This window comes from Bos indicus, chromosome 12, assembly GCF_029378745.1.
Source record: "Bos indicus isolate NIAB-ARS_2022 breed Sahiwal x Tharparkar chromosome 12, NIAB-ARS_B.indTharparkar_mat_pri_1.0, whole genome shotgun sequence".
NCBI classification, from domain to species: Eukaryota; Metazoa; Chordata; class Mammalia; order Artiodactyla; family Bovidae; genus Bos; species Bos indicus.
In genome coordinates, this window is record NC_091771.1 from 38,260,672 (window position 1) to 38,404,850 (window position 144,179).

Sequence of the window (144,179 nt, forward strand, 5' to 3'; positions counted from 1 at the left end):
AATAAAAAAATAGTAAATCCAATCCAGCAATACATAAAAATATAATATATCATGATCAAGCAAGTAGAATAAACAGAAATGCAAATTCGGTTAAATATTTTACTATAAATGTTTATGCAATCATTAACATGTTAAGGAAAAAACATATGGTCACATCAGTACATACAGAATATTTTTAACATATTCAACATTGATCTATGACAAAAGATTGTTAACAAATTAAGAATTAAAGGAAATTAACTTGATAAAAACTATTTATAAAGGCAATTCCACCTAATATATTTAAATGAGGAAAATCTAAAAGCATATTCGGTATATCAGGAATAAGGAAAGGATATTTTCTTTCACTGTATTTAACAGTGTAGTGGAGTTCCTAATCAGTGAAATAAGCAAGAAAACACAGAAATATAAAGATTTGAAATAAAGGATTAAAATGCCTACATCCATAGAATATAGGATTTTCTACATGTAAAAGCAAAGAATCTACACAAAAGTTAATGAGACTAATTGAGTGAGCAAGGTTAGAGGATACTAGATTAATACTTAATAATTAACTACATTTTTATATATGCTCAAGGAAACACAGGAAACTGATACATAAAATATTACTCATTATAATAATACCCATAAACCTAGAATGTGCTTGCATGATAGTTTGCTTCAGTCATACCCAACTCTTTGCAACTGTATGGACTGTAACCCACCAGGCTCAGTCCAGGGGATTCTCCAGGCAAGAATACTGGATCAGGTTGTCATTTCCTCCTCCAGGGGGTCTTCCAGACCCAGAGATGGAACCTACATCTCTTTACATCTCCTGCATTAGCAGGCAGGTTTTTTCCCACTAACTCCATCAAGGAAGCCACCTTGAAAATATTACTCATTAAAAAAGTACCCATAAACATAGAATGCTGCTGCTACTGCTAAGTCGCTTCAGTCATGTCCAACTCTGTGCAACCCCATAGACAGAAGCCCATCAGACTCCACGGTCCCTGGGATTCTCCAGGCAAGAACACTGGAGTGGGTTGCCATTTCCTTCTCCAATGCATGAAAGTGAAAAGTGAAAGTGAAGTCATTCAGTCATGTCCAACTCTTAGCGACCTCATGGACTGCAGCCTACCAGGCTCTTCCATCCATGGGATTTTCCAGGCAAGAGTACTGGAGTGGGGTACCATTGCCTTCTCCAAAACATAGAATACTTATGCATAAATATAACAAAAATGTTGCAAATTATATGTGGTCTTAATTTAAAATATTGTCAACCACTTCTAAATACAGAAGGAACTAAAGCTATATACCATATTCATGGATCAGAAGTCAGAATATTGTAAATGCATTCTAAATTGATCTTTAAACTCATTGAAAACCCAGTCAAAGTCACAGCAGAATTTTTGTTGTTTTAGAAATCAACAGGCTAATTTTAAAATGTGCATAGAAAGGGAAGGATATGTGAAATTTTGTAAAAAAAAAAAAAAAGTAAAATTGGAAGACTCAAATTATTACTCAAAATATTACTATTTACACTTGCTTAAAAAATCACAAACAAGGCAGTTTGTAATTCTTTTTTAAAAGACCCTAGAATATGGCTGGCAAACTTTTACTGTAAAGAGTAAGATTAAAAAAAAAAAAAAGATTTTGCAGGTCAAAAGCCTCTTTTTCACAACTCAACTCCGGCATAACAGCATGGAAGTAATCATAGGTGTTATGTAAATAGATGATCTTGACCTTGTTCTAATCAGCTTTCCTGGTGAAAACAAGTATTAGGCCACATTTATTTACTAGTTTACTAAACAAGTCATAGTTTACTAAACCCTGAGATATACAGTCCAAAAATACATCCACATGTATGTGGCCAATTGGTTTCAAACAAAGATGAAATGTATTTCAATGGGCAGTGGATAGTCTTCAACAAATAGTACTTAAAAAGTTGGACAACCATTTGTGCAAAAAGTGTCCCATAATTATAACCATAATTATGTACACATTTGACCAAACTCCAGGGGATAGTGAAAGACAGGGAAGCCTGGCTTGCTGCTGGCCATGGGGTCGAAAAGAGTCAGACTGAACAGCAAAAATGTATGCATACATTGACTCATACTTTGTACCATAAGCATGTGTGTGTGCGTGTGTGTTTAGTTTCTAAGTCACCTCTGACTCTATTATGACCCCATGAATTAAAGCCCATGAGACTCTGCTGTCCATGGGATTTTCCAGGCAAGAATACTGGAATGGGCTGCCATCTTCTCAACCCAGGGATTGAACCTGCATCCCTTTTAACCCCAACATTGACAGGTGAATTCTTTACCATTGAGCCAGCTGGGAGACATTAACTCAAAATGGATCATTATCATAATTTTTTTCTCAAATAAGCTGATAAAAAATTGTTTATAGATTTTAATGTAAAACTAAAGGTATACAATTTCTGTAATAAAACATAAGAGAAAAATCTTTGTGATTTGAGTTAGCACATACTTCTTTGATAGATAATGACACCATAAATAAGCTGTAGAGGAAACAGTCTAGAAATAGCAGAGAAATAGAAGGGGGAGACTGCTTTTCCCCCCACAAATACATCAAAAGATCATCTGCATGTGGAGCAACTTCCACCAAACAACTTTTGAACATTGGCAGAGGACCCCACTACCCAGAAAGGCAAACCAAACTCTTCAAAATGAGGTAGGACAAAATATAAAGATTTTTCATTTTTATATTACAAAGGATTTAGGGATAGAGACCCATTCTGTGGAAGGAGTTGTAAAGGAAGAGAAGTTTCCACACAGCAGGAAAGCCTCTCACAGGTTGGGTCAGTAGGGAACAATAGGATCTCAGAGGGCAGCATAACAAAAAAAAAGAAAAGAAAAGCATCTGCTGGCAGCAAATGGAGACTGGGTGAGAAGGCGCTGGTGGCTGCATCATCACTCATTAGGGTAAGGACCATGGTTAAATGCCCTGAGGACACTCTGAGGGTACTAATGTGACATAGCCTCTCAAACAGTGGGAATGCCTGAAAGAGAAACAAAGGACCTTTCTTGTGGGAAGGCTCTAACAATGCACTGTGACCCCTGGTGCTCTCACAGAACAAAGGATTGTGCCGTAGTGAATACCAAAGGAGAGCAAGCTGCTGCCATTTATGGTCCTCCCCAGAGGCAGTGAGACAGGTGTGCAACAGCTAGAGGCAGAAGGCAAGGAGCTACTGCAATCTCAGTCCCAGGGAATGCATCTCCTGCCAAACTGTGAGCAGAGTGCTAGTTGCTAACCACATCTTCCTGGGATCCTGGATGGTTCATATCTGCCAAGAGTGTCACAGTCTGAGACCAGCTACCTTGAGGACATGCACAGCCCACTTGGACTGTGCCCTTGTGATCCAAGCAGGTGGATCTGGAAGATACATTATTATTATTGGTTGTTGTTTTTTTTTTTTTTTTTTTATTAATGTTTAGAAATCTTATTTTAAAATTTATTTTAAATTCATTCACTTTTCTCTTTTTCCCCCCTTTCTTCCCCATTCTCTTTTTCTTTTTGCCCTCATACAGTCCTAGTATGGTTCTTTATTACTCTTTTAACTTTTATTTTTATAGCCTAGATAGCCTCAGAGACCTCTGGGACAATGTTAAACACCCTAGCGTCTGAATGATAGGCATCCCAGAAGAAAACAAAAGGAACGGGAGTGAGAAAATATTTGAGGAGATAATAGTTGAAAACTTCCCTAAATGGGTAAGGAAATAGCTACTCAAGTCCAAGAAGCCCAGAGACTCCCATACAGGATAAACCCACGGCAAATCACATGAAGGCACATAATAATCAAAATAACAAAAATTAAACACAATGAGCAAATATTAAAAGCAGCAAGGGAAAAGGAGCACATAATATACAAGGGGATCCCCATAAGGATAATAGCTGATCTTTCAACAGAAAGTCTCCAGGCCAGAAGAGAATGGCAGGATATAGTTAAAGTGATGAAAGGGAAAAGCCTACAATCAAGATTACTCTACCCAGCAAGGACCTCATTGAAATATAGAAATCAAAGCTTTACAAACAAGAAAAAGCTGAGAGAGAGTTCAACAACACCAAGCCAGCTTTCCAACAAATGCTAAAGTATCTTCCCTAGACAGGAAACACAGAAAAGGTTTATGAAAGTAAACCCAAAGCAATAAAGTAGTAATGGGATCATCAGTTTAGTTCATTCAGTCACTCAGTCGTGTCCGACTCTTTGGAACCCTATGAATTGCAAAATGCCAGGCTTCACTGTCCATCATCAACTCCCGGAGTTCACTCAAACCCATGTGCATAGAGATTGTGATGCCATCCATCCATCTCATCCTCTGTCGTCCCCTTTTCCTCCTGCCCCCAATCCTTCCCAGCATCAGAGTCTTTTCCAATGAGTCAACCCATAGCATCAAGTGGCCAAAGTACTGGAGTTTCAGCTTTAGCATCATTCCCTCTAACAAACGCCCAGGGCTGATCTCCTTCAGAATGGACTGGTTGGATTTCCTCGCAGTCCAAGGGACTCTCAAGAGTCTTCTCCAACACCACAGTTCAAAAGCATCAATTCTTTGGCGCTCAGATTTCTTCACAGTCCAACTCTCATATCCATACATGACTTCTGGAAAAACCATAGCCTTGACTAGACGGACCTTTGTTGGCAAAGTAATGTCTCTGCTTTTTAATATGCCATCTAGGTTGGTCATAATTTTTCTTCCAAGGAGTAAGCGTCTTTTAATTTCATGGCTGCAGTCACCATCTGCGGTGATTTTGGACCGCCCAAAATAGTCTGACACTGTTTCCACTGTTTCTCCATCTATTTCCCATGAAGTGATGGGACAAGATGCCATGATCTTCATTTTCTGAATGTTGAGCTTTAAGCCAACTTTTTCACTCTCCACTTTAACTTTCATCAAGAGGCTTTTGAGTTCCTCTTCACTTTCTGCCATAAGGGTGGTATCATCTGCATATCTGAGGTTATTGAGACTTCCCCCGGCAATCTTGATTTCAGCTTGTGTTTCTTCCAGCCCAGCATTTCTCATGATGTACTCTGCATATAAGTTAAATAAGCAGGGTAACAATATACAGCCTTGACGGACTCCTTTTCCTATTTGGAACCAGTCTGTTGTTCCATGTCCAGGTCTAACTGTTGCTTCCTGACCTGCATACAGGTTTCTCAAGAGGCAGGTCAGGTGGTCTGGTATTCCCATCTCTTTCAGAATTTTCCACAGTTTATTGTGATCTACACAGTCAAAGGCTTTGGCATAGTCAATAAAACAGAAATAGATGTTTTTCTGGAACTCTCGTTTTTTTCCATGATCTGGCAGATGTTGGCAATTTGATCTCTGGTTCTTCTGCCTTATCTAAAACCAGCTTGAACATCAGGAAGTTCACGGTTCACATATTGCTGAAGCCTGGTTTGGAGAATTTTGAGCATTACTTTACTAGCTTCTGAGATGAGTGCAATTGTGCAGTAGTTTGAACATTCTTGGCATTGCCTTTCTTTGGGGTTGGAATGAAAACTGACCTTTTCCAGTCCTGTGGTGACTGCTGATTTTTCTATATTTGATGGCATATTGAGTGCAACACTTTCACAGAATCATCTTTCAGGATTTGAAATAGCTCAACTGGAATTCCATCACCTTCACTAGTTTTGTTCATAGTGATGCTTTCTAAGGCCCACAAGACTTCATATTCCAGGATGTCTGGCTGTAGGTGAGCGATCATACCATTGTGATTATCTTGTTCATGAAGATCTTTTTTGTACAGTTCTTGGAAATAGATGGGGCAACAGTGGAAACAGTGTCATACTTTATTTTTTGGGGCTTCAAAATCACTGCAGATGGTGACTGCAGCCATGAAATTAAAAACACTTACTCCTTGGAAGGAAAGTTATGTCCAACCTAGATAGCATATTCAAAAGCAGAGACGTTACTTTTCCAACAAAGGTTCGTCTAGTCAAGGCTATGTTCCCCCCCCCCCCTCCCCCGCAGTGGTCATGTATGGATGTGAGAGTTGGACTGTGAAGAAAGCTGAGCACCAAAGAATTGATATTTTTGAGCTGTGGTGTTGGAGAAGACTCATGAGAGTCCCTTGGACTGCAAGGAGATCCAATCAGTCCATTCTGAAGGAGATCAGCCCTAGGATTTCTTTGGAAGGAATGATGCTAAAGCTGAAATTCCAGTACTTTGACCACCTCATGCAAAGAGTTGACTCATTGGAAAAGTCTCTGATGCTGGGAGGGATTTGGGGCAGGAGGAAAAGGAGATGACAGAAAATGAGATGGCTGGATTGCACCACCGACTCAGTGGACGTAAGTTTGGGTGAACTCCGGGAGTTGGTGATGGACAGAGAGGTCTGGCATGCTGCAATTCATGGGGTCGCAAAGAGTCAGACATAACTGAGCAACTGAACTGAACAGAACTCTGTGTATTCTTGCCACCTCTTCTTAATATCTTCTGCTTCTGTTAGGTCCATACCATTTCTGTCCTTTTTATCAATAATTACCTTAAACGTTAATGGATTAAATGTTCCAACCAAAAGACAGAGACTGGCAGAATGGATTAAAAAACAAACAATACCCTAATAGATTCCATCTACAAGAGACCCACCTCAAACCTAGAGACACATACAGCCTGAAAGTGAGAAGCTGGAATGAGATATTTCATGCCAATGGAGACCAGAAGAAAGTGGGAATAGCAACACTCATATCAGATAAAATAGACTTTAAAATAAAGACCATCATTAGAAACAAAGGACACTACATAATGATCAAGGGGTCAATACAAGAAGAAGATATAATAAATATAAATATATTTGCGCCCAACAAAGGAACACTTCAATACATAAGGCAAATACTAACAAAACTGAAGAGAATATTGACAGTATGCACAATAATAGTGGGGGATTTAATACTCCACTCACACCATGGACAGATCATTCAAACAGAAAATTAACAAGGAAACACAAACCTTAAATGATACATTGAATAAGTTAGATTAATTAATATCTACAGGGCATCCCAACAAACAACAATGGATTTCACCTTTTTCTGAAGTGCACATGGAATATTCTCCTGGATAGATCAAATCCTGGATCATGAATCTAGCTTTGGTAAATTTAAAATTTAAATTCAATTAAAAAAATTGAATTTTTTTCAAGCAGATTTTCTGATCACAATGCTGTAAGATTAAATAGCAACTACAGGGGGGGAAATAAAAACACAATAAAACACAAATATATGGAGGCTAAACAACATGCTTCTGAATAACAAACAGATCACTGAAGAAATAAAAAATGAAAAAGAAAAAAAAGAAATGAAATCAAAAGAAATAAAAAAAGAAAATCAAAATATGCATAGAAAGATATGATAATGAAAACAAAACAACCCAAAATCTATGGGATTTAGTAAAACCAGTGCTAATAGGAAGCTAAGAGCTAAGTGAAAGTTTCTTAGTCATGCCTGACTCTTCACAAGTCCATGGACTATGCAGTCCATGGAATTCTCCAGGCCAGAATATTGGAGTGAGTAGCTGTTCCCTTCTCCATGGGTTCTTCCCAACACAGGGACTGAACTCTGGTCTCCTGAACTGCAGGTGAATTCTTTACCAGCTGAGCCACCAGGAAAGCCCAAGAATACTGGAGCAGGTACCCTGTCCCTTCTCCATCAGAATTTACTGACCTGGGAATGAAACCAGGGTCTCCTGCACTGCAGGTGGATTCCTTATTAGCTGAGATACCAAGGAAGCCCATAGCAATACAAGAGGGAAGTTCATAGCAAATCAAGCCTACCTCAAGAAAGAAGAGAAGCATCAAATAAATAACCTAAATGTACACCTAAAGCAACTAGGAAAAGAAGAACAAAAAATCCAAAGTTAGCAAAAGGAAAGAAATGATAAAAATCAGGGCAGAAATAAACGATAAATAAATGAATAAGACAATAGCAAAGACCAGTAAAACTAAGCCTGGTTCTTTGAGAAGATCAACAAAGTAGATAAACCATTAACCAGAGTAATCAAGAAAACAAGGAAGAAGACTCAAATCAATAACATTAGAAATGAAAATGGAGGCATTACAACAGACAACACAGAAATAGAACCATCATAAGACAAGGAGAGTTGGACTGTGAAGAAGGCTGAGCACTGAAGAATTGATGCTTTTGAACTGTGGTGTTGGAGAAGACTCTTAAGAGTACCTTGGACTGCAAGGAGATCCAACCAGTCCATTCTGAAGGAGATCAGCCCTGGGATTTCTTTGGAAGGAATGATGCTGAAGCTGAAACTCCAGTACTTTGGCCACCTCATGTGAAGAGTTGACTCATTGGAAAAGTCTCTGATGCTGGGAGGGATTGGGGACAGGAGGAGAATGGGACGACAGAGGATGAGATGGCTGGATGGCATCACTGACTCAATGGACGTGAGTCTGAGTGAACTCCAGGAGTTGGTGATGGACAGGGAGTCCTGGCATGCTGGGATTCATGGGGTCGTGAAGAGTTGGACACGACTGTGCAACGGAACTGAACTGAACTGAAGACACTACTATGAGCAACTATATACCAATAATACAGACAATTTGGAAGAAATTGACAAATTCTTAGAAAAGTGTAACCTTCAAAAACTGAACCAGGAAGGAATAGAAAATTTGAATAGACCAATCACAAGCATGGAAATTGAAACTGTAATAAAAATTCTTCCAACAAACAAAAGCCCAGAACCAGATGGCTTCCCTCGTGAATTCTACCAAAAATTTACAGAAAAGTTAATACCTATCCTATTCAAACTCTTCTAGAAAATTGAAGAGGAAGGAAAACTCCCAAATTCATTCTACAAGGCCACCATCACCATGATACCAAAACCAGATGAAAATGCTACAAAGCAAAGAAAACTACAGGCCAGTATCACTGATGAACTTAGATGCAAGAATCCTCAACAAAATTCTGACAAACAGAATCCAACAGCATATTAAAAAGATCATATATCTTGATCAAGTGGGCTTTACTCCAGGGATACAAGTATTCTTCAATATTCACAAATCAATCAATGTGATACACCATATTAACAAATAAACAATGAAACCATATGACCGGAGGCAGAGAAAGTGACAAAATTCAACACTCATTTATGATAAAAACTCTCCAGAAAGTAGGCATAGAAAGAACATGCCTCAACATAATAAAAACCATATATGACAAACCCACAGTATACTTTATCCTCAATGGTGAAAATGGAAAGTATTTCCTCTAAAATCAGGAACAAGACAAGTGTGACCACTCTCACCACTAATATTCAACATAGTTTTGAAATTCATAACCTCCACAATCAGAGAAGAAAAAGAAATAAATGGAATCCAGATTGGAAAAGAAGTAGAACTCTCACTCTTTGCAGATGACAAGATGTTCTACATAGAAAACCCTAAAGATGACACCAGAAAGTTACTAAAGCTAATTAATAAATACAGTAAAGTTGCAGGATATAAAATCAACACACAGAAATCCCTTGCATTCCTATACACGAACAATAAAAATTCAGAAAGAGAAATTAAGGAAACAATCCCATTCACTATTGCAATGAAAAGTATAAAGTATTTAGGAATAAATTTACCTAAGAAACAAAAGACCTGTGCACAGAAAGCTATAAAACACTGAAGAAAGAAATCAAAGATGACAGAAATAGATGGAGAAATAGAAACCATGTTCATGGATTGGAAGAATCAGCATAGTGAAAATGAGTATGCTACCCAAAGCAATCTATAGATTGAATACAACCTCTATCAAACTACCAATAATATTTTTCACAGAACTAGAACAAATAATTTCATGATTTGCATGGAAACACAAAATACCCCATAGACAAAAGAATCTTGAGAAAGAAGAATGGAACTGAAGGAGTCAACCTTCCTGACTTCAGACTATACTACAAATTTGCAATCATCAAGACTGTTTAACACTGACAAAGACAGAAATACAGATAATGGAACAAAGTAGATATTTCAGAGGTAAATCCATGTACCTATGAAGAGATTATGTTTAAAAAAGGAGGCAAAAATATGCATTGGAGAAAAGACAGTCTCTTCGACAAGTGGATTTGATTTAGGTTATACCTGAATGGTCTAGTGGTTTTCCCTACTTTCTTCAATTTAAGTCTGAATTTGACAATAAGGAGCTCATGATCTGAGCCATAGTCAGCTCCTGGTCTTGTTTTTGCTGACTGTATAGAGCTTCTCCATCTTTGGCTGCAAAGAATATAATCAATCTGATTTCGGTGTTGACCATCTGGTGGTGTCCACGTGTAGAGTCTTCTCTTGTGTTGTTGGAAGAGGGTGTTTGTTATGACCAGTGTATTTTCTTGGCAAAATCTATTAGTCTTGCCCTTCTTCATTCCATATTCCAAGGCCAAATTTGCCTGTTACTCCAGGTGTTTCTTGACTTTCTACTTTTGCATTCCAGGCCCCTATAATGAAAAGGACATCTTTTTTGGGTGTTGGTTCTAAAAGGTCTTGTAGGTCTTCATAGAATCGTTCAACTTCAGCTTCTTCAGTGTTACTGGTTGGGGCATAGACTTGAATGACTGTGATATTGAATGGTTTGCCTTGGAAACGAACAGAGATCATATTGTCGTTTTTGAGATTGCATCCAAGTACTGCATTTCGGACTCTTTTGTTCACCATGATGGCTACTCCATTTCTTCTGAGGGATTCCTGCCTGAAGTAGTAGATATAATGGTCATCTGAGTTAAATTCACCCATTCCAGTCCATTTCAGTTCGCTGATTCCTAGAATGTCAACATTCACTCTTGCCATCTCTTGTTTTTACCACTTCCAATTTGCCTTGATTCATGGACCTGACATTCCAGGTTATTATGCAATATTTCTCTTTACAGCATCAGACCTTGCTTGTATCACCAGTCACATCCACAGCTGGGTATTCTTTTTGTTTTGGCTCTATCCCTTCATTCTTTCTGGAGTTATTTCTCCACTGATCTCCAGTAGCATGTTGGGCACCTACTGACTTGTGGAGTTTCTCTTTCATTTTCCTATCATTTTGCCTTTTCATACTGTTCATGGGGTTCTCAAGGCAAGAATACTGAAGTGGTTTGCCATACCCTTCTCCAGTGGACCACATTCTGTCAGATCTCTCTACCATGATCCACCCATCTTGGGTTGCCCCATGGGCATGGCTTAGTTTCATTGAGTTAGACAAGGCTGTGGTCCTAGTGTGATTAGATTGACTAGTTTTCTGTGAGTATGGTTTCAGTGTGTCTGCCCTCTGATGCCCTCTTGCAACACCTACCGTCTTACTTGGGTTTCTCTTACCTTGGGCGTGGGGTATCTCCTCACTGCTGCCCTTCCTGACCTTCAACGTGAGATAGCTCCTCTAGGCCCTCCTGTGCCCGCAGAGCCATGGCGTGGGGTTGGTCCTCCTGGCCACTAACCCTGGCCTTGGGTGTGGGGTTGCTCCTCCCACCCACTGCCCTTGACCTCGGACGTGGGGTAACTCCTCTCATCATGACCCCTGACCACGGACGCTGGGTATCTCCTCTTGGCCGCCCCTCCTGACTTCGGATGTGTGGTAGCTCCTCTCGGGCATTCCTATGCTGTCGCATACAGTGGAAGTGAGAAATAGATTTAAGGGCCTAGATCTGATAGATAGAGTGACTGATGAGCTATGGAATGAGGTTCGTGACATTGTACAGGAGACAAGGATCAAGACCACCCCCATGGAAAAGAAATGCAAAAAAGCAAAATGGCTGTCTGGGGAGGCCTTACAAATAGCTGTGAAAGGAAGAGAAGTGAAAAGCAAACGAGAGAAGGAAAGATATAAACATCTGAATGCAGAGTTCCAAAGAAGAGCAAGGAGAGATAAGAAAGCCTTCTTCAGTGATCAATGCAAAGAAATAGAGGAAAACAACAGAATGGTAAAGACTAGAGATCACTTCAAGAAAATCAGAGATACCAAAGGAACATTTCATGCAAAGATGGGCTCAATAAAAGACAGAAATGGTATGGACCTAACAGAAGCAGAAGATATTAAGAAGAGGTGGCAAGAATACACAGAACTGTACAAAAAAGATCTTCATGACCCAGATAATCACGATGGTGTGATAACTCACTTAGAGCGAGACATCCTGGAATGTGAAGTCAAGTGGGCCTTAGAAAGCATGACTATGAACAAAGCTAGTGGAGGTGATGGAATTCCAGTTGAGCTATTTCAAATCCTGAAAGATGATGCTGTGAAAGTGCTGCCCTCAATATGCCAGCCAATTTGGAAAACTCAGCAGTGGCCACAGGACTGGAAAAGGTCAGTTTTCATTCCAATCCCAAAGAAAGGCAATGCCAAAGAATGCTCAAACTACTGCACAATTGTACTGATCTCACATGCTAGTAAAGTAATGCTCAAAATTCTCCAAGCGAGGCTTCAGCAATATGTGAACCGTGAATTTCCTGATGTTCAAGCTGGTTTTAGAAAAGGCAGAGGAACCAGAGATCAAATTGCCAACATCCGCTGGATCATGGAAAAAGCAAGAGAGTTCCAGAAAAACATGTATTTCTGCTTTATTGACTATGCCAAAGCCTTTGACTGTGCAGATCACAATAAACTGTGGAAAATTCTGAAAGAGATGGGAATACCAGACCACCTGATCTGCCTCTTGAGAAATTTGTATGCAGGTCAGGAAGCAACAGTTAGAACTGGACATGGAACAACAGACTGGTTCCAAATAGGAAAAGGAGTACGTCAAGGCTGTATATGGTCACTCTGTTTATTTAACTTATATGCAGAGTACATCATGAGAAATGCTGGGCTGGAAGAAACACAAGCTGGAATCAAGATTGCCAGGAGAAATATCAATAACCTCAGATATGCAGATGACACCACCCTTATGGCAGAAAGTGAAGAGGAACTAAAAAGCCTCTTGATGAAGGTGAAAGTGGAGAGTGACAAAGTTGGCTTAAAGCTCAGCATTCAGAAAACGAAGATAATGGCATCTGGTCCCATCACTTCATGGGAAATAGATGGGGAAACAGTGGAAACAGTGTCAGATTTTATTTTTCTGGGCTCCAAAATCACTGCAGATGGTGACCGCAGCCATGAAATTAAAAGACACTTACTCCTTGGAAGGAAATTTATGACCAACCTAGATAGCATATTCAAAAGCAGAGACATTACTTTGCCAACAAAGGTTCGTCTAGTCAAGGCTATGGTTTTTCCTGTGGTCATGTATGGATGTGAGAGTTGGACTGTGAAGAAGGCTGAGCACTGAAGAATTGATGCTTTTGAACTGTGGTGTTGGAGAAGACTCTTGAGAGTCCCTTGGACTGCGAGGAATCCAAGCAGTCCATTCTGAACGAGATCAGCCCTGGGATTTCTTTGGAAGGAATGATGCTAAAGCTGAAACTCCAGTACTTTAGCCACCTCATGCGAAGAGTTGACTCACTGGAAAAGACTCTGATGCTGGGAGGGATTGGGGGCAAAAGGAGAATGGGACGACAGAGGATGAGATGGCTGGATGGCATCACTGACTCGATGGACATGAGTCTGAATGAACTTCGGGAGTTGGTGAAGGACAGGGAGCCCTGGCGTGCTACAGTTCATAGGGTCACAAAGAGTCGTACACGACTCAGCAACTGATCTGATTTGATCAACAAGTGGAACTGTGAACTGGTCAACTATGTGGAAAAGAATGGAAGTAGAGCACTTTCTAACACCATACACAAAAATAAACTTAAAGTGCATTAAAGACCTAAATGTAAGACCAGAAATGATAAAACTCTTAGAGGAAAACATAAGCAGAACACTCTCTGACATAAATCACATCAAGATCTTCTATGGCTCATCTCTCAGAGTTATGAACACAAAAATAAGAAAATGGGACCTAATTAAACTTAAAAGCTTTTGTACAATGAAGGAAACTACAAATAAGGTGAATAGACAGCCCTCAGAATGGGAAAAAATAATAGCAAGTGAAACAACTAACAAAGAATTAATCTCTAAAATATATACATATATAAATATATATATATATAATCTCCAAAATATATATAATATATAAGTTGTAGCTCAATACCAGAAAATCAAACAACCCAATCAAAAAATTGGCAAAAGATCTAAACAGCCATTTCTCCAAAGAAGACACACAGATGGCTAATAAACACATGAAAAGATGCTCACTCATTGTTAGAGAAATGCAAATCAAAACCAAAATGAGATATCATCTCATACCAGTCAGAATGACCATCATCAAAATGTCTACAAACAATAAATTCTGGAGAAGTTGTGGAGAAAAATGGAACCCTCTTATACTATTGGTGGTAACGCACACTGGTACAGTCTTTACCTAGAAACTATGTTTTTATTCCTTAAAAACCTGTGACAAACTGTTATATGACCCAGAAGTCCCACTGCTGAACATAGACACCAAGGAAACCAGAATTGAAAGAGACACATTTACCCCAATGTTTATTGTAACACTATTTACAATAGTTAGAACATGGAAGCAACCTAAATGTCCATTGGCAGATGAAAGGATAAAGAAGTTGTGGTACATATACACAATGGGATATTATCAGCTATAAAAAGGAACACATTTGAGTCAGTTCTAATGAAGTGGATGAAGCTGAAGCCTATTATACAGTGTAAAGTAAGTCAGAAAGAGAAGTCAAATAATGTATATTAACACATATATATATGGAATTTAGAAAGATGGTACCAACAATCCTACATGCATGGCAGCAAAGGAAACACAGATGTAAAAACAGACCTTTGGATACAGTGGGAGAATACAGAGTAGGATGCTTTGAGAGAATAGCATTGAAACTTGTACATTACCATATCTCTTTTAGAGATGACCAGTGAAAATTTGATGCATGAGACAGGGTACACAAAGACACTGCTTTGGGACAACCCAGAGGGATAGAGTGAGGAGGGAGATGGGGGGTGGTTCAGGATGGGTAAACATGTATATCTGTGGCCGATTCACATTGATGTATGGAAAAAACCATCACAATATTGCAAAGTAATTATCCTCCAATTAAAATAATTAATTTAAAATATAAGCTGTAAAAGAAAATAATAAATTAAGCTTTGTCAAATAAAATATTTCTGTTCTTAAAATACATTATTAATAAATTGTTTATAAAGTCAGAATTGAAAGAAAATGTTTGTCAACATACATCTTATCAGGAATATATTCCTATAAAAATAAAACAAAATATATCTTGAAACCCAATGTTAGGAAAACAACCTAATAAAAATATTGGAGCAAATAACTTGAATAGACATTTCAGTAAAGAAGACGTATGGATTGCAAACAAGCATGTAAGACAGGCACACCATCATCATTCATCATTCAGTTCAGTTCAGTCACTCAGTCCTTTCCACCACTTTGTGATTAGAGAAACACAAATTTATTTCACTATGAAATACCTCTGCACAGCTATTACAGTGTCTAATAAAAAAATGAAATAAGTTACAATGCAAAGTATTTGCAAAGATGTGAAAGAACTGAATATTCTACATTGCTCAGTTCAGTCACTCAGTCATGTCTGACTCTTGTGACCCCATGGACTGCAGCACATCAGGTTTCCCTGTCCATCACCAATTCTCAGAGCTTACTCAAACTCATGTCCAATGAGTCAGTGATGACAACCAACCATCTCATCCTCTGTTGTTCCCTTCTCCTGCCTTCAATCTTTCCCAGAATCAGAGTCTTTTCCAATGAGTTAGTTCTTTGCATCAGGTGGGCAAACTGTTGAAGTTTCAGCTTCAGCATCACTCCTTCCAAAGAATATTAATGACTGATTTCCTTTAGGATTGACAGGTTTTATTTCTTTGCAGTCCAAGGGACTCTCAAGAGTCTTCTCCAATACCACAGTTCAAAAGCATCAATTCTTCAGCATTCAGCTTTCTTTATAGTTGAACTCTCACATCCATACAGGGCTACTGGAAACAACATACCTTTGACTAGATGGACCTTTCTTGGCAAAGTAATGTCTCTGCTTTTTAATATGCTGTCTAGTTTGGTCATAATTTTTCTTCCAGGGAGCAAGTATCTTTTAATTTCATGGCTGCAGTCACCATCTACAGTGATTTTGGAACCCCAAAATATAAACTCTCTTACTGTTTCCATTATTTACTCATCTGTTTACTATGAAGTGATGGGACCAGATGCCATGATTTTAGTTTTCTGAATGTTGAGTTTTAAGCCAGCTTTTTCACTCTCCTCTTTCACTTTCATCAAGAGGCTCTTTAGTTCTTTGATTTTGCCATGAGGGCAATGTTACCTGCATATCTGAGCTGGTTGATATTTCTCCTGGAAATATTGATTCCAGCTTGTGTTTCATCCAGCCCAGCATTTTGCATGATGTATTCTGCATATAAGTTAAATAAGCAGTGTGACTATGTATAGCCTTGATGTACTCTTTTCCCTATTTGGAACCAGTGTGTTATTCCATGTCTAGTTCTAACTGTTGCTTCCCTGGTAGCTCAGCTGGTAAAAAATCTACATTGCTAATGAGAACATAAAAGTATACAGCTAATGTGGGAAGTAAAGTGGTATATCCTCATACAGTTAAAGTAAAAGTGAAAGTCACTTGGTCATGTCTGACTCTTTGTGACCCCATGGACTAGCCCATCAGGCTCCTCTGTCCATGGAATTCTCCAGGCAAGGGTACTAGGCATGCAGTTAACACACATGTAAGTATAGAACTGTCTTACATCTAGATTGAGGTAGCTCTATGCTTAATCCCCAAGAATATCTGTAATGTGGAACTGATCCTTAGCAAAAAGCTGAATATGGTTACCTAGTCCTTTTATTACAGTCTTTACATCAAAATTATCCTAGATGCATTTTGTACTATCTTGTCAACATTTTTTAGTGATAGACTGGTTTTCACTATGTGATCATTGGGATATGAAGTCCTTTTTGTGAAATTTTGTCTTGGTGTTGTTCAAATAGGGAAACATTGTTCATTACCTTGTGGTTTATAATACAAAAATAAGGTGACACTGTGTGACCAATAAAGAACACTGGGAATCATACAGTATTAGATAATAATGATGGTGTGATCACTCACCTAGAGCCAGACATCCTGGAATGTGAAGTCAAGTGGGCCTTAGAAAGCATCACTATGAACAAAGCTAGTAGAGGTGATGGAATTCCAGTTGAGCTATTTCAAATCCTGAAAGAGGATTCTGTGAAAGTGCTGCACTCAATATGCCAGCAAATATGGAAAACTCAGCAGTGGCCAGAGGACTTGAAAACATCAGTTTTCATTCTAACCCCCAAAAAAGACAATGCCAAAGAATGCTCAAACTACTGCACAATTGCACTCATCTCACATGCTAGTAAAGTAATGCTCAAAATTCTCCAAGCCAGGCTTCAGCAATACGTGAACCATGAAATTCCAGATGTTCAAGCTGGTTTAGACAAAGCAGAGGAACCAGAGATCAAATTGCCAACATCCGCTGAATCATGGAAAAAGCAAGAGAGTTCCAGAAAAACATCTATTTCTGTTTTATTGACTATGCCAAAGCCTTTGACTGTGTAGATCACAATAAACTGTGGAAAACTCTGAAAGAGATAGGAATACCAGACCACCTGACCTGCCTCTTAAGAAATTTGTATGCAGGTCAGGAAGCAACAGTTAGACCTGGACATGGAACAACAGACTGGTTCCAAATAGGAAATGGAGTACATCGAGGCTGTATATTGTCACCCTGCTTATTTAACTTACACGCAGAGTACATCATGAGAAACGCTGGGCTGGAAGAAGCAAGAGCTGGAATCAAGATTGCTGGGAGAAATATCAATAACCTCAGATATGCAGATGACACCACCCTTATGGCAGAAATTGAAGAGGAACTAAAAAGCCTCTTGATGAAAGTAAAAGAGGAGAGTGAAAATGTTGGCTTAAAGCTCAACATTCAGAAAACGAAGATCATGGCATCTTGTCCCATCACTTCATGGGAAATAGATGGGGAAACAGTGTCAGATTTTATTTTTCTGGGCTCCAAAATCACTGCAGATGGTGACTGCAGCCATGAAATTAAAAGATGCTTACTCCTTGGAAGGAAAGTTATAACCAACCTAGATAGCATATTCAAAAGCAGAGACATTATTTTGCCAACAAAGGTCCGTCTAGTCAAGGCTCTGGTTTTTCCATTGGTCATGTATGGATGTGAGAGTTGAACTGTGAAGAAAGCTGAGCACTGAAGAATTGATGCTTTTGAACTGTGGTGTTGGAGAAGACTCTTGAGAGTCCCCTGGACTGCAAGGAGACTCAACCAGTCCATTCTGAAGGAGATCAGCCCTGGGATTTCTTTGGAGGGAATGATGCTGAAGCTGAAACTCCAGTACTTTGGCCACCTCATGTGAAGAGTTGACTCATTGGAAAAGACTCTGATGCTGGAAGGGATTGGGGGCAGGAAGAGAAGGGGACGACAGAGGATGAGATGGCTGGATGGCATCGTTGACTTGATGGATGTGAGTCTGTGTTAACTCTGAGAGATGGTGATGGACTGGGAGACCTGGCGTGCTGCGATTCATGGGGTCTCAAAGAGTCAGACACGACTGAGCGACTGAACGGAACTGATGAAATACCTAGAATAGTCAAGTTCATAGAGTCAAAAAGTACATTGCATCTCAGTTTAGGAAAGTGAAAACTTCAGGAGATGGATGAGAGAAAGAGGAAAGAAGTGGTTGAGAATCTTTGATTTGAGGCTGCTCAAGAACTGTGATTTCTGAAGGAAACATATTTGTGGTATTTGTAGGTGGTGAATTCATGGTTGAGGAGATGGCTAAATGTATTGGAAAAAAATCAGACATATATAAGATAAGCAAGTAATACAGTATGTTAGCTGCTTCTGTCTGCTTTGGTGAATGGAAAGTAAAATAAAAATAGCTCCAGGCTTCCAGAACCACCTTGTTATGGGTGATGGGTCAGTCTAAAAAGAAGAGAGATGTTGCCTTAAAGGAACATATACCTCTTTTGATTGAAGTATGATCTGTACCATAATAAAAATATAGTATAGTGTACAGGTGAATGGAATCAAGAGACTTCTAAAATATGGGAATATTCAGTCAATAGTTAAATTATTTTGTGGATCTCCCTAGGCAACCTCCTGTTGAAATGCTTTTACTCAGCCTCTTTTGAAATAAGTTTTATAATTAATGAAAAGGAAGCTACTGTTACCAAATTCAAGCTGGCTTTGCTTACTGCAGTACAGGCCAATGAACTTGAGAGATGAGGTGTTGAGACAAGGAATACAACTTTATTTGGAAATGTGGCTGGTTGAGAAGATGACAGACTAGTGTCTCAGAGTAACCATCTTGTCAAAGTCTGGATGCCATTTTCTTTTTTAGAGTCAGAAGGAAGCAATAGGAACTAAAGTTGAAAGCTAGAATAGAGAGGGAGAAGCAGTGAGGAAGTACAGTGAAATACAGGGAGAGCAATGGGGAAGTAAAGTGAAAGGGTCTTCAGTCTTACTAAACATCTCCAGAAATGACCTGTCTTTGGAAGGGGTGTGCAATATCTTCTTTTTGTTGCACCTATTCACAGGTGGTGAGGGTTAGATTATTTCTCTATGAGCTAAACAGAGTCACTTTATTTTACAATCAAGCAGAGGGACAGGATCCTCTGAGGCAGGCTATTTTATATGATTATAATAGCAAATCTAGGGCTTCTCAAGTGGTGCTAGTGGTAGCAAACCCACCTGCCAATGCAGGAGACATAAAAGAGGTGGGTTAGATCCCTGGGTTGGGAAGGGCCTGGAAACTCACTCCAGTATTGTCTGGAGAAACCCACAGACAGAGGAGCCTGGTAGGCTACAGTCTATAGGGTTGCAAAGCATCTGGCATGACTGAAGTGACTTAGCACACATTATAACAATAACAACAAAAAGAAAGTCAAAGAAACTGTTTCTAACATGGAATCAGAATTGATTTCTTCTCCACACCACTGCTTCTTTTGATTATTGAGCATGCTTGCTCAATTGCAGCTGATTCTTTGTGACCCAATGGACAGCAGCCCACTAGGCTCCTCTGTCCATGGAATTTTCCAGGCAAGAATACTGATGTGTGTCGCTATTTCCTACTCCAGGTGTTCTTCCAAACCCAGGGATTGAGCCCATGTCTCCTTAGTCATCTGAATTGGCAGGCAGATTCTTTTCCACTGAGCCACCTGGCAGGCTCCCTTTCTTGATTAAGATACTGTCAATTGGAAGGGTTTATTTAATGTTTCTCTGGGTCCATAATTAGATGCAGCTTTTTCAAAAATATGGACATGTGACAAAATTACAATTAAGCGAAATAGAGATGGAGTTCAAACATGCCTTAACAATTTAATTGTCCAGTTTTCCTTTGATACTTGTAGATTCTTCTTCTAAGGGTGGTAAAATATTGAGCATGCCATCACTTTTGTATTTTTTCATATTATGCTAGTAAAGTTTCCTATAACTCTATGCCTTTGGCCCAAGTGATACTTGATGCTTCATTAAAAGGGATTTCCAGCTCCTTATGAGACTCTGTTGGAAATAAGGAGGCACACTAGGGAGAGTAATATTAGGACCTTTTTTGCCAGTCTCATGGTATAGCTTTAACCATTGGGAATGAAAGATGATAAAGCATGTAATATTGCTCATTTATCTACTTATTTTGTTTCATTGTGCTGCTAATGGTGGTGAGATGGTAATAGGAGTTCTTATCTGCAGAGCTAAAGAATGGAATCCACAAACACTCAAGGTAGCAAGCAAATAGGATTTATTAAAGAGGAGAAAAGTACAAAGCTCTCAGCATAGACACTGAGAGGGGATAAGCAGTCACACCAAAGTGGGACTTACAGTAGTTTTTATATCCTTACTTAAATCACATTATTTCTACCCAATCAATTTAAAGGTCAAGATATTTAACATCTTTACAGCTTCTCTTGATTCTTGGATAAAGTCACCACACTTTTTCATGCTCTCTGGCCATTGTAACATGGTCCAGATGTGTGGACTTAAGATTAATGAACATCAGTTTCTAAAGCATATGGAACAGAATTTAATTACTGCCCTTCCCTGGATCTGAGTGCTGATAGTTTTTAGACTAAAGACACAGTCCAGGAGTTCAGGACAATGGAGTGGGATGCTTACTGAAAACAAGACTGAAGTCTCAGAGCTCTATACTAACTGCATAGTAATTTCTACTTCAATCCCCTCCCTCTAGAGATGGAGACTCTAACTGCCATTATAGGTAAAAAGGAAAGATGACCGATCTGGCTTCCCAAGCTATGTAGGGGTGTCATTAAGGGATGGCAGTTAGGTCTCCACCAGTGGGATGATCTAGTGGACCTCAGTATATCATCTTAGACTCCATTTCCATAACCATTTGAAGTTGATAGTTTCTATGTGAGCTATTACAAAGCAAGATAGGCAATTAAGAATACAAGGACCAAAAAAGCAATAAGAGTAAAACAAGGCTTCCTATCAGGACCAGGGGTTTCTGCCAGATGGAAGTTGATATCCAGTTCCATAGTGTGGTCCCAAAAGGAGAAATGGAATCAGCCATTGCCTGAACTTGACTCTTCATTTCTTTTGAAAATTGGGTCCATCTAAGGGTGACACTAACCAAGGCAGTCCATGATTGAAGGATAATGATAAGACTCCACAGACCCAACAGTCTGATCGATTTTGGAACATTGCATAAGAATGTGCTCATGAAATGAAAACATTATCCTGTGTCCAATCTAAAGGGACTTGACAGGCCATTATTACATTAAGAAGAACAAAATAGAGTAAAATGTATGTCTGAGCATGTTGAGTTAGAAGAATTACTTATCTGGGCACTTCTTGAACAGTCCTTTCAATCCTTCTAAGGGGGTATATTGATATTCCAAACAATGAGAATTTTCCTGTGAATTTTCCTCTGGGGATGTTGGATTGTCTTTGTGATTTTCTCCAGGAGACTTTCAAGGCTTTATCCTTGTGTGATGAATCCAGGCATCGGATACCTATAAGCTTAACAGTAGTGGGTGAAGAGAGAATAATAGAAAATGGTCCCTCCTATGTGGAAGCTAAGCTGGGACCATTGCCAGGAATAGTCTTTACTAATACCAAGTCCCCAGGATTATAAGGATTTTTTGCTTTCTTTTGGTTGTGAGATCTCATTTTCTAGGGATTGTAGCTGTTTTCGAAAAGAAGTTAAGCTAGTGACATATTTTGTTAGTTCAGCAGTTTCTTGGAGTAGAAGTAAATCATTTTTGAGAAATGGCCTCCCATATAACATTTCAAAAGGCTTAAGTTCCAGTGACTGTGGAGTATTTCTTATTCTCACTAGAGCTAAAGGAAGTAATGAAGTCCAGAAAGGTGAGTAGCTTGTAAGTGTTTTCATAAATGTCTCAATTATATCATTAGCTTTTTCTACTTTCCCAGAGGACTGAGACCTCCAGGCACAATGTAAATGAAACTAAACTCCTAGGGCCTGGGAGAAGCCCTGTGTTATTGTAAGCTTAAAAAGGAAGGGCCATTGGCACTTTAAATCATGAGTGGCAGTAAAAAGTGAAGAATGATCTCATGTATTAAAGTTTTAATGATTTCTTTTTCTTGTTCTGTTCTACAAGGGAAAGTCTCTATCCACCCAGTAAAGGTATCAACCCAAAACAGTAGGTATTGATGTCCCTTGCCTTTTGGCATATGAGAGAAGTCTATCTGCCAGTCCTCTCCAGGATATCTTCTGGTACACTGTAAGCCTGAGAGAGCTGACAGGTTGTTACAGGATTATTCTTTTGACAGACTTCACATCTTTTGACAATCTGGCTTATAGTTTTTACTAATCCTTTTCCCTTGAAAAGACTCTTAGCAAGTCAGTAAGTATTTTCAATTTCCAAACGGAAAGTGTGATGTAGAGTTTTAAGAATTTTCCATTGGGTGCTCTGGGCAATACAAATTTTTCATCTTCTGCTTGAAGCCATCCAGAGCAGAGTAGAGTATCTCCACAAGAAAGAGAGTGGTGGCATTCCTTGGGAGAATACTGGGGTTTTATGTCAGTGGGGAACTTACCCCACAAGAGGGGAGCCTGAATATTAAAAGGCTGGGTGGCTGCCTCTTTTGCTTGTTGGTCAGCTCTCCTGCTTCCCTCTGTTATGTCAGAATCATCCCTTTGATGGCCCTGGCAGTGTATCACTGCCACTTCTTTGGGTAGTTTAATTGCATCTAAGAGGTGTATAATTTCTTGGCAGTATTTAATGGAACTTCCATCTGAGGTCTTAAAGTTCCTTTCCTTCCAGATAGCAGAATGAGCATGAAGTACTAAGTAAGCATATTTAATCAGTATAGATATTCACTCTCTTGTTGGGACTTATCTCTAAGGCTCTGGTTAAGGCAATCAATTCAGCTAATTGAGCACTAGTTCCAGTGGGTAGAAGATTACTTTCTAAAATTTTAGATAATGCGACCACTGCATACCTACCTTACATTCTCCTTTTCCCGTGAAGGAGAAGCCATCTGTAAACATAGTTTCATCAGGATTTTCTAAAGGCTTATCTTTTAACTTCTCCCTGGATGAGTAATTTAAAGATAGGACTTTATGGTAATCAGGCTCTGGCTTCTTCTGTATTAATTCAGGAAGGAATTTTGTGGGATTAAAGGCTGGGCAAGATTTCAGCTGAATTATGGGTCCTTCTAAGAGCAGGGATTATCTGAGAAGCTGATTGTCAGAAAGTCATAGCTATCCCTTAGAACTTAAAATTCCAGAGATATCATGTGAAGTATAGGCTATCAGATCTTGGCCTATAATTGACTTAGTGGCTTCAGGAATTAAAAGAGCTACTGAGGCCACTATTAATAGACAATGTGGTCATCCTTGGGCTATAGAATTGAGCTCTTTACTTAAATAAGAAACAGGTTGTTGTGAGCTTTCTTTCATCTGAGATAGAACTCTCAAGATTATTCCTGATCTCTCTGTTACAAAAAGTTTAAATTGGTCTCCTGTAGCCAGGCTGAGAGCACGACCCTGAAAAAGAGACTGTTTTAAAGTCTTAAACACATGTATTTCTCCAGGTTCCCATTGTAATACCTTTTGTTCTGATTGTTGAGTTTCTTTTAATAACTTATATAAAGGTCAAGCCAGCTCTCCATATCCAGGAATACAGTAGCCAGCTATGCCAAAGAAACCTCGGAGCTGTCTGAGAGTATTAGGGAGAGGATATTGTAAAATGGGTTCCATTATTTCATTGCCTAGAGATCAAACTTCATGGTAGAGTTTGACTCCTAAATATTTGACTTCGTGTTGGCATATTTGAGCTTTTGATTTTGATATCTTGTAGCCATTCCATGTAGGGCTACCTAAGACGGACAGGTAATGGCAGAGAGTTCTGAAAAAATGTGGTCCACGGGAGAAGGGAATGGCAAGCCACTTCAGTATTCTTGCCTTGAGAACCCCATGGATAGTATGAAAAGGCAAAAGGTAGGACACTGAAAGATGAACTCCCAGGTATATAGGTACCTAATATGCTACTGGAGAAGAGTGGAGAAATAACTCCAGAAAGAATGAAGAGACAGAGTCAAAGCAAAAACAATGTCCAGTTGTGGATATAATGGGTGATGGAAGTAAAGTCTGGGGCTGTAAAGGACAATATTGCATAGGAAGCTGGAATGTTAGGTCCATGAAGCAAGGTAAATGGGAAGTGATAAAAACAGGAGATGGCAAGAGTAAACATTGACATTTTAGGAATCAGTGAACTAAATGGCCTGAAATGGGTAAATTTAATTCAGATGACCATTTATATATACTACTGTGGGCAAGAATCCCTTAGAAGAAATGGAGTAGCCCTCATAGTCAACAAAAAGAGTCAGAAATGCAGTATGTGGTGGCAATCTCAAAAATGACAAAATGATCTCTGTTCATTTCCATGGCAAACCATTCAATATTGTAGCAGTACAAGTCTTTGCCATAGCCAGTAATGCTGAAGAAGATGAAGTTGAACAAGACCTTCTAGAACTAACACCCAAAAGAGATGTCCTTTTCATTATAGGGGACTACAATGCAAAGGAAGGAAGTCAAGAGATACCTGGAGTAACAGGCAAATTTGGCCTTGGAGTACACCATGGAGCAGGGCAAAGGCTAAAAGAGTCTTGCCAAGAGAACATACTGGTCATAATGAACAACCTCTTCCAACAACAGAAGAGATAACTCTACACATTGACAATACTGAAATCAGATTCATCATATTCTTTGCAGCCAAAGATGGAGAAGCTCTATACAGTCAAAAGAAACAAGACCAGAAACTGACTATGGCTCAGATCATGAACTCCTTATTGCCAAATTCAGACTTAACTTGAAGAAAGTAGGGAAACCACTAGACAATTCAAGTATGACCTAAATCAAATCACTTATGATTATACAGTGTAATTAACAAATGAATTCAAAGAATTAGACCTGATAGACTGAGTGCCTGAAGAACTATGGATGGAGTTTTGTGACATTGTACAGGAGGCAGTGATCAAGACCATCTCTAAGGAAAAGAAATGCTGAGAGGCAAAATGATTGAGGAGACCTTACAAATAGCTAAGAAAAGAAGAGAAGCCAAAGGCAAAGAAAAGGGAAAATATACCCATTTGAATACAGAGCTCCAAAGAATAGCACAGAGAGATATGAAGCCTTCCTCAGTGATCAATGCAAAGAGATAGAGGAAAACAATAGAATGGGAAAGCCTAGAAATTTCTTCAAGAATAATAAAGATACTAAGGGAACATTTCATGCAAAGATGTGCACAACAAAGGATAGAAATGGTATGGACCTAACAGAAGCAGAAAATACTAAGAGGTGGTAAAATACACAGAAGAACTATACAAAAAAGATCTTCATGACCCAGATAAAAATGATGGTGTGATCACCCACCTAGAGCCAGACATCCTGTAATGGGAAGTTAAGTGGGCCTTAGGAAGCATCACTACAAATAAAGCTAGTGGAGATGAAAGAATTCCAGTTGAGCTATTTCAAATCTTATAAGATTATGCTGTTAAAGTGCTGCTTTCAATATGCCAGCAAATTTGGAAAACTCAACAGTGTACACAGGACTGGAAAGGGTTAGTTTTCATTCCACTACACCACCCCCCCCCCCACAATAAAAGCAGTGTCAAACAATGTTCAAATTATCACACAATTGCACTCATCTCACATGCTAGCAAAGTAATGCTCAAAATTCTCCAAGCCAGGCTTCAACAGTATGTGCACCATGAATTTCCAGATGTTCAAGCTGGATTTAGAAAAGGCAGAGGAACCAGAGATCAAATTGCTAACATCTGTTGGATCACTGAAAAAAACAGAGAGTTCCAGAAAAAAACATCTATGTCTGCTTTATTGACTACGCTAAAGCTTTGACTGTGTAGATCACAGCAAAGTGTGGAAAATTCTTAAAAAGATGCCAAATATCAGACCACCTTACCTGCCTCCTGAGAAATATATAGGCAGCTCAATAAGCAACAGTTTGAATCTAACATGGAACAACAGACTGATTGCACATTAGGAAAGGAGTACTTCAAGGCAGTATATTGTTGTACTGATGATTTAACCTATATGCAGAGTACATCAGGTGAAATGCCAGGCTGGATGAAGCACAAGCTGGAATCAAGATTGCCAGGAGAAATATCAATCACCTCACACAATCAATCACACAGATGGCACCACACTCATGGCAGAATGTGAAGAAGAAATAAAGGGCCTCTTGATGAAAGTGAAAGAGAAGAGTGAAAATGTTGGCTTAAAATTTAACATTCAGAAAACTAAGATCATGGCATCAGGTCCCATCACTTCATGGCAAATAGATGGGGCAACAATGGAAACAGTGAGGCACTTTATTTCTTGGACTCCAAATTCACTGTGGATTGTGACTGCAGCTATGAAATTAAAAGATGCTAGCTCCTTGGAAGAAAAGCTGTAACAAGACTAGACAGCATGTTAAAAAGGAGAGACATTACTTTGCAACAAGATCCATCTAGCTAAAGCTATGGATTTTCCAGTAGTCATGTTTGGATGTAAGGGTTGAACTATAAAGAAAACTGAGCATTAAAGAGTTGATGGTTTGGAACTGTGGTGTTGGGGAAGACTCTTGAGAGTCCCTTGGACTTCAGGGACATCAAACCAGTCAATCCTAAGGAAAATCTGCCCTGAATATTCATTGGAAGGACTGACGCTAAAGGTGAAAGTCCAATACTTTGGCTACCTGATGCAAAAACTGACTCATTGGAAAAGACCCTGATGCTGGGAAAGATTGAAGGCAGGAAGAGAAGGTGATGACAGAGGATGAGATGTATGGGTGGCATAACTGACTTGATGGACATGAGTTTGAGTAAGCTCCAAGAGTTGGTGATGAACAGGGAAGCCTGGCTTGCTGCAGTCTATGCAGTCACAAAGAGTTGGACATGACTTACCAACTAAATTAACTGAGCCACATCGAGCTAGATGTGGCTAGATTAAGGTTATCACAGGTGGCTTGGTAACATATTTTCTCTGTGTCAGCACAAATAAGAATGTCATCTATATATTGAAAGACTATTATAGATTCAGTTGTCCAAAATGCAGCTAGGTCTTTGGCTAAAGCCTGCCCAAACAACTGAGTGCTATTTCTGAATCCTTGGGGAAACTCTGTCCAAGTTAATTGAGTAGTGGAATCAAATGGATACTCAAAATCAAGTAAAAATAGTTAACTCTGAACTAAGTGTATGGATAAAAAAGGCATCCTTCAAATCTAAAATGGTAAAATAAGTGGCTGTTTATGGGATTTGGGAGAGTAGAGTATAGAGTATAGAGATTAGGCATGACAGGATGTAATGGAATTGCAGCCTCATTAATGAGACAGAGATTCTGAACAAATGCCATTCCCCATTAGGCTTTTGGACTCCCAGGATATGTGTACTACAAGGGCTGTTACATTCTATTAAGAGCCCCTGCCCTTTGACGTTTTCAATTAAGGGAATGAGTCCCTCTTTTGCCTCTGGCTATAGAGGGTATTGTTTCTGGTGTGGAAAGTTATTAGGATTTTTAAGAGTTATCTGCACTGGTTGAGCTGAGATGGCTCTTCCTATCTTTCCTCTGGTTGCCCAGACTTCAGGTTAATTTCTACTTCTGTCAGGGATAAGCATACATTTTCTGTAGATTCCATTTCCGTATGAATTTATGCTTGCATTTTAGATAGAATATCTCTTCCTAGGATCAGGGTTGGGCTTTCTGGTATTACCAGAAAGTCAGGAGAAAAAAAGAATGGAATCCCAGTTACAACTCAACTGTTGTGTCAACTTTCCAGAAATGCCAGGTATATAGTAGCTGACTTAGTAGAAGGAGGACCCAGATTAGAGAGGAGGGCTGAGAAAGTGGCTCCTGTATCAAGTAGGAAGCTAACAGGATGGCCTCCTACAATTAGAGTTACCTGAGGCTCTTGTGGGGTGATGAGGATAGGAGCCAAAGTAGGAAGCCCAGGGCCCTGTCAGTCTTGATCCTGGGTCTGAGATTCTGACCCCTGCAACCTACATTCCTGGGGACAGTGACTATTCCAGTGATCTCCCTTGCCAAGTGGGGCAAGGCCTATGTGGTGGCTTATGGTTGCCTTGGGGGCATTGTCCCTTTAAGTGTTCATCCTTGCCACAACGGAAACAGGCTCTAGGTTATTCTATTGTCCTTCTGACTTTGGAGCCCTAAGGGTTGGAGCTAAGGTAGGGCCATAATAAAACCTTTGGCATTTCTCTTATCTCTCCTCTCTTTTTCCTTACATCCCTCCTGATCTCTCTTGAAGAATACTGATGTGGTAGCTCTTAGAATGGAGAAGGCAATGGCACCACACTCCAGTACTCTTGCCTGGAAAATCCAATGGATGGAGGAGCTTGGTAGGCTGCAGTCCATGGGGTCGCTAAGAGTCGGACACGACTGAGCGACTTCACTTTCACTTTTCACTTTCATGCATCGGAGAAGGAACTGGCAACCCACTCCAGTGTTCTTGACTGGAGAATCCCAGGGACGGGGGAGCCTGCTGGGCTGTCGTCTATGGGGTCGCACAGAGTCGGACATGACTGAAGTGACTTAGCAGCAGCAGCAGCTCTTAGAAGGCACTGTAAATCCATATTGGGGCAGAAGACCAATTTCTGGAGTTTCCTTCAAATATCTGGAGCTGATTGAGTAGTAAATTTGTCTTTAGGAATAAGTTGGTCCTCTGGGGAATCTGGGTCCAAATATGTATGTTTTCTCAATGCCTCCCTGAACCTTTCCAGAAAAGCTGTGGGATTTTCCTTCTTTTCCTGAGTCACTCCAGTTAGTTTGGAGTAGTTTAAGGGTTTAGTTGGCAATTTTTTTAAGCCTTCCTTATTGTAAGTGATAAAGTGAACTCTCTCCCAGTCATCGCTGTCTTTGTTGTGTTAGAATCAGCTATGGACACCGCCTGGAGTCCTGTAGGTAACCAGGTTGATTCACTGTCAGAGCTCTCCTGCATGCTAGTAGCATATCATTCATCTCCCCATGCTCTGTCACCCCCTTCTCCTCCTGCCTTAAATGTTTCCCAGCATCAGGGTCTTTTCCAATGAGTCAGCTCTTCACACCAGATGGCCAAAGTATTGGAGTTTCAGCTTCAGCATCAGTCTTTCCAATGAACACTGAGGGCTGATGTCCTTTAAGATGGACTGGTTGGATCGCCTTGCAATCCAAGGGACTCTCAAGAGTCTTCTCCAACACCACAGTTCAAAAGCATCAATTCTTCATTGCTCAGCTTTCTTTATAATCCAACTCTCACATCGATACATGACTACTGGAAAAACCATAGCACTGACAAGATGGACCTTTGTCGGCAAAGTAATGTCTCTGATTTTTAATATGCTGTCTAGGTTGGTCATAACTTTACGATAAGTTATAGGCAGCATAGAGGGAACAAGCCCACAACTTCTGTATAAGAAGGTGTTTTCTCTCAAGGCAAAGAAAACCTGTATATATGGGACTTCTGACTTTTCCTTCTCGTCTACAAAAGACGTCTAGTTGGAGGATGGTATTATAATTAAGTGCACTGTGGGGTGGGGTGGGGCCATTCTTCACCATCAGATAGATTATATTGAGGCCATGCCTCAGTGCAGAAAAGATCATATGCTTCTTTAACAGGGTCTGAGGGTCAAACGTCTTCTAGTTCTTCAGTATACATGCCAAAAGAATCCACTTTGAGTATGGTATGGGACTCGGAGAGGTTGTTCCCATCTGAAAGAGAGAAGACCAGTTTCTAGTGCTCTTTGTCTTTTCTCTGGTTCCTCAGAGAGAGGGAATCCCCTCTTTATGGAGTGGGAACAAAGAAGCACCCATAACATATGCTTTCCTCAACTTTGGAGTGCACCTAGGATTGACCACTTTTGTGTGGGTGCCCTGGCCTTTCTCCTCTTCCTGTCTCTATCTTCCCTTCCGCTTAAAGATGGAAGGAGTGAGACCCTAGGTTAGTGAACTTCCTATGTGCCTAAACATTGGATATGCCTGAACGGGAGCTGCCCTAAAGCAAGCTACAGTACACAAGCTAAAGTACACAGTTCAGTTCAGTCACTCAGTCGTGTGCGACTCTTTGCGACCCCGAGAATCCCAGCACACCAGGCCTCCCTGTCCATCACCAACTCCAGGAGTTCACTCAGACTCACGTCCATCGAGTCAGTGATGTCATCCAGCCATCTCATCCTCTGTCATCCCCTTCTCCTCCTGCCCCCAATCCCTCCCAGCATCAGAGTCTTTTCCAATAAGTCAACTCTTCCATGAGGTGGCCAAAGTACTGGAGTTTCAGCTTCAGCATCATTCCTTCCAAAGAAATCCCAGGGCTGATATCCTTCAGAATGCACTGGTTGGATCTCCTTGCAGTCCAGGGGACTTTCAAGAGTCTTCTCCAACACCACAGTTCAAAAGCATCAATTCTTCGGTGCTCAACCTTCTTCACAGTCCAACTCTAACATCCATACATGACCACAGGAAAAACCATAGCCTTGACTAGACGGAACTTTGTTGGCAAAGTAACGTCTCTGCTTTTGAATATGCTATCTAGGTTGGTCATAAATAACTTTCCTTCCAAGGAGTAAGCGTCTTTAAATTTCATGGCTGCAGTCACCATCTGCAGTGATTTTGGAGCCCAAAAAAATAAAGTCTGACACTGTTTCCACTGTTTCCCCATCTATTACCCATGAAGTGATGGGACCAGATGCCATGATTTTTGTTTTGTGAATGTTGAGCTTTAAGCCAACTTTGTCACTGTCCACTTTCTCTTTCATCAAGAGGCTTTTTAGTTCCTCTTCACTTTCTACCATAAGGGTGGTGTCATCTGCATATCTGAGGTTATTGATATTTCTCCCGGCAATCTTGATTCCAGCTTGTGTTTCTTCCAGCTCAGTGTTTCTCATGATGTACTCTGCATATAAGTTAAATAAGCAGGGTGACGATATACAGCCTGGACGTACTCCTTTTCCTATTTGGAACCAGTCTGTTGTTCCATGTTCAGTTCTAACTGTTGCTTCCTGACCTGCATACAAATTTCTCAAGAGGCAGGTCAGGTGATCTGGTATTCCCATCTCTTGAAGAATTTTCCAGTTTATTGTGATCCATGCAGTCAAAGGCTTTGGCATAGTCAATAAAGCAGAAATAGATGTTTTTCTGGAAGTCTCTTGCTTTTTCCATGATCCAGCAGATGTTGGCAATTTGATCTCTGGTTCTTCTTCCTTGTCTAAACCAGCTTGAACATCAGGAAGTTCACAGTTCACGTATTGCTGAAACCTGGCTCGGAGAATTTTGAGCATTACTTTACTAGCATGTTAGATGGGTGCAATTGTGCAGTAGTTTGAGCATTCTTTGGCATTGCCCTTCTTTGGGACTGGAATGAAAACTGACGTTTTCAAGTCCTCTGGCCATTGCTAGGTTTTCCAAATTTGCTGGCATATTGAGGGCAGCACTTTCACAGCATCATCTTTCAGGATTTGAAATAGCTCAATTGGAATTCCATCACCTCCACTAGCTTTGTTCATAGTGAGGCTTTCTAAGGCCCACTTGACTTCACATTCCAGGATGTCTGGCTCTAGGTCCGTGATCACATCATCGTGATTATCTGGATCATGAAGATCTTTTTTGTACAGTTCTTCTGTGTATTCTTGCCACCTCTTCTTGGTATCTTCTGCTTCTGTTAGGTCCATACCATTTCTGTCCTTTATTGAGCCCATCTTTGCATGAAATGTTCCCTGTTATCTCTAATTTTCTTGAAGAGATCTCTAGTCTTCCCATTTTGTTGTTTTCCTCTATTTCTTTGCATTGATCACTGAGGAAAGCTTTATCTCTTCTTGCTATTCTTTGGAACTCTGCATTCAGAAGCTTATATCTTTCCTTTTCTCGTTTGCTTTTCACTTCTCTTCCTTTCACAGCTATTTGTAAGGCCTCCCCAGACAGCCATTTTGCTTTTTTGCATTTCTTTTCCATGGGGGTGGTCTTGATCCCTGTCTCCTGTATAATGTCACAAACCTCATTCCATAGTTCATCAGGCACTCTGTCTATCAGATCTAGGCCCTGAAATCTATTTCTCACTTGCACTATATAATCATAAGGGATTTGATTTAGGTCATAACTGAATGGTCTAGTGGTTTTCCCTACTTTCTTCTATTTCAGTCTGAATTTGACAATAAGGAGTTCATGATCTGAGCCACAGTCAGCTCCTGGTCTTGTTTTTGTTGACTGTATAGAGCTTCTCCATCTTTGGCTGCAAAGAACATAACCAATCTGATTTCGGTGTTGACCATCTTGTGATGTCCATGTGTAGAGTCTTCTCTTGTGTTGTTGGAAACGGGTGTTTGCTATGACCAGTGCATTTTCTTGGCAAAACTCTATTAGTCTTTGCCCTGCTTCATTCCATATTCCAAGGCCAAATTTGCCTGTTACTCCAGATGTTTTTTGACTTCCTACTTTTGCATTCTAGTCCCCTATAATGAAAAGGGCATCTTTTTTGGCTGTTAGTTTTAAAATGCCTTGTAGGTCTTCATAGAACCATTCAACTTCATCTTCTTCAGCATTACTGGTTGAGGCATAGACTTGGTTTACTGTGATATTGAATGGTTTGCCTTGGAAACAACCAGAGATCATTCTGTCGTTTTTGAGATTGAATCTATGTAGTGCATTTTGGACTCTTTTGTTGACTGTGATGACTACTTCATTTCTTCTGAGGGATTCCTGCCTGCAGTCGTAGATATAATGGTCATCTGAGTTAAATTCACCCATTCCATTCCATTTCAGTTCGCTGATTCCTAGAATGTCGATGTTCACTCTTACCATCTCCTGTTTGACCACTTCCAATTTGCCTTGATTCATGGACCTGACATTCCAGGTTCCTATGCAATATTGCTCTTTATAGCATCGGACCTTGCTTCTATCACCAGTCACATCCACAGCTGGGTATTGTTTTTGCTTTGGCTCCATCCCTTCATTCTTTCTTGAGTTATTTCTCCACTGATCTCCAGTAGCATATTGGGCACCTACTGACCTGGGGAGTTCCTCTTTCAGTATCCTATCATTTTGCCTTTTGATACTGTTCTTCAGTATACATGCCAAATGCATCCACTTTGAGTGCGGTATTGGACTCTGAGAGTTTGCTCCCATCTGAAAGAGAGAAAACCAGTTTCCAGTGCTCTTTGACTTTTCTCTGGTTCCTAAGATAGAGGGCAACCCCTCTTTGTGGAGTGGGAGCAAAGAAGCACCCATAACATATGCTTCCCTCAACTTTGAAGTGCATCTAGGATTGACCACTTTTATGTGGGTGTCCTGGCCTTTCTCCTCTTCCTGTCTCTATCTTCCCTTCTGCTTAAAGATGGAAGGAGTGAGACCCTAGGTTGGTGAACTTCCTATGCTCCTAAACATTGGGTATGCCTGAATGGGAGCTCCCCTAAAGCAAGCTACAGTACACAAGGTTAGTAGTATTTATACATGTTCTGAAATGACCTTACCTTAAGTGAAAAATCTCACAACCTCTAGATGTTAGGAAAGAGAAATTGTAGATGTCCTGTGGTTCTCGCTGAGGCAGCAGGCTTGCAGAGGTTTCTCTCAGCACCTCCAGGTCAACCATCTGGCCAATATCAAGACCTGAGTCCACTGTTTACTAACTCTGTCTGCCTTCGGAACTTGTGCAAACTTGCGAGACAAAGAGTGGCTCAAGAGACTATGCAGTTAGTTTAAGTAGCAAAAGGTGAGTTGGGAGTGAGTGTCTGTGCTTACCTTGAGTAGGCTTTGAGGAATCCAGGACAAGCCCCCCAAAAATGAGACAGGAATCTGAGTTCTTATCCACAGAGCCAAAGAATGGAATCCAGGAACACCTAAACACTCATGGTAGTAAGCAAATAGGATTTATTAAAGAAGAAGAAATTACAAATCTCTCAGCATAGGCACTGAGAGGGGGTAAGGAGTCACCCCAAGGTGGGACTTACAGCAGTTTTTATATCCTTCCTTAAATCACTTTACTTCTAACCAATCAATTTAAAGGTCAAGATCCTTAACATCTTTATGATTATGTGATCCTTGGATTAAGTCACCAACCTTTTTCATGCCCTCTGACTGTTTTAACATGGACCAGATGTATGGACTTAAGATTAAGGATTACCAGTTGTTTTTCCCTCAAGCATATGGAACAGAATTTAATTACAGCCCTTCCCTGGATCTGAGTGCTGATAATTTATCAGACTAAAGACATATTCCAAGAATTCAGGACAATGGAGGGTGATGTTTACTGAAAACAAGGTCTCAGAGTTCTACACTGACTTCCTAGTAATTTCTACTTCAGTGTCATTGGTGGTAAAACCCATATGCCAATGCCAGAAATGTAAGAGACACAGATTTGATCCCTGGGTCAGCTTCCCTGGAGGAGGGCATGACAACCCACTCCATATTCTTAATTTTTTTTTTTTTTTTTTTTTAGGCTGTGCTGAGTCTTCATTGGGGCATGCAGGCTTCTCTAGTTGTGGTGTGAGGGTGGCATGTGGGATCTAGTTCCCTGACCAGGGATTGAACCTGGACCCCCTGCAATGAGAGCTCAGTCTTAGACCCTAGACCACCAGGGAAGTCTCTACTCCAATATTCTTGCATGAAGAATCCCATGGACAGAGGAACCTGGCGGGCTACAATCCATAGTGCTGCAAAGAGTCAAACTCGCCTGAAGCAACTTAGTACATACACATGCAGCCATCTGAACACTGGTGAAATTATTATATTATAATTTTAATAGATGCCTATAAGACATTAGTAATCTAGCTATGCCAACAATAACTCAAAACTTTAAAGGATTTTAATGTATCAATTTAGCCTGACTTTGAATTCTGATTATGTTATAAAAGAAGAAGCTTCAGGCCTTTAAGAATCCATGCTTATTAAAATGAATGTAGTTAAGGGAGAGGACTTTGACTAAAAATGATAGAACAAAAGATCTCTTGGTGAAACTCACAGTAGTGGACCAAAGGCTATTTGCATAAGTATGGATAAAATGGACTGAAGAATGTGAAGAAATTTCATAGGGTCTGTCAAATGCTAGTGTGAATTAGCTTGACTAAAGTACAGAGCCCACAAAAATGGTAAACTACTTATATAACTTTGACTGGACTTAATAGAAATATTATTTTGACAACAAAAATATGTTTTATTTGACAGATCCAAAGTTATTGTTTAAGATGTTTGGTTTCTGGACAAATCAGGTATCTGTTTCGCTGAAAGTTTTCACTTTCAACTAGGTTCAAAGGATATGTTAACAAAATAAGCCCCTCATTATGTACAAATAAATAATATAAATATTTATTAGAGAATTATCTAGCATATTTTCAACATATTAACATTGAAAGAAAAGAGAAAAGGAAGAGCAGAGAACATCACCAAATTGGGCTTTGATAAGCATCCAATGTTAAACAGCCCTCGGAAGTCCCATGTCACAGCACATCTGGAGTCCCAGTTGGGAAAGGGTCCCAGACAGCATTTCTGCCTCATGGGTGATACTTCAAAGGTACAGTTTGGGTTCAGTCAGTTCAGTTCAGTTGTTTTTCCTTCAAGCATATGGAACAGAATTTAATTACAGCCCTTCCCTGGATCTGAGTGCTGATAATTTATCTGACTAAAGACACATTTCAAGAATTCAGGACAATGGAGTCGTGTCTGGCTCTTTGCAACCCCATGAACTACAGCACTCCAGGCCTCCCTGTCCATCACCAACTCCCAGAGTTCACTCAGACTAACGTCCATTGAGTAGATGATGCCATCCAGCCATCTCATCCTCTGTCGTCCCATTCTCCTCTTGCCCCCAATCCCTCCCAGCATCAGAGTCTTTTCCAATGAGTCAACTCTTCACATGAGGTGGCCAAAATATTGGAGTTTCAGCTTTAGCATCATTCCTTCCAAAGAACACCCCGGGCTGATCTCCTTTAGAATGGACTGGTTGGATCTCCTTGCAGTCCAGGGGACTTTCAAGAGTCTTCTCCAACACCACAGTTCAAAAGCATCAGTTCTTCGGTGCTCACCTTTCTTCACAGTCCAACTCTCACATCCATACATGACCACTGGAAAAACCATAGCCTTGACTAGACAGACCTTTGTTGACAAAGTAATGTCTCTGCTTTTGAATATGCTATCTAGGTTGGTCATAACTTTCCTTCCAAGGAGTAAGCGTCTTTTAATTTCATGGCTGCAGTCACCATCTGCAGTGATTTTGGAGCCCCAGAAAAATAAAGTCTGACACTGTTTCCACTGTTTCCCCATCTATTTCCCATGAAATGATGGGACCAGACATCATGATCTTCGTTTTCTGAATGTTGAGCTTTAAGCCAACTTTTTCACTCTCCTCTTTCACATTCATCAAGAGGCTTTTGTGTTCCTCTTCACTTTCTGCCATAAGGGTGGTGTCATCTGCATATCTGAGGTTATTGATATTTCTCCCAGCAATCTTGATTCCAGCTTGTGTTTCTTCCATTCCAGCATTTCTCATGATGTATTCTGCATAAAAGTTAAATAAGCAGGGTGACAATATACAGCCTGGGCGTACTCCTTTTCCTATTTGGAACCTACTTCTGTTGTTCCATGTCCAGTTGTAACAGTTCTTTCTTCACCTGCATATAGGTTTCTCAAGAGGCAGGTCAGGTGGTCTGGTATTCCCATCTCTCTCAGAATTTTCCACAGTTTACTGTGATCCACACAGTCAAAGCTTTGGCATAGTCAGTAAAACAGAAATAAACGTTTTTTATGGAACTCTTTTGCTTTTTCCATGATCCAGTGGATGTTGGCAATTTGATCTCTGGTTCCTCTGCCTTTTCTAAAATCAGCTTGAGCATCTGGAAGTTCATGGTTCACGTACTGCTGAAGACTGGATTGGAGAATTTTGAGCATTACTTTACTAGCGTGTGAGATGAGTGCAATTGTGCAGGAGTTTGAGCATTCTTTGGCATTGCCTTTATTTGGGACTGGAATGAAAACTGACCTTTTCCAGTCCTGTGGCCACTGCTGAGTTTTCCAAATTGGCTGGCATATTGAGTGCAGCACTTTCACAGCATCATCTTTCAGGATTTGAAATAGCTCAACTGGAATTCCATCACCTGCACTAGCTTTGTTCGTAGTGATGTTTTCTAAGGCCCTCTCGACTTCACATTCCAGGATGTCTGGCTCTAGGTAAGCGATCACACCATCTTGATCATCTTGGTCATGAAGACCTTTTTTTACAGTTCTTCTGTGTATTCTTGCCACCTCTTCTTAATATCTTTTGCTTCTGTTAGGTCCATACAATTTCTGTCCTTTATCCAGCCCGTCTTTGCATGAAATGTTCCCTTGGTATCTCTAATTTTCTTGAAAATATCTCTAGTCTTTCCCATTCTGTTGTTTTCCTCTATTTCTTTGCATTGATCACTGAGGAAAGCTTTCTTGTCTCTCTCTTGTCTCTCTTGCTATTCTTTGGAACTCTGCATTCAGATGCCTATATCTTTCCTTTTCTCCTTTGCTTTTTCACTTCTCTTCCTTTCACAGCTATTTGTAAGGCCTCCAAAGACAGCCATTTTGCTTTTTTGCATTTCTTTTCCATGGGGATGGTCTTGATCCCTGTCTTCTGTACAATGTCATGAATCTCATTCCATTGTTCATCAGGCACTCTATCAGATCTAATCCCTTAAATCTATTTCTAACTTCCACTGTACAGTCATAAGGGATTTGATTTAGGTCATACCTGAATGGTCTTGTGGCTTTCCCTACTTTCTTCAATTTAAGTCTGAATTTGACAATAAGGAGTTCATGATCTGAGCCATAGTCAGCTCCCGGTCTTGTTTTTGCTGACTGTATAGAGCTTCTCCATCTTTGGCTGCAAAGAATATAATCAATCTGATTTCGGTGTTGACCATCTGGTGATGTCCATCTGTAGCATCTTCTCTTGTGTTGTTGGAAGAGGATGTTTTCTCTGACCAGTGTGTTCTCTTGGCAAAACTCTATTAACCTTTGCCCTGCTTCATTCCGTATTCCAAGGCCAAATTTGCCTGTTACCCCAGGTGTTTCTTGACTTCCTACTTTTGCATTCTAGTCCCCTATAATGAAAAGGACATCTTTTTTGGGTGTTAGTTCTAAAATGTCTTGTAGGTCTTCATAGAACCATTCAACTTCATCTTCTTCAGCATTACTAGTTGTGCAATAGATTTTGATTACTGTGATATTGAATGGTTTTCCTTGGAAACGAACAGAGATCATTCTGTCATTTCTGAGGTTGTATCCAAGTACTGCATTTCAGACTCTTTTGTTGACCATGATGGCTACTCCATTTCTTCTGAGGGATTCTTGCCCACAGTAGTAGATATAATGGGCATCTGAGTAAATTCACCCATTCCAGTCCATTTTAGTTTGCTGATTCCTGGAATGTGGATGTTCACTCTTACCATCTCCTGTTTGACCACTTGCAATTTGCCTTGATTCATGGACCTCACCTTCCAGGTTCCTATCCAATATTGCTCTTACAGCATCAGGTCTTACTTCTATCACCAGTCACATCCACAACTGGGTATTGTTTTTTGCTTTGGCTCCATCCCTTCATTCTTTCTGGAGTTATTTCTCCACTGATCTCCAGTAGCACATTGCGCACCCAGCACCCTGGGGAGTTCCTCTTTTGGTATCCTATCATTTTGCCTTTTCACACTGTTCATGCGATTCTCAAGGCAAGAATATTGAAGTGGTTTGCCATTCCTTTCTCCAGTGGACCACGTTCTATCAGATCTCTCTACCATGACCCGCCTGTCTTGGATGGCCCCACAGGGCATCGCTTAGTTTCATTGAGTTAGATAAGGCCCTCATCCATGTGATTAGATTGACTAGTTTTCTTTGATTATGGTTTCAGTATGTCTGCCCTTTGATGCCCTCTCTCAACACCTACTGTCTTACTTGGGTTTCTCTTACCTTGGACGTAGGGTATCTCTTCACGGCTGCTCCAGCAAAGCACAGCTGCTGCTCCTTAACTTGGAGGAGGGTATCTCCTCACCATGGCACCTCCTGACCTGATGTGGGGTTGCTCCTCTGACCTCGGGCATGGGGTAGTTCCTCCTGGCAGCCATCTCTGGCCTCAGGGCCAGGGGCTGTTTGGATTTCTGCTGCTGCTGCTGCTGCTGCTGCTAAGTTGCTTCATTCGTGTCCGACTCCGTGTGACCCCACAGACAGCAGCCCACCAGGCTCCGCAGTCCCTGGGATTCTCCAGGCAAGAACACTGGAGTGGTTGCCATTTCCTTCTCCAATGCATGAAAGTGAAAAGTGAACGTGAAGTCGCTCAGTTGTGTCTGACTCTTAGCGACCCCATGGACTGGAGCCTATGAGGTTCCTCCATCCATGGGATTTTCCAGGCAAGGATAATCCCAGAATAGAGGCAAACTGATATCATTATAAATCTGTGACCAAATTGCAAGTCTGGTTTCATGTTAATGCTGTTTGTTCTGTATGGTAAAACTTGGACTGTTGCTAAGCCTGGGGCTTAGTTGACCAGGCTTCCTCCAGGGGCTCAATAATCTCAAGATTCCTCCCCCATTTTATCTATGGTTCTGCAAGTCTTAGACTCACAGCAGGCAGTCACTCGTAGTCATTCCCAGTGAAGGCAGTGTCGAGTCAGGTTAGAAGCAAGGTCAGAGGAATACTCTGCTTTGTCTCTGAAGCCTAAACAAGACTATTTGATTTCCCTAACTGTATCACATCTGGGACTTCTATTGGCCTCTAATTACAAGGTTACCAGGAGAAGAACTGAATTTAAGAAGGCTCTGAGCAACAAAGATCTTTGTGGAAGTTTCTAAGAGACACAGCTCAATTATTCCCTTGGTTTTCTATGTTCCTCTATAATCGTGGAATTTCAAGTAATGAGCTTGAGCTCCAATAATATTGGAAGCTTCAATAATATTGGAAGTATCCACTATGCTCAGTCATGCTGATGGACAGAAATCTTTTTGATTTCCTGTGAAAAAAAACATATTTTCTAATTCTTTTTGTTAAATTTTGTTAATTTTCCTTTATAAAATTATGTTATTGGGACTATACCAATTTATAATTATTTTATATGACTCAGGATTTAAGACTATAATATGAAATGCCTTATTTACAATGGTAAGGTTCTTGTCACTGTCTCCTTCATCTAATGAGTTAGGTACATCAGCATTTTTCTGATCTATTTTTGCATGCTACATACTTTAAATACTTACATCTTTACTCTAACTGATAACATAAACTAATACAATTATGTAAAGTTTAAAAATAAAATAAAATTTAAAAGAAAAAAAATAAAAAATAAAAAAAAGAATAAAAAAAAAAAAAGAAATATGGATTTTGTTTTACTTCCCTACTAAAATGTACTTTTCATAATACTTGGAATATTTTCTCTTTATATATTGTGTAATTATTGCTATACTTAGTTTAAATCTATAAGCTTTCTATTGTTGCAACTTGTTTTTTTGTTTCTATTTTGCTTTTTATTTTGGATTAATCAAGATTTTCTCTTAAAGAATTTCATTGTTACTAGTATCTTGTTAGTTATATGTTAATTTATAATTTATTACCATATTCTATAATTGGCATAGACTGCTATTGTGGTCCTTTAATGGACTGGAAACTGGCAGTCTGGAGTCAACAATAAGAAAGTGAAAGAGAGAAAAAGAAAGAAAGGAAGACAGGGGGACCCAAGCTCTGATGGAACAAGGGTGCTTTATTAGCAGAAATGTAGGCTTATATATCTTTAGTAAGATGATTACTCAGCTATTACACAGGATGAAATTTTATCAATAGCCACAATATGGATAGTCTAATACATACAAAGTCGCTGACGCTGAAAAGTCACTGCTTGTTTCATCCTATGACCTGAGAAGTGCATGCACCTCTACTTGTTCTCAGAATAAGAACTGATAAGGAACAGAGAATCCTTGAGAAATAGAAAACAGGATGCAGGAATTCTCCTGTTAAATATTCCCTTACAGACTGCTTAGTCACTGCTTGAAATTTTTACTTCTAACCATTTTCTGAAAAATGGAAAGATCTTAAGATAGTTTAGCTAGATTTTGGTCTATAATTTAGTTGGATTTAGTTCTATACTTAATAGAATTTCACATACAATTACAGTTACATGTTAGAAAATTATCCATAAAGATATATTTTTCAGAATCGTATTTTCTTTTAAAGTATATCTGGAATTATTTTCTCTTTATCTTGAAGAATTCTCTTTAGTATTCACTTAAAATTTATTTTTAATATTTCTTTAAGAATTATCTTTAGTACTTCTTTCTTTTTAGTATTTTGTACAGGTTTACTGACAAATCCTATTAACTTTTGTTTCTGCCAAAAGTTTGGATATCATTTTTTCAAAAATGATGAAGGTTTTTACATTGACAAAATTGTATTCTTTGATGTTAAAGATATTTTAAAATGTTTCTTCTGTCTTATATTTCTAAGGTAAATGGTCAGTTTTAATTTTACTATTAAAATAATAATGATATTTCATTTTTTCTAGATGCTTTCAATTTCAAGATGTTTTCTTTGAATATAATTTTCCAGTGTTTATCATTATATACCTACATTTAGTTATAACCTGAAAATAATTTAATTAAATATAATCTATACTTGTTATACTTCATCTTGCTTGAATTTTGCTGATAGGCACATCACTTCATTCTAATCATGAATTGAATTAAATGGGACTTGGCTGATGTTGTGATCATACTCATTGAACATCTGGCTCTTTTCTGTTTCCTATGGAGTACTCTTAGGTTTTTAAATCAGAATCTAGCAGATTCTAATGTTCAGTTTCTCAGATGTGCCATTTTGTCTTCTGAATATCAATTAATCTCCTTAATCTCTTGGCTGGAGATGGCTGAATAAACATAAATAAAAATACACACGTTTACTAAACATATATACATTTATGTGCATTTGAAATTTCTAATTTTAATCATTAATATCTTTTTATATAATTTTATACACAACTGCAATTTTTATTTACTTATTTCTAGTTTTTCAGTAAAAGCATTGGTCTACTATGTTCAAATACATCTTTATTACAAGCAGACTACACAATTCTTGGCTTATATTTTGAGAACAATATTGACAAGTTGGCCTCAGTGACCAAATTTTATGTGTAAATACTCACAAAACAGAATCTATTTTGAGCAGCATTTAGTTACTTGTGGCAGCTCTAGAAACATTATTTATTACATGCTATGTTTTCATTTGCTGCTGCTGCTGCTGCTAAGTCACTTCAGACATGTCTGACTCTTAGCAATCCCATGGACTGCAGCCTACCAGGCTCCTCCATCCATGGGATTTTCCAGGCAAGAGTACTGCAGTGGGATGCCATTGCCTTCTCCATTTCATTTGCTAGATTAGTAAGTTTAGGAATATATGTGTATATTTATAAGCTCAGATCAGTCACTCAGTCGTGTCTGACTCTTTGCAACCCCATGGACTGAAGCATACCAGGCTTCCTATCCATCACCAAATCCTGGAGCCTACTCAAAATCATGTCCATTGCGTTGGTGATGCCATTCAACAATCTCATCCGCTGTCCTCCCCTTCACCTCCCTACTTTAATCTTTCCCAGCATCAGGGTCCTTTTTCAATGAGTGCATTCTTCACATTAGGTGACCAAAGTATTGGAGTTTCAGCTTCAGCATTAGTCTTTCAAATGAATATTCAGGACTGATTTCCTTTAGGAGTGACTGGTTGGATATCCTATCCTTGCAGTCCAAGGGACTGTAAGGAATCTTCTCCAACACCAGAGTTCAAAAGCATTAGTTAATCACACTCAGCTTGCTTTAAAGTCCAAATCTCATATCTATACATGACTACTGGAAAAATCATAGCTCTGACTAGATGGACCTTTGTTGGTAAAGTAATGTTTCTGCTTTTTAGTATGCTGTCTAAGTTGGTTATAACTTTTCTTCCAAGGAGCATGTGTCTTTTTATTTAATGGCTGCAGTCACCATGCTCAGTGATTTTGGAGCCCCAAAAATAAACTCTCTCACTGTTTCCATTGTTATCTCACCTATTTGTCATGAATGGATGGGACAGGATGTCATGATATTTGTTTTCTGAATGTTGAGTTTTAAGCAAACTTTTTCACTCTCCTCTTTCACTTTCTTCAAAAGGCTCGTTAGTTCTTCTTCACTTTCTGCCATAAGGGTGGTGTCATCTGAGTATCTGATGTTACTGATATTTCTCCTGGCAAACTTGATTCCAGCTTGTGCTTCATCCAATATAGCATTTCACATGAGGTACTCTGCATATAAGCTAAATAAGCAGTGTGACAATATACAGCAGTGACATACTCCTTTCTCGATTTGGAATCACTAAGATCATGACATCTAGTCCAGTCACTTCATAGCAGATAGATGGGGAAACAGTGGAAACAGTGTCAGACTCTTTTGAGGGGCACTCCAAAATCACTGCAGATGGTGATTGCAGCCCTGAAATTAAAAACGCTTCAGTTCAGTTCAGTTCAGTCGCTGTCATGTCTGACTCTTTGTGACCCCATGAATTGCAGCACAACAGGCTTCCCTGTCCATCACCATCACCGGGAGTTCACTCAAACTCACATCCATCAAGTCCATGATGCGATCCAGCCATCTCATCCTCTGTCGTCCCATTCTCCTCCTGCCCCCAATCCCTCCCAGCATCAGAGTCTTTTCCAATGAGTTGACTCTTCACATGAGGTGGCCAAAGTACTGGAGTTTCAGCTTTAGCATCATTCTTTTCAAGGAACACCAAGGGCTGATCTCCTTTAGAATGGACTGGTTGGATCTCCTTGCAGTCCAAGGGACTCTCAAGAGTCTTCTCCAACACCACAATTCAAAAGCATCAATTCTTCGGCGCTCACCTTTCTTCACAGTCCAACTCTCGCATCCATACATGACCACAGGAAAAACCATAGCCTTGACTAGACGGACCTTTGTTGGCAAAGTAATATCTCTGCTTTTGAATATGCTATCTAGGTTGGTCATAACTTTTCTTCCAATGAGTAAGTGTCTTTTAATTTCATGGCTGCAGTTACCATCTGTAGTGATTTTGGAACCCAAAAAAGATAAAGGCTGACACTGTTTCCACTGTTTCCCCATCTATTTCCCATGAAGTGATGGGACCAGATGCCATGATCTTCGTTTTTTGAATGTTGAACTTTAAGTCAACTTTTTCACTCTCCTCTTTCTGTTTCATCAAGAGGCTTTTTACTTCCTCTTCATTTTCTGCCATAAGGGTGGTGTCATCTACATATTTGAGATTATTGATATTTCTCCTGGAAATCTTGATTCCAGCTTGTGCTTCTTCCAGCCCAGCATTTCTCATGATGTACTCTGCATATAGATTAAATAAGCATTTATTTAACCCCACGTCCAAGGAAAGAGAAACCCAGGTAAGACGGTAGGTGTTCCAGGAGGGCATCATAGGGCAGACACACTGATACCACACTCACAGAAAACTAGTCAATGTAATCATACTAGGACCACAGCCTTGTCTAACTCAGTGAAACTAAGCCATGCCCTGTGGGGCCACCCAAGATTGGCGGGTCATGGTGGAGAGGTCTGACAGAATGTGGTTCACTGGAGAAGGGAATGCAAATCACTTCAGTATTCTTGCCTTGAGAACCCCAGGAACAGTATGAAAAAACACTTACTCCTTGGCAAGAAAGTTATGACCAACCTAGATAGCATATTCAAAAGCAGAGACATTACTTTGCCAACAAAGGTCTGTCTAGTCAAGGCTATGGTTTTTCCAGTAGTCATGTATGGATGTGAGACTTGGACTGTGAAGAAAGCTGAGTGCTGAAGAACTGATGCTTTTGAACTGTGATATTGGAGAAGACTCTTGAGAGTCCCTTGGACTGCAAGGAGATCCAACCAGTCCATTCTAAAGGACATTGGTCATGGGTGTACTTTGGAAGGAATGATGCTGAAGCTGAAACTCCAGTACTTTGGCCACCTCATGCGAAGAGTTGACTCATTGGAAAAGACTCTGATGCTAGGAGGGATTGGGGGCAGGAGGAGAAGGGGACGACAGAGGAGGAGATGGCTGGATGGCATCACTGACTTGATGGACGTGAGTTTGAGTGAACTCCGGGAGTTGGTGATGGACAGGGAGGCCTGGCATGCTGCGATTCATGGGGTTGCAAAGAGTCAGACACAACAGAGCAACTGAACTGAACTGAACTGTTGTTCTATGGACAGTTCTACCTGTTGTTTCCTGACCTGTATACAGATTTCTCAGAATGTAGATCAGGTTGTCTGGTATTCCCATCTCTTTAAAAAGTTTCCACAGTTTGTTGTGATCTGCACAGTCAATAATTTGGCATAGTCAATAAAGCAAAAGTATATGTTTTTCTGGAACTCTCTTGCTTTTTCAGTGATCCAGTGGATGTTAGCAATTTGATCTCTGGTTCCTCTGCCTTTTCTAAAACCAGCTTGAACATCAGGAAGTTCATGGTTCACGTATTGCTGAAGCCTGGTTTGGAGAATTTTGAGCATTACTTTACTAGCATGTAAGATAAGTGCCATTGTGTGGTAGTTTGAGCATTCTTTGGCATTGCCTTTCTTTGGGATTGGAATGAAAACTGACCTTTTCCAGTCCTGTGGCCACTGTTGAATTTTCCAAATTTGCTGGCATATTGAGTGCAGCACTGTCACAGCATCATCTTTCAGGATTTGAGATAGCTCTACTGGAATTCCATCACCTCCACTAGCTTTGCTTGTAGTGATGCTTTCTAAGGCCCACTTGATTTCACATTCCAGGATATCTGGCTCTAGGTGAGTGATCACACCATCGTGATTATCTGGGTTGTGAAGATCTTTTTTTTTTGGACAACTCTTCTATGTATTCTTGCCACTTCTTAATATGTTCTGCTTCTGTTAGGCCCATACCATTTCTTTCCTTTATTGTGCCCATCTTTGCATTAAATGTTCCCTTGGTATTTCTAATTTTCTTGAAGAACTCTCTAGTCTTTCACATTCTATTGTTTTCCTCTCTTTCTTTGCATTGATAGCTGAGGAAGGCTTTCTTATATCTCTTTGTTATTCTTTGGAACTCTGCATTCACATGGGTATATCTTTCCTTTTCTTCTTTGCCTTTAGCTTCTCTTCCTTTCTCAGCTATTTGTAAGGCCTCCTCTGACAACCATTTTGCCTTTTTGCTTTTCTTTTTCTTGGAGATGTTCTTGATCACTGCCTCCCATAAAATGTCACAAACCTCTATCCATAGTTCTTCAGGCACTATCTCTATCAGATCCAATCCCTTGAATCTATTTGTCATGTCCACTGTATAATTGTAAGAGATTTGGTTTAAGACATAGCTGAAGGGTCTAGTGGTTTTCCCTACCTTCTTCAATTTATGTCTGAATTTGGCAATAAGGAGTTCATGATCTGAGCCACAGTCAGCTCCTGGTCTCATTTCTTGTGACTGTACAGAGCTTCTCCATCCTGGCTGCAAAGAATATAATCAATCTGATTTCAGTATTGACCATCTATTGATGCCCATGTGTTGTTTCTTCTCTTGTGTTGTTGGAAGAGGGTGTTTCCTATGGCCAGGTTGCTCTCTTGGCAATACTCTGTTAGTCTTCACCCTGCTTCATTTTGTATTCCAAGATCAAATTAGCTTTTTACTCCAGCTAGCTCTTGACTTCCTACTTTTGCATTCCAGGCCCCTATTAAGAAGAAGACATCTATTTTGGGTGTTCTGGAAGGTCTTGTACGTCCTCATAGAACTGTTCAATTTCATCTTCTTCAGCATTACTGTCGGGGCATAGATGTGGATTACTGTGATATTGAATGGTTTGCCTTGGAAATGAACAGACAGCATTCTTTCATTTTTGACAGTGCATTTCTTTGTTTTGAGAGTGCAAGTACGGATTTTGGAGTCTTTTGTTGACTATGATGGCTACTCCATTTCTTCTAAGGGATTCTTGTCCACAGTAGTAGATATAATGTTCATCTGAGTTAAATTCACCCATTCTAATTCATTTTAGTTCATTGATTTCTAAAATGTCAATGTTCACTCTTACCATTTCCTGTTTGACCACTTCCAATTTGCCTTGCTTCATAGACCTAACATTCCAGGTTCCTATGGAATATTGCTCTTTGCAGCATCGAACTTTACTTCCATCATTCGTCATATCCACAACTGGGTGTTGTTTTTTCTTTGGCTTCATCGCTTCATTCTTTCTGGAGTTATTTCTCTACTCTTCTCCAGTAGCATATTGGGCACCTACCATCCTGGGGAATTCATCTTTCAGTGTCATATCTTTTTTCCCTTTCTTACTGTTCATGGGATTCTCAAGGCAAGAATACTGAAGTGGTTTGCCATTCCCCTTCTCCAGTGGACTATATTTTGTCAGAACTCTCCGCCATGACCCATCTGTCTTGGTTGGCCATACATGGCATTGCTCAGCATTTTATTGAGCTAAAAAAGGCTGTGGCAGTTTGGTTAATTTCCTGTGATTGTAGTTTTTCATTCTGTCTGCCCTCTGATGGATAAGGTTAAGAGGCTTACGGAAGCTTCCTGATGGGAGAGACTGACAGAGGGGAAACTGGGTGTTGTTCTAATGTGCAGGGCATATTCAGTAAATATTTAATCCAATTTTCTGTTGTTAGGAAGGGCTGTGTTCCCTCCTTGTTACTTGACCTTAGGCCAAACTATGGTCGAGGTAATGAAGATAATGGGACCTCCTTCCAAAGGTCCCATGCACTCATTGCTGGACACTGCTCCTTTCTCCTGGCTCCTGATGTGCACAAGGTTTTGTTTTTGCCCTCCAAGTGTCTGTTTCCTCAGTCCTGTGTAGGTTCTGGTGGTTCTATGGTGGGGGTAATGGTGACATCCTCCAGGAGGGTTTATGCTTTATCCAGGTCTGCTGCACCCAGAGCCCCTTCAGCAGGCCATTGCTGACCTGTATCTCCACAGGACACTCAGACACAGTTCTGGCTCAGTCTCTGGTTTGGATGTGCATTTTGTGCCCTTCCCAGGTCTGAGCAGCTCAGGCAACCAGGTGCCTGGTGTGCACACTGTCCCAGGTGGGCCATGCATCTTAATCACCTCACTGGTCCCAGAAGCTTGATTTCTCCAGATGCTCATACCTGGAGAGCACCGGCTCAGGTGTGCCATATGTCTCCTCTCGAGAGCTGATCTCAGGCTGTGACCCTCCTGCTAGAAGTCAACCATCCAGAATCTCAGGAAGACATGATTAGCAGCTGGAAGGCTGCTCACAGTTTGGTGGAGAACTGAGCTCTCCTCTCTGGAGCGGAGATTGAAGCAGTACATTGGCTTCCGGCTCTAACTGTCTCAAGCCTGCCTCTCAGCCTCTGGGTGGACAGGAGCTGGTATACACTGGTTAGGTTGTTAGGTTAGAGCTTTTTGCAGGAAAGTTCTCTTTTCTGGAGTTGCAGTTAAGTGTGTATTCTGTGTTTCCTTTTTTTTTTTTTTTTCCCCTCTTGTTTATTTTCACCTCATGAGATTCCAAAACTCTCCACACACCCACCTGTGAGCAGGTTTCCTACTGTGTGGAAACTTCTCCTCCTTGATGACTCTCTCCCCAGGACAAGTTTAGTTTCTAACTCTTTTGTCTCTCTTTTTATCTTTTATATTTTGTCTATCTCCTTTTAAAGAGAATGGGCTGCCTTTCTGGGTGTCTGGTGTCCTCTGCTAGTGTTTAGAAGTTGTTTTGTGGAATTTGCTCAGCATTCAAATGATCTTTTGAAGAATTTCTGGGGGAGAAAATGGTCTCCCTGTCCTATTCCTTCATGTATATTTATACATCCAGCTATATTCTGCTTCAGGATATTGACCCCTCCAAAAAAAAAGTGTGAAATTTATTATTCAAATTCATTTAAATAACAAATATTCATTAATAGTACTACACTCATTAATAGTGTTTTTTAAACCCCAAATACTGTTGCATAGTGTTTCATATAATAACAAACTTGTTTTAAAGTAAACTTACTTAATTGCAAATATGAAGAAACTTTTGAATAATACTAAATTTGTTTCTCTGGAGAGTCAATCTGTTACTATAATACAGTATGTTACATAGAATTGTCATTGTTCAATATTAAAGATATGATTTTGGGGAAAATATCAAGTTGAGTCTATGAGTTTTGAAAATCTGGAGAAATTGCCACATGTATCTTTATCATTGGTTCATAGTGATAACTAATGAAAGTCCCAGTACCCAACTTTGCCTTTTCTTACTTTAATAAGAAGTAAAACACTAAGACAGTGGTTATGTAAAAAGCCGATGGCAAGTAAATTAATATAATCTTCCTCTAGTTATCAATTATAGATTTTCTGAAAGCTTGTGATAATAGGATCATTTTTAGCTATTCATTCTAATAAAGACAACAATATAGCTTAAAAGGTGTAAAAAGTGAATTTATTGGATCAAAAAATAATTTCCATGATTAAAATAGACTTTAGGAGGAAAATCCTTTTTCAATATTATACATGAGAAAATGTAAGTGCTTGTCAAATGTAAATGTTCAAAGATGTCTAATAAAACCATATTTATAGAAAGTTTTATTAGACTAGAATAAAAATTCTTACAGAGGTTGCTATGGATATGAATTATTAGGTTCAAAAAGCCAGTTATATTTTTTAATCGTTTCAATATTAGCCTGGAAAATCCCATGGTTGGAGAAGCCTGGTAGGCTGAAGTCCATGCGATCCCTAGGAGTCGGACAAGATTGAGCGACTTTACTTTCACTTTTCACTTTCATGCAAATGGCAACCCACTCCAGTGTTCTTGCCTGGAGAATCCCAGGGACAGGGGAGCCTGGTGGGCTCCCATCTATGGGGTCGCCCAGAGTCGGACATGACTGAAGGGACTTAGCAGCAGCAGCAGCAATATTAGCAGTGGCTGAGGAGAAGACTCCTGAGAGTCCCTTAGACTGCAAGAAGATCCAGCCAGTCCATTCTAAAGGAGATCAGCCTGGGGTGTTCTTTGGAAGGAATGATGCTAAAGCTGAAATTCCAATACTTTGGCCACCTCATGCAAAGAGTTGACTCATTGGAAAAGACTCTGATGCTAGGAGGGATTGGGGGCAGGAGGAGAAGGGGACGACAGAGGAGGAGATGGCTGGATGGCATCACCAACTCGATGGAAGTGAGCTTGAGTGAACTCCGGGAGTTGGTGATGGACAGGGAGGCCTGGTGTGCTGCGATTCATGGGGTCGCAAAGAGTTGGACACGACTGAGCCACTGAACTGAACTGAGGGTCAAATAAGGTTGATATCTTTGCTGTTAGTCAATTTTTCCCCTTTTTTAATATTAATAGACTTCTAATTTTTTTTTACTGTTACCTGTTTATATATCATAAAAGAAGGCAAATTTAGTTAGTTAAAACATATTAATGATCGCTTTTGCTATCTCTCCAAAATTACCATATTCTTTGATTCTATATTTGTGTTAAATTTGGCATACCAGTTGTATTAATAGTTTTTAACAGTCAGTATTTCTTTTGGTGCATATTTACTTTTAGTTACCTCTAATTCCATCCTTCCTGCAGGATTTCAGTCTAGTATTATTTTCTTTCTTCCTGAATGACTCTCTTTGAACTTTCTTTTAGTGCAAGGTTTGCTGCTGCTGGTGCTAAGTCGCTTCAGTCGTGTCCGACTCTGGGCGACCCCAGAGAAGGCAGCCCATCAGGCTCTCCCGTCCCTTGGATTCTCCAGGCAAGAACACTGGAGCGGGTTGCCATTTGCTTCTGTGATGCATGAAAGTGAAAAGTGAAAGTGAAGTTGCTCAGTCGTGTCCGACTCTTAGTGACCCCATGGACTGCAGCCTACCAGGCTCCTCCATCCATGGGATTTTCCAGGCAAGAGTACAGAGTGGGGTGCCATTGCTTTCTCCAAGTGCAAGGTTTACTGATGTTGAAAGCTTATAGATTTTATTTGGCATAACATCTCTTTATTTTGACCTCAGTTTTATAGGACTTTTGTTTTGGGGAGATGGGTTATAGAGCTGTTTGTACAAGTCACCTTAAAGATGCCATCAAAAACTTTAGACTTTCAACATATATGAAATTTAGTTTTGAATTTTTATTTTTTGTTTCTTTAAAGATAACATAATATATTTTTTATTTGACTGCTTGGAAGATATCCTTTGCCTCTAGTTTTCTTTGTGTTTATTCTTTGTGTTTATTCTTTGTGTTTATTGCACAGTTTCTTGAATCTGTGATTTGAGTCCATTTGTGAATTTTGGAAACCTATCAATTGCAACATTCTTGAATATAGTGTTAGTCTTATACTGTCTGTTGCTCTCTTTCTCCTTCTTTCCATCCCTCTTCTGGAATTTTATTTAATAATATGAAAGATTTTCTGTGTTCCTGGTAGCAGCAGTGTCCAACCTTGCTGGCACCAGGGACAAGTTTTGTGGAAAATAATTTTCCCATGGACTGGAGTGGAGGGAAAATGGCTTCAGGATGATTCAATTGCATTACATTTATTGTGCTCTTGATTTATATTATTATTACATTGTAATATGAAATAATTATACAACTCACTATAATGCAGAATCAGTGGGAACCTTGAGGTTGTTTCCCTACAACTAAACAGTCCCATTCCAAGGTAATGAAAGACAGAGACACCAAAAGTAGTTTGCTTCTATCCAGTCTATTCCATGATCTTTTTTGGTTGTTGCAGTCCAAAAAATCCCGTTTCACAAAGAATGCTGGAAACAGAAGCTGGCTTTTCAGTGCTTTTACTAAGTTTAATCCAGAATGTATGGAGATTTGAAGTTGTCTCAAACATACCTTTAAGACCATTGTCATTTAGATCTCAAGCAGTTGATCTTCTTCTATCATGGACAAAGTTGATTCACCTGGTTTATTCACAATTTGTTCAATGATCCATTCCTCCCTATTTTGGGAATCTTTTGTCATTGGGAAACAGTGTCCAAACTCTTTTGAAAGCTGAGATATGTGTTTATGCACCACCTGGGAGAAAAGAAGACTCTGGTTTGGTCTATTTCAAAATCTCTGCTAATGTTTGTTGAAACATGTCAAAAATTCCAATGTTCAGTTTTACCCCCATAATTTCAAGTAGGCTTTGAAAGTAGCCATTTTATCTGCTGACTTACACAGTTGTTATTCTTCCCTGAACAGACAGATTGAGTTCATTGAGAGATTGAATATGCCAGTTTTGTGAACCATTCTGTGTCACTGAAATGTGCTGCCAGTGGTGACTCTTCTTCTAAAATAAATCTCTAGAGTGGCCTGGTAAATCAAAAGCTCTGGCCATTGACCAACCTTTATAAAATCATCTCCCTCTTCTGTATAAGAGAAGACATATATGTTCTGTGTTCCTCTCCTCACTGCATGAAAAGACCTAAGTTAAAGACATGTACTTTAATGTGACTGATAATTTTAATTACAATTTGCAAAACATTGTTAAATTCAGTTGATGCTTTTCAGCTAACCAGGATTTCTGTATGGATGACAGAGTGCATCAATTGACATTCAGAAACAACTTATTTGACTCAAGTTGTGAAACCAGAAAGCCATCCAGTCATTACAGCCAATCCATCCATGCATATACCAAGACAAAATGACCAGTTCACTTTTCCTGATATGTAATAATCAAAGACTTGAATAGTTCTGCAGGTTTGGTGTTGGTTAGCAACAAAACTAAATATAAAACATCCTCATGTACATCTTCTTGAAAAATATATCATGCAAAACCAAACATTATTGCCTTTTTGTCATCAATGGTAGATTCACCAACCAGGATAGTGTACCACAGTTCAGTTCAGTCACTCAGTCATGTCCGACTCTTTGAGACCCCATGAACTGCAGCACTCCACGCCTCCCTGTCCACCACCAACTCCCAGAGTTCACTCAAACTCATGTCCATTGTGTCGGAGATGCCATCCAGACATCTTATCCTCTATTGTCCCCTATTCCTCCTGCCCCCAATCCCTCCCAGCATCAGAGTCTTTTCCAATGAGTCAACTCTTTGCATGTGGTGGCCAAAGTACTGGAGTTTCAGCTTTAGCATCATTCCTTCCAAAGAAAACCCAGGACTGATCTCTTTAGAATGGACTGGTTGGATCTCCTTGCAGTCCAAGGGACTCTCAAGAGTCTTCTCCAACACCACAGTTCAAAAGCATCAATTCTTCAGTGCTCAGCTTTCTTCACAATCCAACTCTCACATCTATACATGACTACTGGAAAAACCATGGCCTTGACTAGATGGACCTTTGTTGGCAAAGTCATGTCTCTGCTTTTTAATATGCTATCTAGGTTGGTCATAAATTTCCTTCCAAGGAGTAAGTGTCATTTAATTTCATGGCTGCAGTCACCATCTGCAGTGATTTTGGAGCCCAGAAAAATAGTCTGACACTGTTTCCACTGTTTCCCCATCTATTTCCCATGAAGTGATGGGACCAGATGCCATGATCTTCGTTTTCTGAATGTTGAGCTTTAAGCCAACTTTTTCACTCTCCTCTTTCACTTTCATCAAGAGGCTTTTTAGTTCCTCTTCACTTTCTGCCATAAGATGGTGTCATCTGCATATCTGAAGTTTTTGATATTTTTTTCTCCTGGCCATCTTGATTCCAGCTTGTGCTTCTTCCAGTCCAGCATTTCTCATGATGTACTCTGCATATAAGTTAAATAAGCAGGGTATCAATATACAGCCTTGACGTACTCCTTTTCCTATTTAGAACCAGTCTGTTGTTCCATGTCCAATTCTAACTGTTGTTTCTTGACCTGCATACTGGGTTCTCAAGAGGCGGGTCAGGTGGTCTGATATTCCCATCTCTTTCAGAATTTTCCATAGTTTATTGTGATAAGTTTATTGTGATATGCCAAAGGCTTTGGCATAATCAGTAAAACAGAAATAGATGTTTTTCTGGAAGTCTCTTGCTTTTTCCATGATCCAGCATATGTTGGAAATTTGATCTCTGGTTCTTCTGCCTTTTGTAACACCAGCTTGAACATCTGGAAGTTCATGGTTCATGTTTGCTGAAGCCTGGCTTGGAGAATTTTGAGCATTACTTTACTAGCATGTGAGATGAGTGCATTTGTGCAGGAGTTTGAGCATTCTTTGGCATTGCCTTTCTTTGGGATTGCAATGAAAACTGACCTTTTCCAGTCCTGTGGCCACTGCTGAGTTTTCCAAATTTGCTGGCATATTGAGTGCAGCACTTTCACAGCATCATCTTTCAGGATTTGGAATAGCTCAACTGGAATTCGATCACCTCCACTAGCTTTGTTCATAGTGATGCTTTCTAAGGCCCTCTTGAATTCACATTCCAGGATGTCTGGCTCTAGGTGAGTGATCACACCCTTGTGATCATGTTGGTTTTGAAGATGTTTTTTGTACAGTTCTTCTGTCTATTCTTGCCACCTCTTCTTAATATCTTCTGCTTCTGTTAGGTCCACCCATTCCTGTCCTTTATCAAGCCCATCTTTGCATGAAATGTTCCCTTGGTATCTCTGATTTTCTTGAAGAGATCTCCAGTCTTTCGCATTCTGTTGTTTTCCTCTATTTCTTTGCATTGATCACTGAGGAAGGCTTTCTTATATCTTCTTGCTATTTTTCGGGACTCTGCATTCAGATGCCTATATCTTTCCTTTTCTCCTTTGCTTTTCACTTCTCTTCTTTTCACAGCTATTTGTAAGGCCTCCAAAGACAGCCATTTTGCTTTTTTGAATTTCTTTTCCATGGGGATGGTCTTGATCCCTGTCTCCTGTACAATGTCACAAACCTCCGTCCATAGTTCATCAGGCACTCTATTTATCAGATCTAGTCCCTTAAATCTACTTCTCACTCCCACTGTATAATCATAAAGGATTTGATTTAGGTCATACCTGAATGGTCTAGTGGTTTTCTCTACTTTCTTCAATTTCAGTCTGAATTTGGCAATAAGGAGCTCATGATCTAAGCCACAGTCAGCTCCTGGTCTTGTTTTTGCTGAATGTATGGAGCTTCTCCATCTTTGGCTGCAAAGAATATAATCAATCTGACAGTGACCCATTAATTCTAATAATTGTGCTTCAATATCCTCTTCTATTTCATTAATTTGTCTAGTTATGGTGTCATCCAAAAGAGGAACACATACCACCTTTTAAACTGCAGCCTCTCCTAAAAGTTCATGACAAATATCCTTGGCAGCAGATAGGATCATCTTTTCACCAATGTTAAAGGGCTTCTTAACTTTGGCTATGTGTTTATACATGAAGAATGGTGTTCTCAGTAAAGACATATTTGATGAAAAGGGGGACTTTAATAATTGTTTTGTATTCATGTTCACTTATTTTTTCTTTTGAAAAATTCCAAAGGCTTGTCTTTTAATGCAGGGTGCTTGGTTTCAATTTGGCAAAGTGGTTTTGAAGATTTCATGGCTTCACTGGATAGCTGGTCACCACATTTTATACAAAGCCAACTTGGCGATCCTTAATCACCTGTTGCAATGAACTGAACCTGTAATTTAAGTAGGACTCTTGTCATTTCCTTTTAAATGCAATGTACTTTTTTGTTAGCAGTCTGAGTACTCTGCTAAGTACATCATTGGATCTTTCTCCTTTTTCAAAGAAACTCTCTAAAGACATTTGTTTTCACTCATTTTGTCTAAAACTAGTTTACCAAAGGGGCTTCCCTGGTAGCTCAGCTGGTAGAGAGTCCACTGCAATCCAGGAGACCCCAGTTTGATTCCTAAGTTGGGAAGATCCCCTAAAGAAGGGTAGGACACCCACTCCTATATTCTTGGGGTTCTCTGGTAGCTCAGATGTAAAGAATCCCCTGCAATGTGGAAGACCTGGATTCGATCCCTGAATTGGGAAGATCCCCTGGAGGAGGACATGGCAACCCACTCTAGTATTCTTGCCTGAAGAATCCCCATGGACAGAAGAGTCTGATGAGCTACAGTTTATGGGATTGTAAAGAGTCAGACAGGACTGAGTGACTGAGCACAGCACAGCATAGCTTACCAAAACTGTGTTTGAGACAAGTGCTCAGTGAAGGAAAGAGATACAGATGGGAAGTGGTAAATAAATAAAACAATAAGTAGGCTCTGCATGGACTAACGTAAGTGTCAGATTCTGACATAGTACTTGCCACCAGATACAGTTGTACAATTGAAGTACATAGACTCATTGCCACTACAACACCTGCCACGAGCTGCAACTTAATTGTCACTTGCCACTCACTGTTAGGGTTCTAATATGAATCTGCAAGCAATTGATTTATTATGGTCTCTGTGCAGACCTCTCTGCTAATGATAACTTTTATTTTCAGTCACGCCACAGTTTCATCTCAGGTCATCAGGCATTATATTCTCATAGTGTGCAACATAGATCCCTTACAAATGCAGTTCACAGTAGGGTTCACACTCCTATGAGAATCTAATGCTGCCACTGGCCCGACAAGAAGCAGAGCTCAGGCGGTAATGCAGGCAATGAGAGTCTGTAAAAACAGATTGTTGTTTGCTTGCTAGACCACTGCTCACTTCCTGCTGTGTGGCTTGGTTCCTAAGAGTACCCGTTCATGGTCCAGGGATTGAGGGCCCTTAGCTTTTAGTTCTGTCTCACACTTTTTTTTCTTTCCTTTTCTATCTATTTGCATCATTTCCTTATTTGAACCTCTATCTAGATATTTTTCTGATCTTTCAATTTACATATATTCTGTTCTGTCACAACTAAGTTTCTTTTAAATACATCTATTGGGCATTTCTTTTGGTTACTGTGTTTTCTACTTCTACTATGAACATTTGATTTTTTTTTTTTTTTTGGTATATTTTAAGTAGCTGATGCTATTCATGTTCACTTTTTGTCGACAAAAACCTGCATAATCAAAACCATTGTCTTTCCAGTAGTCATGTATGGATGTGACACGTATACCCTGAAGAAGACTGAGCACCAAAGAATTGATACTTTTGAACTGTGGTACTGAAGAAGACTCTTGAGAGTCCCTAGGACAGCATGGGAACCAACCAAACTCTGGTTTGAAAATCACCAAATTCATATACCATGAATATTCAGGAAATCAACCCTGGATACTCATTGGAAGGACAGATGCTGAAGCTGAGGTGCCAATCCTTCGGCCACCTGATGCAAAGATCTGACTCATTGGAAAAGGTCCTGATTTTGGAAAAGATTGAGGGCAGGAAGAGAAGGGAATGACAGAGGATGAGATGGTTAGATGGCATCACTGACTCAATGAATATGAGTATCTCTTTTGCTGTCTCTTATACAGGGTTATTGTTACCATCTTTCTAAATTCCATATATATACATTAGTATACTGTATTGGTGTTTTTCTTTCTGGCTTACTTCTCTCTGTATAATAGGCTCCAGTTTCATCCACCTCATTAGAACTGATTCAAATGTATACTTTTTAATGGCTGAGTAATACTCCATTGTGTGTATGTACCACAGCTTTCTTATCCATTCATCTGCTGATGGACATCTAGGTTGCTTTCTTGTCCTGGCTATCATAAACAGTGCTGCGATGAACAGTAAGGTATACGTGTCTCTTTCAATTCTGGTTTCCTCAGTGTGTACGCCCAGCAGTGGGATTGCTGGGTCATAAGGCAGTTCTATTTCCAGTTTTTTAAGGAATCTCCACACTGTTCTCCATAGTGGCTGTACTAGTCTGCATTCCCATGGAGGGTGGGAGGATTTGGGAGAATGGCATTGAAACATGTAGAATATCATGTATGAAATGAGTCACCAGTCCAGGTTCCATGCACGATATTGGATGCTTGGGGCTGGTGCACTGGGTCGACCCAGAGGGATGGTATGGGGGGAGAGGAGGGAGGAGGGTTCAGGATGGGGAACACATGTATACCTGTGGTGGATTCATTTCAATATTTGGCAAAACCAATACAATATTGTAAAGTTTAAAAATAAAATACAATTTAAATAAAAAAAAAAAGAATACTGGAGTAAGTTGCCATTTCCTATTTCAGGGGATCTTCCCAACCGAGGGATTGAACCCATGTTTCTTGGGTCTCCTGTGTTGGCAGGTGGATTCTTTATGACTAGTGCCACATTGGAAGCCCTGGCTGCTGCAGAATGCCACACCAAATTTTAGCACAATTCCCATTTTCCTAGATTTGTGTTCTCTCAGGTCCTTGCTGCCTTAGAAGATTTCTGATGCCTTCAAGTATATTTAATTTGTTTATTACTTTTTCTTGTCAATGGGATTCTCTTATTTCCTTTAGATCAGTTGATCTACTGCAAGATAAACCATCTTTTCTGAAAGCAGAACTATAATGGTCTTATAAGTCTTTCAAATTATTTAAATTATAATTTTAAATAATCTTTTAAAAAATCAGATTTTACTGTCAACTTTCAGAACAAGCTGTTTGGATGTCTATCTGTCGTCAGAATAAGTCTCAGCTATTCTCAGTTGTAAGTGACTGAGTAAAATGTCCCAGCCAAATTTGATGAAATAATATATCTATCCTAATTTCTCATGAGATAGGCTGTTATGCTAAAGGAATTCATCACATATTTCTGAATAGCTTACTTTTATTCCTAAATGAAAATATCATTTGAAAAGGATAAATGCACATATATTTTTAAAAATTTGTTAAATAGCAAGTAGTCACCATCTAAAGAACCACAATTTTTAAAGAGTTCTAAAATATATTAGGTACCTCATAGTGGTTTTGATTTGCATTTCTCTGATAATGAGTGATGTTGAACATTTTTTCATGTGTTTGTTAGCCATCTGTATGTCTTCTTTGGAGAAATGTCTGTTTAGTTCTTTGGCCCATTTTTTGATTGGGTCATTTATTTTTCTGGAGTTGAGCTGTAGGAGTTGCTTGTATGTTTTTGAGATTAGTTGTTTGTCTGTTGCTTCATTTGCTATTATTTTCTCCCATTCTGAAGGCTGCCTTTTCACCTTGCTAATAGTTTCCTTTGTTGTGCAGAAGCTTTTAAGTTTAATTAGGTCCCATTTGTTTATTTTTGCTTTTATTTCCAATATTCTGGTAGGTGGGTCATAGAGGATCCTGCTGTGATGTATGTCAGAGAGTGTTTTGCCTATGTTCTCCTCACGCCAGTAAGAATGGCTGCGATCCATAAGTCTACTAGCAAAAAATGCTGGAGAGGGTGTGGAGAAAAGGGAACCCTCTTACACTGTTGGTGGGAATGCAAACTAGTACAGCCACTATGGAGAACAGTGTGGAGATTCCTTAAAAAACTGGAAATAGAACTGCCTTATGATCCAGCAATCCCACTGCTGGGCATACACACTGAGGAAACCAGAAGGGAAAGAGATACTTGTACCCCAATGTTCATCGCAGCACTGTTTATAATAGCCAGGACATGGAAGCAACCTAGATGCCCATCAGCAGATGAATGGATAAGAAAGCTGTGGTACATATACACAATAGAGTATTACTCAGCCATTAAAAAGAAAACATTTGAATCAGTTCTAATGAGATGGATGAAACTGGAACCTATTATACAGAGTGAAGTAAGCCAGAAAGAAAAACACCAATACAGTATACTAATGTATATATATGGAATTTAGAAAGATGGTAACAATAACCCTGTATAAGAGACAGCAAAAGAGACACTGATGTATAGATCAGTCTTATGGACTCTGTGGGAGAGGGAGAGGGTGGGGAGATTTGGGAAAATGGCATTGAAACATGTATAATATCATGTATGAAACGAGTCACCAGTCCAGGTTCGATGCACAGTACTGGATGCTTGGGGCTGGTGCACTGGGACGACCCAGAGGGAGAGTATGGGGAGGGAGGAGGGAGGAGGGTTCAGGATGTGGAACACAGGTATACCTGTGGCGGATTCATTTCGATATTTGGCAAAACTAATACAATATTGTAAAGTTTAAAAATAAAATAAAATTTTAAAAAATATTTTTATTTTATTTTTAAACTTTACAATATTGTATAAAATATATTAGGAAAAAGTAATTTGTGTTAGATCTCTATCTCATGCTATATATTAAAATAAACTTGAGTTATGCTTAATAATTGAAAATAACAAAAGTTAAGTGGACATAAAGTGGGCATGAAATAATAGTTTAAGATGTACTATGTGGAAGTCTTCCTAAGTAAGAAAGCATCATATACAAAAGAGATGGATACAGCTTTCAAATTACCCATATGTACACATTTTCCACCCTTGGGGTCATAATTGCTTGATCTCTGAACTTCCAAGGATATTTTTAGCCTCTTCACTGTTGACATTTACTCCCAAAGTCACATAATCAAATTCTCAGCACCAAAAAGGTAATTGCTGAAATCGCAAAATCTCTAGTAATTTCTAGGCAAACCATTGAAATTGTTACTCAAAGTCATTATGACAAGAAATCAATTAATTCAATTTTATTTTCACTATTTCTAAAACTCCAACTTTCTTGATGTTTCAAGAAATGCTTCTGGTCTATTTTTTTAAAGATACTTCTTCATAAATTATCTCAAAACACTTTTGCCACATTGCTCTCTAACAACTTGACAGAGTGAATTTACTTACTCTATGGTATCACTTTTCAGTTTCTTCAAAGTTCAAAAATCTCAAAGAAAAAAGAAAACTAGACATTTAAATAAATACTTCAGATTTCTGGATTTCATTATTTAAAAGTCAACTGGCAGAAATAGAATTATGAATGCTGTTTATGTGTCTTCACTGAGCATCATTAATGGAGAAAACTGCATACTGTATGCACTGAATTCATGTTAAATTAGTAAACCCACACCTCAAAGAGTCTCTCAATATTGCCTAGTCTTAAAAATTAATAATCTTAGAATAAGTGTGAGTTTCTAGCTTAAAGTTACATGTTTTTATCAGTAAAGATTCTCTAGAGCAACAGAACAATAGGATATGTGTATGTGTGTGTCTATCTGTATACCTAGAAATGGAACCCCAGAGACTGAGGGGTGATTGTATTTTGCCATTTTATATAAGCAACTTGAGTATCTGAAGAAATTGATATCTTTGGAATTCTAGAGCAAATTTCCCATGAATACCTAGGGATGCCTGAGGTAGAGACCGAAAGACAATTATTTTTATTTTTAGGAATTCATACAGTTGTTGTATCAATTGTATCAATTGATACAATTTGGTAAATTGGGGGTTGGTAAATTTGAGATTTCTAAGACTGGCCAACAGGATGGAAACTTGTGGGGGTATGGACCGGTGGTTGCTTGTTATACCAATCTAGTCATACATCTTGGAAAATTTAATTGACACATTCCAAACCAAATAACTTTTAACTGTTTCACAGATGTTTGCATTTATAATTTCCTGCATACATCCACATTAATAACCTTTGATTAACAAATTATTGAAAAGCAGAGACATTACTTTGCCAACAAAGGTCCGTCTAGTCAAGGCTATGGTTTTTCCTGTGGTCATGTATGGATGTGAGAGTTGGGCTGTGAAGAAAGCTGAGCACCGAAGAATTGATGCTTTTGTACTGTGGTGTTGGAGAAGACTCTTGAGAGTCCCTTGGACTGCAAGGAGATCCAATCAGTCCATTCTGAAGGTGATCAGCCCTGGGATTTCTTTGGAAGGAATGATGCTAAAGCTGAAACTCCAGTACTTTGGTCACCTCATGAGAAGACTTGACTCATTGGAAAAGACCCTGATGCTGGGAGGGATTGGGGGCAGGAGGAGAAGGGGATGACAGAGAATGAGATGGCTGGATGGCATTACTGACTTGACGGACGTGAGTCTGAGTGAACTCTGGGAGTTTTGATGGACAGGGAGGCCTGGTGTTCTGCAATTCATGGAGTTGCAAAGAGTCAGACACGACTGAGCGACTGAACTGAACTGAACTGAACAGTAACTAAACCATGAAAAACTTGAAAACCACTGCTGAAACAAGTCACTATTACTTTTCAATGTATGTTTGGTTAAAAATTTGAGTTCATTCATCAAAGGGTATGGGGATGCCAATAAAACATGAATTCATGAATAAAAGGAGTGAATCAAATGGAACTGGGTCAACAATAAACAGAAAAAATATATAAATTTCACTTGGTTTTATATTTTTACATCACATCACATTCAAAAGAATATCCAATTCTACATTTTGCTACAATAGTACTACAGTATAATAGTACCTTATGTCTGTGTTTGTACTGGTATGAGATTTTTGTTGTACAATTATAGGGTGAGAAGTAATGTAAACAAAACAAAACCAAAAAGAAAAAAAAAAAGGCTTTAAAAAGTTCTGCTTGAAACTTTTCCATTTCCATGGATTAAAAAAAAAAAAAAAAAAGCTTTTTCCATGTTTGAAGAATAGAAACATGGGCAAAACTAGGTTTTCATTACCATTTTAAAGGGGATAATTATATGATTATAGAACCATAATATTGAGCTAGAAGGAGGGAAATCAGACAGATTAATCTCATTACCAAAAAGTCAACAGGAAAGAATAAACTATAGAAACAAAACATCTGGATTATTGAGGAGAAATTAATTAACAGAGTAAGAAAAAAACATGCTTTCCCTCTGAATTAAGAAGGGACATTATAAAGGGTATAATCACAACACTGACAATGATTGCCAACACCTCTTGTAGTAGGCACGTTTTCCCTAAGGAGACACATAATTACAACAAATTGTGATTTGGTAGGCATGAGTTTTCTTGTAAATTCAAACATTTTTAAGTCACAGAAATGTACCTTATAAGTATGCTTAATTTATCCTTGGGACTATAGATTTTAATATTCCAATCATCACAAATCACCAAATAATTACTAAAACAAGCTATTTAATATTATTTTTGATAAAATATATAAAACAGTAATTTATATTTTAATGTATGTACTGAATTTGGAAGTGCAAAAACCATTCACATAATCAAATAACTTAATCACACTCTAAGATGAAGATGCCTAAATGCCCTGTGTCACATTTTTTTCTTTGTTTGTGAAAGCCAAGAAGTAAACACCGCTGGGAACACATTATGTTTAATAAAATTAGTTTTGATTTCCTTGGTTGTCCAATAGTTAAGACTCCATGCTTTCAATGCAGGGGGCACTGGCTTGATTTCTGGTGGAGAACTAAGTTCCAACATGCCATACTGAGTGGCCAAATAAATAAATAAAATTAGGTTTATGAATTTGGTATATCAAGGAAAATGTATCTTAGGAGAAATGAAGATGTCCTGAGACAGCTGGAGTAGGGGTACTTCTTTGAAGATTTAAAATTGTGGTTAAGGTTTTAAGGAGGGATTATATAAAGGAAAGAGAGTTACCTATTAGATGATGTCAAGAAATTATGGTCTTCCTTTTTGTCTTCTTCTTCTGGAACCCCTATGATTCGAATGTTGTAGCGTTTAATATTGTCCTGGAGGTCTCTGAGATTGTCCTCATTTCTTTTAATTCGTTTTTCTTTTATCCTCTCTGATTCATTTATTTCTACCATTCTATCTTCTAATTCACTAATCCTATCTTCTGCCTCTGTTATTCTACTATTTGTTGCCTCCAGAGTGTTTTTAATTTCATTTATTGCATTATTCATTATATATTGACTCTTTTTATTTCTTCTAGGTCCTTGTTAAACCTTTCTTGCATCTTCTCAATCCTTGTCTCCGGGCTATTTATCTGTGATTCCATTTTAGTTTCAAGATTTTGGATCAATTTCACTATCATTATTCGGAATTCTTTATCAGTCTTATGGACTCTGTGGGAGAGGGAGAGCGTGGGAAGATTTGGGAGAATGACATTGAAACATGTAAAATATCATGTAAGAAACGAGTTGCCAGTCCAGGTTCGATACTTGATACTGGATTCTTGGGGCTAGAGCAATGGGACGACCCAGAGGGATGGTATGGGGAGGGAGGAGGGAGGAGGGTTCAGGATGGGGAACACATGTATACCTGTGGCGGATTCATTTTGATATTTGGCAAAACTAATACAATTATGTAAAGTTTAAAAATAAAATAAAATTAAAAAAAAATAAATTAATTAATTAAAAAAAAAAGAAATTATGGCAGTTTAGAAAATAATTTTCAAACCAAAAAACTGGCATCACTTTCACTTAGAAATTATTCTGGGAAGTTGGCAAAATAAACAACAACAATAATAAAATATATTTATGTGGTCTGACTTAAAAAAAATACCAGAAAAATGCTTACCTGGGAAGGATTTCAAGTCGGGGGATGGGGTGGAAATTGACTAAAATGGAAATATGGGAGCATTCTGGTCATCAGAAACTGTTCTATGACATAACGTGGCATAATTTACCTGGATATATCCATTTGGCAAAATTGTAACGCTGTTTTAAGTATGGCAATGATGACTTTATGTACTGTTGATTAAATAAATCTATTAATCATTAAAATTATGGCAGTTCAGTGACTGCATTTTAAAATCAACCTTATAAACAGTAGTATTATTTTATTGGTTATACAGAGAAAGGGGTATTTAGTAATTTTTGTCATTTATGTGGCCTTCTATCACACTGAGAATATGATTCTAATGTAGAATTTTCTGAGCTTCACCATTTGACTTCCAGCAATGCTAATGTTTATTGTTGTTGTTTTTCAGTCAATCTGTTATGTCCAACTCTTTGTGACCCCATGGACTACAGTATGCCAGGCTTCCCTGTCCTTCACTATCTCCTGGAGTTTACTCAAACTCATGTCCATCAAGTTGGTGATGCCATCCAACCATTTCATCTTCTGTTGCCCTCTTCTCCTCCTGCCTTCAATATTTCCCAGGATCAGGGTCTTTTCCAATGAGTCAGCTCTTCACATTAGGTGGCAAATATTGGAGTATTGGAGAATACTCCAATATTTGAGTATCAAATATATTTGATACTCAAAGTATTGGAGAATCAGCTTCATCATCAGTCTTTCCAATGAATATTCAGGATTGATTTCCCTTAGAGTTGACTGAGCTGATCTCAAAGTCCAAGGGATTTTCAAGTCTTCTCAAGTATCACAATTCAAAAGCATAAATTCCTTGGTTCTCAGTCTTCTTTAAGATCCAATTCTCAAATCCATACATGACTACTGGAAAAACCATAGCTTTGACTACATGAACCTTGGTTAGGAAAATGATGTCTATTCTTTTTAATATGCTATCTAGGTTTGTCATAGATTTTCTTCCAAGGAATGAGTGGTTCTTAATTTCATTATGGAATTACAAGTCCCATAATGCAACGGGGAATACAGGAGAGAAAAATTTATAAGCAATCCCTTTGATTAGCGGGAAGTGAGAGATGACTACTGTCACTGGCTAAGTTATTTTGCAACACAGTAGGCATATTTTCACCCCAAAGTACAGAGTCGAGGAATATTTCATTTGACTTCTCAATGTGGACTCTCCAGTGCATTTTCTCTGAAACTTTCCCTTCTGTTCTCTAGGAAACTCTTGTTTTCTCCCCTTCTTGAACACTTCTGAATAAGGCATTGGTTATATGCTCTTCAAATAAACTTCTCAGCCTGTTTTCAGCCTGGAGAAATTTGGGGACCTAAGGTGTATTTCCATCTTGAAAGTTTTAGTCTCTTTTAATTAAAGGTGGGAGCTAATACAGTTCCTTTTAAAATTTATTTTTTTATTTTTATTTATTTCCTATAAATCTGAATTCTATATGTCAAAAAACATTTTCACACTTTGTATCTAACAATTGCCACTCTGGGCTTGTGATGCTGTGACATAATGTCCTTAAGGTTTCTTGTGCTGCATGTCTGTGCTCAGTCGCTCAGTCCCATGCAACACTTCGTGACACTTTGGGATAAAGCCCACTGGGCTCCTTTGTCCATGGGATTTTTCAGTAAAGAATACTGGAGGGGGTTGCCATTTCCTCCTCTAGGGGATCTTCCTAATCCAGAGATTAAACCCACATCTCCTGTGTCTCCTGCATTGCAGGTGGATTCTTTACCTTCCAAGCCATTAGAGAATCCCCTATGAGGTCTCCTAGAAGTCATTTTACCTGAGAGGACAAATTTCTTTAACTTTTTATATGGTATTAACAAAGTAAATTACAGTTATATTTCCAATTTGCTTTGCCTCTGGATTTTTTTTTTCAATTTTTTAACTTTACAATATTGTATTCTTTTTGCCATATATCAACATGAATCTGCTACAGGTATACACGTGTTCCCCATCCTGAACCCTACTCCCTCCTCCCTTCTCGTACCATCCCTCTGGGTCATCCCAGTGCACCAGATTTTATTTTAATTTAAGAAGGTTTTTTGTCTAAAAGGGTGGGTGAGAGATACACTTTCTAACTAAAAGAGTTTTAAGCTTCTTTTATTTCTTCTAAGTTTTGCTTGCAGTCTCTCACTTTATCTCATTAGTTTTTCTCATTTTCTAGTATCCTATCATACGCACCTGGTAAAATCTACATAAAATCTTAACATTATTCTATGAAATTTTATTTCTCAAATTCGACACATGCTTCTCTATCCATCCAAGAACTTAGAAGTAGAAACCTAACCATTTTTTTGGTCACAACTATATTATATGGATTATCATTTTTCAAGCTTTCTGTAACAATTTTTCCACCATCTTTCAGCTCCTGCAAATAGTCTTTTCAAAGTTTACCAGAGTATGCTACTGACAAATCTCAAGACCCAAAACTCAAGGTTTGGGTTTTTTTCTTTGCTTGTTTGATCTTGCTTTGTTTTTCCAGCAGCACCACAATCTTGTAACAAATTCATCTCTTACAGCTATTGTAGAAAAGCAAACCATTTCTATAATATTGTATTTTATTCCATGTCATAACTTCTCAGAGTGTACTCCAAGAACTATTGAGATCCCAAAGTCCTTCTAGGGTCTGTAATTGTAAAAAAAATTTTTTTTTTGGCCATATTTCTAATATATAATTTACATTTTCCAGTGAAAATTGTACAGCAAAGCTTTTCAGATGTCATACGAAATATGATGACACACTTCTAAATGTTAATGGAATATGTAATTGTGTATTTTTTGCCTTAATTTTCCAAGATAGTATGTTTAGCATATAAAATGCATCAATTTTCAGAGACTAGTTCATTTGTCCTCAGTACTCCTCAGTTCAGATCAGTTCAGTCACTCAGTCATGTCCGAGTCGTGACCCCCATGAACTGCAGCATGCCAGGCTTCCCTATCCTTCACCAACTCCCAGAACTTGCTCAAACTCATGCCCATTGAGTTGGTGATGTCATCCAATCATCTCATCTTTTGTCAACTCCTTGTCCTCCTGCCTTCAATCTTTCCCAGCATCAGGGTCTTTTCCAATGAGTCAGTTCTTCACATAAGGTGGCCAGAGTATTAGAGGTTCAGCTTCATACCAGTCCTTCCATTGAATATTCAGGACTGATTTCCTTTAGGATTGACTAATTTGATCTCCTTGCAGTCCAAGAGACTCTCAAGAGTCTTCTCCAAAACCACTGTTCAAAAGCATCAATTCTTTGGCACTCAGCTTATTTATACTCCAACGCTCACATCCATACATAACTACTGGAAGAAACATAGTTCGACTAGGTGAACATTTGTTGGCAAAGTAATGTCTCTTCTTTTAATATGCTGTCAAGATTGGTCAGAGCTTTCCTTACAAGGAGCAAGTGTCTTTTAATTTCATGGCTTCAGTCACCATCTGCAGTGATTTTGGAGCCACAAAAAAATAAAGTTTCTCACTATTTCCATTGTTCCCCAACTTTTTGCCATGAAGTGATGGGACTGGATATCATGATCTTATTTTTTCTGAATAGTTATTTTTAAGCCAACTTTTTCACTCTTTTTTCCTTTTCATCAAGAGGCTCTTTAGTTCTTCTTCACTTTCTGCCATAAGGGTGGTGTCACCTGCAAATCTGAAGTTATTAATATTTCTCCCAGCAATTTTGATTCCAGTTTGTGCATATATAAGTTACATGAGCAGGGTGACGATATACAACCTTGATGTATCCATTCCCTATCTGGAACCAGTATGTCATTCAATGTTTATTTCTAACTCTTGCTTCTTGACCTGCATACAGATTTCTCAGGAGACAGGTCAGATGGTCTGGTATTTCAATATTTTGAAGAATTTCCACCATTTGTTGTGATCTACACAGTCAAAGGCTTTGGCGTTGTCAATAAAGCAGAAGGAGATGCTTTTCTGGAACTCTCTTCCTTTTTTGGTGATCCAACAGATGTTGGCAATTTTATTTCTGGGCCCACTAACTTTTCTAAATCCAGCTTGAACATCTGGATGTTCACTTTTCATGTACTGTTGAAGCCTGACTTGGAGAATGTTGAGCATTACTTTGCTATCATGTGGATGAGTGCAATTGTGTGGTAATTTGAACATTATTCAGCACTGCCTTTCTTTGGGATTGGAATAAAAACTGAACTTTTCCAGTCCTGTGGCCAGTGCTGAGTTTTTTAAATTTACTGGCAAATTGAGTGCAGCATTTTAACAGCATCATTTTTAAGGATGTGGACTAGCTCAATTGGAATAATTAACTTACTGCATGCAAAGTTTATAATTATCTCCATCTTCCTCATGAATGATGGAAGGCCTCATTTGAAAGAGCTCTGCTGGAATTCCATCACCTCCACAACCTCTGTTCATAGTTATGCTTCCTAAGGCTCACTTGATTTCACATTCCAGGATGTCTGGCTCTAGGAGAGCAATCACATCATTGTGGTTAACTGTGTCACGATGATCATTTTTCTATAGACTGGGTAATCTTGCTACCTCTTCGCAATATATTCTGCTTCTGTTAGGTTCAGTTTATTTCTGTCATTTATTGTGCCCATCTTTGCATCAATATGCTGCTGGATATCAGTTGAGAAATAACTCCAGAAAGAATGAAGGGATGGAGCCAAAGCAAAAACAATACCCAGTTGTGGATGTGACTGGTGATGGAAGCAAGGTCTGATGCTGTAAAGAGCAATATTGCATAGGAACCTGGAATGTCAGGTCCATGAATCAAGGCAAATTGGAAGTGGTCAAACAGGAGATGGCAAGAGGGAACAACAACATTCTAGGAATCAGCAAACTAAGATGGATTGGAATGGGTGAATTTAACCCAGATGACCATTATATCTACTACTGTGGGCAGGAATCCCTTAAAAGAAATGGAGTAGCCATCATGGTCAACAAAAGAGTCCGAAATGCAGTACTTGGATGCAATCTCAAAAACGACAGAATGATCTCCGTTCGTTTCCAAGGCAAACCATTCAATATCATGGTAATACAAGCCTACGCCCCAAACAATAACGCTTAAGAAGCTGAAGTTGAATGGTTCTATGAAGACCTACAAGACCTTTTAGAACCAACACCCAAAAAAGATGTCCTTTTCATTATAGGGGACTGGAATGCAAAAGTAGGTAGTCAGAAAACACCTGGAGTAACAGGCAAATTTGGCTTTGGAGTTCAGAATGAAGCAGGACAAAGGCTAATAGAGTTTTGCCAAGAGAACACACTGGTCATAGCAAATACCCTTTTCCAACAACACAAGAGAAGACTCTACACATGGACATCACCAGATGGTCAACACCAAAATCAGATTGATTATATTCTTTGCAGCCAAAGATGGAGAAGCTCTATAGAGGCAGCAAAAACAAGACTGAGAGCTGACTGTGGTTCAGATCATGAACTCCTTATTGCCAAATTCAGACATAAATTGAAGAAAGTAGGTAATACCACTAGACTATTCAGGTATGACTTAAATCAAATTCCTTATGATTATACAGTGGAAGTGAGACATAGATTTAAGGGACTATATCTGATAGTGTGCCTGGAGAACTATGGATGGAGGTTTGTGACACGGTACAGGAGACAAGGATCAAGACCATCACCATGGAAAAGAAATGCAAAAAAGCAAAATGGCTGTCTGAGGAGGACTTACAAATAGCTGTGAAAAGAAGAGAAATGAAAAGCAAAGGGGAAAAGGAAAGATATTCCCATCTGAATGCAGAGTTCCAAAGAATAGCAAGGAGAGACAAAAAGAAAAGAAAAAAAAGCCTTCCTAAGCAATAAATGAAAATAAATAGAGGAAAACAACAGAATGCGAAAGACTAGAGATCTCTTCAAGAAAATCAGAGATACCAAGGGAACATTTCATGCAAAGATGGGCACAATAAAGGACAGATATAGTATGGACCTAACAGAAGCAGAAGATATTAAGAAGGGGTTGCAAGAATATTCAGAAGAACTGTACAAAAAAGATACTCATAATCTAGATAATCACAATGGTGTGATCACGGACCTAGAGCCAGACATCCTGGAATGTGAAGTCAAGTGGGCCTTATAAAGCATCACCACAAACAAAGCTAGTGGAGGTGATGGAATTCCAGTAGAACTATTTCAAATCCTGAAAGATGATGCTGTGAAAGTGTTGCACTCAATATGCCAGAAAATTTGGAAAATTCAGCAGTGGCCACAGGACTGGAAAAGGTCAGTTTTCATTCCAATCCCAAAGAAAGGCAATGCCAAAAAATGCTCGAACTACTGCACAATTGCACTCATCTCACACAGTACTAAAGTAATGCTCAAAATTCTCCAACCCAGGCTTCAGCAACATGAACCGTGAACTTCCAGATGTTCAAGCTGGTTTTAGAAAAGGCAGAGGAGCCAGAGATCAAATTGCTAACATCTGCTGGATCATGGAAAAAGCAAGAGAGTTCCAGAAAAACATCTATTTTTGCTTTATTGACTATGCCAAAGCCTTTGACTGTGTGGATCATAATAAACTGTGGAAAATTCTGAAAGAGATGGGAATACCAGACCACCTGATCTGTCTCGAGAAACCCATATGCAGGTCAGGAAGCAACAGTTAGAACTGGACATGGAACAACAGACTGGTTCCAAATAGGAAAAGGAGTACGTCAAGGCTGTATATTGTCACCCTGCTTATTTAATTTATATGCAGAGTACATCATGAGAAATGCTGGGCTGGAGGAAGCACAAGCTGGAATCAAGATTTCCAGGAGAAATATCAATAACCTCACATATGCAGATGACACCACCCTTATGGCAGAAAGTGAAGAGGAACTTAAGAAACCTCTTGATGAAAGTGAAAGAGGAGAGTGAAAATGTTGACTTAAAGCTCAATATTTAGAGAACTAAGATCATGGCATCTGGTCCCTTTGCTTCATGGGAGATAGATGGGGAAACAGTGGAAGCAGTGGCTGACTTTATTTTGGGGGGCTCCAAAATCACTGCAGATGGTGACTGCAGCCATGAAATTAAAAGATGCTTACTCCTTGGAAGTATAGTTATGACCAACCTAGATGGCATATTAAAAAGCAGAGACATTACTTTGCCAACAAAATTCCATCTAGTCAAAGCTATGGTTTTTCCAGTGGTCATGTATGAATGTGAGAGTTGGACAGTGAAGAAAGTTGGACGGTGAAGAAAGCTGAGCACTGAAGAATTGATGCTTTTGAACTGTGGTGTTGAAAAGCCTCCTGAGAGTCCCTGGGACTGCAAGGAGATCTAACAAGTCCATCCTAAGGGAGATCAGTCCTGGGTGTTCATTGGAAGGACTGATGTTGAAGCCGAAACTCCAATACTTTGGCCACCTCATGCGAAGAGTTGTCTCATTGGAAAATACCCCAATGCCGGGAGGGATTGGGGGCAGGAGGAGAAGGGGATGACAGAGGATGAGATGGCTGGATGGCATCACTGACTGAATGGACATGGGTTGGGTAGTCTCCGGGAGTTGGTGATGGACAGGGAGCCCTGCCATACTGCCATTCATGGGGTCACAAAAAGTTGGACACGACTGCGCGTCTGAACTGAACTGAAATTGCATGAAATGTTTCCTTAGTATCTCGAATTTTCTTGAAGAGATCTCTAGTCTTTCCCATTCTATTGTTTTCCTCTATTTCTTTGCACTGACCACTGGGAAAGCTTTCTTATCTCTCCTTGCTATTCCTGGAACTCTGCCTTGAAATCGGTGTAACTTTCCTTTTCTCCTATGCCTTTGGCTTCTCTTCCTTTCTCACCTCTCTTTAAGACCTCCTTATAAAACTGTTTTGCCTTTTTGCGTTTCCCTTTATTGAAGATGGTATTTATTACTGCATCCTGTACAATGTCTCAAATCTCCATTCATCATTCTTCAGGCACTCTCTCAGATCTAATACCTTGAATTTATTTGTCACTTTCACTGTATAATTGTAAGGGATTTGACTTAGGTCATACCTGAATGGTCTAGTCCATTTCTTTACTTTCTTCAATTTTAGTCTGAATTTGATAATAAGGAGTTCATGTTCTGAGCCAGAGTCAGCTCCCAGTCTTGTTTTTGCTGGCTGTATAGAGCTTATCTATATTTGGCTGCAAAGAGTTTAATCAATCTGATTTTTATATTGACCATCTTGTGATGTCCATGTGTAGAGTTGTCTCTTGTGTTGTTGCAAGAAAGTGTTTGCTATGACCAGTGTATTTTCTTGGCAAAACTCTGTTATACTTTTCCCTGCTTCATTTTATACTACAAGGCCAAATTTGCCTGTTACTCCAGGTATCTCTTGACTTCCTACTTTTGCATTCCAGTTCCCCATAATGAACATCTTTTTTGTCTGTTAGTTTTTTAAAGTCTTGTAGGTCTTCATAGAACCATTCAATTTCTGCTTCTTTGGCATTAGTGGTTGGTGCATAAACTTAGATTATTGTTATATTGAATGGTTTGCCTTGGAAAAGAACAGAGTTCATTCTGTCATTTTTGAGATTGCAGCAAATACTGCATTTCGGACTCTTTTGTTGACTATGATGGCTACTCCATTTCTTCTTGGGGATTCTTGCCCACAGTAATAGATGTAATAGTCATCTGAGTTAAATTCACCCATTCCAGTTCATTTTAGTTTACTGATTCCTCAAGTGTTAATGTTCACTCTTGCCATCTCCTGTTTGACCAATTCTAATTTTCCTTGATTCATAGACCTAACATTTCAGGTTCCTATGCAGTATTGCTCCTTACAGATTCAGACTTAATTTCCATCATAGAGACAGCAACAACTGTGTATTGTTGTTGCTTTGGCTCAGTCTCTTCATTCTTTCTGGTGTTATTTCTCCACTCTTCTCTCAGTAGCGTATGGACACCTATTGACCTGGATAGTTTATCGTTCGGTGTCCTATATTTTTGCCTTTTCTTACTGTTCATGGTGTTCTCAATGCAAGACTACTGGAGTGGTCTGCCATTCCCTTTTCCAGTGGACCACGTTTTTTCTGAACTCTCTACCATGACCCATCCATCTTGGATGGCCCTACAGGGCATGGTTCATAGTTTCATTGAGTTAGGCAAGGCTATGTTCAATGTGATCAATTTGATTATTTTCTGTGATTGTGGTTTTCATTCTATCTGTCCCCTGAGGGATAAGGACAAGAGGTTTATGGAAGCTTTCTGATGTGAGAGACTGTGGGTATATTCTGAGTACATAATGCAAAACAGGCCTGTATGAAGCACAAGCTGGAATTAAGATTTCAGCGAGAAATATCAAGAATCTCAAATATGAAGATGACACCACTCTTAGGGCAGAAAACGAGGAGAAACTAAAGAATCTCTTGATGAAATTGAAAGTGGAGAGAGAAAAAGCTGACTTAAAACTCAGCATTCAAAAAACAAAGATTGTAGCATCTTGTCTCATCACTTCATGGAAAATAATGAGGCAACTATGGAAACAGTGAAAGACTTTCTTTACGTGGGCTCCAAAATCTCTACAGATGGTGACTGCAGCCATGAAATTAAAAGAGGCTTGCTCCTTGGTTAAAAAGTTATGACCAACCTGGGACAGCATATTAAAAAGCAGAGACATTACTTTGCTGATGAAAGTCCATCTATTCATGTTGATGTATGGCAGAACAAATACAATATTGTAAAGTAATTAGCCTCTAATTAAAATAAATAAATTTAAATTTAAAAAATAATAAAAAATTAAAAACAGCTATATGATTGGTTAAACAATAAAAGAAATAATTAAATGACAAAAAAAAAAAGCTACGTTTTTTCCAATAGTCATGTATGGATGTGAAAGTTAGACCATAAAGAAAGCTGAGCACCGAAGAACTGACGCTTTTGTGATGTTGAAGACTCTTGAGAGTCCCATAGACTGCAAAGGAGTTCAAACCACCAGTGAATCCTAAAGGAAATCACTCCTACATATTCACTGGAGTCACTGTTGCTGAGGCTGAAGCTCCAATACTTTTTGGCCAGCTGATGCGAAGAACTGACTCATTGGAAAAGACCTTTATGCTGACAAAAATAGAAGGTAGGAGGAGAAGGGGACAACAGAGGATGAGATACTTTGTTAGTATCCCCAGATCAATGGACATGAGTTTTAGCAAGCTCCAGGAGTTGGTGCTGGACAGTGAAGTTTGATGTGCTTCAGTCTATGGGGTTGCAAAGAGTCGGACAGAACTGAGCGACTGAACTGAACTGAAGTTAATTATTCTTGCTATAATTATTGAGCTCTTTCATAAATAAATTGAAATTTAGAAAAATTTGAAAATAATAGTGATAATAATTGAGTGATTCAAATTTATTCAAATAAGTGTAAGAAATATAAAAATATTTATAAAACATTAAAAAATAGATAACATTCAATAAATTAAACACATATTTGTATTAGTAAAATGTAGTTAATTAGTAAGTGTAATGGGATGTACTTAATACTCTCATAATGGGCAAATTTAATAGACTTTAATAAAAATCAAACTCTTGACAAGTAATGCAAATAATACACAAAATTTCAATTGAAAGCTATAGATCAAGTTGCACCAATAAGAGTGTAACCAAAAGAAAATAATTTAACTATATTCATCTAAGACAAACACCTTGAAAGATATAAAATATTGTGAGATAAAATATAATATAATGAAATATTTAATGTACCAATATTATAATCCATTTAGAGTATATTAAATAATTTCACAATATATAAATGTATAAAATTCATGACAAAATTATAGGAAGAATAAAAATCTGTCTTCAGTGGGAGATAGTAACATGGCTGTCTTTAATAACTGATATAAAAAGTGCACAAAATATGTCAGTAGGAATAATGATTTTAACAAGAAGAATAAAAGAATAATGTATTTGTTTTAATTGGCTATACAGAGAACATTTTACTCTCCAATAGTTTTCTTTCTTTTTTTTTTAATTTTATTTTAAACTTTACAATATTGTATTGGTTTTGCCAAGTATCAAAATGATATCCGCCACAGGTATACATATGTTCCCCATCCTGAACCCTCCTCCCTCCTCCCTCCCCATACCATCCCTCTGGGTCGTCCCAGTGCACCAGCCCCAAGCATCCAGTATCGTGCATCGAACCTGGACTGGCGACTTGTTCCATATATGATATTATACGTATTTCCATGCCATTCTCCCAAATCATCCCACCCTCTCCCTCTTCCACAGAGTCCAAAAGACTGTTCTATACATCAGTGTCTCTTTTGCTGTCTCGTATACAGGGTTATTGTTACCATCTTTCTTTTTTTTTTTTTGCAGTTTGCGCTTTTCTTTTTTTTTCAATTTTATTTTATTTTTAAACTTTACATAATTGTATTAGTTTTGCCAAATATTAAAATGAGTGATGGATTAATTTTGATATTTGTTACCATCTTTCTAAATTCCATATATATGCGTTAGTATACTGTATTGGTGTTTTTCTTTCTGGCTTACTTCACTCTGTATAATAGGCTCCAGTTTCATCCACCTCATTAGAACTAATTATGCATAAACATTTACCAATTATTTGCACATAAATTTTTAGCAAATAAATGCAAAGAATTTAAATAAGAATAACACATTTTGGCAAGAACAATAGTTTACTAGAAATTAAGTGTAGAATGTTAACTGCACTTATAGGACTTATATAACTGTACTTATATAATGTTGATTATTCTCCTTGTATCCTCTTGAACTTTTCTATTAGCTTATCCTAGAACTTAAAAATGCTATTAGCTTTTCCTAGCATTTAAAATTAAATATCTTCCACCCTTTCATCTTAGTGGAGTTGAGTTGAATACCTTGCCTTTATTGCATAAGTCTTGAATGAGGTCTTCTTTGCCTTTTTAAGTTTTGTTGGCTTGTCAGTGGCTGCACACATGCATTTAAAACTTTTGAGTGAATGTAGCATGTTAAGGAGACAGTTATAATTATTAACAACACAACACTGCCTGCTGTTTGGAGAGCACTCCTGAGCCAGGTTACCCATGATCCAAATAACCTAGAAGCAAATAAGTCAAAAATATGATCCTAAATAGTGAATATTTCTTTAAGCCAGTTAGCCTATTTATATATTTCACATAGCTGTGTCTTTATTCTCCCAGAGGTGTTTGTCCAGCAAGTTTGTTTCAAGGAAACAGAGCCATTGAAAATTAGGGAGAAGTTCTTAATGGGCAGGACTATAGGATCACCAACACCACAGCAAATCCAACAGTTAGTTGGACACTAGATTACTATCTTTTTAAATGATATGAACATACTGAACAATGCCAACTTCCCAGACCAGGGCAAGGCAAAAGTGGATAATAGAGAATTATAAAAAGCTTCATGGTGTAAGAATTAGAAAAAGGATGGTCACAGAGGGAAGGAAAAAAAAAAAAAAAAAAGTTCTTGATCTGATGTTTTGGAATGAAGCAATCTACCTCAGTGTAGCTATTTTTCTTCCTAGCCCACTTGATTTTGAGGTCTTTGACATTTATACAGGACCAGAGTGGGTGCTGACAACTTACAACTTGACAGCTGCACCAGTGGTCAAGAGTACTTGACAGGGTTCTTTCCTTGAATCTCACTTTTGTAAAAGCTTCATAGTAAAGCAAACCTCTGCAGACAGCAGAAGCAAGAACCACAACCTTTCAGTCTGCATAATGGAAATCACAATCACAGAAAGTTAGTCAAGATGAGAAGGTAGAGAAATATGTTCCTTATGAAAGAACAAAATGAAACACTAAAAGAACAAATAAGTGAAGTGGAGATAACCAATCTACCAGAAAAAAATAATTCAGAATAATAATAATGAAGACGATCAAAGATCTTGGGAAAAGAATGGAGGCAAGGATTGAAAGGATGCAAGAAATATTTTAAAAAGACCCAAAAGAACTAAAGAACAAACAACCAGAGATGTGCAATACAATAATGGAAATGAAAAATGCATTTGAAGGAATTAACAGAAAAAGTGAGACAGAAGAAAAGTAAGCTGGAAGACAGAATAGTAGAAGTCTTCCACACAACAGAATAAAAATAAAAAGGATGAAAAGAAGTGAAGGTATTCTAACAGTTTTCTAGGAAAGCATTAAATGCACCAACATTCACATTATAAGGGTCACAGAAGGAGAAGAGAGAAAAAGGATGTGAGAAAATATTTGCAAAGTTAATACCACTTTCTTCTAACTTAGGAAAGGACACAATCATCTATATCCAGGAAGAACAGAGAGTCCCAGGCATGATAAACCCAAGAACATGCCAAGACATATAGTAATCAAATTGACAAAAATTAAAGATAAAAAACATAAAAATGCAACAATGGAAAACCAACAAATAACATACAAGGGAAGTCTCATTATCTTGAATGTAAGTACATTTAATCTTCCAAACAAAAGACATAGACTGGATGAATGAATACACAAACAAGGATCCATTTCAAACCTAGGAACAAATAGAGACTGAAAATGAGAGGATGGAAAATGATATTCCACACAAATGGAAATCAAAAGAGAGAGAGAGTATAAAAATACTCACATTAGAAAAAATAGAATTTAAAATAGACTTTTATAAAGGAAAAATAATGATACTGCATAGTGATCAAGGGGTCAATCCAAGAAGAAGATAAAGCAACTATAAATATACATGCACTCAATATAGGAGCACCTCAATATAAAAGATAATTACTAACAGCCATTAAGGGAGAAATTGACAGTAATAAAGTAATAGCGGAGGACATTAACATCCCATTTTTATCAATGGACAGATCATCCAGTCAGAAAATCAAAAAAGAAACACAAGTCTTAAGTGACACATTAAGCTAGATGAATTTAATTGGTATTTGTAGAGCATGCTATCCAAAAGACGTAGAATATATATTCTTCTCATGTGTATATGGAACATTCTCCAGGATTGACAACATGCTGAACCATAAAGCAAACTCCAGTAAATTTAAGAAAATTGAAATTATATCAAGCATCCTTTCCAACCACAACACTGTGAGTTTAGAAAGAAACTACAAGAAAAAGAAAAACTGTAACAAGCACAAACCAGTGGAGGCTAAATAGTATGCTACTAAACAACAAATGGATCACTGAAGAATCAAAGAAGAAATTAAAAAAAAAAATACATAGAGACAAATGAAAACAAAAGTGCCACAATCAAAACTTATGGGGTGCAACAAAAGCAAATCTAAGAGGGAAGTTTGTAGCAAGAAAAAGTCTACTTCAGGGCAAAAGACAAATTTCAAATAAATAAACAACCTAAACTTAAACCTAGAGCAACTAGAAAAAGAAGAATGAACAAAACACAAATTTAGTAGAAGGAAAGATAATATAATGATCAGAGCAGTAATAAGTAAAATAGAGATGTAGAAATCAATAGCAAAGATCAATGAAACCAAAAGCTGTTTTTTTGTAAAGGCAAACACAATTCATAAATTTTTAATCAAACTCATAAAAAAGTAGGGGGGGGGAAGAGGACTAAAATCAATAAAATTAGAAATGGAAAAGGAAAAATTACAATTGACATCACAGAAATACAAAAGATCATAAGAGATTACTACAAGCAACTGTATGCCAATAAAATAGACAATCTAGAAGAAATAACAAATTCTTAGAAATGTCTAATCTCACAAGACAGAACCAGGAAGAAACAGAAAATAAAAACAGACCAATCATAAGTACTGAAGTGGAAGCTGTGATTTAAAAACTCACAACAAATGAAAGTCCAGAACCTGAGGGCCTCACATGTGGTTTCTATCAAACATTTAGAGAATATTTAACACCTTTCCTTCTGAAACTGTTCCAAAAAATTGTAGAGGAAGGAAAGTTAGCAAACTCATTTTAAGACACTACCATCACCCAAATACCAAAACTAGAAAAAAAAAAAAAAAAAGCCACACAAAATGAAAGCAACTGGCCGATATCACTGATTAATATAGATGCAAAAATCCTCAACAAAATACTAGGAATCTGAATCCAATAATACATTAAAAGTATCATACACCATGATTAAGTAGGATTTATCCCAGAGATGCAAGTATGTTTCAGTATCCAGAACTCAATTAGTGTGACATACCACATCAACAAATTGACTAAAGCATATGGTCATCTCAGTAGATGTAGGCAAAATTTTGACTAAATTAAATACACATTTATGATAAAAACTCTCCAGAAAGTGTTCATAGAGAGTACAGTCCTCAATATAATAGAGAGTATACATGACAAACTGACAGCTAACATCATACTCGATGTGAAATACTGAAAGCATTTCCTCTAAAATCAGGAACAAGACAAGCATGTACACTCTCACTACTTTTATTCAACATAGATTTGGAAATCAGGGGGAAGAAAGAAATAAAAGGAATCAAAATTGGAAAAGAAGTAAAACTGTCATTGTTTGCAGATGACATGATACCACACATAGAAAATTCTGAAAACACTACCAGAAAATTACTAGAATTCATCAATATATTTGTTAAAGTTGCAAGTTACAAAATTATACACAGAAGTCTGTTGCATTTCTAAACACTAAAAACAAAAGATCAGAAATAGAAATTAAAGAAACAATCACATATATAAATAAATAAAAAATACCTAAGAATAAACCTATCTAAGGAAAACAAAGACCTGTTCCACCTAGAACCCTAAGATACCTGTAAAAGAAATAAAAGACAACAGAAACAGATGGAAAGAGATACCATGTACTTTGACTGGAAGACTATAATATGCATGGTAATTTACAGACTCAATGCAATCCCTATAAAATTACCAATAGTATTTTTCACAGAACTAAAATTAAAAATATTACGTGGAGACACAAAAGATCCTCAATATTCTAAGCAATCTTAAGAAAGAAAAATGGAATGGAGGAATCAGGCTCTCTGACTGCAGACACTGTTACAAAGGTATAGTTATCCAAACAGTAAAATTCTGGCACAGAAATAGAAATACAGATCAAAGGGACATAATAGAAAGTCCAGAAATAACCCATATATCTATGGTCTATTAATCTTTGATGAAGGAGACAAGACTATACAATAGAGGAAACATAGTCTCTTCAATAAATGCTTCTTGGAAAACTGGAAAGTTACATGTAAAAAAAAAAAATGAAGTTCCAACACTTTTTAACACTATACACAAAAACAATCTCAAAATGAATTAAAGAGCTAAATGTGAGAATAGACAATATAAAACTCTAAAAGGGAAACATACATGGAACACTTTGACATAAATCACATCAATTTTTTTTAATCTGTCTTCAAAAGTAATGGAAATAAAAACAAAAATAAACAAATGGGATCTAATTAAGCTCAAAGCTTTTGCAAGCAATGGAAACCATAAAAAAAAAAATGAAAAGACAGCCCACAGAATGGGAGAAATATTTGCAAACTATGTGACCAACAAGGGATTAGCCTCCAAACTTACAACCAACTTATGAGACTTAATATCATAAAAACAAACCTAAAAATGGGCAAATGGGCATAAGACCTTAATAGGTATCTCTCCAAATAAGACATACAAATGGCTAAGATGCACATGAAAAGATGTTCCTTGTTGCTAATTATTAGAGAAATGTAAATCAAAACTACAATAAGACATCAGCTCACACAGGTCAGAATGCCACCAAAAAGTCTTTAAACAACATATGCTGGACAAGGAGTAGAGAGAAGGATGCCATCTTACACCATTGGTAGGAATGTAAATTGGTATTATAACAATGACTGTACCAACTTACATTACCATCAAGAGTATAGGAGATAACTCAGAAAAGAACAACAACAACAAAAACTAAAAATAAAGCTACATTATGATCCTGCAATCCCAATTCTGTTCATATATTTGAAGAAAAATATGGTCCAAAGTATCCACACACCACAATGTTCATTGTAACACTGTTTACAATAGATAAGACATGAAAGCAACCTAAATGTGCATTCATAGAGAAATAGATAAAGGAGTAGTGAGATTATATATATATATACACATACATATATACATACATACAATGTAATATTATTCAGACATCAAAAAGAATAAAATAATGTAAAGAATCTACCTGCAGTGTGGGAGACCTGAGTTTGATCCCCAGATTGGGAAGATCCCTTGGAGAAGGAAATGGCAACCCACTCCAGAATTCTTGCCTGGAGAATTCCGTGGACAGAGGATCCTGGTGTGCTACAGTCCATGAGGTCACAAAGAGTCAGACATGACCTAGAGAGTTTCACTTTATCCTGGCATGTACCTAGACATTGTCATACTAAGTGGAATAAGTCTGAGAAAGACAAATTTCACATAATATCACTTATATGTGAAATCTAAAGTAAAAAGGATACAAATAAGCTTATTTACAAAACATAAACAGACTCACAGACTTGGAGAATAAACTTCAGCTCCATGAACAAGGGTTGACAGGACTCCAGTGGATTGTCTGATAAATTGCAGCCAATTGAAACTATACACCAATTACTATGTTTTATGATATATGTATTTAAAAGTGGTTTCCATAATCCTTTTGATAACTTGAAACCCTGAAGTTATACTGTAATAATTAAATGATGGATATTCATCAAATATCTTGATCATTTCCAAATAAGATAAAACACTGAAACATTAATTACTGAACACAGATTTATCCACTTTGAGTTCCTTTTATCCTCATTAAGCCTTAATTGGAAGTGTCATTGCATCAGTGCTTGATGGTTACTTCAGTCTCTACAGAGATGGCACATGCCCTTCTTGTTGTGGTTATTCAGTCACTAGCAAATGCTCTTGACAAGTGCAAGTTTGTAGTTGATAGGCAAGTGCCAGTTTTTAGTTGACAGGCACAAGATATTTTTATTCATAGTAAAATTTCATCAGGACAAATAGTAAATATTCCTAGTGTTAAAGCAGGCACATAGCTAGATATAAACAAAGAAAGAGGGGCAGAGGCCAAGTAGCAGGAAACTATACATATGTGAACAGCGAGGGTCCTTGTGGTGACAAAGAAAAACAGGAACCTCCAAGCTGATACGGCTGCTAAGTCACTTCAGTCGTGTCCGACTCTGTGCGACCCCATAGACGGCAGCCCACCAGGCTCCCCGGTCACTGGGATTCTCCAGGCAAGAACACTGGAGTGGGTTGCCATTTTCTTCTCCAATGCATGAAAGTGAAAAGTGAAAGTGAAGTCGCTCAGTCGTGTCCGACTCTTAGCAACCCCATGGCCTGCAGCCTACCAGGCTCCTCCCTCCATGGGATTTTCCAGGTAAGAGTACTGGAGTGGCGTGCCATTGCCTTCTCTGTCCAAGCTGATAGGAAGATATAAATCTAGAGGTGACAGTGGTTCTAGGGGCTGTCAAAGAAAGATAGGAAAAGTGGAATCTCTGGTGTCTGAATGTAAACTTTGGCTCATTATGTCCTCATTAGAGTTGAAAACCACACTGATTTAAAGAAATAAATCCAAGATAATACAGTTAGATTTATGGGGCATTTCCTTGATATCATTCAGGCTGACACCCAATTCTCTGATAAAGACAACTGCTCTTGTCCTACAAACTGAGTCTTTATTAGAACAGAAAGCCTACCTATCCTTTTAACCAATCCCCAAACCTCCTGTATTCATTTTAAAATGTTTGCCAAGAGCATTTGCCAGTGACTGAATATCAATAACAAGGGCATGTGCCATCTTTCTCTGCAGATACTGAACCCTGTGCTGATGCCACTGCTGACCTTCAATACTCCCTGAGGGAAATTCAGGATGGAGAGTGAGGCACACTGTGCTTCAGGGAAACTGGTGAAACAGGTGTTTAGTTATATATTTTCAGGAACTAATTTCATGATCACAATCCTTGCATCTCTTCATATCTAGAAAATCACTAAATGTCTTCATGGTGCCATCAGCTGCTCATGACTAGCAGAAAGAAAAACTTTTGTAAAGTAAGCACTTAATTGCACTGAACTCTCCTTTCACCAAAATCTTATATATTGATCTTCCTCTATCACCTCTTTGGGGCAGTCTCTCAGAGTTATTTGAGGTGCTGTCTCCCAGGCTGCAGTCCTCATTTGCCCCCAAATAAAATTGAATTCACAACTCTCAAGTTGTGCATCTTTTCCGTCGACATGCCACATTAATTTTTTAGTTTAAGGAAGGATACATTTTTATAATTTATTAGTGTTTAAAAATTTATCAATCACAGAATTCTCTTATAACAGATACCCACAGTTGCTTAATTCTTAGTTTTCACTAGAAATGAAGTATTCTAAGGGTAAAGAACTTTGATTATTATTTTCAATTAAATCTAAGAGACCTAATAATCACAGTAATCCAAGTCTATGCCCCAACCACTAATGTGGAAGAAAGTGAGTTGAATGGTTCTATGAAGACCTACAAGACCTTCTAGAACTAACACCTTAAAAAGATGTCCTTTTCATCATAGGGGACTAGAATGCAAAAGTAAAAAGTCAGGAGAGACCTGAAGTAGTAGGCAGTCATGGCCTTGGGGCACAAAATGAAGCAGGGCAAAGGCTAAAAGAATTTTCCAAGAGAACAAACTGGTCTTTAAAAAAACACCTTCTTCCAGCAACACAAGGGACAACTCTACACATGGACATCAGCAGATAGTTAATTCTGAAAATCAGATTAATTATATTCTCTGCAGTCAAAGATGGAGAAGCTCTACAAAGTCAGCAGAAACAAGACCAGGAGCTGACTGTGACTCAAGTCATGAGCTCCTTATTGCAAAATTCAGTCTTAAATTGAAGAAAGTAGGGAAAACCACTAGACCATTCAGGTAGGACCTAAATAAAATCCCTTATGATAATACAGTGGAAGTGACAAATAGATTCAAGGGATTAGACCTGATAGACAGAGTGACTGAGGAATTATGGATGAAGGTTAGGAACACTGTACAGGAGGTGGTGATCAAAACCATCCCCCCCAAAAAGAAATGTAGCAAGGTAAAATGGTCATCTGAGGAAGCCTTACAAATAACTGAGAAAAGAAGAGAAGTAAAAGGCAAAGGAGAAAAGGAAAGATATACCCATCTGAATACAGAGTTCTAAAGAATAATAAGATGAGAAAGCCTTCTTCAGTGAATAGGACAAAGAAATAGAGGAAACAAAAGAATGGGAAAGACCAGAGACCTCTTCAGGAAAACTGAAGATACCAAAGATGGGCACAAAAAAGGACAGAAACGATATAGACCTAACAGAAACAGAAGATATTAAGAAGTGGTAAGAATACAAAGAACTCTACAAAAAGGATCTTATTGACCTAACTTACCATGATGATGTTATCACTCACATAGAGACAGACATCCTAGAGTGTGAAGTCAAGTGGTCCTTAGGAAGCTTTACTGTGAACAAAGCTAGTGGAGGTGATGGAATTCCAGTCAAACTACTTAAAATCCTAAAGATGATCCTGTTAAAGTGCTGCATGCAATATGCCAACGAAATTGGAAAATTCAACAGTGGCCACAGGACTGGAAATCATGTTTTCTTTCCAATCCCTAGAAGGGCAATGCCAAAAAATGTTCAAATTACTATTCAAATGAGCTCAGTTCACATGCTAATAATGTAATATTCAAAATCTTTCAACTGGGCTTGAACATGAACCAAGAACTTTCAGATGTACAAGCTAGATTTAGAAAAAACACACGAACCAGAGATCAAGTTGCCAACATCCTTTGGATCATAGAAAAAGCAAGGGAATTTCATAAAAATGTCTACTGCTTCATTGACTACCTGAAAACCTTTGATTGTGTGGATCATAGCAAAGTGGAAAATTCTTAAAGAGATTGGAATACCAAACCAACTTATCTGTCTTCTGAGAAACCTGCATGCAGGTCAAGAAGAAGAAACCTGTATTAGTATTTCTTCACGTACTAGTTAGAAACAGACATGGAACAATGGACTGGCTCATAATTGGGAAAGGAGTATGTCAAGCCTGTATCAAAACACCCTGTTTATTTAACTTCTATGAAGAGGTGGTGTTGTTCAGTCTCCCAGTCATGCCCGACTCTTTGCAATCCCATGGACTGCAGAATTCAAGGCTTCCCTGTCCCTCACCATCTCCTGGAATCTGCCTAAGTTAATCTCCATTGCATCAGTGATGCCATCCAGCCGTCTCATCTGATGCCTTCTTCTCATTCTGCCCTTGATCTTTCCCAGCATCAGGGACTTCTCCAATGAGTCCTCTGTTCACAACAGATAACTAAAATACTGGAGCTTCAGCTTTAGCATCAGTCCTTCCAATGAATATTCAGGGTTTATCTCCCTTAAGATTGACTGGTTTGATCTCCTTGCTTTCCAAGGGACTTTCAAGTGTCTTCTCCAGCACAAGTTTTCTAAGAGATTTGAGCAGGTTTCCTGATGGGAGGGGTTGTTCCCACCCAGTGATGGATGAAGCTGGGACTTTTACCTCTGGAGGATGGTGCCATGCTCAGGGGGACCTTGAGCCACTTGTCTGATGATGAATGGGTCTTTGTTTCTTCCCTGTTGATTTTTTTGCTTGAGGCAACCTACCACTGGAGACTACCTGCTGTTTGGTGGGGCTAATAGCAGCCTGTGGGAGGGCTCCAGTAAATTAGTACTTCCCAAAACTGCTGATGCCAGTTTGTCTATGCGATGAACCACAGCCACACCCTGACCCTGCAGGGATCCCCCAGAACAAGAAGGTAGGGCAGGTAGGTATGGCACAGTTTCTTATGGGGTCACTGCTTTTTTCCCTTGGTTCCTGGTGTGCATGACACTTTTTGTGCGTCCTTCAAGAATGGAATTTCTGTTTCCCCGTCTTTGCAATTCTTGCAATCAAACTCAACTGGCTTTCAGTTCTCTGGGGGCTCCTCTTCCCATTGCCAGACTTCTCAGCTGGAAAGCCTGACATGGAGCTCAGAACTTTCCCTACAGTAGGATAACTTCTAGGGTATAAATTGTTTTTAATTTGCAGGTCTCCCACCTGGTGGATATCAAATTAATTTTATCACAATTGTGCCTGTTCTATCATTTTGTTGTGACTTCCTGTTTCTCTTTGGATGTATTTCTTACAACCAAAGAGTGTATCTGTTTTGTTAGGTGGCAAGATTTTGTTGTTGTTGATAGTTGCTCAGCAGCTACTTGCGATTTTGATGTTTTTATAAGAAGGGGTGAGTTCATGTAGTCTATTCTGCCATGTTGAGTTGCTCTTTTTTCCATTAGCCTTTTCCAATAAACCTTTCAGTGAAGTTATTTTACAATTTTGAAGCCTTTCTTTTGCATGCTAATTACAATAGAGATCATATTCTGTCTGTTTAATTCAGGAAGCTTGCTTTCAACTGCACTTCTTAAATGAATGGTCTTGACAATTTGGAACTTTCCTTATAATGGCAATTTAAACTCTACATTTTCTTGTAAGGTTTTGGAAGATTTTGGTTGATATCTACAGCTTCTAAAACATGAAATAAGGAAGTTTGTCAGAGGGTAGTGTGCTTAATTCTTTGACACTTGAGGATCTTATTTCTTTAGCTAAGCCTTGGGTCTCTTGTGGCCAAACTAATACCTAAGGAAGATGTGAAACTCGTTTGGGGATTTTATGATGTCTTGCTACTGCTGCTGCTGCTAATTCGCTTCAGTCGTGTCCAACTCTGTGCAACCCCATAGACGGCAGGCCACCAGGCTCCCCCGTCCCTAAGATTCTCCAGGCATGAATACTGAAGTGGGTTGCCATTGCCTTCTCTGTTATGATGTCTTACAATGGACATTTTTCCGTAAAAGTTTTCTCAAAGTTGTGTGACTTAGTGTAGCTATAACTCGTTCTATGACCAGCTTATCTTAGCAAGGTAGTCAGAATTAAGTGGCTGAGCACTCTAACAAGGTTTAAGTGCTCAGTCCCACATCCACCAATTTTGTAGCTTTGGCTTCCAAGGTTATCATTAACAATAAATTTATTACCCCTTTCTCAAAGATATATCTTTATAGTGACAGCTAACTTAAAGGTTAATAGTCCAACTTTTGTGTCTACTTAGATTTTGATTTGCCATTGGTAAAAACAGTCTGAATTTCTTGTCTTAGTTTATTTCCCCAAGTCTCTCCTATGTTTTTGCTTTGGACTTACCTCAAAGATATGTGAGTCTCCTAAAGTCTGCACCTATTGCTGACTTCCAATATAACTACCCTGGAAACTGTACAGGGTCCCAAAACCTTTCTGGGAAATTTAACAAGCCAGAGATTTTTCAGATTTTATTTTACTTTTTGAAAAAAAAAAAAAATGCTTGGTTGGAGAGCTGCACACAAGGAAGCAGAGCTCAAATATCAGTGAATTACCTCGTCAAGCCTTGATAACAGGAACCAGAAGCAGTGAGCTCAAAATCTTCAGTGAGCCCCTTGCCTGTCCAATTTATTGCCTTTAGGCTATTAGCAGTCAACTTCATTCCATTCCTTCTTGCCTAAAAAAACTATCAAAAATTATTGAAAAAGACAATTTAATTGATACAAACAAACTATATTTAGCACTTCATGAAGTGGACAGTCTCCATTTGGAGACCTTAAAAATGGAGGTGAGTGTCAAAAACACTTTCATAAGATAAAGAATTAAGAACTAGGACATATAAACCAAGTACCTAATTTCCTATTTTAAATCTATTCATTTTTGAAATAGCTAAAGTCCTGTTTGAACCCCAATTAAATCAAAACCAAAAAGGAATATAAGATCTTTATGAATAGTACTATAAAGTTTTATGTAAGATTAAATAATAATTAAATGGAAATAAATGTTCAATAATATAAATAATCACTAAGATAAACACAATTGGTAAAGAGTAAAATTATGAAAGTAAAAGAAAAACATCAAGAAATAGTCTTTTTTCCAGAATATAAATTAATATTATTTTAGAAAATAAGTTCCATAGCTTATTAAAAACTGCACATGCTCATTTTTTTAATGCTTCAACAATTCCAGTGCTGGGCATTTAAAATACAGAAAACATTGAACACATGTACCCCAAGAGATAAGTAATAGATATTCAAAGTGACTTTTCTATAATAGCCAAAAAAGGAAATAATATAAATTACCATTAAAAGTACAGGGGGGGGAATAGATTATGACAGATTCATGTAATCTTTTCACAAAAATGCAAAATTTTAAAAGAAATTTCACAAAAAATTGTGTAATTTTTTCACAGTATTATATATATATATAATATATATATGTGTGTGTGTGTGTGTATATATATATATATGTATTTACCCCCTCATAATAACAAAAAGGCAGAGGAACCAGAGATCAAATTGCCAACATCAGCTGGATCATCGAAAAAGCAAGAGAGTTCCAGAAAAACATCTATTTCTGCTTTATTGACTATGCCAAAGCCTTTGACTGTGTGGATCACAACTGTGGAAAATTCTGAAAGAGATGGGAATACCAGACCACCTGACCTGCCTCTTGAGAAACCTATATGCAGGTCAGGAAGCAACAGTTAGAACTGGACATGGAACAACAGACTGGTTCCAAATAGGAAAAGGAGTATGTCATGGCTGTATATTGTCACCCTGCTTATTTAACTTATATGCAGAGTACATCATGAGAAATGCTGGGCTGGAAGAAGCAGAAGCTGAAATCAAGATTATCAGGAGAAATATCAATAACCTCAGATATGCAGATGACACCATCCTTATGGCAGAAAGTGAAGAGGAACTCAAAAGCCTCTTGATGAAAGTGAAAGTGGAGAGAGAAAAACTTGGCTTAAAGCTCAACATTCGGAAAACGAAGATCATGGCATCTTGTCCCTTCACTTCATGGGAAATAGATGGGGAAACAGTGAAAACAGTGTCAGACTTTATTTTTCTGGGCTCAAAAATCACTGCAGATGGTGACTGCAGCCATGAAATTAAAAGACACTTATTCTTTGGAAGAAAAGTTATGACCAACCTAGATAGCATATTCAAAAGTAGAGATATTACTTTGCCAACAAAGGTCCGTCCAGTCAAGGCTATGGTTTTTACAGTGGTCATGTATGGATGTAGGAGTAGGAATATGAAGAAAGATGAATGCCTAAGAATCGATGCTTTTGAACTGTGATGTTGGAGAAGACGCTTGAGAGTCCCCTGGACTGCAAGGAGATCCAACTAGTCAATCCTAAAGGAAATAAGTCCTGAATATTCATTGGAAGGACTGATGCTGAAGCTGAAGTCTAATACTTTGGCCACCTGATGCGAAGAACTGACTCACTGGAAAAGACCCTGATGCTGGAAAGATTGAAGGCAGAAGGAGAATGTGATGACAGAAGATGAGATGATTGGATGGCATCACAGACTTGATGAACATGAGTTTGAATAAGCTCGAGGAGTTGGTGTTGGACAGGGAAGCCTGACATGTTGCAGTCCATGGGGTCACAAAGAGTCGGACATGACTAAGTTAATGAACTGAATTGATGAATTAATAGTAATTATGCTAAACTTTGTTTAATTATGTAATTCTTTCAACTTATGCACTTAATTTTTTATAAGTTGTTTATTTGTTTAATCTCAGCCAAATAAGTTTTTATAAGTATCTGATGTCAGAAGCCAGCATATGTATGCTTTGTTCTATGTAAAGCTGTGATTTTTCACGATTAACAAAGAGGTATTTGCTGAATTTAAACAAAAAAGAGGAAGTTTTGGTTTTCCAAAGAAAAGAAAACTTAGAATTCTTAAATAAAAACATTTTTGGATTTAAAATAATTTTATAAAATATTATTTCATCTGTACTAAGGAAAAATGTGTGGAGACTAGCATGAGCATAACTAAATGTGATAGAAAATTCTTGAGTCATTAAAATATTGAGAGACTGAATAAGATTTTTCCTACTTTCATTTTCACACATCCTAGTAAAAGTCAGCATAACTAAAATTTTTAAAAATCATTTGGATAAAACCAATCATTCTTCAGTATTCCAAAACATAGAAGATATAGATAAAGATATTTGTATTAGCAAAGAATGCAACTCAAAAGAAAATTCCTGATAAGAAGGAATGAGAGTTGTCTCTCTTAAAATAGAAAGTTTTTTTTGTTTGTTTTTATTTTTATTTTTTTATTTTTTAACTTTACAATATTGTATTGGTTTTGCCATATATCAACATGAATCTGCCACAGGTATATATGTGTTGCCGATCCTGAACCCTCCTCCCTCTTCCCTCCCTGTACCATCCCTCTGGGTCGTCCCAGTTCACCAGCCCCAAGCATCCAGTACCATGCATCGAACCTGGACTGGCAACTCTTTTCATATATGATATTGTACATGATTCAATGCCATTCTTCCGAATCATCCCACCCTCTCCCTCTCCCACAGAGTCCAAAAGACTGTTCTATACATCAGTGTCTATTTTGGTGTCTCATATACAGGGTTATTGTTACCATCTTTCTAAATTCCATATATATGTGTTAGTATACTGTATTGGTGTTTTTCTTTCTGGCTTACTTCACTCTGTACAATAGGCTCCAGTTTCATCCACCTCATTAGAACTGATTCAAATGTATTCTTTTTAATGGCTGAGCATCTACTTTTGAGTCCAGCCTCATAGAAAGCAAGTAAGGATTGCTAAGAGAGGATTACATGGGATAAACAGAAGCAGAAAAAAGGTAAAGATTAGAAATTTTAAAAGAAGAATGTAGTGGTTTAGTCACTTAGTTGTGACTGATCTTGTGACCTCATGGACTGTAACCCTTCAGGATTCTCTGTCCATGAGATTTCCTAAACAAGGACAGAGTGGGTTGCCATTTCCTTTTCAGGGGATCTTCGTGACCCAGGGATTGAACTACAGTCTCCTGCATTGCAGGTTGTCTCCTGGATTGCAGGCAGATTCTTCACTGGCTGAGCCACCAGGAAAGCCCAAAAGAAGAGTAATCAGTTTTATTTCACCACAACATTGATATTTAATACAGTAAAGGGGACAGAAGTGGGGTAGGATTCCATTGGGAGTTTAGGACTAGCAGATGCAAACTATTATATATAGAATAGATAAATAAGAAGATCCTATCATATAACATAAGAAATTATATTCAATATACTATAATAAACTATAATGAAAAATAGATATAGACATAACTGAATCATTTAGCTATATACTAGAAACTAATAAACATTGTAAATCAACTATAACTCAATAAAGCAAAAACCAAGAAAAATAGTGAATGATATGTTAAAAATGAGGTTTCTGATAAAAAACACCTGAAGGAAAACTTGCTGACAATTAAAATAAAATTAAAGCAATTAATGTGTATGCATTATGTATCAGACACTGCCAGATACTTCTTAATAGAGAAGGGGGGAAATGTCTCATCTTACAGAATAACATTCTAATGAAAAAGAGACACTCATAAAAGCTATAATATAAAGTTGCATCTATCATAATGAATATTTATAATTAAGAACATAATTCAACTTTGGATTTCCAAAAAAATGATATAAGAAGATAATATTTAAATTGAAGTTTAGGTATGAATGGAAGATAAATGGTAGTTAAAATATAATGGAAAGCTGTGGAAATGCAAAATGTTTTTTTAATATATAGTAAAGAAAATTTAAAAAATTGATACATCTGCAACTATAGTAGTTGAGATAGGTGAAACATAAAACACATGAGTATTTTATATGTGAGTATAGCTGTGTGATTTAATTCTAAAATTCTTGTCATCCTTAATATATTTTTATAATCATTATGATATTTTTATAAACAGTTTATGTTAAGTCCTTATGATTTATTAAGAACCAAACATATAGAGAATTCACTGTCTTCATAATCAGTACTTAGTGCTTCTATCCTTGTGTAAAAACTGTAACTATACTGGCTTGAGAAAAGGAAAAAACTTTCAGCAGAATTTCAAATGAAGAAAGATATTTAGCTTGGATGATAGATAAACAGGATCCTTTTCATTTAGCAGGAATAATTTTACAGGGTAAGACAAAATAAATGGTGACTGACAAAGGGCAGATGTGGAATACTTTCTGCAGACACAATTCAACTAATCATGGAAATAGATAAAGAAAAAAGTGTGAGGACTAGTTGAGAAATGTACATCCTTATAGCAATAAGGACATGTACATATCTGTGACTTTTATTATCACAGCCAATCTTCAGTGAAATTACAAAATAAATTTACCTTTGGAATTCTTATGTTTAAATTCTCCTTTTCGGTGAGATAGCAACTTTTCCATTTCCAAATATTTCCCATTCTCATTATGATTCTCCCATTTAATACTGTTTTATGTTATTCATTACCCAGATTTACCTCTCTTTTACATATTCCTCAGATCATTAAATAAACAGCTCCCCTCTCAATTAGAGCTAAGTCTGGATCTGCTTGTCTCCTTAGACTATATCGAAGTCTTCTATCTGTCATACAATTGGCTAGAATATTTTTAGTTTTAATGGAGAAATTATTTGAAGTGAGGCATGGTAGGTATTTTTGACATCCACATGGGAAAATGAGCTGCTTTTCTGTATCAGTAACTTTCATCAAATTGAATTAGTGCTATATTGCATTAGTTCTCTTTCACATTATTACAACAAGCTTTCTTAATAAGACAATTTTGTACTGTATTAGACAAATTTAATATTTATGCATATTAAAGAAACATTGCTAATTTGATAGAAAACTGCTAGGAGGAGCAAATTATTTTATTAAAACTCAAATGAAGCTCACTTTGCATTTTTCCCCTCCTTGAATACCTGTCTATACTAATCAGAGGGTAGAAAAGGCAGATTGGGCCTTAGAGATCAGGTAATACATAATCCATATTCTCACCACAGTCTGATGTCACCTTTCAGGCTCAAAATATTTCTAGTAGATTGTAGTTGGGAGTTTTTAGTACAGAAATATTTGTCCTGGGCTTGATACTTTAGGTCTACTATAAATGCAAAAAGAAGACATTCGTGAGCAGTTACAATAACTAGCTGAATCTTCATGAGCTCTGAGTCAATAAAATGATGACACAAATTTCACATCCTCCTAATGCAACATCTGCTTCATAAATTGAAAGAAGTACAACCCTTACTTTGAAGGAGTCTTAATGACACGGGCCAAATCATAATAGATAAGTAACTAAGATGAATATTTTCTTCTCTTCCATGCATAAAGAAGAGAATTATTTTAATTGGAACAGAATTACAGTATATGTTGGATTTGTAGATACTCAAACATTTAATTTGGGTTTATAAGATAGCACATAGTTCTTAAAATGAAAAAAAAAAAGGCAATTATTAGAAAACCAAAATGAGTTAGTATATGAATTTGTTCCAAATTTTACTCTAGGATAAGGTTGCTTAAGTTGTGATTCAACTACTGCATATTCAAAATGCAAGAAAATAAATCATAAGTAAGCTCTAATTACTATTTATCATGCAGACAGATATTAAGACAAAAGCCCAGTTAATTTTGAGTAAAGGAATCATTCAGCAGAGAAGAAATTAACAAGTGATAGATATGTGCTAATTCTGAAAGCAGTTCTTAGATTTTGTGTGGAAAACTTCTTTTTAATCTGTATGTATTTTATAAAAATCATCAGAGCATGGTGTTTTACCAAAATTTAGAGCTATTCAAATTTATTTTTCAAAGACAATTTTGTATAAATATATCTGCACTGCTGAAGTTGCCAATCAGTACAGAATAAAGAAAAAGCTAGACTGATTTTGCTGCATTCACAATGGTCCTGACCATTATTAGGTCCTTGGGGTCATATTCAAGATGGGTCTTACATCTCTTAAGATTCAGGCTTTCAAAATCTTGTCCCTAATAAAATATAAGGAAAGTGTATTATTAACACAACATGAAACTTAGAAGTACCAATACACCAGAAGGGAAAGAGACACGTGTACCCCAATGTTCATCGCAGCACTGTTTATAATAGCCAGGACATGGAAGCAACCTAGATGTCCATCAGCAGATGAATGGATAAGAAAGCTGTGGTACATATACACAATGGAGTATTACTCAGCCATTAAAAAGAATACATTTGAATCAGTTCTAATGAGGTGGATGAAACTGGAGCCTATTATACAGAGTGAAGTAAGCCAGAAGGAAAACCATAAATACAGTATACTAACGCATATATATGGAATTTAGAAAGATGGTAACGATAACCCTGTATACGAGACAGCAAAAGAGACACTGATGTATAGAACAGTCTTATGGACTCTGTGGGAGAGGGAGAGGGTGGGAAGATTTGGGAGAATGGCATTGAAACATGTGAAATATCATGTATGAAACGAGATGCCAGTCCAGGTTCAGTGCACGATGCTGGATGCTTGGGGCTGGTGCGCTGGGCCGGCCCAGGGGGATGGTATGGGGAGGGGGGAGGGAGGAGGGTTCAGGATGGGGAGCATGTGTATACCTGAAATTTGAAACTAAAATTAAAAAAAAAAAAAGGAAAAAAAAAAAAAAAGAAGTACCAATACAAAATAAAGACATTGCCTGTTAAATATTGGTACCAAATCTTCACCAATTACACAGAAAACAACAAAATTCTGTAAAGCAATTATGCTCCAATTAAAATATAAACATATTCATACTTGTTTGCACCTTGATGGCCAAACACTCAAATGAAAAAAAAAAATTACTGATATTGAAATTTGAAAAAACAAAACGCAAATACTTTAATTATCATCTTATTGGATGATAATTGGAATTTTCTTTTCTACTTGGATTTTTCTTCAATGTATAGTGTTTAAACTCTTCATGTATTCCAGCTAAGGGTAAAGTTAATCTGATTATAATTAGAAACAGAATATTATTACATAATTACATTTTTGAAAGCTCTAATATAACTTTTGGAACTTTTATATATAGTTCTAATATAACTTGGAACTTTTTAGATTTCACAGTTGTTTCAGAAGATTCTCTTGGATTTAAACCAATCAGATATTATCTACACCCTAAATATTCTCTCTCACTTTGTTTTCCTCACACACATAGTGAATTAACTTATCCTTGCTGCTAGATATTCAAACTGCTTACTGCCTTACTCTTCATGTCCTTATAATTCAGAAAAAATTGATAAGTTTATGTAAATAAAAAATGCACAAAAATATTAATTTTAAGCTCTAGAGGAATTTTCCTAACAAATTATAGGATTTGCTTTATTTACCTGATACAATGTCCAACTCAAGAAAATAAAATTTGAGTAAACTTTAGGAGCATGATATCAGATACAAAAAAGGTGTTGTAGAAGTAGAAGATGATATCACATACAGGAATATGTCTAACATCTATTTAAAATATAAACATGGAAAAACATTAAATTACCATGAAGTTACATTATAAATTAGTCAGATGACAGTAAAGTAAAAAAAAAAAAAAATTGCTCCACTTTCAGATCTTTGTAATTTCATTGTTGGGATAAATTTTGAAATAAGTTATACAGTTTAAATGAAAAAATAAGGAGGTCAGGAGTAGAATTCACTCTATCCTCTGATTTCTTAAAGAACAAATGTGATAATCATCATCTTATTGACTTAGGTAACAATCTTGTAATTTCTTTTCAATCCAACCTTTAAAATGTGTATATAGTTTATGCATATATTGTTATTTTGATTATTTATTTATGATGAGCTGTTCCAATTATAGCAAGTTGTAGCATCTGTGGTTTCATTTATGGAGCCAAAGGAAAGTGATTATTGTATTATGAGGCAGCCAGACTCTAGAGTATAACAAAACATGAAATAGAGCTAGGTTGAGCAAGTTCTTATTTTTCAGTGATGTAGTTTTCTCTAAGGAGCCACATCTTGTAGTTACCAGATGTTCCACAATAACTATAACTCTGGAGTTGCTTAGTTGTTATAACAAGACAGTTTTACTATGTAAGAAAAGACTGGCATTTTCTCTGCTGGAAGAAAATGAAATTAGCAATTTGAAACACAATTTTAATGGAGCTATGTGATTTACATTGATTAATCTACCTCATTAGAATATTAGCCAGTCAATCAGAACCTTTTCCTATCCATTTTCTAATCTCTGCCATATGTCAAGGTTATAAAAAAAAATTTTTTTTTTTCTTTAATTCTGGCTACTATGGAATCTGCATTAGGAAAGAAGCTGACCTTTTCTCTTAGCCACCAAAAGTTTGGAAGATGAGTTTTATTAAGAAATGCTTTTGTCCTTATTTGAGGAACTTAAGGAAATGGCAACCCACTCCAGTGTTCTTGCCTGGAGAATCCCAGGGACAGGGGAGCCTGGTGGGCTGCCATCTATGGGGTTGCACAGAGTCGGACATGACTGAAGCAACTTAGCAGCATCAGCAGCAGCAGGGAGACAAGAATAAAGAAAATTGTGGGAAATCATTTGATTTTGCTTTCGCTATCACCTTTTCTTATTCCTTGGTAGCAGTTTGAAATGACATGAATTGTTCATCAGTGTCTATAATCTGTCTTACATATACTCATCATAGAAAACTGAAAGCATGTCAAATCCAAAACTATGGATAAAGGAAGCTATGAATAAATTTAGAGAGAAAAATATGCTGTTTACATAGTGAACAAATGTCATAGACACAAAAAGGTAGAGTTCCCAAGTTTCATTCCTGTAAATAGTTTCTTTCTTTCTTTTTTTTTTTTTTGTGCCTTTTCGAGTGCTAAGTTACTTCAGTTGTGTCTGACTCTTTGCAACCCCATGGACTGTAGCCTGTCAGATTTCTCTGTCCATGGGGATTCTCCAAGCAAGAATACTGGAATGGGTTGCCATGCCCTCTTTTTAGTAACTTGGGAAAACATAGACTAGAAAAGGCAAGGATAGATTTTTCTTAAACGTGTTCAGAGAAGGTTCTTCTACTGATAAATTTATGTCATGCCCCAGCTGTTTTATAAAGAATACAGATACATCTATTTAAACCACAAAGATGTATATAGGTTGGTCCTTCAAAAACCTCCATGGATAGATCTCTTAAAAATAAGGAAAAGCACAAACACCCATAGTTCATTTAAAAATATGTTTGTCAGATTCATGTTGATGTATGGCAAACCAATACAATATTGTAAAGTAATTAACCTCCAATTAAAATAAATAAATTTATATTTAAAAATATGTTTGATATGCCATTTTCTTTTATTCACAAAAATGGAAAGTAAGTGCCTACCAGTAGGGAAGTGAATGACATTTTTATCCCATAGAATATCACACATTCATTAAAATAAGTGGGTTAGAATTATGCCATTTAAACTAGAAAAAATACCTTTTTCCAAGGTGTTTTAAAACATGAGTCAGATAAGTGAAAATAATATCATAATCATTTTCAAAGCTATGACATGTGTATATGTGTGTATGTGTGTCTATTTTTAAACACTGTAAAAGCACAGAGGAAAATTTGAAAATTTCTGTTAGTTCATGAATGAAACATGGATGATGACTAAAGTGAAGGCAAGTATTGGAGGGAAGCAGGAAGAAATAAATAAAATTTTTTTAACATTTAAATATAATTTAAATGTTAAAAAAAAATCCCAGTATGATCTGAATGCATTTGGTATAGCATAGTAATAAATATCAAGGCATATGTATATGTGTGTGTGTGTGTGTGTATATACATACATATATATATATATATATATATATATATATAAAAGAATAAACAAATGAGGTGAAACATTGCATTAAATAATAACTTTTAAACTGAGTCCTTCATTGATCATCCTGTTTAAAATTGTCTTATGAATGACAGATAAATCATTAACAATATTAATGTATGTCATGAGGAAACTCAAAAGTTGGAGCCCAAGAAGAAGAAGGTACTGACAGACCTTAGAAGGAAACCCAGAAGACCGTGGCATAATCAAAGCTTAGGAGGCAGACAGCTTTAAGACAGAGTGGGTAGCCACTTGTGACAAGCACTCCTGAAAGGGCAAGCTAGAGGAGGAATGTAAAGGACCCATAAATTTGGCATCATGGACACAGCTGGTGACATGGATATAAGCCAAAATAATATTCTACATAATTAACAACCATATTAGCAATGTTTAGCAATCAATCAGGATAGACAGTATTCCAGTCCCAGAACAGGGTCATGGAAAGCATCTATTATGCCAAGCATTAACCCTTTACATGCTAGACTTAGAAAAAGCTTTGGATATTAAGAGAGGTGATGGAACAAACCACACAGTGGGAGGCGACTCAGGAGCTCATAGCAGCAAGTATTTACCAGTATGGCAGTCTTTCAATACTTTAGCAAACTGTAGGGACGTAGCTGTGCACAGCTGTTGAATAACAGTCTGAAATTAAGCAAGCATAACAGAATGAAGGAAGCAAAAGTCAGACTGAAGTCAGTTATAGAGTAAATATAGAAATCCCTTTTCTGACAACACAGTAGATTAGTGGCATAACAATTTAAGAATAAAGTGAACAGCAAGGAACCATCTCCCTAATAAAAAAATAAAACCTTACCTATAGTTTTGAAATATCTGCTTGGCCATAAGTATCTCATATTTCCCTTTCTATTGCTTTTTATCTATTTTTATTTTTTCTTTTCTTTTTTTTATTTTTTAAAGATCTGCTTAGCTTGTAAGTATAATTAAATAGTTTTGCTGGTGGTGGAAGGAGTAGGATTTTTAAACTTAAAAAAAAAAAACCTCTATACAATATATTTTAATATATTATTGAAAATAATTATCATTCCATTTTTCTCAGAAAGTTGCTGGATTTATTGCACTGTAATAGAATAGATGGGGGCTTCCCAGTGCTAAAAAATCTACCTGCCATTGCAGGAGACACAAGAGACATAGATTCAATCCCTGAGTTGAGAAGATCTCGGAGAAGGAAATGGCAACCGACTCCAATATTCTTGCCTGGGAAATTCTGTAGACAGAGGATCCTGGTGGGCTACAGTCCATGAGGTTGCAAAAGTGTCAAGACATGACTGAGCAACTAAACAACAACAACAGTAGAGTAGACAATGCATTTGTGATAGAACAAAATCATTCCCAAGAGGGTGAAAATTAGTTCCTGGGGAAGAAAAAATGCCTTACTCATTTTCTGATTAAAACACATTATATCTGTAGTATTAAAATTCTATGTGTTGAGGGGAGATTAGTAGAAATGTTTAAAGCATCCTTCTTAGCTGGGCAATAATGAAAAAAAAAAAAAAAAACAAAAACCAAGACACTTAAGTGAATGTTTGGAGAAGGCAATGGCAACCCAGTCCAGTATTCTTGCCTGGAGAATCCCAGGGACAGGGGAGCCTGATGGGCTGCCGTCTGTGGGGTTACACAGAGTCGGACATGACTGAAGTGACTTAGCAAGTGAATGTTTAACAGTGGGTGAGTTGAGAATAAAAAAGAAACAACTTTTGCCTCTTCCAACAAGAAAAAGACAAAAAAAAAAAAAAAAAAGAAGAAGAAGAAGGAAGACCAGAGAATAACAGCCTCACAAAGGGCCTGAAGGCCAGCCAGTTCAGACTAGATTGAGGTAGGACTCAGGATACCAAGATAAGTACCAGCTGTTGCCAAGAAAAATAAAAGCAAATGACTACTTGATAGCAGAATGTTGAGTCCAGCTCAACAAGCAGAGTTTCAAAAAGCTCTGTGATGGGAGAATGAGAAACAAGACACAAGAGTTCAGTGAAAGGAGAGGATCGGGGAACCAACAGCACTCCCAGGTGAAGGTGCTGAAACTGAATCCATACCAGCTTGATTATACTCTCAGCCATGAAGGAATGAATGTGCAGGGAGTTGAGCTATAACTCATATGCCCTTCAGGGCCAAAGAACAAAGTGATCATTAACCACTGAGTAGCCAAGAAACAGTAATCAATAACAAATCAGTAACTATGACTAATACTCTTATTTATAGATTTTCCTGCAGATGCATAAAACATGTGACTCTGAGACGCCAGTTGGGAAACACTCTGGAGTTGGTTTTCGACCCCAGGATCATATCTTGTTTTCAAGATTATGAACTGTTCCCTCTGGACTTTTTCCAAGTGTCTCATGCCTTATAGCATACAGTTTATCAATAATTATAAATTCTTTTTGCAGCCCTTGCCAGGGCCTGCTTTTCTTTTATTCTTCCTGTCTCCTACAGCAGAATATTTTGAGAGAGAAGAGTTGCGAAAATAATGTATGCAGGAAAAATATAAACATTAAAATATGATGTCAAACAAAGACAAACTGAAGCAGATGAGTTAAGGAATTATAGCACTGAGGAAACCTTCTTGGAAGAAAACAAAATCAAGCACAGCACAACTCAATGACATTGTCCAGACAAGAAAGTGATAATCAAAATGAGAACTAGTATAATATACCACCTGGGAAATCCTTGGTGGTTCAGTGGTAAAGAATCTGCCTATAATGCAGGAGACTTCCTGCAATATAGGGGACACAGAGCCAACCCTTGGATTAGGAAGATAATCTGGAGAAGTCTAACACCAAGTCTAGTATTCTTGTCTGGGAAATCTCGCAGACTACAGTCTATGGGGATTCAAGAGTCAAACATGGCTTAGTGAGTATACCACCATCACCATGTTTTATCAGCACTTTAAAAGGGATTAGTGATTTTTCCATTTACTTAAATATACAACTGGGGTTAAACAGAATTATAGACAAAAAATAGAATGTGTATGCTATAAATCTCAAAAAGATACACGAAATTATTCTTTACAAAAATCTGATGGTCATAGAAATTAATACAACATTGTAAGTCAATTATACTTCAATTACATTTATTTTTTAATTCAATGTTGGAAAAACTAGATGGCAAGAAGCATATTCTTACTTATTTCCTAAATTTCCAATAAAAAAGACAACTGATATGATTTTTTTTTGATTACATGATTACAGTAAAAAGTATATCTATTGCTTTATCTCTCTAACTATTCATGTTGCAAGTTATAGTGGAAGGTCTGAACCTTGACATGTGAAATCTTGAGGGTGTCAGGTAGCTAAAGTACAAGCTCCCTCTCCCTCTCAACCTCATGGATAAGGATACTCTTAACAAATAACCCTCCTTGGGTTGATTGGGAGATGATTAGTACCTGCTTATTGCTGAATAGCAGGCTTCAGTTCCCTGCTAGCCTACTGAATTATTCAAAGAAGAAAACCACATCTTCCCACTGGAACCAGGAATCATCCCACTTCTTGCTAAGTTATTATGAAGAATGTTTCCATAGTACTTGCTTGTTCAGTCTGCTCCAAAATGCAACTCCCATGCGTCCCTGCATGTTATACAGTGTCCTCCACCTAGAGTTGTGAGTACATGTGACTATGAATGGCTATCCATCTCATAGGTGCTGGGTGCCATTCCCTAACCCTAGGGCAGAAATCCCTCCTTCATCAACAGGGTGAAGAGGACATTATCAAAACACAAGTTATGAATAGCCAAAATATCATGTTCATTGTATGCTCTTGAAACACCTGTTTTCCTTATTTGCAACATTTAAAGCATACAATGTTTTCCCAGAAAAATGGAATATTGATCTATCCATAAGAATAATAATTGAAAAAAAAACCTGTTGCTTTCTTTCCACTTAAGCACTGAATATGAACAGCTGAGTAACTAAATATATGATCTCATAATGATCATAAATGTGAACATGTTAGTCATTCAGTTGCGCCTGACTCTTTGTGACCCCATGGACAATAGACCACTAGGCTCCAGTGTCCATGGAATTTTCCACACAAGAATACAGGAGTGGGTAGCCATTTGCTTCTCCACCCAGGTCTCCTGCATTGCAGGCAGATTCTTTACCATCTGAGCCCATAGTGGCCATGAGGGACTTTTAAAACTTTGCACTTGGAGAGTGCTAAGAAGTTCATTTACTTTTTGTTATTAAATTAGATTTTAATACATATACCAACTGGATATATAATTTTATGAACAATTATTTTAGATGTTTACCTGTATAAATCACATACATAACAAAATACTGATTTTCCATTTTCTGTGTTTTTAAATGATTATATTTTCCCTTGATTTATTGAAATTATAGTTATGACTTGAAATGGAAGGAAGAGAGTGTGCTAATAATTATAATAATATGTTTTCATACTTTTGAAAGAAGAACATAGATATCTCATTTCTTCCATTAGAAAGAGAGAGAAAGGAGAGGGGGAAAGAGGGAGAGAGGGGAGGAGATACTGACACAGATGGGTACAGAGCAAAGAAGATCTTACCCCTTGCAATTTTACTTGTAAATTAAAAAAAAAAAAATTCAAAACTAATAAGAAAGTCAAAGTGACTTCTTTTTCATAAGAATTTCTGTAAGAGTCACTGGAAAAAAATATATATTTTCAGTCTTAAGTAAGGACAAAGACTACAGAATCGATTAACAATTTCTCACTGACTTTGCTGTCAGTCAACCCTTGTACTAAATACAGAAGAAACAGGCCTTGTAAGATGTGTTAGGGGCAACTAAATTGATAATTAAAGCATGCTTGTACAAGTATGACCTGAAAATGTAAGCAGAGTCACCAAGGGAATGATAGAGGGGGACTGATATGGTTTACATTAGCATGAAATTCAGAAGTAAGAGGTTTGAAAAGGGCATGCCCATAAGGGCTGATGTTAAAAAAGAAGACACACATCTACAGAGCACAAGTATTCAAGAATTAAGATGAAGGATAAATTCATGATATTCATATAGAAACCACATTTTACAGGAAAAACTAAGATGTTATAAAAATCTAATCTGAACATATCAGACAACTGACATTATGCTACATATCCAAAGCCACAAAAATCCCTTTACCACTGTCAGTCAGTAAGGCAAGATTTATCAAAAAGTCACTTATTCTGAGACATTTACATGCATTTACCATAAACTTTAAGGGAAAATAAACATTTGCTTTGTCTGTATGGTAAGAATGACATCCAAGTCACCAAACTCAGTAAACTGAGACATCTCCCATGTTTAATACTCCATAGAGGAGAAAAAAAAAAAGGACTATTATTTTATCAGCTCACTTTTTACCACTCTGAAGGAAATAGCAGATTTTTAAGGCCACATTATAATTAAAAACAAATTTTATTGCCTAAAAAGTCCCATGAAACTTTGTAATATAAGACTACAGATTATTATAAATCTCTTGGTGAGTTAACCAAGGAAAAAGCTAGACCAAAATTGTCAATATTAGAAATGAAGCAGAAGATATCACATCACTATATGATCCCACAGATACTGAAATTAATATAAGAAAGTATTATGAACAGTTCAGTTCAGTTCAGTCACTCAGTCATGGCCAACTCTTTGTGACCCCATGAATCACAGCACGCCAGGACACCCTGTCCATCACCAACCCCCGGAGCTCACTCAGACTCACGTCCATTGAGTCAGTGATGTCATCCAGCCATCTCATCCTCTGTTGTCCCCTCCTCCTCCTGCCCCAATCCCTCCCAGCATCAGAGTCTTTTCCAATGAGTCAACTCTTCGCATGAGGTGGCCAAAGTACTGGAGTTTCAGCTTTAGCATCATTCCCTCCAAAGAAATCCCAGGGCTGATCTCCTTCAGAATGGACTGGTTGGATCTCCTTGCAGCCCAAGAGACTCTCAAGAGTCTTCTCCAACACCACAGTTGAAAAGAATCAATTCTTCAGCGCTCAGCCTTCTTCACAGTCCAACTCTCACATCCATACATGACCACAGGAAAAACCATAGCCTTGACTAGACAGACCTTTGTTGGCAAAGTCATGTCTCTGCTTTTGAATATGCTATCTAGGTTGGTCAGAACTTTCCTTCCAAGGAGTAAGCGTGTTTTAATTTCATGGCTGCTGTCACCATCTGCAGTGATTTTGGAGCCCAGAAATATAAAGTCTGCCACTGTTTCCACTGTTTCCCCATCTATTTCCCATGAAGTGATGGGACCAGATGCCATGATCTTCATTTTCTGAAGGTTGAGCTTTAAGGCAACTTTTTCACTCTCCACTTTCACTTTCATCAAGAGGCTTTTGAGTTCCTCATCATTTTCTGCCATAAGGGTGGTGTCATCTGCATATCTGAGATTATTGATATTTCTCCCGGTAATCTTGATTCCAGCTTGTGTTTCTTCCAGTCCAGTGTTTGATGTACTCTGTGTATAAGTTAAATAAGCAGGGTGACAATATACAACCTTGACGTACTCCTTTTCCTATTTGGAACCAGTCTGTTGTTCCATGTCCAGTTCTAACTGTTGCCTCCTGACCTGCATACAGATTTCTTAAGAAGCAAGTCAGGTGGTCTGGTATTCCTATCTCTTTCAGAATTTTCCACAGTTTATTGTGGTCCACACTGTCAAAGTCTTTGGCATAGTCAATAAAGCAGAAATAGACGTTTTTCTGGAACTCTCTTGCTTTTTTGATGATCCAGTGGATGTTGGCAATTTGATCTCTGGTTCGTCTGCCTTTTCTAAAACCAGCTTGAACATGTGGAAGTTCACGGTTCACATATTGCTGAAGCCTGGCCTGGAGAATTTTGAGCATTACTTTACTAGTGTGTGAGATGAGTGCAATTATGCGGTAGTTTGAACATTCTTTGGCATTGCCTTTCTTTGGGATTGGAATGAAAACTGACCTTTTCCAGTCCTGTGGCCACTGCTGAGTTTTCCAAATTGGCTGGCATATTGAGTGCAGCACTTTCACAGCATCATCTTTCAGGATTTGAAATAGCTCTACTGGAATTCCATCACCTCCACTAGCTTTGTTCGTAGTGATGCTTTCTAAGGCCCTCTTGACTTCACATTCCAGGATATCTGGCTCTATGTGAGTGATCACACTATCGTGATTATCTGGGTCATGAAGATCTTTTTTGTACAGTTCTTCTGTGTATTCTTGCCACCTCTTCTTGATATCTTCTGCTTCTGTTAGATCCATACAATTTCTGTCCTCTATCGAGCCCATCTTTGCATGAAATGTTCCCTTGGTATCTCTAATTTCCTTGAAGAGATCTCTAGTCTTTCCCATTCTGTTGTTTTCCTCTATTTCTTTGCATTGATCTCTGAGGAATGCTTTTTTATCTCTTCTTGCTATTCTTTGGAACTCCTCATTCAGATGCTTATATCCTTCCTTTTCTCCTTTGGTTTTCACTTATCTTCTTTTCACTGCTATTTGTAAGGCCTCCCCAGGCAGCCATTTTGCTTTTTTGCATTTCTTTTCCATGGGGATGGTCTTGATCCCTGTCTCCTGTACAATGTCACAAACCTCACAATTTTATATTATTAAATTCTACCACATAAAACAAATGGACCAATTCCTTAAAAGTTACAAACTAATGAAACTAATTCACAAATAATCTATATTTATTAAAAAAAATAAACTTGTGGTTAAAAATATTTCTAAAGAGAAAATCTGAATCCAAGATCATTTTACTAGTAGATTCTACCAAACAGTACAGAAAGAAAATACAACATTTATTTAGGAACACTTCCAGAAAATAGAAGTACTTTGTAACTCATACTATGAGGCTAGCATTATTCTAATACAAAAACTAACATACACATCATTTCTCTCTCTCTCACACACACACACCCACGGATACATGCACACACGCTGTTTCAATCATAAATCTTTTGAAGAAGTGCTGATATAATTGAGATTGTGGTGAGTGGCCTAAATGCCTGGGTTATTTGCCCATGTAGCTTATGCATAATGTTCATTGCTCATGACTGATCCTGATCAGATCAGATCCGATCAGTCACTCAGTCATGTTTGACTCTTTTCGACCCCATGAATCACAGCACACCAGGCCTCCCTGTCCATCACCAACCCCAGGAGTTCACTCAGATTCACATCCATCGAGTCAGTGATGCCATCCAGCCATCTCATCCTCTGTTGTCCCCTTCTCCTCTTGCCCCCAATCCCTCCCAGCATCAGAGTCTTTTCCAATGAGTCAACTCTTCACATGAGGTGGCCAAAGTACTGGAGTTTCAGCTTTAGCATCATTCCTTCCAAAGAAAACCCAAGGCTGATCTCCTTCAGAATGGACTGGTTGGATCTCCTTGCAGTCCAAGGGTCTCTCAAGAGTCTTCTCCAACACCACAGTTTAAAAGCATCAATACTTCAGTGCTCAGTCTTCTTCACAGTCCAACTCTCACATCCATACATGACCTCAGGAAAAACCATAGCCTTGACTAGACGAACCTTTGTTGGCAAAGTAATGTCTCTGCTTTTGAATATGCTATCTAGGTTGGTCAGAACTTCCCTTCCAAGGAGTAAGCGTCTTTTAATTTCATGGCTGCAGTCACCATCTGCAGTGATTTTGGAGCCCAGAAATATAAAGTCTGCCACTGTTTCCACTGTTTCCCCATCTATTTCCCATGAAGTGATGGGACCAGATGCCATGATCTTCATTTTCTGAAGGTTGAGCTTTAAGGCAACTTTTTCACTCTCCACTTTCACTTTCATCAAGAGGCTTTTTAGTTCCTCTTCACTTTCTGCCATAAGGATGGTGTCATCTGCATATCTGAGGTTATTGATATTTCTCCCGGTAATCTTGATTCCAGCTTGTGTTTCTTCCACTCCAGCATTTCTCATGATGTACTCTCATTGTTGCTCGTCTAGTTCAGCTCCATGACTCTAGGGTCTAAAAGATCCCAGTTAATCAAGGGAAGTTTTGAACATGTGAATACTTCATGTTCCCCCATGAGGTTGACATTGTCTGCCAAAACCTTGTTCTAGGGCAACTAATGTTTTCTAAAGGTACTTAAGTATCCACCTCAGATGACATGGCCTTGCTCCATAATCTGGGATTTTGCACTACGATTTTTCTGTTGTAACAGATAGGCAGGAAATTAGCTGAGAGCAAGGAAAGATGGCCCTTTCAGCTGACCATCCAATAGATGCCTAACCCCACCAAGAAATTTACCAGCCCTGCCCCTAATATGTCCATTAGTACTCCAAGGATAGTAGTTCATGCTAAATTGCTTCAGTCATGTCTGACTGTTTGCAACCCTACTGACTATAGCCCACCAGGCTCCTTTGTCCATGAATTCTCAGGCAAAAATGTAGGAGTGGGTTAACATGCCCTCCTCCTGTGGATCTTCCTAACCCAGGGATCCAATCCCTGTCTCTTACGTCTCCTGGATTAGCAGGGGGGCTCTTTACCACTAGCTCCCCAAAATAGTCAAAGGGCCATAATAAAACCCCTACCCGCCAACTGGAGGGATTTTCTCTACTTTAACATGTGCAGCCACCTCACACTATACTGTATTAAAGTTAATTTTGGTGACCATCGTACTTGTTAACTGCTCATAAATATTCTATGAATACAAATATCTAATTATAATAGTTGGAATTATGGAAAGAAGTGTGTGGTAGAGCATCCTGTTATATAACCTATAATTGTCAATCAAAGCTGTCAATCAACTACCCCCTTGGATTATGCAAATAATCATTCCTTAAAAACACTGTACCCCAGGCCTTCAGGGCCATTTTTGTCCCTTGGAACAGACCACCTTTCTCTTGAGGTATTCTCTTTGTTCATTCTTTGTATGTACTCAGGTGTGTCCAATTCTTTGTTCCTTATTGTTCTTTCTTTCCTTATTGTTAATGAATTTTCTTGCAATGCAGAAGACCTTAGATTCTTCTTGGTGTCCTTATCAACAACCAAGGCCCACTGGAGGAAGGGTCTCCAGACACTCCTTCCTCTAAGACCTTGCCATAAACTCTACAAATAATCTTACTGTATACACTAGAAGCTTATCTTCTAGTACCTTAAAGTGTGTCAGGTAATATAGCCCAATAGAGAAGTTGCTTATATCATAAAATAGGCTTGCTTCAGTGCTCTTCCTTGTAATAAGCAAAATTCAAGGTTGGCAGCTTTGCTTATCACTTTGTGGTAGGCCAGATCAGTTGTGGAGCATGTTCTTATGTGGAGTATGCTTCCTCCAGAAGTGAAAGAGGATGTTCAGGCTTGAGTTAAATTCCTACCAATTGGAGGGAGAGATACAATTTGTAATTTTTTTTTTTTACTAAAAAACATTTTTTGATGATTAATTCTACTTATTTTGGTCTATGAACTTTAATATTTGTGTGAAAGTGAAAAGTGAAAATCATTCAGTCATGTCTGACTCTTTGTGACCTCATGGACTATTCAGTCCATGGAATTCTCCAAGTCAGAATACTAGAGAGGTTAGTCATTCTCTTCTCCAGGGGCTCTTCCCAACCCAGACCAGGGATTAAACCCAGGTCTCCCACATTGTAGGTGGATTTTTTACCAGCTGAGCCACCAGGGAAGCCCTAATATTTGTGTGGTAAACATAAAAGTCAGTATACAGAACAGTTCCATCACTTACCCAAAATTCCTTTACTAGTCTCCCCTGATCCATAATATATAGCACCATATGCTTTTCAGCACCATGATTTTGTCTTTTTGAGAATGTCATATAAATGGAATTATACAGCATGTAACCTTTGAGATTGACTTCTTCCAATCAGGATACTGTCTTTGAGATTTATCCAAACTGTCCCAGTTGTAAATAGTTCATTTCATTTAATTGTCAAGAAAAGTTTCACTGTATGGATATGTTACAGTTTGTTTATTCATTCACCAATTGAATTTTGGGGCAATTTCCAGTGAATTTGGTACAGTTATAAATACAACTGCTATAAATATTTGTTTTCAGGTTTTTGTGTGAATTTTCCATTTCTCTAAATACCCAGGAGTGGAATATCAAGGTCAAGCAGAAAGTATGTTTATAAGAAACTTTATCTATTCTTTAGGGTAGTTGTACCAACTCACAATCTCATTGGCAATGTAGAATATCCCTAGTTCTACAATTTTACCAACAGTGAATGCCTAGAATGAACTAAATTACTAACCTCTAAATATTACTCTCAATCTTTTATATTTTCATTTTCCACCCTGTAAAGTATACATTCCTCCACAAGACTTCTAAGACTACTTGTTACATTTGTTCATTGTCAATTAACATGATGCCGTCAGAATATGCAGATGGTTCACATCCCTTTGGATGATAATTTACAGAAGATGAGAAATAATGTAACCCTCAAACAAGACTATCAATGTATATACTACAGTCTGTCTTTTGTTAATCAAAACTCAGTATTCTTCTCCCTTATGGAATATTATAAAGTATATTTGTTTAATAAAATGTCTTTTATCTGTACCTGAGGCCATGTTATCCTATTCTAATAAAGATAATATATTTATAATTGCAATTAGGGTTACTAATTGGTTGAGTGTCTGGAAGTCCAGCTACCTTCCAGTATCCATCTTGCTTTTCTGGGGTAAAAGACAGTGATTAAATGTGGTCATGATGGGAAACATGTATCCTGCATCTTATGGGTGCATTGTCATTCATCCCAGGATACTGTTTTTAATTCAATATCCTGACCAGGGTGAAAGAAGTATCGTAGGCTTCCATGTTGCCTTCTCTATCATAGGAATTCTTACTCCATAGGCCAAGTAATCAATGTGGGAATTCTGACAACTCCCAAGTATTTCCATTATTTTTAAACCACTGGGGACCAGGAAAATATATACTGGATGGGTTTGTGACCCAGAGAGAAAAGTGTGAACTATACCTCAGCCATGTAATGTCTTCACTCTAATAGGGAGATTTAATATCATAAAATTAAATAGTGAGGGCAACAGAGTAGATGCTTAATACATATGCATTATTTCAGTGAAATTTGTAATAAGGTATCCCATACATTTCTCAGATTCTTATTAAAGAGCTACATGACAACTTAAAAACAACAATGATTCCAGTCATCTATAAAATCATTTATCATTGTATAATCAAAATAAGTTGATAAATGCTTCCAGTTGTAGTCTTCCATTTACTTTTAGTCATTGTTGCTATTTCAAGCTCAAATTGTAGGTTTATGTTTCAGTTAGGTTTTTTTTTTTTTTACTCTCTCTGTTTTCTATTTAGTTTTGTGCTATATTCTTCACTTTCATTTTAAACATATTTCAAAACCATGAGTAATCAAAATTTAAAGGATGCTGCTGCTAGTGATATAATTATGAGATAGATGGTTTATTAAGAGAGGGGGGAAACCTGAGTGAAGCTGAAACATGCTAACTTACAATCTGGGAATCTTTCATCCTATAACATAAATTCATTACCAGCAAGTTTTATATACAAAAACCACACTAACAGCTGTAAAAGAGCATCAGAGGATTTTAATGAGACTGACATCTGCAATGTTTTGATCCTCAACTATACCTATATATATTTTTTCCATTGAGATAATTTCAAAGTTTCATTTGACTTTAAAAATATATCTTGTGGAAATTAATGTATAAGCTAGCAAGAACCAAAACAAATAGTCTTGATACAAGCAGATGTTCTTAGGAAGTATTTGGGAGAATATAGCATAAATATAGTTTATTCTTATTCTGAAATAAAGATTATAGTGACTGTGGATGCAATGCCATCTTGATTATTTAATGTATTTAATCTTTAAAAAGGTTTTAGTTGGACTTCAATACATATTTACTGTTTACATAGACAGTCATGGGACTTAGATTCTGTTCTGTTTTGCTTTTTTAAGCAAACTTGACTGAGCTTGTAAAGAAAAAGTCAGTCAATTTGTTCCTCATAAGTCTTCTTTTCCCACAACAAAATCATATACCAAAACAATGATCTTTGCAGGAATAAGTATTACTTCAAAGAATAAAGAATTACTCTTTAAAAGTAAACAACTTTTTTTTTTCACTTTGACATTATTAATTAAATAGAAAGAAGAAAGGGATGTTTTCAAGTGATATAAAAAGCAAGATATTTTTACATATTTGGGGGTAAGGGAATAATTATAAATAAGAACATGACTGTTAAGCATTGTAGTTTATAGAATTATAACTCATACAACACTGTAATAAAAATGTTTTAATAGTTTTATTTATACATCCCCTAAATGGATATTTGGCTCTCACTTTAAGGATAATCCAAGTATATACATAATCACATATGGAATTCACCAGATGGCCACTTTGTAGCTGGGGAGTGTCATGGAATTTCACCATTCAAATCTATATTTCTATTTACTATAGCATGGTTTCATATATCCTACCTTATTTGTGTGGGTGATTATATGGAGAATGATGGTAGTTCCGACTCTTGCAACCCCATGGACTGTAACCTGCCAGGCTCCTGTGTCCATGGGATTCTCCAGACAAGAATACTGGAGTGGGATGTCATTTCCTTCTCCAGGGAATATTACTGACCCAGGAATTGAAGCAAGGTCTCCTACATTGCAGCCAGATTCTTTACAGACTGAGCCACGAGTGAAGGAGAATAAAAACATTCTAAACAGGTTACTCACAAATAGCATAATATTTCCTCCCATGCTTTTGTCAATGACATTTCCACAAGTTTGGATGATGTTTTGATAAAGTAAATGTATACTGCAGATAAAAAAAACACACTGAGATTTCAGGATACTTTCAGAAAGAAAGCTTTTTTTTCTTCTTCTTCTTCTTCTACTTTCTGTTAACTTGGTCATGACTTCTGGTAGCCAACATTAGGTAATTGTAGGCTTCTTTAGAGTAAAGTCAACCAAATTCTGATACAATGTTCAGCTCTTTCAGAAAAAAAGAATGCTTTTCTATCCCCATATATTTTTGAGTATTGAAGAAAATGTCAAGCCTATCAAACACAGCAAAGTAAGTTTTAAAGAAGAATGAGTCTCTTCTATATTTTCACACGCTGTTAGAAATATTCATGAAGGTTGAGAAAATGAAGAAATTTGGCCCATGTTTCTTAAAGTGAAAGTGTTAGTTGATCAGTAATGTCCAACTCTATGAGATGCCATGGACTGTGTTTCTTAAAGAGCTAGGCAAACTCCTTGACCAAATGACTCCTAATGAATGACTTCATCCAAAATGGCATGCTTTTTTCAGTAAGAAATCCATTTTAATACATATAAATTCTTTTAAAAGTTAACATTTCAATCTTAATTTAGGTGTGATCACTTAGAAAAACAACAATATAAAGATAACAATGTATAGGGAGTTAATATTTACCAGACAACTTCAAGAGTAAATTAGAATTCACATGTTTGAAGAATTTTAACAAACTTCATAAGTCCTTTAGAGCTCCTTCAATCTTTATTTTACAATATACTGGTCAACAGTTTTTAAAATATATTTACACAATCTATTCTTATAGTACATATTATTTTTGATATAATCCTTTCAGTGTTTTATCACTCATAACTTTGAATGTATTAACATTAAATCATTCAATTATCACCTTAACTTTTCTCATATCTCTAGCATTTCTTTCCATGCTATCTTTATTTAACTATGATACTACAAATATGTCACCACTCTTGCTTTGTTTTAATTCTTCACCTTTCTTTAAGTGAAAATCATACATTCTTTCCAATTACTTTAATTCATGTAATTGTCCTTCCATCTTTCCCCCCATAAACTCTGGCATATTTTTCTTTGCAATTATTCTTTTGCTATGGCAGCTACTATCTCCATGGCAATATTTAGGTTGTAGTGTCCTACATTTTTAGAAAGCTTTTCCCAACCATCAGTTCTTCTGATAATCAGTACAAAACACTTATGAGCAACTTTCCTTGCCTCTTTGAGTTCTAAAAATGAATTATTTATGCTGCACATGTTGGATGACTCTCGTTTTCATCTATTGCCTTGTCAGCCAGAATTGCTATTTAGTTACTACATTAAATACCTAGTTCAAAATTTACCATATAATTAAAAGGTGAAATGGAATTTCAGAGGGAAAAAAATTTTCCCAAGAAATACAGCATGTTTTAGTAGAATCAAAGAAAAAAAATTATAGACATAGCAAAGTTAACTTCTTACTTTTCAAAGGGCATTGATATTCTTTATTTTTTAAGGGGACCTCAGTCATCTACAACTGTTATGGAGAAATTGCTTTTTAAACTATTTATGCCTCTAAATAAATTATATAAATATATATATATATATTATATAATAACATTATATATAATATATATAATATAATAGTATTATATATCCATGTTATAGCTGCTTTCTTTTGCAAACTATTCCTTTTCTTTTAAAATTCAGGTTTCAAATCCCAAGGAAACACTTCTACAAAAATCTCCTACTCAAATTTAGCCTGGTGTGCTAGTAACAACGACAACTAGAAACAGAAGAATAGAAATGCAGGACAAAGGGAGAGTGCAGCTACACTAACCCCACACCGCTGCCCGGTGCATACATACACTACTACTTTCACTACCACTAAACACACTACTACCATTAGCAAACTACTCATTCAGTATATAGAGTTTATGAAACTGAGTTGTCACAATTATCTTGGCATTTAATTAAGTAATAATATAATGATCAATGGGCTTCCCGGGTGACACTGTAGTGAAGAATCTGCCTACCAGTGCAGGAGACACAAGAGATGAGGGTTTGATCTCTAGATCAGGAAGATATCTTGGAGTAGGAAATGGCAACCTACTTCAGTATTCTTGCCTGGAAAATTCAATGGAAAGAGGAGCCTGGTGGGTTATAGTACTTTGGGTCTCAAAGAGTTGGACACAACTGAGCACACACACACACACACACACACACACACACACACACATAATGATTAACACTTGAGTTTTAATTATATATTTTTCAGGCAAGTGAATGCTAGGCTAGATGAGATCAAGTATCCGAGGCAAAAAATGAAATAAGTGAGAGAGAAAGAGAGGAAAAAAATATCTCACAAAGCTCATTTTCAACACCTTGATATTCTATTTGACTTTTTATCTTTTGGCTCCTAATTTTATAAAATGATTAAATATACATTATCATTGTCATACTTAATTTTGAAAAATAAATATGAAAATGACATATGTTTTTAAATTATCTTACACATATATATTAAAATGGCCCAAATATTAAAGCACAACAAATAGAGATGATGTCTACCAAGTGAATACAAGAAAGTAGAAATAATTGCAAGTATTTATTGAGAATAATTGTTAGATATATGGAGATTTTTAACAGACTGATGTTGTTTTTGTGACCTGAGTCACTTACTGACATTATTTTGGACATATTACATCATTATAAATAAGCATTAGTAATTTCATAGCTAAAATGGCAATTTGAATAGTAGCACCCCACTCATACTGCTGTTATAAGTATGATGCTTTTGTCATAACAAATGAAAAATATTTAGCCTAGTCCCTAGTACCTGATAACTATTTTATTATCAATAATGTCTCTGGGATCTTCTCTGTCAGTCAAAATTCTAATCATGATATTCTAACTCTAATTATGAAAATTGGACTAAAGCACTTAAGTTCTTTCAAAGAAAAAAGGTTTAAAGATGAGGTAAGTTATATTGTAGGCCCTTTCATCACAGAGCAGTGCCTTTGTCTTTTCCTCAGCTGGTTGAATGTGACATAATGCTTTAAATGCAAGAAGTACAAAATCATTTCTTGTAACATGAATGAACCTTTTCACATGAAAGGCAACCCAGCTTACAAAGAATTATGCTTAATAGGATATGCTTTGAATAATAGATTATCTGAAGCAAAACACAATACAATAAAACAATGAGAGGAAGGTCATTTTATTAAGAATTGTGAATTAAGAGAGGAATGAACTAACGTTAGTGAAAAGATACACAGTGCAACTCAGACTTTTATCCTCTATTAAAAGTACGACTGAAAACAAAGTTTTCTCTAAGTTTTAAAATTGTAGACAAAAAATAAAACAAGCTGACCAACAATCTTGGTAAAATGTATAAAATATCCTCTTAATTCAAATAACAATTTACAAACTGAAACATTTTGATAGATTTTATAACTCTAAATACAATGTAGAGTAATTAGAAAAAATGATAAGAATTCCTTGCAACTCTTTCCATGGAGTCTTTTTTGTCTTAAATATCTCATAGCCAACAATTGAGGTAACTGTTCTCCTTGATATCAGTTATTACACCCAAACTGTTTCTCCACCTCCATTCTGTAAAACTGTGTGCTTAAAAGGTTATCCTTTATTTAAAGATCTGTTTTCTCTTCCTCTCTCCAATGCAGGAATTCACAAATCTACTGATCCCTTTGTAATCTTTACATGGGAGATTTAAGAATAACTTTATTCATTATTCTTTTCTTCCACTATTCCTGTGACATCAATGTCTTCAACTTCAATGTGGAGGATTCATCCAAGAGTTTATATTTTTCATTTCCATCTTTTCCAACATACAATCTCAACCACTCACCCTCAATTACAAACCACAGAGCCCATGATCACTAATAACAATACCACCTAGGATTCTAAGATTCAAGTATTTCACCTGATCAGAGGAGCCTGGAAGGCTGCAGTCCATTGAGCTGCAAAGAGTTGGACATGACTGAGCAACTAAGAGCATGCACACATACTCTTTGAGAACCATCACTCAGTACTCAAGTTCATGTGCTTTGGGTTTTCAATGCTATAAAACTTTGAATTCATCGATAACTAATCCATCAAGCCTGTCATTTCATTCACCTAATATATCAATTCAATTAGCTTAACTTTTTATAGCATAGATTCTATGTTTCATGATCATTTTCATAAGTGTACTACAAATATACTTAGTTCCTTACACTTCTACATCTTAATTTATCTGTGACTGAAACTATTCCAACACTCAAACTCAAATATCTTTCTTTATCAAGCATTTTTATCTATCTTTTACAGTGTCTAATTTTTTTTAATGATTGCTGAAATTCAAAACTTAGCTAAATTTTCTTAGGACAAAAAAATCAAATCACATAAAGAGATGGTTAGATCACCATTAACTGCATGAACATAAAATTCAGGTCCTAAACTAGCTGAAACAAGCTATTATATATATATATTTTTTTTTTTTTTTTCTCTCAAGTATGACTCTTCTACCACATTTGACTCCTCTGTCATTCTTGCTCTTCTCTAAACTACTCTCTTCAAAACACCAAAACATGTGGTCATGCCACTTATCTGTCCAATATCTCTCATTGACTTAGACTAAAACAGACAATGGGACTGATTCTTGTCTGGCCTACTTTTGCTTCTCTACTGTCACTTTACTCTCTCCATGGTTCAATATTTTCTAGAATCAGTAGTTCTCTGATTGACTCTAGTATATGCTATGTTCTTTCCCATTTCAGATACTTTATGTCCGATTTTCTCTCTACCTTTTAGAGTAGCCAATTCCTTTCATTCCTTCAGGCCATAATTTAGGTTATCTCTACCAGAAGGTATTCCTCAACTACTACCTCCTTATTTTGCACTTAACTCAATATTATCTTTGAATATCTCCTATTTGAAAATAATGATTTTGTCTGTTTGTTTATTACTCCTAAGTCCTACTTAATTGTGAGGATAGAAACTCCATGAGAAAAAGAATGGTGTCTGCTTTACTTACCAATGTAGGACCAATAATGGCAAGGGATGTTAGATTAATATGTGAAACCTGAATGGAAGCAGATAGGTATTCCCAGGAAAATGAAAAAATAGTAAAGGGACACAGAAAATCAAATACTGTCTCTTCTAGAAACTGAAATTATATATATGTGTGTGTGTGTGTGTGTGTGTGTAAAACAAATTAAATGAAGATCCCATTAAGGTCATTTGAATATAAGACATACTACGTATTTTGCCTTAACCAAGATTAACAGGGATTTGGAAGTCTTTACACAAGAATAAACAGAGATCAAAATTTTGATTTTGGAAATATCTTTGATTATAGAGAACAAGTTGGAATCAGGAAAACATAGGTGTAAGACTGAGGTTTTTATATATATCATTATAGAGATTGTGTGTATATATATGCATATATATATATTGTTTGAATCACGCAATAATATTATGTATAAATGGTGTGAGAATTATATGAAATTACACATGAAGTGAAGTGTCTGACTCTTTGCAACCCCATGGACTATACAGCTCATAGAATTCTCTAGGCCAGAATATTGGAATGGGTAGCCTTTCCCTTCTCCAGGAGATCTTCCCAAACCAGGAATCAAACCCAGGTCTCCCGCACTGCAGGCAGATTCTTTACCAGCTGAGCCACAAAGGAAGGCCAGGAATACTTGAGTGGGTAGCCTATCCCTTCTCCAGTGGATCTTCCCAACCCAGCAATGGAAATGGGGTCTCCTGCATTGCAGGTGGATTCTTTACCAACTGAGCTGTCAGGAAAGCCAGTATATTGACATTAACATTTCACAGTAATTGAAACCATTGAGAAATGGAGTATTTCCTGCCATTCCAGTAAACAAGTATGTCACAGCCATCAGTGATCCTGTGTCTTAAAATGTGAATTTCTGAGCCCACAGGATGCCCAGTAGGGAGAATGATATCTGCTATCCAGCAACCATTAAGTTGCAGCCACTCCCTATTTAGCTTGGAAGGATGTGAAAAATGCAGGATAGCTTGAGATATGTAAGAAAGGAATGATTACATTGAACTTAGACTCCTGCATCTTGCCATACATAGAAAGTGCTAAATTCTTTAACTTGAGGTATCTGGTTTTCCTTTGGTTGCTGTTGATGTGTTTCAGTCACTGAGTTGTGCCTGACTCTTTGCAACTCCATGGACTGTAGCACACCAGGCTTCTCTGTCCCTCATCAACTCCTGGAGCTTGCTCAAACGCATGTCCACTGAGTCAGTGATGTCATCCAACAGTCTGCTCCTCTGTCACTCCCTTCTCCTCCTGCTTTCAATCTTTTCTAGAATCAGGGTCTTTTCCAATTAATCAGGTCTTTGCATCAGGTGGCCAAACTATTGGAGCTTCAGTTTCAGCTTCAGCATCAGTCCTTGAAATGAATATTCAGGGTTGATTTCCTTTAGGATTGATTGTTTGATCTCCTTGTTGTTCAAGGGACTCTCAAGAGTCTTCTCCAGCACCACTATTTTAAAGTATCAATTCTTAGGTGCTCAGCTTTCTTCCCTTGTGGCTCATCTAGCAAATAATCTGCTTGCAATGTGGGAGGCCTGGGTTTGATCCTGGGTTGGGAAGATTCCCTGGAGAAGGAAAAGGCTACCCACTCCAGTATTCTGGCATGGAGAATTCCATGAACTGTACAGTCCATAGGGTCACAAAGAGTTGAACATGACTGAGTGACTTTCACTCACTCACTCACTCAGCCTTCTTTATGGTTCAACTCTCACATTCACACATGACTACTGAAAAATCGTAGCTTTGACTAGATGGACTTTTGTTGGCAAAGTGATGTCTCTGCTTTTTAATACACTGTCTAGTTTTGTCCTATATTTTCTTCCTAGGAACAAGTGTCTGTAAATTTTGTGGCTAGAGTCACCATACATATTGATTTTGGAGCCCAAGAAAATAAAATCTGTCACTTTTCCCCCAAATGATTGCCATGAAGTGATGGGACCAGATGTCATGATCTTCATATTTTGAATGTTGAGTTTTAAGCCAGTCTTTTCACTCTCCTCTTTCACCTTAATCAGGAGTCTATTTAGTTTCTCTTCACTTTCTGCCATTAAGTGGTATCATCTGCATATCTGAGGTTGTTGATATTTCTCCCAGCAATGTTGATTCCAGTTTGTGAGTCATCCAACTTGACATTTCACATGATATACTCTGCATATAAGTTAAATAAGCAGGATTATAATATACAGCCTTGTTCCACATCTGTTTCTAACTATTGCTTCTTGTCCTGCATAGAGGTTTCATTAATTAACAATAATCTTTTGATGTTTAGACTACTTGTGGTTGCAGTCCTCTATATAATCTGACTCTTCCCCATGCCTCCTTGGAGAAGTTATCTCAGGGGTACTTAAAATGCTATCTCTTGGACTTAAAGTCCTAAAAATTCCCACCAAATAAAAACATAACTTTCTGTTTTTAAGTCAACATTTTTGGTGACCATGAAGGGACCCAGAGTAGACTCCTCCCCTCTCTCTGAACTCTATGAAGATCCAGAGCCTTGGTACCAGCAGAGGCCTCTTATGCCCATACATCACCTTAGGGAGTCCAGAAGGATTTGAGTGAGTCTCTCCTAGTTCTCAGATCCCCTGTATTGGTTGATGATCCTGAGTTTTATTCATTAGGGGAATCAGTTATCCTTGAATTTTTTTTTTTTTTTTTTTTGAGAAATAGTATCTGGATTTCTCAGTATAGACAGTGGGTGGGATATCCTCAGTTGAAGGACTGGGAAGTTCTGCTCAGTTAGGAGCTGACCAGATGTTCCTCAGGGTTAAGGCACTGGGAAGATTCAGTTTGGATACTTAGTGGTTAGCCTTAGTTTAGAAGCTGGGAAGACTTGCCCAGTTAAACACTGAGCAAGTTGGGACTGAGTTATCTGGGGGAAGACTGGCCTGTCATTTTTCCTTGAGTTGGCTACCTTAATAGAGTTTGTCAAAATAAAACTGAAATCTTATGAGACCTTCTGATCTCTGAAGAAGGGATTCTCTCCTCCTGACTGGAAATGGTGTCTCAGGTGTCTGAGAGACTTGGTAGAGGCAAGCCCTCACATGGTTCGCTTGTTCCTATAGGGAAACTCACTCATGTAATTAACAAACTACTCAACCAGAAAAGTACATAAGGACTGACCATGGAAGTCTTATACTCCACTGGGAGACCCAAGGCATGTAATATGGGGCTAAAACAACCCTGGGGCAAAACCAGAGAAGTTAAGCTCTCAAGCAGCACACACTGGCCCACCACACTGTTGTCACTAGGAATTTTATCTCCACAAACTGATTTCAGATGGGAAATCAAGGTGTCTAAATAAAAGAAAAAGGAACAAGAAATTGGAAATACCCCAGCTAAATAAATGTACATCCAAAACTTACAACTATTTACTCAATTGGAAATTAAAGGAACTCTCACCCTAAATCTTAAGTGGACTCTTTTATTGCCTGTGTAGTTAAGGCTAAAATCCAATAAAACCTTAAACAAATGCCTTCTAGGGGGAAACTTCCATTTCTCGGTGTCTTTGAGATGAAAATGTTCTAACTGCATATATATGGAATTTAGAAAGATGGTAACAATAACCCGGTGTACAAGACAGCAAAAGAGACACTGATGTATAGAACAGTCTTATGGACTCTGTGGGAGAGGGAGAGGGTGGGAAGATTTGGGAGAGTGGCATTGAAACATGTAAAATATCATATAGGAAACGAGTTGCCAGTCCAGGTTCGATGCACGATGCTGGATGCTTGGGGCTGGTGCACTGGGATGGCCCAGAGGGATGGTATGGGGAGGGAGGAGGGAGGAGGGTTCGGGATGGGGAACACATGTATACCTGTGGCGGATTCATTTTGATATTTGGCAAAACTAATACAATTATGTAAAGTTTAAAAATAAATAAAATTAGAAAAAAAAAAAAAAAAGAAAATGTTCTAACTGATCTTCCCAGGACATTTTGTATTTGTGTGTTTTGTTTGTTTATGTTTTTGAAAACTTGGCTTTTGTCATACTATTTTTGAGAGTAAATTCTCTGGATTTAGGTTACATCCTCCCCCACTCTCTTATGGAGCAATCTTTTGTGTCTTAATGGTTTAAATCACTATTGATGTATGTTTTATTGATAACCAAATGATAAATCCTTTAAAACTGGAGAAACTAATTAGTGAATCTAGAGTGCTCACATTATAAACAGCTGTATTTCAAAAACAAAACAAACAAACAAACAAACAAACAAAACCTTCTGTTGTTTAAGAGGAGTAAAAAAAAAAAACTAGTCTGGAAAACTTCCTTTGTGGTCTTTGCTTCCCCTCAATTGATCTTGACAATGTCAGTGTTAGTCGCTCAGTCATGCCTGACTCTGTGCTACTCCATGGACTGTAACCCACCAGATTCCTTGTCCATGGGATTCTCCAGGCAAGTATACTGAGATGGGTTGCCATTTCCTTCCCCAGAGGATCTTTCCAACTGCCAGGGATCAAAGCTATGTCTCTTATGTCTCCAGCATTGATAGGTGGGTTCATTACCACTAGTGACACCTGCAAAGCCCCTCAATGTGTCTTACAGATGTCAATAAGAGCATTTACTGTTGCTCAGTTGCTAAGTCTGGTGTAACTGTATGTGACCCCATGAACTGCAGCACTTCAGGCTTCCCTATCCTTCACTTTCCCCCTGAGTTTGCTCAAACTCATGTCTACTGAGTCAGTGATGCCACCCAACCATCTTGTCCTCTGTTGCTTCCTTCTCCTCTTGCCCTCAATTTTTCCCAGCATCAGGGTCTTTTACAATCAGTCAGCTCTTCCTATTAGGTCCCCAAAGTACTGGAATTTCAGCATCAGTACTTCCAATGAATATTCAGAACTGATTTCCTTTAGGATTGATTGCTTTGATCTCCTTGCTATCCAAGGGATTCTCTTTGAAAGCATCAATTCTTAGACAATAAGCTTTCTTTATGGCTCAACTCTCACATCCATACATGCCTACTAGAAAAAAACAGCTTTGACTATATAGACCTTTGTTGACAAAGTGATGTCTCTGTTTTTTTAATACACTGTCTAGGTTTATCATAGTTATTCTTACAAGGAGCAAGCATCTTTTAATTTTGTGACTGCAGTCACCATCCACATTGATTTTGGAGCCCGAGAAAATGAAATCTGACACTGTTTCCACATTTCCACCATCTATTTGCTATGATGTGATAGGACTGGACACTATGATCTTCATTTTTTGAATGTTAAGAGCATTAGAATAATTATAATGTCAATAGGAAAAAACTTGCAAGGTAAGTCTGGCTATAATTTCCAACAAGGTAGAACTTTCTTAAAAGGAGTTATCTCAAATGAATAAAGAAATCTTTGGATGGCTATCTATAATGGAATAAATAAAATGGACATTTATGTGATTAAAACAAAATTTGATATTACTACACTACTTCAGGTTAAATAGGCCAAAAGGGAACAGCTACTGGTACCCTGTGTTAAAAGCCAAGCAAGTCTTTCAATTTACCCCAATTTTAAAATATATGTTTAAAGGGGCTAGAAAAGTTTACACTGAGATATCTGGCAAGCAATGATTTGGTATAACAGTTAGGCCAAAGGGCCTGGCCTCCTTGGCTCAATGCCATTCTTGGGATCCCAGAGCTTTTTATTTAAAAGTAGATAAAATGGACAGGGAACAGCAACAGAAACAACATCAAAAATTTTCTAAAGCTCCTCCTCTAAGAAAAAAGCATGTTGCTGCTACTGCTAAGTCACTTCAGTCGTGTCCAACTCTGTGCAACCCCATAGATGGCAGCCCACCAGGCTCTGCCATCCTTGGGATTCTCCAGGCAAGAACACTGGAGTGGGTTGCCATTTCCTTCTCCGATGCATGAAAGTGAAAAGTGAAAGGGAAGTCACTCAGTTGTGTCTGACTCTTCATGACCCCATGGACTGAAGCCTACCAGGCTCCTCTGGCCATGGGATTTTCCAGGCAAGAGTACTGGAGTGGGTTGCCATTGCCTTCTCCAAAAGCATGTTGATCAGATCCTAAAGAAAGCTAAAGTTAAAGGTATAAAAATCAATAGAATTTAGATGAAAGTATACAAAATTGGTATATTTAAATGCACTTCTATAAGATAATTGCATCTCTTGTTTAATTATATTGTAGGATAGACATGTTTCATTGGGGAATAATTCCCCAGTGTGCTATCATAAGACAAGGCATATAGATTGCCACGAAGAGAATATTAACTGAACACACTAAACAGTAGAGTTATCTGGGCTATATAAAGTAAATAAAAACTAAAAACTATGTTCTCTGTCTCTCTGTGACTGGCTGAGGAAGCACTGTAGCACAGGGATGGTAGCCTTGCAGGGCTACTACAGCACTAGGGTGTCAGTTGGTCCTGCCCAGAACACTTCAGTTCTTCCCTAGAAAGATATATTTAATAACTGATTGGTGTGTCCCCTGAATACAAGAAAATGGAAAATGAACAGAGGAAACCTTTACCAAAACCAGTGTCAAATTTGGTAAATGCCCTGCTGAAGATATGGAAGAGGAACAAGCTTTTAAAAGATTTAGAAATACTGATGAGATGGTTGAATTATGCATTCCGCTTCAAAGCAAGAATGCTGGGGCAGTGATAGGAAAAGGAGGCAAGAATATTAAGGCTCTCCATACAGACTACAATTGCCAGTGTTTCAGTCCCAGACAGCAGTGACTCCCAGCGCATATTGAGCATCAGTGCTGATATTGAAATGATTGGAGATTTTCTGAAGAAAATCATCCCTACCTTGGAAGACGGCCTGCAGTTGCCATCACCCACCACAACCAGCCAGCTCCCACTTGAATCTGATGTTGTGGAATGCTTACATTGCCAACACTATAAAGGAAGCGACTTTGACTGTGATATGAGACTATTGATTCATCAGAGCACAGCAGGAGGAATTATTGGAGTCAAAGGTGCTAAAATCAAAGAACTTTGAGAGAACACTCAGACAACAGTCAAGCTTTTCCAGGAATGTTGTCCTCAATCTACTGACACAGTCGTTCTTATTGGGGGGAAACCTGATAGGTTTGGAGAGTTCATAAAGATCATCCTTGATCTTATATCTGAGTCTCCCACTAAAGGACACGCTCAACCTCATGATCCCAATTTTTATGATGAAATCTATAATTATGGTGGTTTTACAATGATGTTTGATGACCACCATGGACGTCCTGTGGGAATCCCCATTCAGGGAAGAGGTGGCTTTGACGGAATGCTACCTGGTCTGGGTGGGGGGTCCCATGCCTCCTTCCAGAAGAGATTATGATGATATGAGACCTTGCCAAGGACCTCTTTCACCCCCTCCTGGACGAGTTGGCCGGGGTGGAAGTAGAGTTCGGAATTTTCCTCTTCCACCACCACCACCACCTAAAGGAGGAGATTTAATGGCCTATTATAGAAGAGGAAGACCTGGACACCGTTTCCATGGCATGATTGGTTTCAGTGCTGATGAAACCTGGGACTCTGCAATAGACACATGGAGCCTCTCAGAGTGGCAGATGGCTTCTGAACCACAGGGTGGCTCTGGATATGATTATTCCTATGCAGGGGGTCATGCCTCATATGGTGATCTTGGTGGACCTATTATTACAACACAAATAACTATTCCCAAAAATTTGGCTGGATCTTATGGGCAAAGGTGGTAAGTGGATTAAACAAATCAGTCATGAGTCAAAAGCTTCCATCATAATTGAGGAGCCTTTAGAAGGATCCAAAGATCAGATCATTACCATTACAGGAATATAGGAGCAGATATAAAATGTACAGTATTTGCTGCAAATCAGTGTGAAGCAGTATTCTGGAAAGTTTTTCTAAGACTAGTGAAGAACTGATGGAGAGGGAAATGGCAACCCACTCCAGTACTCTTACCTAGAGAATCCTATGGACAGAGGAGCCTTGGTGGGCTGCCGTCTATGGGGTCACACAGAGTCAGACAGACTGAAGCAACTTAGCAGCAGCAGCAGCAGCAGCAGCAGTGAAGAACTGAAGGAGTCCTGCATCTTTTTTTGTTGTTTGCTTGATCTGCTTCTGTTTAAAAAGCCAACATTCCTCTGCTTCATAGGTATTCTGCATTTGAGATGTAGTAAAACCTTTGCTATTCACCAGATGTAATGTTTTAGTTCCTTACAAACAGGGTTGGGGGTGGGGGAGGGTGTCCTAAAACTAACTTTGAAATTTTGAAACAGCAGCAGAGTGCAGTGAATTTTAATTTTTGTTCATTGTTGGTGGTTTAAAGAGGTCCCCACCCCAGCCCATGTAATTATTGTGAACATTTTGCTTTGTGGTCACTGTAACGTTTGGGGTGGTGGGACAGGGAGAAAAAGTAACAGTAATCCATATGTCTCTGGCTTCTATTCAGAGCAGTGTGCAGAATGTAATGCTCTTTTGTAAGAAACATTTTCTGATTTTTAAAATAAATTTAGTGAACCTATTTTTGGTGGTCATTTTTTTTAAGATGGTCATTTTTCAAATGGCTGAATTCCCCCCAACCTACCCCCAAATGTAACACTAAGTTTAATTATCAGTTCTCTGTTGGATATAAATAAATGGCATCTCTTCTTGGACTTAGGCAAAATATCTTGACATACTCAGTTCTGGTGATTCTTAACAATTAGAAAGCCCATTGCTTGGGAGGAAATTCCACCACACAGTCATGCTTATAATAAGCTGGGGATTTTTGTTTGTTTTTGCAAATACTTGCCCCTACTTTGCAACAATTTTCTGTTTGTGAAGAACTAAAGTGGGAAGCAACACAATTGATGGAATACTAGTATAAGCATATAGCAGAAGCTTAATAGCAAGTTTTATTAATCAGAATAATACTTGGTTAAGGAAGTGACTGATGCTAAATTCTGATTGTTTTTATTAGATAACTTCTCACCTATAGATTTAAACTATCAGATTGGTTGTGTCTCTTAGCTAAACTTTGTAAAATACATACCTATGTATGTATATATTCTTGTTTTTCCACTGTATGCAAATTGAAAGAAAAAGATATACCTTTCTCTGTTGTATGTTGGGTTATGTAGGAAATGTTTGTGAACAATTCAAAAAAAAGATGAAAAAATTCCTGTGGATGTTTTGTGTAGTATCTCTTGGCATTTGTATAAATAGTTGAAAGTTCACTACAGAATAAAACTCCCATAATGCTAGATTTAATGTGTGCCCAATTTTGAACAAGGGTTGATTGACACCTGTAACATTTGTTAAAAAGTTCCTCTCATAAGGAAATAAAATAATCTTAAATTATGTAAAAAAAAAAATAGAAACTAACATTCAAGGGCTAATAAGATAAAGATAGTGATTTTACTTTGGGTTTAATTTGTAACCTTAGAAAGATGTTTGCTGAGTGCCTCATACAAACCTTTGAAAACATGACAAATTAAGCTCTAAAATTCTAAAACATAATACCAGTAAAATAAATTTCTGTTTCATTAGAATCTTGTCACTGATACTAGTATCTTTAGCTGACAGAATCATTCTTTAGGAAACTAAAAACAACTGACTTTCTCTTGCAAATCTCTAAAAGCCAGAAATGTAAATATAGGCTACAAGGACTTATTTAACTCAGTCAGACAGGACCTGAAACAAAGAGGGGAAAAGTGACAGTTTAAAAATTCAAATCTCTGGGAATTACCCCTCAGCACAGATAGTAAGCTTTAGTCATCTGAACAAACAACTTTAATGCACTCCAACTACTTGTAAACTAGTAAGTTTACATCCTAACACCTGACTCATAACTAGCTTTTAAGTGAAGCCATCCCTATCTTTGACTGTTTGTGTCTGTGTACAAATTATACATATGAGATTTCTCTACTTTTAAAAGTTATTATCAAAATTGGATTTATAAATAACTCTATGTATTTTTAATAAAAAGTGCTTGCATTTAAAGAAACTGGCCAAAACAGCTTTCAAATTCATGTGAACTGAGAACTATTCAATATTAAATTAATATCTGATACTAATGTTTGTTGATCTAATGAATATAAGACATGTCATTAAAAGTCATCAAAAACTAAATATAATACTTCATTTTACTTAGGCTTAATAAATAAGACTTATTATATCTGTTACAAGGAAAATAATATGATGAAACTTTAAAGTAAATATGAGATAAGAACTTTAGGATAAACTCTTTAAAATAATTATATCTTAGAAATGCCTACTAAAAATGATCTCACTATATATTTAGTAACTTAAAGTTCTAAACCTGTGTTAGTGTAAGTGATGGAAGTTTATTAAATAGCTAAAAGACATGGAGATATCAATTACTAAATAGAGAAATTAAAGGTATTTAGGACTATTAATGGAAATATTTGGTGTCACCCTGAGATGTTCTCTATAAAAAAGACAATTGTTTTAAAAAATTATTACTGGTGTTTATGCTCACCAATCTATAGAATGCTAGTGTGAAAAATTGTTCATAATTTCTTAATTCTTAGTTTTTACTAAAAAATTAAGGGTTTAAGAGTTGAGGATTCTAATTTAAACATAATTTAAAACTATTAAAAACAATATAATAGCATCTCAGTAAACAGGGCAAAGTAGAATGTGTGTTTTCGGTAAGAAAGTATGAGGAATGAAGCTACATTTTATTGAAGAAAAAGAAGAAATTAGTTAGTCTTATTTGATGGAAAATGAGAGACAGACTAGATACAGGAAGTGATGAAAGATTGTGGAAAAGAATCCTGAAGAGAAGAAAGCTTTATATATAGTCAGGATTAACTAAATTTAGATTAAAGTTAATTAAATGGATTTTGTTGAGTGAACTATTGCAGGATTACAATTTGTTTTCTCTCTGTTAGAAGTGCTCCTTTTTGATAACAGACTGTGTGAGTTTTTGCACTCTTAAGTGCTATATACTTGTTTTTTTGTTTTTAATTTAAATTTATTTATTTTAATAACTGGTTAAATAAGTATTCTTTCATTGATCTAAGATCCTGTTGTGTTTTAAAACATTTTTGATACTTCTAACTAACTTCCAAAATATCAAAGTTTTACTAAGCTTTTTTAGTCTGCTTTAACTCTGGGCTACTTCAAAGAAATATCTCTGTGACATCCCAGAAAAGAATGGTAAACTACGTTTATTTTATATTTTTAATTTAGAAACATTGTCAAATGACTGGAGGTAAGCTTTAGGCTGCAATGTATGGATAAAGGTCATTAAGATAAATTCAAAATTTATATGAAATCCGTAACATCTGATATGTCCTGATATAATGCTATCAGTCATAATTACAATGATTATCCTAAAATGTTATATGTTTCAGAAATATCCAAGTTTCCTGTTAATTGCATTGTACTCACATTTTTAACCACCCTACTTTACATTTTGTCCTTTATAAACTAGCATAATTTTACACTGCTTTTACAAAATGGAGGTTTTCAAAAAGACTCATTAAAAATTACAAGAACTATTTAAACAAATGTAAGTTTCTGAGAGCCTTTAAGTAATGTCATTGAGCTGGATAAGAAATGACAAACTAATAAAAAACCTGATTACTTCAGATCAACAGAAATCAATTAGATGGGACTAAGTGAACTGATAAATATGATTAATAACTTTGACTTTGAAAAATATACTAGCTTAAATCTGTTTCCCAGTAACCTTTTCTCCCTTATGCTTTGACCTGCAAGTTGATAAAGTATGTCTCTGTAAACAAAATTAAAGCAGTTATCTTTTCTTCTCTACCTGATCCTGCCAAAATTTGGCTTCTCCAGCTGGCTCTTCTATGGACTTATGGTTTACTGCAACTAGACTGCAACTAGTTATACTAATAATTGTTTTAATTTGCTCTTTGTTTCCAAATTATGTATGCCATTGTCTCTCCACTACAATATGACTTTGTCAATGTTACTAACTACATTACTTCTTTTTTTTTTTTTTTTATAAGATTATCTTCTCTTACACTATGTATCCAGGCCTCCAACAAATGTAGTGGTGACTAGATAAAGTAGTTAATCAGATATACAGATCTCTATAAAATCAATAATTATAATGGTGTGATTCTAAGTACAAGAAGAGCAACAAGGGAACTATCTCCTGGATCCTAATAGGTTAGAAGATAGAAGATCCAGAAAATCTTTTATTATCTATCAATAGGCCTAATGCAGAAATTAACACCTGGAGTGGCAGAACTTTAAGCTGATCTAGGATGAACACCCCAGCACCATGGGACAAAAATTAGTCAGAAAATATCTCCCTAACACTCACTGGTCAAATTTCCTTACCATGAGGAGAAACTGAAAAATGGAATATTTCCTGCCATGCCAATAAACAAGAATGTCATAGCCATCAGCGATCCTGGCCCTCCAAATGTGAATTTCTGAGCCCAGAGAGTGCCTAGTAGGGAGAATAATATTTGCTATCTAGTAGCCATCAGTCTGTAGTCACTTCCTGTCAAGCTTGGGGGTAGAAAAAATGCAGGATACTGGCTTCAGTTAGCTGAAATACATATGAAAGTAATGATTTCACTGAGCCTAGACTCTTGCGTCTTCCCATACACAGAAAGAGCTAAATTCCTTAACTTGAGATATCTGATTTTTCTTAATTAGCAGTGATCTTCTGATGTTCAGTCTACTTGCCCTTTGTTGCAAACTTCTATATAAGCTGACTCCTCCCACCACTGCCTCAGAGCACTTCTCTCAGGGTTACTTGAAATGCTGTATCCTGGCCTTGAGGCCCTAAAAATTCCCACCAAATAAAACATAACTCTCAAATTTAAGGTTTGGACATTGTTTTTTTTTTTAAGTTGACACTACTTATATTAAAATAAATTATTTTGAATTATTACCTTAATTATTTTGTGAGCAGTAAAATTGAGTTTAGCAAAGGTTAAGGAACGTTTCAAAGGCTCTGTATCTAACAAATGATAAATTTAGACATTCCACAAAAACAATAGGCAAAGTCAGGTTATTTTTATTCAATATGTTTTCTCAAATTCTATGACAAATCAATATGTAGCCATGAACATAACTGCTAAAACCAAGACTACATTCCTTAGGCACTCTTGCAGCTATAAGTGGTGATAACACTGACTTATTTTAATGGGAATGTGAACAAAAGTGATATATACAAGTTTCAGCAATTGTGAGAGAGTGTTTGTGTTTTATATCTGAGTAGACCATTTTGAAAAATAAGATAACCACTGTGAAGCATGTCAAGCACAACAAAGCAAGAACATTTAACAAATAAAAAAAATACCTAACTCAAGACATTTGTATGAGAAAGAAATAAAACTCATCTTGTTTAATGCTATTACAGGGAAGTTACATCATTCAAAGACAAATTGAAGCCTAATTGTTAATGAATTTGGTCTTGAATTGTGTTGTCTCTATAAGAATTTACACATATCATAGGTTTAGTAGGAGTGACCAGCAAATTGCTTAGATATTGTACACTTAAAACTGTTAGTGTGATATAAAAGACTTGGAAAATTTTACCTTTTTCCTTTTTTTAGAAGGATGCCACTTGTCAACTAAAGGTGTAGTGTTAGGACCTTTTCAGAAACTTTGAGTATGTTGCCTATTTCAGCAGTACACTTAAGTAGGTAGTCCTGAAGCAATACTACTAGTCAGAAACTCAAATTCTTTCTATTTTTCATGTGTTTAAAGAGTAAGATGAACTCAATCTAGAGCTAGATAGCCTAAAAGCAGAAAAGGAGAATTCACCTCTTCTATCACTGTCCATAAGAGTCAACCTATTCACAAACTTGTAGGACTGAAAGAAGAAAAACTTTTTTCCTACTTTCTATATTGAATCAGTTAAAACCAATGACTGAAGTAGCAATCTTAGCAGAAGATGGAGACCATAGCCCGAAAATTTTGAAGAAATCTCCCTTTAGAATTTTTGCCCCAACAAAGGAAAGCTGCCAAATGCCTTCAGGCATTGATGTTGTTTTGGTTCAACATTCCTTCCTTCCTTCCTTTGGTTCAACATTAAAGGTGTTGCCTTCCTATCTAAACCTTATTTCTTTTTATACCAAGCGATCATTGCAGCTTCCTTTAAATGAAGAAAGGAAGTAGGAAAGAACATAGTATAGAGGTCACAATGTAAGAAACTGTGGTCTGTTTTAAGTATTGAGTCTTAAAAAGACTACTTTTAAACAAAATAAAGATTCTGGTCACTAATTCCAATATGTGTGGGGCAAGGAAAGGTTCCCATCAAACCGTCAAACCATCAAGCCATTTTCCATCACCACCTGAGTGTTCAATAATTCAACTCAATTTTCATACTATGTATCCCAAGACAGTGTCAGTCTTACAGGTAAAGGCTCAGTCCCACAAAACTGCTCTCCTCCTCCACACTTCACATGCCAGTCACAAATCTATGTTGTCATCTGTGTTACCTGTGCTATAGATTGGAAGTTCAAATGATCTCCCTTCCTTTGGTTCAATTGATTTCCTAGAAATTTCCTAGAAAGATTCACAGAGCTTAGAGAAGCATTTCACTTACTAGATTTCCAGCTTAGTATTGTATAATGTTTTTAAGAACAAGCCTGATGGAAGAAATGCACAGGACAAAGTATGGGGAAAGAATGCAGTTTCCATGTTTTCTCTGAGAATGTTACTCTCTCATCTCAAAACATATTTACAAACCCAGAGGCTCTCCAATTTCAGTATTTTTTTTAATTTTTATGGAGGCTTCATTACATAAGCATATTTGATTAAATTAAATCACTGGCCATTTGCAGTTGATTCAATTTACATCTCTTCTCCTTTCCTCAGAGGTCAGGAGAGCCAGACACAAAGTTCCACTGCTCAAATCATAAGGTTGGATCTCCTGAAAGTCAGCTCCCTTGCTTAAAAATGGTTTCCAAAGCTCACCTCATTGATATAAATCCAATGTGTGGTTTAAAGGAGCCAATTTTTTATTAATAAAACACCTATTTCACCTTTTTGGCACTGAAGCAATTTTAGGAGCATACAGCAAGAGACTGAATTTTATTATAAAAGATGCTCCTGTTGCTCCTATTGCTCAGGAAATTCCAAGGTTTTGGAAGCTATAAATCACGAACCATGGGCAAAGAGCACATATATATTTCTTACTATAAATCATGATATCTCAAAAGTATATAGATCAGAGGGAGAAGATAGAAGGTGGTTGGTTTTGATGTTTGAGAACCTGCAGTTCTGTTCTTGAGGACAGAATTTAAAAAGTCCATCAGCAGATGAATGGATAAGAAAGCTGTGGTACATATACACAATGGAGTATTACTCAGCCATTAAAAAGAATACATTTGAATCAGTTCTAATGAGGTGGATGAAATTGGAGCCTATTATACAGAGTGAAGTAAGCCAGAAGGAAAAACACCAATACAGTACAATAATGCATATATATGGAATTTAGAAAGATGGTAACAATAACCCTGTGTACGAGACAGCAAAAGAGACACTGATGTATAGAACAGTCTTATGGACTCTATGGGAGAGGGAGAGGGTGGGAAGATTTGGGAGAATGGCATTGAAACATGTAAAATATCATGTATGAAACGAGATGCCAGTCCAGGTTCGATGCACGATGCTGGATGCTTGGGGCTAGTGCATTGGGACGACCCAGAGGGAGGGTATGGGGAGGGAGGAGGGAGGAGGGTTCAGGATGGGGAACACATGTATACCTGTGGCGGATTCTTTTTGATATTTGGCAAAACTAATACAATTATGTAAAGTTTAAAAATAAAATAAAATTTAAAAAAATAAAAATAAATAAATAAAAAGGCAGTCAGTTAAGGGTAATGATGTTGTACATAAGAGAATGAATATAATGATTGACTGTGAAATTTAATCCAGGGAGGAATGGAAGATGATTTGAGTGGAATGAGTAACAGTGAAAAAGATAATTAATAGCTTTGCAGATTCTTATGAGAGAGCAATCTGTATACTAGAAGGATATGATAGAGAAATGAGCAGAGCATTCAGATTATTGGCTCCTAACAAAGGTGGAGCCATAGGCTACTTATACTCTTTCTGTGGCCAAAAGTAGAGAAAACAGGCACCTCATGAGAAAATCGAAGGGTAATAATCAGAGATCTCAGAAGAGAGCAATCTTTCTCTGTAACATGAAAGGTCACAAAAATGTTCAGAAACAATTCTAGGGAAACAGGATCATTTATGACCTACTGCTATTCCATAATTTGAAAGAGATGGAAAAAATCAGCTATAGAAGCCAGTTTGTATGGAAATTACTTTTTGGGGACATTGTGAATACCTGTAAGTCTCGAGTTTTGTGATAATTGGGCAAAATATGACTAACAGTGGTATATAGGAAATTATACATTTCTAAGACTTACAAACGGAGGCAGCATCCTGAAAAGCTGCTTCCTTGCCTTTAGACAAGCAGAATTTTCTCTTAATCCATTTTAAAATGGATATGGAAAAACTTTGTCCCACCAGTGTTCATTCTTTGACCCCTCTGTGTGCCTGCATGCTAAGCTGGTTCAGTCCTGTCTGGCTCTTTGCGACTCCATGGACTGTAGCCCACCAGGCTCGTTTGTCCAAGGGATTCTCCAGTCAAGTATACAGGAGTGGGTTGCCATTTACTTCTCTAGGGAATTTCCTAGCCCAGGGATCGAAATCATGTTTCTTATGTATCCAGCATTGACAGGCAGGTTCTTAACCCCTAGTGTCACCTGGGAAGCCCCTCAATGAATCTTATAGATACTAACAAGAGAATTTGTTGTTGTTCAGTTGATAATTCTTGCTTGACTCTTTGTGACCCCATAAACCTCACCGCTCCAAACTTCCTTGTCCTTCACTATTTCCCTGAGTTTGCTCAAACTCATGTCTACTGAGTCAGTGATGCCACCCAAACATCTTGTCCTCTGTTACCCCCTTCTCTTACCCTCAGTCTTTTCCACCATCAGGGTCTTTTACAGTGAGGCAGCTCTTCCCATCAGGTGGCCAAAACATTGAAGCTTCAGCTTCAGCAATGAATATTCAGTACTGATTTCCTTTAGGATTGACTGCCTTGATTTCCTTGCTGTCCAAGGAATTCTCAAGAGTTTTCTCCACCACCACAATTCAAAAGCATCAGTTCTTTGGTGCTCAGCTTCCTCTGTGGTCCAACACTCACATCCATACATGACTACTGGAAAAACCATAGCTTTGACTAGATGGTCATTTGTTGGCAAAGTAATATCTCTGCTTTTAATATGAAGTCTAGGCTTGCCATAGCTTTTCTTCCAAGGAGTAGTTCAGTTCAGTTGCTCCGTCATGTCCAATTCTTTGCGACCCCATGAGCTGCAGCACGCCAGGCCTCCCTGTCCAATACCAACTCCCGGAGCCTACCCAAACTCAAGTCCATTGAGTCGGTGATGTCCTCAAACCATCTTACCCCATTCTCCTCCTGCCTTCAATCTTTCCCAGCGTCACGGTCTTTTCAAATGAGTCAGCTCTTCGCATCAGGTGGCCAAAGTATTGGAGTTTCAGCTTCAACATCAGTCCCTCCAATGAACATCCAGGACTGATCTGCTTTAGGATGGACTGGTTGGATCTACCACAGTTCAAAAGCACCAATTCTTCTGTGCTCAGTCCTCTTTATAGTCCAACTCTCACATCCATACATGACTACTGGAAAAATCATAGCCTAGACTAGGTGGACTTTGTTGGCAAAGTAATGTCTGTGCTTTTTAATATGCTGTCTAGGTTGGTCATAACTTTCCTTCCGAGGAGTAAGCATCTTTTAATTTCATGGCTACATTCACCATCTGCAATGATTTTGGAACCCCCCAAAAATAAAGCCTCTCACTGTTTCCACTGTTTTCAAATCTATTTGCTATTAAGTTACTTGACTGCATGCTATGATCTTAGTTTTCTGAATGTTGACTTTAAGGCAATTTTTTCACTCTCCTCTTTCACTTTCATGAAGAGGCTCTTTAGTTCCTCTTCACTTTATGCCATAAGGGTGGTGTCATCTGCATATCTGAGGTTATTGATATTTCTCCCAGCATTCTTATTACACATTGTGCTTCCTCCAGCCCAGCATTTCTCATGATGTACTCTGCATAGAAGTTAAATAAGCACAGTGACAATATACAGCCTTGACGTACTCCTTTTCCTATTTGAAACCAGTCTGCTGTTTCATGTTCAGTTCTAACTGTTGCTTCTTGACCTGCATACAGGTTTCTCAAGAGGCAGATCAGGTGGTCTGGTATTCCCATCTCTTGAATAATTTTTCCATAGTTTACTGTGATCCACACAGTCAAAGGCTTTGGCATGGTCAATAAAGCAGAAATAGATGTTTTTCTCGAACTCTCTTGCTTTTTCGATGATCCAGGAGATGTTGGCAATTTGATCTCTGGTTCCTCTGCCTTTTCTAAAACCAGCTGGAACATTTGGAAGTTCACGGTTTATGTATTGCTGAAGCCTGGCTTGGAGAATTTTGAACATTACTTTACTAGAATATGAGATGAGTGCAGTTGTGTGGTAGTTTGAGCATTCTTTGGCATTGGCTTTCTTTGGGATTGGAATGAAAACTGACCTTTTCCAGTCCTGTGGCCTCTGCTGAGTTTTCCAAATTTGCTGGCCTATTGAGTGCAGCACTTTCACAGCATCATCTTTCAGTATTTGGAATAGCTCAACTGGAAGTCCATCACCTCCACTAGCTTTGTTTGTAGTGATGCTTCCTAAGGCCCACTTGACTTCATATTCCAGGATGTCTGGCTCTAGGTCAGTGATCACACTATCATAATTATCTGGGTCGTGAAGATCTTTTTTGTACAGTTTTTCTGTGTATTCTTGTGACCTCTTCTTAATATCTTCTGCTTCTCTCAGGTCCATACAATTTCTGCCATTTATTGAGCCCATCTTTGCATGAAATATTCCTCTGGTATCTCTAATTTTCTTGAAGAGATCCCTAGTCTTTCCCATTCTCTCTTACTTTTTCAATGACCCAACAGATGTTGGTTATTTGATCTCTGGTTCTTTTACCTTTTCTAAATCCAGGATGCTCATCTGGAAAATCACATTTCACCTACTACTGAAGCCTGACTTGTAGAATTTCAAGCATGGCTTTGTTAGCATGTGAGATGAGTCCAAATGTGCGATAGTTTGAACCTTCTTTGGCATTGCCTTTCTTTGGGATTGGAATGAAAACTGACCTTTTCCAGTCCTGTGGCCACTCCTAAGTTTTCCAGCTTTGCTGGCATATTGAGTGCAGCACTTTCACAGCATCATCTTTTGGGATTTGAAATAGCTCAACTGGAATTCCATCACCTCCACTGTCTTTGTTCATAGTGATGTTCGTAAGGTCCACTTGTCTTCACATTCCAGAATGTTTGGCTCTAGGTGAGTGATCACAACATTATGGTTTTCTGGGTCTTGAAAATATTACAAAGCCAACTTTTAATAGTAAATAGTCCCTGATTTATTTATTTATTTTTATTATATAGTGGAAAGAATAAAGTATTTGAGCCATACAAACCTACTTTATAATCCCAACTGTATCAGATTATAAACCAACAGTTAGATCCAAGGCAACTTTTCCTTGGCATGTCTCTTGTCTAAACATGTTGTACCAATTTAATAAAGTTGTTACGAGGCTAAAACAGACTAAGATGTATACATATAAAATGCAACTGCTAAAATAGTTTAATGACACCTGAAAAACTTTGAATGTTTAGTTCCTAGTTCACACATCAATTATAAAAAAAAAAAAAAGCTGAATTAACTTCAAAATCAATCGCAGGCTAAGAAATGTTTAAACACAAAGCAAGGGAGTAATACAGTACCCATTTATTTTCAGTCTATTGTATACCGAAATTTTAGATATTGAGATTACTAATTTAAAAATGTGTGATTCACATAATAAAGGAATAGTCCCCAAAAGTAGTTGTATGTGTGCCTCATTTCTCATTAGGCAAAGAACAACTTGAGTCAGATTCCTATGGACTTCACAAGAGAAAATCACATAGTGAATATAAAACATTAATTTAAATATAAAGCAATTCTTACAGAACTACTCTGAATTGTCTTTATGTTACATAGTTATCAGTGCATGAATTCTATGTTGAAACTAGGCTTCCAATACTATTGCTCTCTTGCAAATGTCCAAACAAGAGATTAGATATGAGAGTAAATAGATCATCTAAGTTTTTAATTACTAATAATCACCTTCCCAAATGACACCTTTATTGATGATATCATTTTAATTACATTTTTGATTCTATAAAATAAGATAATATTACAAATGAAACTAAAGATTTTGCTTAAATGAATGACTTTTATTGTTCTTCATGTCCTTCAAGAGAACTCTGAATCAAAGTGTAATCAGTTTGATGTTTGTTGAGTTTCTTTCTATTCCCGCAGGAACTGCATTAACATGACCCTTGGATTTCATATTTTGAAACCTGGAAAATACAGCAAAACTTGTGAAGAAAAATGATCCTTATAGCCATCAAAAATTTGTAAAAATATTGTTCTAAAAGATAATGTCTGTGATCCAGCAATAAATATATAGTAATTTTGATAGAAACAAGAAAAATGTGAAAGTATACATCTAATATTGACACTCACTTATCATAAAAAGTTCAATTTTTCAGACGTGCTTTTTTTATTTTTAAGAATATCACATTCAATGGATCACCACTTAGTATTTCATTAGTGCATCAATGCTCAATTATATAAAGACAAAAAACTAGAGAAATGAACCATTTTATAAATTCTTACTATATTTAGCCTTTGACTGTATGGCTCAAAATAAACTGTGGAAAATTCTGAAAGAGATGGGAATACAAGACCACCTGGCCTGCCTCTTGAGAAACCTATATGCAGGTCAGGAAGCAACAGTTAGAACTGGACAGGGAACAACAGACTGATTCCAAATAGGAAAAAGAGTATGTCAAGGCTGTATATTGTCACCCTGTTTATTTAATTTCTATGCAGAGTACATCATGAGAAACGCTGGGCTGGAAGAAGCACAAGGTGGAATCAAGATGGCTGGGGGAAATATCAATAATCTCAGATATGCAGATGACACCACCCTTATGGCAGAAAGTGAAGAAGAACTAAAAAGCCTCTTCATGAAAGTGAAAGAGGAGAGTGAAAAAGTTGGCTTAAAGCTAAACATTCAGAAAACAAAGATCATGGCATCTGGTCCCATCACTTCATGGGAAATAGATGGGGAAACAGTGGAAACAGTGTCAGATTTTATTTTCTGGGGCTCCAAAATCATGGCAGATGGTGATTGCAGCCATGAATTAAAAGATGCTTACTCCTTGGAAGGAAAGTTATGGCCTACTTAGATAGTATATTGAAAAGCAAAGATATTACTTTGCCAACAAAGGTTCGTCTAGTCAAGGCTATGGTTTTTCCAGTGGTCATGTATGGATGTGAGAGTTGGACTGTGAAGAGATTTGAGCACTGAAGAATTGATGCTTTTGAGCTGTGGTGTTGGAGAAGACTCTTGAGAGTCCCTTGAACTTCAAAGAGATCCAACCAGTCCATCCTATAGGAGATCAGTCCTGGGTGTTCATTGGAAGGACTGATGCTGAAGCTGAAACTCCAGTACTTTGGCCACTTCATGCGAAGAGTTGACTCATTGGAAAAGACCCTGATGCTGGGAGGGATTGGGGGCAGGAGGAGAAAGGGACGACAGAGGATGAGATGGCTGGATGGCATCACTGACTCGATGGACTAGAGTTTGAGTGAATTCCTGGAGTTTGTGATGGACTGGGAGGCCTGGTGTGCTGTGATTCATGGGGTCGCAAAGAGTCAGATACGACTGAGTGACTGCACTAACTGACTGACTGACTATATTTAGAATTAAAATCTGTCTGTTTTGTGATGTCTAGAAATTCTATCTCACACATTATTGTCTTCTTCTCATGTTAGAGCCATGCGGGGGTTGCGGGGGGGAATGTACTTATGCAGTCATGATTGAGTTTGTGTTTCACTTCAGTTTTCTAGGCATTACTGGTAGCTTTTATTTCAGTTATTTCTTATTTAAGTCTCACACAAGATGACAACAGCATGGGGCAAATTATTTTTGGCTTTATTTGAAATGTTGTTTTCAGGGTATTTTAACAGCAGTGATTCTCATATGAGCAAGTAAAGATCATAAATGTTATTTGTATTACTCTAGATAAACTACAAATAGAGAAACAAACACACATGACAGAATTTGTAAAGTGATAAAGGATATTAGAATTTAGTATATCTATTCCATGCTTTAGAGTTTAAGCATGAGGGATATGTACATGAAAGTTGACATACTCTTAAAAGGAACAAGGTAAAAGTAAGGAAAACAAAAATTCTTTAAAATGAAACAAACACTACAATTGAAATTTAATCTAAATATTTCTTTCCAGGTGAAATATATGCTAGGTATTAAAAAATTAACAATAATGAATCATTTTTCTATTTTTGTGTGTGCATCAGTATGCTGTATGTTGGGGAAGGAGTATTCTTATCCCACTTTGAAGGTCAGGAAGGGCGGTGGTGAGGAGATACCACCTCCTCCAAGATAAGGAGCAATGGCTGGGCTTTGCTGGAGCAGCCATGAAGAGATACCCAACACCCAAGGTAAGAGAAACCCAAGTAAGATGGTAGCTGTTGCAAGAGGGCATCAGAGGGGAGACACACTGAAACCAGTCAATCTAATCACATTAGGACCACAGCCTTGTCTAACTCAATGAAACTAAGCCATGCCCGTGGGGCAACCCAAGATGGGCGGGTCATGGTGGAGAGATCTGACAGAATGTGGTCCACTGGAGAAGGGAACAGCAAACCACTTCAGTAGTCTTGCCTTGAGAATCCCACGAACAGTACGAAAAGGCAAAATGATAGGACACTGAAATAGGAACTCCCCAGGTCAGTAGATACCCAATATGCTACTGGAGATCAGTGGAGAAATAACTCCAGAAAGAATGAAGGGATGGAGCCAAAGCAAAAACAATACCCATTTGTGGATGTGACTGGTGATAGAAGCAAGGTCCGATGCTGTAAAGAGCAATATTGTATAGGAACCTGGAATGTCAGGTACATGAATCAAGGCAAATTGGAAGTGGTCAAACAGGAGATGAAAAGAGTGAACGTTAACATTCTAGGAATCAGCAAAACTAAAATGGACTGGAATGGGTGATTTTAACTCAGCTGACCATTATATCTACTACTGTGAGCAGGAATCCCTCAGAAGAAATGGAGTAGCCATCATGGTCAACAAAAGAGTCCAAAATGCAGTACTTGGATGCAATCTCAAAAATGACAGAATGATCTCTGTTTGTTTCCAAGGCAAACCATTCAATATCACAGTAATCCAAGTCTATGCCCCAACCAGTAACGCTGAAGAAGCGGAAGTTGAACAGTCTATGAAGACCTACAAGACCTTTTAGAACTAACACCCAAAACAGATGTCCTTTTCATTATAGGGGACTGGAATGCAAAAGTAGGAAGGCAAGAAACACCTGGAGTAACAGGCAAATTTGGCCTTGGAATATGGAATGAAGCAGGGCAAAGACTAATAGAGTTTTGCCAAGAAAATGCATTGGTCATAGCAAACATCCTCTTCCAACAACACAAGAGAATACTCTACACATGGACATCACCAGATGGTCAACACCAAAATCAGACTGATTATATTCTTTGCAGCCAAAGATGGAGAAGCTCTATACAGTCAACAGAAACAAGATCGGGAGCTGACTGTGGCTCAGACCATGACCTCCCTATTGCCAAATTCAGACTGAAATTGAAGAAAGTAGGGAAAACCACTAGACCATTCAGGTATGACCTAAATAAAATACCTTATGATTATACAGTGAAAGTGATAAATAGATTTAAGGGCCTAGATTTGATAGATAGAGTGCCTGATGAACTATGGGCTTAGGTTCATGACACTGTACAGGAGACAGGGATCAAGACCATCCCCATGGAAAAGAAATGCAAAAAAGCAAAATGGCTGTCTGGGGAGGCCTTACAAATAGCTGTGAAAAGAAGAGAAGTGAAAAGCAAAGGAGAAAAGGAAAGATATAAGCATCTGAATGTAGAGTTCCAAAGAATAGCAAGAAGAGATAAGAAAGCCTTCCTCAGCGATCAATGCAAAGAAATAGAGGAGAACAACAGAATGGGAAAGACCAGAGATCTCTTCAAGAAAATCAGAGATACCAGGAAAACATTTCATGCAAAGATGGGCTCGATAAAGGACAGAAATGTTATGGACCTAACAGAAGCAGAAGATATCAAGAAGAGGTGGCAAGATTACAGAGAAGAACTGTACAAAAGAGATCTTCACAACCCAGATAATCATGATGGTGTGATCACTGACCTAGAGCCAGACATCCTGGAATGTGAAGTCAAGTGGGCCTTAGAAAGCATCACTACAAACAAAGCTAGTGGAGGTGATGGAATTCCAGTAGAGCTATTTCAAATCCTGAAAGATGATGCTGTGAAAGTGCTGCACTCAATATGCCAGCAAATATGGAAAACTCAGCAGAGGCCACAGGACTGGAAAAGGTCAGTTTTCATTCCAATCCCAAAGAAAGGCAATGCCAAAGAATGCTCAAACTACCACACAATTGCACTCATCTCACATGCTAGTAAAGTAATGCTCAAAATTGTCCAAGCCAGGCTTTAGCAATACATGAACTTCCAGATACTCAAGCTGGTTTTAGAAAAGGCAGACGAACCAGAGATCAAATTGCCAATATCCCCTAGATGATGGAAAATGCAAGAGAGTTTGAGAAAAACATCTATTTCTGCTTTATTGACTATGACAATGCCTTTAACTGTGTGGATCACAATAAACTGTGGGAAATTCTGAAAGAGATGGGAATATAAGACCACCTGGCCTGCCTCTTGAGAGACCTATATGCAGGTCAGGAAGCAACAGTTAGAACTGGACATGGAACAACAGACTGGTTCCAAATAGGAAAAGGAGTCCGTCAAGGCTGTATATGGTCACGCTGCTTATTTAACTTCTATGCAGAGTACATCATGAAAAATGCTGGACTGGAAGAAACACAAGCTAGAATCAAGATTGCCAGGAGAAATATCAATAACCTCAGATATGCAGATGACACCACCCTTATGGCAGAAAGTGAAGAAGAACTAAAAAGCCTCTTGATGAAAGTGAAAGTGGAGAGTGAAAAAGCTGGCTTAAAGCTCAACATTCAGAAAATGAAGATCATGGCATCCGGTCCCATCACTTCATGGGAAATAGATAGGGAAACATGGAAACAGTGTCAGACTTTATTTTTCTGGGCTCAAAAATCACTGCAGATGGTGACTGCAGCCATGAAATTAAAAGATGCTTACTCCTTGGAAGGAAAGTTATGTCCAACCTAGATAGCATAATGAAAAGCAGAGACATTACTTTGCCACAAAAGTCCATCTAGTCAAGGCTATGGTTTTTCCTGTGGTCACGTATGGATGCAAAAGTTGGACTGTGAAGAAGGCTGAGCACCGAAGAATTGATGCTTTTAAACTGTGGTGTTGGAGAAGACTCTTGAGAGTCCCTTGGACTGCAAGGAGGTACAACCAGTGCATTCTGCAAGAGATCAGCCCTGGGTTTTTTTTGGAAGGAATGATGTTGAAGCTGAAACTCCAGTACTTTGGCCACGTCACGCGAAGTGTTGCTTCATTGGAAAAGACTCTGATGCTGGGAGGCATTGGGGGCATGAGGAGAAGGGGATGACAGAGGATGAGATGGCTGGATGGCATCACTGACTCCATGGACGTGAGTCGGAGTGAACTCTGGGAGTTGGTGATGGACAGGAAGGCCTGGTGTGCTGTGATTTATGGGGTCACAAAGAGTCGGACACAACTGAGTGACTGAAATGAACTGAACTGATATGTAACAATTGGTGCTATTGAGTCCTCTCACTCAATGATTAGTTATTATTTGGGGAAAAAACATATGTATACAATGTATCACTTGGCTACATAAAAAGGTAAAATTCTTTGATATCTTTGAAACTCTTTAGGGGTTGCCTGTAATGCACATCGCATTCTAATTTAATGTTCTTTCAGTAATAAAAATTATTTTTATCTTCTATTTTTTGGGGAGAGATTTTCTGGGTTGGCAGGAGATTTATCTTCAATTATTTATTCCCCCCCAGTATTAATAGATCTCATAGACCCCCAGTTCAGAGGATGCTTTTATATAAGGTTGTTTTCATTCAAGATATCAGGTCCTTGTCTCCCTGCCCCTAAGAGCCTATGTAGAGATCATCTCAAGACATATTCTCTTGGTTAGTGGTCTATCTCTAGGAATACCTTGCTACAACCACTCAGATAAACACTTGGCAAAGACTGCCATAGACCCTCTCTGGCTATGTGTCCCAAATTACCTGTTTTTCAACTAAGTAGAGACTTCACTTTCACTTTTCACTTTCATGCATTGGAGAAGGAAATGGCAACCCACTCCAGTGTTCTTGCCTGGAGAATCCCAGGGACAGGGGAGCCTGGTGGGCTGCCATCTCTGGGGTCGCACAAAGTCGGAAACAACTGAAGCGACTTAGCAGCAGCAGCAAGCACTTCCACAGCAGTTCTTGCTATAATTTCCATCAACTCTTCCCGACCTCGTGACCACTTCTTTAAATATTATGTGCCCTACCGCATACCTCGTGGCAACACTGGGTAGCATCCATGGATTAACTCTAATCTGTACTCTAAGGCAATTTGCATTGACACCAGTAAGGTTTTATTTTTGTTGTTGTTGTTTCATTTTGCTTTTGTGTTTATCAAACCCTCTTCTAAGAGATTTTGAATCTTAATCCTTGGGCAATGGTCTTCTTTCTTCATCACTCTCATTTAATCTATAGAGAGTAGCTTCGCATTTGCCATGGTTCTGGGAATCAAGAGGTAGAAGTGTGTATGACTCTTCTATTATTCCTAATATCACACTCACAAAAGATTTGTTTCTTGTACCAAATTTTTTTATCTCTGATAGTTTGGAGATCTTAGTTCTCACTTGGGTAATGCTCCCACTAGTGTATACAATAATTAATCTATTGAATTGGAAGATGAGACCAACACATAGTTGTTTTGGAACCCATAAGCCACTGAATCAGCATGTCAAAAAAGGGCTTACACTATTGGTTGGAAAGATTGGTGCTGCTTACTCAGAGAATTGGATTGTGCTATACAATGAAGGAGCTTTTCAGGTGGTGCTAGTAGTAAAGAACCCATCTACCAATACAAGAGACATAAGAGAAGTCAGTTTGATTCCCGGGTTAGGAAAATTCCCTGGAGGAAGGCATAGCAACTCATTCCAGTATTCTTGCCTGGGCTATGGTCTATAGGGTCACAAAGAGTCGGACATGACTGAAGATACTTAACATATACACATACAATGAAGACAAGAAAAAACATGTCCAAGGCCAGGAAATTCTTTGAGGGCACATTTTAGCCCTTCTACTTTCAAATGGTTAAGACTAATAGGAAATTATATCATCAAAAAAGGCAGA

General features: G+C 37.7%; 1 pseudogene; it reads left to right on the top strand.

The window, feature by feature from the left end:
- Nucleotides 1-122,009: 122,009 nt before the first annotated feature.
- On the top strand, nt 122,010-124,596 carry LOC109567058 (heterogeneous nuclear ribonucleoprotein K pseudogene; annotated as a pseudogene).
- The last annotated feature ends 19,583 nt before the right edge of the window (nt 124,597-144,179 follow it).